The sequence below is a fragment of the Papaver somniferum genome, chromosome 3 (genome assembly GCF_003573695.1).
Source record: "Papaver somniferum cultivar HN1 chromosome 3, ASM357369v1, whole genome shotgun sequence".
NCBI lineage: Eukaryota > Viridiplantae > Streptophyta > Magnoliopsida > Ranunculales > Papaveraceae > Papaver > Papaver somniferum.
In genome coordinates, this window is record NC_039360.1 from 21,944,567 (window position 1) to 22,088,745 (window position 144,179).

General features: G+C 36.7%; 7 protein-coding genes, 1 long non-coding RNA gene, 1 other non-coding gene and 1 pseudogene across 11 annotated transcripts in view; 9 read left to right on the forward strand and 1 right to left on the reverse strand.

Annotated features, from left to right (window-relative positions):
• Positions 1-1,091: 1,091 nt before the first annotated feature.
• On the forward strand, positions 1,092-6,559 carry LOC113355515 (eukaryotic translation initiation factor 2D-like). Its single transcript, XM_026598384.1, has 7 exons — positions 1,092-1,424; positions 2,549-2,739; positions 2,860-2,954; positions 3,040-3,465; positions 4,216-4,324; positions 5,275-5,923; positions 6,213-6,559. The coding sequence occupies exons 1-7, from the start codon at positions 1,178-1,180 to the stop codon at positions 6,332-6,334; spliced, it is 1,839 nt and encodes a 612-aa protein (XP_026454169.1). The 5' UTR covers positions 1,092-1,177; the 3' UTR covers positions 6,335-6,559.
• A 143-nt stretch (positions 6,560-6,702) lies between these two features.
• Positions 6,703-8,489, forward strand: LOC113355516 (probable carboxylesterase 18). Its single transcript, XM_026598385.1, has one exon. It carries the CDS (start codon positions 6,838-6,840, stop codon positions 7,912-7,914), a length of 1,077 nt encoding a protein of 358 aa, XP_026454170.1. The 5' UTR covers positions 6,703-6,837; the 3' UTR covers positions 7,915-8,489.
• An 11,420-nt stretch (positions 8,490-19,909) lies between these two features.
• On the forward strand, positions 19,910-21,404 carry LOC113355517 (probable carboxylesterase 18). The gene has a single exon (XM_026598386.1). It carries the CDS (start codon positions 19,914-19,916, stop codon positions 21,078-21,080), a length of 1,167 nt encoding a protein of 388 aa, XP_026454171.1. The 5' UTR covers positions 19,910-19,913; the 3' UTR covers positions 21,081-21,404.
• Positions 21,405-60,658: 39,254 nt separating this feature from the next.
• Positions 60,659-61,400, forward strand: LOC113359146 (annotated as a pseudogene).
• Positions 61,401-73,903: 12,503 nt separating this feature from the next.
• Positions 73,904-77,618, forward strand: LOC113361014. The gene is made up of 4 exons (XR_003364910.1): positions 73,904-75,065; positions 76,366-76,439; positions 76,642-76,980; positions 77,334-77,618. It is a non-coding gene; the product is annotated as an uncharacterized LOC113361014 (long non-coding RNA).
• A 3,443-nt stretch (positions 77,619-81,061) lies between these two features.
• On the forward strand, positions 81,062-89,940 carry LOC113355518 (mitotic spindle checkpoint protein MAD1-like). Of its 2 annotated transcripts, none has more exons than XM_026598388.1 (16): positions 81,062-81,393; positions 81,550-81,649; positions 81,906-82,066; positions 82,586-82,783; positions 82,869-82,961; positions 83,352-83,474; positions 84,609-84,856; positions 85,325-85,496; positions 86,802-86,912; positions 86,994-87,197; positions 87,972-88,134; positions 88,378-88,465; positions 88,546-88,615; positions 88,840-88,968; positions 89,050-89,088; positions 89,529-89,940. In XM_026598388.1, exons 1-16 carry the CDS (start codon positions 81,229-81,231, stop codon positions 89,529-89,531), a joined length of 2,067 nt encoding a protein of 688 aa, XP_026454173.1. In that variant the 5' UTR covers positions 81,062-81,228; the 3' UTR covers positions 89,532-89,940. The 2 variants fall into 2 exon arrangements, with proteins under 2 accessions (XP_026454173.1, XP_026454172.1); XM_026598387.1 differs by having other exon boundaries at positions 81,063-81,393; positions 89,287-89,940.
• A 1,651-nt stretch (positions 89,941-91,591) lies between these two features.
• Positions 91,592-94,345, forward strand: LOC113355520 (protein NRT1/ PTR FAMILY 4.3-like). The gene is made up of 5 exons (XM_026598389.1): positions 91,592-91,834; positions 91,963-92,180; positions 92,348-92,800; positions 92,885-93,030; positions 93,173-94,345. Exons 1-5 carry the CDS (start codon positions 91,681-91,683, stop codon positions 94,098-94,100), a joined length of 1,899 nt encoding a protein of 632 aa, XP_026454174.1. The 5' UTR covers positions 91,592-91,680; the 3' UTR covers positions 94,101-94,345.
• A 953-nt stretch (positions 94,346-95,298) lies between these two features.
• Positions 95,299-95,380, forward strand: TRNAS-UGA. Its single transcript has one exon. It is a non-coding gene; the product is annotated as a tRNA-Ser (tRNA).
• A 755-nt stretch (positions 95,381-96,135) lies between these two features.
• On the reverse strand, positions 96,136-100,306 carry LOC113355521 (peroxisomal nicotinamide adenine dinucleotide carrier-like). The gene is made up of 9 exons (XM_026598390.1): positions 99,934-100,306; positions 99,665-99,826; positions 99,394-99,524; positions 98,686-98,740; positions 98,032-98,145; positions 97,469-97,537; positions 97,252-97,359; positions 97,063-97,131; positions 96,136-96,608 (listed from the first exon to the last, which is right to left on the reverse strand). The coding sequence occupies exons 1-9, from the start codon at positions 100,012-100,014 to the stop codon at positions 96,363-96,365; spliced, it is 1,035 nt and encodes a 344-aa protein (XP_026454175.1). The 5' UTR covers positions 100,015-100,306; the 3' UTR covers positions 96,136-96,362.
• Positions 100,307-143,278: 42,972 nt separating this feature from the next.
• The window catches only part of LOC113355522 (lysine-specific demethylase JMJ25-like), a 6,453-nt gene continuing 5,552 nt past the window's right edge, over positions 143,279-144,179 (forward strand). For both annotated transcript variants that reach the window (XM_026598391.1, XM_026598393.1), the window contains exons 1-2: positions 143,279-143,749; positions 143,851-143,969. In XM_026598391.1, coding sequence (XP_026454176.1) covers positions 143,537-143,749; positions 143,851-143,969 — 332 coding nt within the window. In that variant the 5' untranslated portion in view covers positions 143,279-143,536. The remainder of the gene's footprint in view (positions 143,750-143,850; positions 143,970-144,179) is intronic.

Consider the following 144,179-nt stretch of genomic DNA (forward strand, 5'->3'; position numbering starts at 1 on the left):
GAAATATTGGCCTCATGTCAATATGCCTTCGAAATGCGCCATACTTGGCCTTATATTGGCTTTTGGTCAACGTTCCTCTTAACACAACATGAAATTGAGATGAACATTTCATCTCCGGCCATGGAGCAACTTTGAGCATGCGCCATACTAAAAAAATGGGGTGTTATAATAGTAGTTGAACTTCACAACGATTAAGCCATAGCGAAGCGAAATCATCACTAAACAACAATTGTTTTTCTTAAGCTAAGATTCATTTAACAAGATGAAAAACATAAAACTTCCTCATGATGACTGACATGTCATTACTAAGCTGTTGCATCTCCTTGGGCGGCAAGTCTCTTTCTTGCTTCTTCAATGATGGACAACTTGATACCCTTGCCCTTGATTATAATGCTTGGCCTTAGGGTTTACTAGTTTTGGATCCACTTAAAACATTGTATTGATACTAAACTCAGATAAAGCAATAATAACCAATACTGCCTTGCTCTTAGAGCAAGTTCTATAATGGAAGAATTCCATCTTCCATGCCACCTCAGCATATGAAATCGTTCATAAAAGCTCAAGTTTTATGATGGAATCATGGAAACGCTAAAAAGAATAGTGTTTGACTTGGTTGACGGTATTTGACTGAAATATTTGCGTGGTTGAAATTAAGAGTGACTTTTCTGCATTTGACTTATGCTAGCACGCTATTTAGAATAACGTTTTCTTTGGATTCCACTCACCAGTCCACATAACCGCTTGGAAAAAATATGGATGACACCAACTTGGAGTCTATTAGAGCAAGTCTTATGGTGGAAGAATTCCATCTTCCATGCCACCTCAACATTTAGAAATGTATATGGAAACTCAAGTCTTATGATGGGATTTTATAAATGTGAATCCAAGTCGCGCTCAATGCCAAGTGGAATAGCGTTTTCAAACAGTAATCTAAATTCGTTTGATTTAGTCAAAGGTAAAATAGCGCAAAGTGCAAGAAACGATCGGAGTTTTCCTGTTGGATCTCAAAGTATCATCCAACGGTTAAACAATTAAGGATGGTATTAAATGTCCATATTTCCTAGGGTGAACACTTAATTCTAGAGTCGGCAAACCTCACTGAATTCAGTTATATCACCGCTCTTCCCCTCCCACCCCCCAGAAAAAAAAAATCGCTAGGGTTGTGATTCATCCAAAGATGTTCAAAAAGGCGAGTGAAGCGAAAGCTCTTCAAAGATTGTCTGGTGCAGATCGTAAGAAATTAAAACGAGCCGCAAAAGAAAGATTTCCACAAGTATCTGATGCTGATATTGATTTAATTCTTCCTCCTAAAACTGAAATTACAGTCTCTAAATTCCCTAATCGCTCACTTGTTTATGGAATCGAAGGCGGTTATCCTATGCTCTTTGATGTTGATGGTAGAGGCACTGAAATTTTCCCCACTGGTAAGTAAAATCTCTTTCCCCAAAAGAGTTCTTATGAGTTCAACTAGAATTTATTTAAGAAACCTTACGAAAATTATGAAATTACAGTAGAAAAGCTTCAGTTGAATAAATGTTGAGCTGAAACTGTTTGTGTGGATGAATTGTGACTAAAATTACGTAGCTATAATGCAAATATGAACGATTTTGGAGATGAGGATTGAGAATATTTATCTGATACCATGAAAACTAAGCTCTAGGATTGTAACAGGAGATATTGTTGCATTATATTCTACTTCCTAGACACTCCTTAAGCTCTAGGATTGTAACAGGAGATATTGTTATTGTTACTATTATCAACTGATACCCTGAATACAGTATTCAATGCAAGTATTCGTAGAAGATAGAGCTATACTCTTAGAGTAGACAGAAAAATAGATTTCAAATATGAGATAGTTTGATTGATTTCAGAGACGAAGACCTAGAATATTTATCTGATACCAGGAAAACTAAGCTCTAGGATTTTAGTAGGAGATATTATTACATTGTATTCTACTTCTAGACACTAGGAATTGTAGCAGCTATTGCACGAGGGTTCCCAACCCTCAAATTTCCCGATGGGGAGGAAGATAGGAATCTATCATACTGAATATGATTTCTTAAGCTCTAGGACTGTAACAGGAGATATTTTTATTGCTGTTATTAACTGATACAAATGCAAGTATTCATAGAAGATAGCGATACAAGTGTATGGGGAGTGTAGACAGAAAGTTAGATTTTACTTATTACACTCGTATACCTGTAGTTGTACTTTACTGATGCTTTCAAACTTCTGGTAAGGGTTGTTGTCAGCAAAAACCGGAGGTACTCCGGATGAGTAATTTAGTAGTAATAAAATGAAAACTTGTTATCTAGTTCAACTGAACTTGTTGGGTAGTTAACAAAAACCCGTACATGTTGAACAACATCGAGATTTCTAGGAGGAATTTGTTTGGAATGAATGCGAGAGATTTGAATTTGAAACACATATCTAACTGTTTGGAATCGAACACATATCTTTGATTGACTTTTTTCTTCTTTTTCCTGTAATGCTTGTATGTTATTATCTTTTTCTCCATATGTTGCTTAGGTTGTGACACATTTTGCAGTTTTTGCACTCTGGAAGGTTCCTGACCTGTTGCCAGCATTCACGCTAAAAGGCGGTGAAGTATCTCGCTTTATCCTTGGAGGAGCAGATCTGATGTTCCCTGGTATTAGTATACCTGAAGAGGGGATGCCTTCATTTTTATCAGGGAAACCATGGGCTGTAAAAGTACCTGGTAACCCAGCTCCAATTGCAGTAAGCACTTCTTCATTGTCACACTAAAATATCCCATGTTGCATGCAATTGCAATAGCCCAACTAGTCTTTTCGTAGAGCACTCTATGCTAATTTTTGAAGATATCTGAACATTATGCAGGTTGGTGTCACCACCATGAGTAGCACAGAGGCATTAAAAGCTGGTTTGCGTGGAAAGGCTTTGCGAATAACTCACTATTATCGTGATTCGCTCTGGCAAGTACAATGAATACTTAAATTAGCTCAGCGTTTAACTAACTTACCTGCCATTGTCATAATTTTTTGTTTTTAATTTAAATAGGGAATCAGTGGAAGGTCATTACGTGCCAAATGCTGGTTTTTTTGAAGATGTCGTTTACGGAGATCCTGCATCTTCGTCAGGCTCTCAGGGGCCTGATTCAGTCGAAGATTTTGGTGATGTTGATAGTGGTCAAACATATGTCTATGCTGTTGGAGGAGATGTAGAAGTGAATGATGTCAAACTGGAGCAAGACCCTGGAGCTTCAAATCAGTCTGATATGAAGAATGAAACTGCGGAACAGATAACTTTAGATATGAGTGGTTTGAGAGTCACAGACAATGTTTCTGCCGAGGAATCAAATGCTGAGAAAAACCAGCAAGCCCTATCTAGTGAAGAGGTTGATGCCTTATTGGACAAGTGCCTTCTGCAAGCACTACATACTACTGTAAAAGACAAAGACCTTCCCGTCCCTGGAAGCACATTATGGTAACACATACACTTTTTTGTTTTGTTTTGTTTTTCATATATCACCTTATTGATATCTGACAGCTCAGCTGAGCCTGCAGTAGGATCCTCATACCGCAGGCTCATTATTTGCAACAACAAAAAATAAAAAATCTTGTTGAAAAGTGTTATTTCATATGCCTAGACATTGACATGTCAAGTGGACATGCCAAATAGAAAACCTGTGATGTTACTCTATGAACATGACAGAAATACAAGGATGTGTCGGTTGGTGTTAATGATGTGCCCGTTCATGCCCGTTTTTATTGTATAGTTATTGACAAAATGCTATGGTATGTTATTGGAGATAAATGTGTTCACAATACGCGCCTCCGCTGCATATTTTGAGACCTTAGTTCAAAAGAGTGCACAAACCATATGTCATACAGTTAGGGCCCAGTTGTCAGCTAAGGCACAAGGCTCACACACACACACGTCTTTGTGCAACTATTCCCAAGAACTCTAAATCTAGCAACACACGTCAAGAACATGCAGAATTCTGAAACATCATACCGGAGAAGCTAACGTGTAAAGAATGTAGGAGATCATGTGGGTTAAAGCATCTTTAGGAATCACCTGCTCCCTTGGTGTTGTATTCAAATATCAATTTGAACTGAAAATAGTTATTTTGTTGTCAATTAAGTATTAACTACTTTGAGCTACAATTTGTAGTAACTTCTTGTTTTAGTACACGTCCTAACAATGGTCATACTTGTTGGTGTGCATGTGTAGGTCAAACCACGTATTGCCTTGCAGACCTGCAGGAATTACACTGGATATCAAGAAATCATCGCACAAAAAACTCTCTAAGTGGTTACAGTCTAAATCCTCTATTGGACTGGTGAGCCTCTCTGCATTATGTTCATCCTTTCGTTGTTCTTGATAAAAGATTTGCCTACTGTTTCTTTATCGTTCAATCTTACTAAATTATATATCTATGTGTAGAAGCAATGAAGCATGCCATGCTACTAAGCTAATTATCTGAGTCTTGTTCAAATCCTTTTAAGGCAGGTGTTGTCTAGATGTTTAATTTGAAGAGCCATATTTAAATGGCAGAGACTTCAAACATATTTTTTTATCTTTTCAGCAGCAGAAGCTTAATGTTTACAGGTGAACATGGATTTCGACTCTATATTTTAGGTTTTTCTTGTCTTGCTGGAAACTCCTGATAGCCATGTAGTATCTTTGGGACTAGAATAAGCGTTATCAGAGGAAACCTAAGGCTCCCTTCAATAGAAGAGTGGAGATTTGGATGGCAAATCTTGAGTTATCAGATAGTGCTGACTCTTTCTTGGAATTTGCAGAAAAATAATAGCTTAAATCAATAATCCTGATACATAATTTGTTAGGTTGATTTGATGTCAAATGTTTCGGTAATCTTTCTGTGCAGTCTTTGTTCATGTGATATTAGTAGATGTCTGGTTAACCTAGCTGGTGAACTACAATCGTCTATCAGCATTCTAGTGGGTGCCTTTACACTAAAATAGGGTGTTCTTACTGTTGTACTTGTGCAATTTACCTGGGATTGATCGGACTTTCTCATTATTTTTCAGTATGAGTCCTGTGTAACCGTCCCAACATAACCTCCAACTTCTTGACATGTAACTCGAGATTGGAGTTGTGTCATATTTCCTTTTTTTCTTTTGTGATATAATGTGATGTGTTTCTCTATAGAGATGCAGATAAAATGCAGCTAATTGTATGAAGCCAAGCCTTATTTGTTTCTGCAGCATAGTTGTGTTTCTCAACCTGCATATATCTTCTTACACCTGTATTGTTCAACTCGGACAGATATCATCCAAAGAAGATAAGCACAAGAAGGAAGTTATGTTACTTGCTGTTAATCGCAAACATTCTGATTACACCTCCTTTAAACCAGAGAAGCTGCAGCCTCAAATGGTTGCTGATAACAGTGTTTCTACAGCCTCTGAAAGCCAGCCACAGAGACCGACTCTTGAGGTGGTGGAGATCTACAAATCATCCGTTCATGTGAATCCTATCTTAGGTGCTTTGGGAGTTGATACAGGAAGATATTTTAGTGCATCTGAGGCAACTGAGATTGTTTCTAGTTATGTTGAAAATCAGAATTTGGTAAAGCCAACAAACAAAGCCATTGTGGTTTTGGATGCAACTCTATGTGATGCTCTCTTCAAGGGAACAATAAAGAAGGGCTCAACATATCCAACTGAGATTCATAAAAAGGATTTAGGAACTGCTTTTCTGAGTCGGATGCAGCCTCACCACAGAGTAACGAGAGGAAGTGAATCTGCTGTACGTAAAGGTGCTCTTAAAACAGTTCAGATAGTGACTGAACGTAGGCAAGGAAACAAAAAAGTAACTAGAGTGTCTGGATTGGAGTCTTTCTTGGTAGATGCCGAAGTATTGGCTTCTGAGCTGCAGAAGAAGTTTGCTTGCAGTACAACAGTGGCAGAGCTTCCAGGTAACACAGTTTAGTTATAAATTATTTTTAATATTTAATATTTAATTGTGCATCTTTGTTGTAAAACACGTCACAGTTGGTATCATCTCTTTACCTGCACCAATCAACAAGTGAAGTTAGCTGATGCCATGAGGAATTGGTCGTTGCTCATTTGCACATTCTTGGTAGAATAAAAGAAAAATATATACTATTTTTCTTTTTTGCACCTTTCAGAATTGTGGAAGTTATATTTCTATGCTGAGGTGAAACAAAGAACGATTTGTTGATCTGTTTATGTGATTTATGACAGGTAAAAAAGGTCACGAGGTTGTGATTCAAGGTGGTGTAATTGATAACCTTGGAAAGTACCTTCTGGAACACTATGCCGTCCCTAAAAGATTCATCGAAGTGCTTGACAAAACTAGACGATGAAACTAACTCAGTTCCCGGTCTTCATTTTTGTATCCCTCCACCAGTTATCTGGATACCTAGTTTTGTAACTTTTGTTATAAGGTTTCCGTTGGAATCTTTTTCGATCTACTGTACTTAAACAACAATGGACTGAACTTGATCATTTTTTTACAATTTGCACATATTGGGATAAGATTGAGGGAGGTTTTGCTTATTTAATGAAGGTAGGGTAGATAGATCATATAAGTTAGCTTTGGTTGTTTTTTTATTTTTGATCGACATAATGCTTGGAAAGCTGTACCTCACAAATATGAGTGGTGGCCATTTAAACAATAGACAAAACGTCCCCTAGTTGGTTGCGAGAGCCATTAAAGCTGGTAGTGGGAAGGGCCGGCAAAAGTTAATAGACAGTTGCCATAGAATTTGGCTTTAAAAATTCTGAACTTCTCTAGGCCTTTCCTGATTAAACTATGGAAGTTTCAGGTTCCATGATGCTTCACTAGCAATACAGGCTCTGAAGAAAGATGTTTCGGCAGCGAACAGTGTCACCCGTTCTACCATGGATGCTGAGGCTATCCCTCTCTTTTGTCACCTTCTTTTACAGTGCTTCGGTTCGGTTAAATGGAACTGTCAACAGAAGCTTAGTGAACACATTTGAGTACTTCCTCAAGCGCCCACAAAACGCGAAACCCGTCCATGGTGTAAAAACCTTAGACATCTTGATCGACTCAACGAAAGAACTCTGGTATCGTCTTTTCATTCCAACTGAATTACCATCAGCGGATGGCGGAACAAACAAACTTCCTGTGATACTCTTTTTCCATGGTGGTGCATTCACATTCCTGTCTCCCGATTTAATCATATATGATGCAGTCTGTAGACGCTTCGCTCACAAAGTTCCCGCTATTGTTGTCTCTGTCAACTACAGACTCACCCCAGATCACCGTTTTCCGTCTCAGTATGATGACGGATTTGACACTTTGAAATTCCTCGACGAGAATAACTTTAGTGGATTACCATCTAATGCAGATTTGTCATGTTGTTTTCTTGCTGGAGACAGTGCAGGAGGTAACATAGCGCATCATGTTGCCGTCCGGTGGGCTTCTAAAGTCGATGAGTTTCAACAAGTTAAAGTGATTGGGTTAGTTGCGATTCAACCTTTTTTTGGTGGAGAAGAGAGGACAGAATCAGAGACACGACTCCATGGAGCTCCAGTTATACCCTCTGTCAAGCACTGCGACAGGCATTGGAAAATGTTTGTACCAGAAGGGTCTGACCGTGATCATGAAGCTGTAAACATTTTCGGTCCGAATTCTAAAACTGATATATCCAAACTAAAAGAATTTCCTTCCACATTGGTGTTCATCGGTGGATTTGATCCATTACAAGATTGGCAAAGACGGTATTATGAGGGTTTGATGAGTTTTGGTAAACAAGCTTATTTGGTCGAGTACCATAACGTGATTCATGCTTTCTACGTAATTCCTGATTTCTCAGAATCTTATCTTTTGATTAGTGAGGTAAAACGTTTTATTTGGAACCAAATCAGCTCGAATAATACGTCTCAAATCTATGCTAAAGAAACACAGAAGAATTATTAGTAAGTGCCACTGCTCATTTTCGGTGTCCAGGGTCAGCAGTAATTTATAGAATAAAATTTGGTTTTTCTACTCATTTCCAAGATTGATTTTGCTCGTCATATGCAATCTTTTCCGCGCATGGCTCGTGATTTCAACTTTGTCAAGGAATTGGCGCAAAGCAAAAGTCCACCAGTCTCCTCCACTATTGATCGATTGGCATATATCTCCACTAAAATCAGTACTTCATTGGCCAGGCTTCAGTCTCCTCAAAAACAAGCTGAGGGTGCTTCCTTTTTCAACCAGTTCATCTCGAGGGAGAGTATTAGCTAGTGTGTTATATTCTGTTTTTCTTACACCTGCTTTATACTATCTGTTGTTTCTCTCTCGGTGGATTGCCATTAATTTATGATAAGACCATGTGCAAAGCCTACATGTGCATATATGGTGGACTTTGAGGGAAAAGTCATCTTTAAAGGGATGGAATTATAAGACCACGTCTTATCGGCTATGTCGATATTAGTCCAGAGAGTACATGCAATACTGTTGAATGTTTGTGCTGGTGTAAGAAAGATTTGTTCAATTCATTTGGATTTTCACCATCGTTGTCACTTCTACTCACAGGGTGCTAACTGAAGATTGGTCTCTCTCAGATACTGGATAATGGAAACAAACTGCTACATCACTATAATTTGTGTTGGGAACAATGGACCTTTCTAGATACCAATAACACCTTACCAACTTGCTAACTAGGGTTGGGACGATGGGCCTTTCTAGATATTAAAATAACACTTTACCAACTATCTGGTTTCAGAGCTATCTACTTGCTAATCAATATTGCGAATAAGCCAACAAGAAACACTTGATTATTTGGATTGTTTCATGAACCTCACTATGATCTAGGATTAGAAGGAACCACATAGATGCAAGTCATAAAAAAAAGCAACAAGAAGTAAAGTACTCACGGATTTAACATGGTTCCACAGTACACAAAATGTGTGTATATGGTCTACATCCACCAAACACTTACAACCTCTTTACAAATTATAGAATCAACTAACTGAGAGTTACACATCTGATTGACTAAATCAATCCATCGACTCACCACAATGTAACCGAACACAAAAACTCTTCACAAATGCCCTATAAACCCAAATTAATGTCTTCACCCGTACGAGATACTCCCTCCGTCCTAAATTATTAGTCCGCTTTGACTAAGTCAAAATATTAAGGAGACCGTAAGAGTGTACAAAACTACCCCTATTATATGATACATTTTTACTAAAATTAAAAGGAGTATATGGAGTATGTAAGAAAAACACATTGGTAATTATAATATATATAGAAATATTTAAATAGAAGATAAAAATAAAAATCTTTATGGATTGATTTATTAGATTTGTTTCCATATTGAGGAAGATATCATTTAATATTTAGATTGGTGATATTTAAAATAATTTTATAATTGTAAAAGTTTGAAGGACATATTTGAGAGTTTTACTAAAAAAATATGACTATAAACGGAAGCTGGACAATATTTTAGGACAGACGAAAATAGAATAGAGGACAGAAATTTTAGGACAGAGGGAGTAATATTTACCATATAATCTACCACAATGAGATGATCTTATTTGCACACCCTGACATAAATTATTATGGGCGCTTTCTTCTCAATACCGATAATTTACTCCAGCACCACCAAAATGATCTTCTCCTTTGACAAGATGTCTTACCAATATCTTTATATTGATTTTCGATAACGACATATCTCACAACATCGATAAGTATCCATGATCACCATAATGATGTACTCTATCCACCATTACTGGTCTCTCACACACCATCCCAAGAGGTGGGATGAATCCCTCTAATCTCTATCCAGAATTCCATGACTATACACATAGCTTTGACCTCCTTGTATATGAGTCATAACCTTGGTTCCCAAGTATTAGCCTCTTTGGTTTAGGAAACTTCCTACAATTAGGTAACTCATATAATTATGAAAATTTATTATCTGTGGATGAATAATCGGATATTTATTATCTGTGGATGAATAATCGGAACGCCATGATCAACATACAATCATTGAAGATGAATTATCTTAGAGGATGTATTCTTGTGAAATAGATTTTAGTTTGGATACTTTGAAGTTTGTACCCATTCCCTCTTCAAAGCAATCTTAGCAATAGGAATTCCAATGATCTTTTATTCACCATTTACTTTGATAATTTTTGGGAACAACCTGAATAAACCTTAAGCCATTGTCTTCATCATCTTCTTTGCCGATATATCAGAAATTCTACTACAAAAGGAGAAATAAATAAGAGATATTAAATTTGATTGGTAAAAGCGCCTTTTCTATTAGTTTCTCCATTTCCGATTTTGTGTATTCGCTGAGTTTTTTTCCCACCAAGGGAGTTCCCTGCAAAATTGGGGGAATGTAAACGTCTTCGGATACAGATTGTAGGACGGGTGTTGGTCTCTTATGATTGTATACATCCCAATCCAATGTCGCAATTATATTCTCGACTTTTCCACTAAATAGACAACAACTTATGGATCACTAAACTCCGGTTTCGCCTCCCTTGTTCTCTCTGTTCTACTTCCTTGTTATTGTATTACATTCATTAAACCTATGCATCCAAAGGAGAAGGCAGTAGTAATCCGTAGATCATGAAAATCACCTGATCTTACACTATGTTTGTTTACTCCTGACTCATCTGAGTCGTCTGGATCTGAGTGAAATCACCTGATTCATCTGGATCTGACTCAATATGTTTGTTTTGAGTCAGATCTGACTCATCTGACTCAAAAAACGTGAGTCAGTGGTTTGGTCCCGTGAGTCAGGGGTATTTTGTTACCTGACTCAAATGGGTTCGAGTCAGGGGTTATGTCTGAGTCATAGGTCGAGTCAGATCTGACTCAAAATGCAAAACAAACAATCTGACTGCTGACTCGGCCCGAGTCAGCTGCAAACAAACAAGATGTTACTTATAGAAGTTGCTCGTAATTCAAAAGTTTTTCTTTGTGCAAGAATCATGTATACTTGTTTCTTAATTATCAGTCAATTTATCACTATAATTGATCACTTATGCACAAGCAAAAAGAAATTAAGTAACAAAAATCTAATTCTTAGACGGAGATTCTGTGGCGACAGAGATATGCTGAGATTACCTTCAAAGATGGCAGAAATTAAGGCCTTGTGAGCTTCGTCAAAAAAATAAAATAAATTGAAAATAAAAGGTTCTCCTGTAACTACAACTATTTTTATTCATCCAACCAAGATGTTACTTGGGAAGGGAGGTGTCTCTTTACTAAACTTCCAGCAACTATTTATTGAACCTTTCTAATATGAAAAAGAGAAATTATAAACAGGCTTGTGCTATTTGCGAAAGGGAGTTTTAATAAGTGACTGTTCGAGTTCTATACTGGATTGTGTCATATAAATTTAGCCAATCAGACAGTGATGACATGGATTTTCCGCTGACATGGATTCACCAAAATCAAGAGTGATTGTGGCGTCGACATGTGGCGATTTAAAGGTCTCTTATTAGAAAGAAAGATTGTTGCAGTAAATTTACAAACAGGAAGAGTTATCATTAGAAGCATAACTATCCTCCCATCCTCGTGATTGTCCACTTATATACCAGACCATCTGTAAGATTGCTGGCATGTATGAGAAGAACCATAAGTGTAATGACCCGTACCTCCACCGATACTGTCCCTACTTAACCACTGCGGTTATCCGGTAGTGTGAGGTTATTAACGGGCATCGCTGCGGTTATCCAGCAGAAACTTCCCGGGAGGTCACCCATCCCTGGATTGCTGATGGTATTTTTCAATGATGTTGTAGTATAATAGGTTCGTTGAGACTTGTGAAATAAAAAGATTCTAGATTTACTAAAAATAAAGAAAACTTAACTCAAAATTTGATTTTAAGATATTAAAGATAACCAAGACACCAGAATCCACTATTACACATGAATGAATGACATCAAATATTTCATAACTCTAATTAGGCTTTAAATCCTTTATATCTTAATCCACAAATAATCAAACATATTCTCAAATATTAATTGTATTCCCTAAGCATAGACTACCAATTGATTAAACAAAGTATAATCTATCAAATTGAATCACAAGTAATTAAGAAAATTATGTAAACATTTAAAAACTCTGCAAAAGCAGTGATTGAGTGAATTGTAATTAAACATTAGAGAAAATGAAATAGTTATCCATTATTCATGTGTAAATAGCCTCATCCATTGCCTTGGTTACACGAGAATTTAGCCTCTCATCATGTTGGAAACACACTCAGAATTCGATTTCATTGCTCAAAAATGGTTTACAAATGATGAAAAGGGAGAAATAATTCAAAACCAGGTTTGTAACAATTATATTTGTTACAAACCAAAGAACGATACAGAGGATGTGTCACTGTTACTATAGCTCTAAGACTGTCACTGAACAGCAGCAGCAAATAGTATACCAAAATAAGACTGCTTCGTGAGGTCTTATGTTCTTCGTGTTCTTCAATTGCAGCAGCAACAGCAGGTTTCTCCGGTGATCGTGTTTCGCCTCTGTGATGTTCCAAATCCTTCCCAAACTCTCTGTCCCCATTTTAATAACCCTCAACACCCTTTATATACTCTCAAGAATAAAAAATACTCGCCAATAACTCCGGATAATCTTCATTTACTCGATAATATTCTTCACTGCCAGTCACGAGATTTCTTCCCTTTTTACAGCTTCTCACGCGTCTGTAGCCATCCAACATACTGTTATTTGTCTTCTACACGTTTCTGCTCCAGTTTAGCACATCCAAACACGTCTAAATCTTGTGCAATCCCGTGATAACCTCTTCCGAGAATAAACTCCCCTGTTTTGTTCTCGCGGAATATCCAGCCAAACTGGATCGAACCAAAGGCCTTTACCAAGCCTGATAAGCCCAATCACGTCATCCCAAAGAGTTTCAGCCGTTTAGTCTCTTTGATTCCCGTCCAAAATGCGAACCCTAAATCTGCCAAAGCCTGTGAGCTTTTCCCGCCAAAACTGGATTTTTGAAATGATGAAGATGGTGTCCCCCTAACCAAATCGGGGGTGCAAATAGCAGTAGCCGAACTGAGGTGCCCCTTATCCAGAATGAGGGTGCCTTTAGTACGTTTCTCTGGGGGTCCAAATATCACTTTTCGAGCAACTTTTTCCACACAAGTGTATTTCTCCAAAAACACCTACAAATACACAAAACATCAAAATTAGTACAAGAATCGAGTTCCAACAATACATACATTAAGGACAACCTAGATATAAAAATGTGTCTATCAATTGCGCCCGCCCGAGCATGCTTGACTGCAGAGTTTTCTGCCAACTCTGTAGCCAATTGTGCTGAAATGGCCTCGGTCTTAGGAAAGAACAAACCATTACCTATATTCCATTTCATCAGCGAACCACTGCCGAAATCGGGGTATTAAAAAAAAGTGGGGCGACATCCAGGCAAGCCACTCCGGCTTTTCCTGAGCCTGAATACGAGCACATGCAAGCACGCAAACTCGGGTCGCTCGGCATCCCCGCAAGGACCAAACTAAGAAGTGAAACTACAGATCCCAATTTCGGTAGTGGTTCGCCGATGGAATGAAATTGAATATAGGTAATGATTTGTCCTTTCCTAACATCGAGGCCTTTTCAGCACAATTAGCTCCAGAGTTAGCATAAAAATTTGCAATTAAGCGTGCAAAGGCGGGAGAAATCTAGGGATGGGTGACCTCCCGGAAAGTTGTTGCTGGATAACCGCAGCGAAGCCCATTGAAAGCCCACACTGCCAGATAACCGCAATGGCTAAGTGGGGACAATATCAGTGGAGAGTCGGGTCATTGCAATAAGGTTCCTCTATCACAACAAAATGTTTCCCATTTTATAAAGACACAAAACTATTATTGTCCATTACTATTCAATAACATCCACCACCAGTAATGTTACCACCTCCACCACTCACACATACCCGCCACTGTTTCCACCACCCACTGCTTCTTTCACTATTATCATTAAAAACTATTAATATAATTATCAACCTGGGTCACTGTAGTATAGTGGTAAAGTCATTGGGTGATGATACCAGTTACCTAAGTTCGAAACTCGCTAGCACCAAATTCTTTATCGATCAATACATATATACAGTTTTTAATAAACTTATTTTATTAATAAAAATATGTATTTATTAGATTCATTAAATGAACATTTATCATGAAAAAATAATTAATCATTCATCATGAGCAATTAATAGTACACTAATTAATAAAGTATTTATAATGGTTAATTGAAAAATTCCATATATATACACACGATTCATTAGAGAGAAGAAATCATTTTCATATATACTTTCTATCTCCTCTTTGGTTTTTCTTTTCTTTGTTGTTGTTTAGATAAAGAGCGTGGTTTTTTCAACTAGGAGAAATATATTATGGGTATTGAATTTGGAGTAGTATCCATCTAGGACCAAACAATAAATTTTGGACCAAAAAATAATTTAAAAAAAGACCAAACAGATATTTGACCATGTCAACAGGACCAAACTCATTAATTTATATTAATATTACGACTATACGGTAGTTTTGTAACAAATGGAGTATCATTGCCATTGTACCAATAAAGATGCTTAAAGAAGTTATATTGTCAGAAAGAGATTATAAAACATATACCGTGCAGTCTCTAAGGTTATATATGGGATGATAATCCATCTCAAAGAAAGAAGTTTCACAAACAAATTATATCGTGCTTCTGGTGCAACCATTTCGATCATAATTGTGTAACTACATAAGATGCTTAAAATTTTCCATTCCCAAATGATTCTTATCTATTAATATCTCTGGAACACTTGAACCTGCATATACGAAGCAAAATCAAGACAAACTCTTCATCAAATTTGAGTTTGTTATTGTTAGAAGGTGTGTGGAATGATTATCATATTACATATTTATGATTGAACAGAATGATGAAAAGCATAGATTTGTTATTATGCTGTCAATTTGATGGAGTATTGTGTATTTGGAATGCATGAAAAGAACAGGGTACCTAAATACACCACAATCTTTTAATTATCCACCTATAAGTCCTTACCGAATGTGATCGTCTTTGGATAGAGTCGAGACAATTTAACAAATTCGGTTCACACTTCGTGTGATCGTCTATGGATACGAGATCGAGACAATACAATAACAAGGTCACTTATGTGATTGACTATGGATACAAGATCGATACGATACGACAACAAAGTTTGCACTTGATAATATGTTCGGTAATAGCCGAAACTCTATAGGATCAATGTCAAGTGTTACATAATTAATGTACAAGTGCAATTTACTTTAATTATAATAAAATAATTATAATGAGGAAAGTAAAATAAATGACACAACAAGATTTTGTTAACGAGGAAACTGCAAACGCAGAAAACCCCGGGACCTAGTCCAGTTTTGAATACTCTCAGAATTAAGCCGCTATACAAAATATAATACCAACTTCGTAGTTGAGACCAAACAGACTACCCCTAGCTACTTAGTTCCCTCAGTATCCCTGCGCCTTCGACTTCTAGAGTCACGCACGTGAATAGAAAGTCCTTTGGATCGTATTCTAAACAGCAAAGGAAGAATCTGTTTAGTAACCACTATAATCAATCTTGCTAAAGATATTTGATGAGTCGTTGACAAAGCCTCTTATTTTTAATCTAATAAACTTCTTTGTCTGGTTAGATCAATCTAAATATTGATTACCAAAATAATCAAGTTCTAGATTCACACCCAATCGATATGGATCTCAAAGAGAAACTATAGAGAGTTTCCGATCTCATGCAACTAATCAATAAAGTCTATCAAAAATAAGCGGATTCTAGTTGGATCCCATACGATCAAGGTTAGTGCACTAAATCCACAAGATACAAAAACTAATAAGAATTCTTCTTCGTCTTCAAATCTTCCATTGCCTTCAAATAGCTGCACAACAACACTTTACTCATCTTGGAAATACAGCATCCCGTTTTTTATTTACGATCAATCACGCACACAACAGAGTCTATTAACAATGGATTATCATAAGATGTCTTTAGATTCGAAGATGGTTCGAAAGATCCCGTCGGTACTTTGATCTAGTCTGAGTGGATCTTATATCAAAAGAGAATATTCTAAAGAGTAAACAAACTAGGTGTAATCAAAGTTTCATCAACCGTTAGTTAACCAAATCAATAATTTGAAAACTAATAACACTGAAATTATCTAGTTTCCCACCAACGGTACTCGTAGAGCTTCTTGATCCCACAAAAGTCTTTAAACGAGCGGTCGTAAGAGATTTCATCTTATTAGGATACTTGCCAGGCTCTTAGGATAGTTTTCAAGAAATGCAAACTCAAGTATTTATATACCAAGGTTGTTTGGACAACAAGGAAATCCCAAAACAGAAACTATTCTCAAGATATGCATTAAAGTACCGAAATTCGGTTTTCCTATTCCCAATAAATGTTAACCAATATTTCCGAAAACTCTCATAGAAAAACTTCTATTATTAGTCTAGCACATTAACTAATAATATTTTTCAGAGAGTATGTTTTAAATACTGGTAATTAAAAAATATATGATGAAAATCAAAATTAAATGTTTTTCATTTTCTCGGACCAAGGATCACCTTGAGTATCAAAGAATATCTTTGAACAATAAATTATAGGAGTTATCTACATGTTCAAATATGTCGACTTCTAGAAGTTTCTTGGAACCCTAATTCCAAGCTTCACACAAAACATACAGAGATATGTGAATATTGGAAACTCGGTTTTGCTTCTTGGGATCGGTTGTACCAACTTATCGTATATTTGTCTTTTATTGAATTATAATTGGTTCTTAATCTTTTACCAAATTTCGGAGTATGCCTCGGACTTCATGGTAGGTGAATCGGACTCAGATTCCTCCGACGAAGATTGATGGTTTTAGAAGTTTTGTGGGTAGATCTCTATGTAAACTCTCACGAGACTATAACTCGTCCACTAGGGTCGCCTAAGGGTTTAAAGGCTTGATGAATGTGTTAAATGCATCCATGATTCCTACGATAATGAAATCAATGAAAAAAGAATTCTTATGAAAGAAAACAATCGGTTTATATATATCACATAAAACCCCGATTTTAGGAATCGGATTTTATGTATATACATGTCAACCGATTCTGGAAGTCCTCTGTTAATTTTGGAAACACCAACCCGAAATCGGTTTACGAGTGCATGAACGTAAACCGATTCTGGGTACTGTTTACGAAAAAAAATCAAAAAAATGTAAGTTGTTTGATGTTTTGAAGATCAATTTAACATTAGTTGATCTCACATCTAAAACATAATTAACACCTAATACGATTAATTAATACTAATTAATTAGGGATAAAATAGGTACTTAGATAATAGTTGGATAAGGGGTTATGTGAAATTTATATCTAATGACCTTTTTTGTCATCTAGTAACAGACCCCAAATAAGTGGACTAGGCTCCAAATTAGCTAAAAAAAAAATTAACCTTTGCGATGCAAAAATTATATGATTTTTCAAGATGCATTATCGTCGTCGATTTTATCGTAGTCTTTTGGAGGGTTATGAAGTAGGAGAACCAAATTATGAGAAGATTAATGTTTTAGACGCGGTGAGCTTGTCTTTTCAGCTTGGAAAGTAGATGTTCGTTCAATGGATGACACTGCATCAGAGAATTCAATTGAAATGTTAGATATTGAAGGCACTAGAGAACTACAAAATTCAATCAGAGGACTGAATTATCACAATGGAATGGAAGGTTAAATGGCTTTTGAACTATCCTTAAGAGAATATTATTTAGGAATTTTGAATGACGAGGAAATAATTGAGAGTATCATGAGAAACGAGGAAAGTGATGATGTGGAAGCCGAAGACGAAATTGTAGCTACAGAGCCTCCTTCAAGTAAAGAAACTATCGAAGCTATGAAGACATTGAATAGTTTTTTATTGCATCACCAAACGACAACAACAAAAACTTGCTAATGCTAAAAAAATATCTAAGATGATATTCGGTGTGACATCAATTTCAAGAAAAACCATATCACAATTGAATCACCCTTTACCATATTAACATAAATGTAAAACTAATCTTATGTAAGTTAGAGAATTATTAGTTTATATATTGGAAGGGACATATAAAAAGTCTATATTTTATTTTTAATTTATATATTTAGAGAATTATTAATTTAACACGTTATCCCCGATTTTCGAGATCGGAACAATTTATTAAATTATCATGATTATTAATTTATCACGGATTAATTCATACGAATTCTACCGTATAGTGTTAATTCCAATTTAATATAGAGATTAAGTGTCATCAAATGTTTACAGAACCTACATTTTTTTTTGAGACATTATATCAAACATTTAACTGAGTGGTATACTAGGTAAATATGTTAACTAACGGAAATTAATTATAGTACAACTTTTTAAAGTCATAACTTTGGGACCAAAAATATTATTATTTTTAAAAGGGTTATTATTTTAGCGGATAAAAGACTTAACCTGTTTAAGACTAGTTGAGATTAAACAATTCTATTATTTTAAAGAAATTATTATCTAAATGAGAGAATTTATATTGTGTATAACTTATCGATTTGACTAAAATCGGTTGTTGACTAATTTACATTGTAGGACCCAAAATCCAAATGCTCTTAAGAGAAAGTCGTATGGTGGAAGAGTTCCATCTTCCACGCCATCTCAGCATTTGGAATTGTGGATGGAAACGCAAGTGTAGTGGTGGAACAACAAAAACGCTAATCTTAATAGCGTTGAGCGCTAATCAGAATAGCGCTAAAAAAACGCTATTCAGAATAGCACAAATGTTATTCAGAATAGCACAAAACGCTATTCAGAATAGCACAAAACGCTATTAAGATTAGCACTTTTTTCTCAGCCATTAGATTTCCAATGACTCATTTTAAATCTACGGATAAAAAAAAACGCTATTCTGAATAGCATTTCGTGCTATTCTGATTAGCGTTGAGCGCTATTCTGAATAGCGGTTTTCGTCTTCTAGTGCGCTATTTTGAATAGCGTTCTACGCTAATTTGATTAGCACTACCATGGATTCCACAGATCATTACACGAAACCATGGAACACTGTTTGGATTTTTCATGAAAAACACCAATTTGGAAGCCACTAGACTTGACATTCCATGATTTTTCCAGACTTGGAATAGGACGGATTCCACCATAAGAATTCCTCTAAATCATGTCAAAACTAAGGATCCAACTTGGTATTTTCCGTGGCTTACGATTTGCACATATTGGGGTGAACATGAAGGCAGGTTTTGCATATTTAACGGGAGTGAAAGATAAATCACATAATTTAGGCTTATGTAAACCGGTTGTTCAATGCAAAATAATGCTTGGAATTTTTTTAGCTGAATGAATCTGACCATTTGAATTCATACCTGACAAATATGAGTGGTGGCCATTTACTAAACGTGCCTATTGGGGCCCGGTTTATTGTTTGAATTACAGTTCGCCATATTAAAGTTGAGAAAAGACTTTGAGTATTGCAGGTTTGGCATTGATAAGGGTAGTTAGACACTGTCACACATGTAAGAATAGCTTCAGGCTTTATTTTGGCCTACTTAGGAATATTAGCAACGCTTCCTGAATTTTTTATGCCTGGCATGTGAGCTAGAAGTTGGATTTAGAAGGTGTCGTACAACGTTTTTCTTGCTTATAGAAATCACTTTTTACCCAACCGAACTTCTAACTTTTAGCCGAACTTCTACTTATAAGAGTGTCCTGTATGAGTAAAATGGTATGAATATCAATATGGACATAGGAATGGATATGTGGACAGATGCAAGACAAGTTTTTAAAGTAAATCAGCTAGTGGTGAGAGCACTGAGAGGCATTAAAGCTGGCACTGGCAGATGCCGACAAAAAATTATTAGGCAGTTGGCACCGAACTTGACTAGTAAAATTCTTAACAAACAGTCTTGGCTTAAATTTAAATGTGCCTACCTTCTCTAAACCTTCACTGGCTTCAAACTATGAAAACTACAGGCTCCGAGATACTCCTTCATACAGGGTCTGAAAAAAAGATGTTTCCGCAGCGAAATGTCTCACCAGTTCTACCGTGGATGCTGAGACTATCCCTCTCTTTTATCACCTGCTTTTACAGTTCCACCGTTCGTTTAAACGGAACGGTTAACAGAAGCTTAGTGAGCACATTTGAGTACTTCCTCAAGCGTCTGGAAAACCCGATACCAGTCCATGGCGTTAAAACCTTAGACAAGTTGATCGACTCAAAAAGAGAACTCTGGTTCCGTCTTTTCATTCCAACTGATTTTCCATCAAATGACGGAAACAACAAACTCCCTGTGATCATTTTTTTCCATGGTGGTGCATTCACGTTCATGTCTCCAGATTTGATCATATATGATGCAGTATGTCGACGTATTGCTCGTAAAGTTCCCGCCATCGTTGTCTCCGTAAACTACAGGCTTACTCCAGAATATCGGTTTCCGTCTCAAAATGATGATGGATTCGACACTTTGAAATTCCTTGACAAGAATGACTTCTACGGATTATCGTCGAACGCAGATCTATCACGTTGTTTCCTCGTTGGAGATAGCGCAGGAGGTAACATAGCGCATCATGTTGCCGTCCGGTGGGCTTCTAAAGCCAATGAGTTTCGTAAAGTAAAAGTGATCGGTTTAGTTGCGATTCAACCTTTTTTCGGCGGAGAAGAAAGGACGGAATCTGAGATACGACTCCAGGGAGCTCCATTAGCACCTTCTGTCGAGCACAGCGACAGGCACTGGAGAATGTTTGTACCAGAAGGGTCCAATCGTGATCATGAAGCTGTAAATGTTTTCGGCCCGAACTCTAAAACTGATATATCCAAACTAAAAGCATTTCCTGCGACGTTGGTGTTCATCGGTGGATTGGATCCGTTACAAGATTGGCAAAGACGGTATTATGAGGGTTTGAAGAGTTTTGGTAAAGAAGCTTATTTGGTCGAGTACCATAACGTAATCCATGCTTTCTACTTGATTCCTGATTTCCAAGAATCTTTTCTTTTGATTAACGAGGTAAAACGGTTTATTTGGAATCAAATCAACTCGAATAATATGTTTCAAATTTATGTAGAAGAAAAACAGAAAAATTACTACTAGTTAAGTGTTACTGCTTGTTTTTGGCGTCTAAGGTTAAGAGTAATTGTAAAGTGAGACACTCACTAAGTAGTTTTAGTCTTCGTATCTCATCGCCGACCATCAACCTAGCCGCAGCAGCAACAGCAGCAGGAAAAAATAAACTATCCCTTCAATGGATTTCTGAGCTTTACATGACTCCATTATTTAAGTATAAAAGAGATTGTATCTCTAACATTGATATTAATTTTCATTTCTAATTATTTCTACTCATTAACCATTACACAGGGGTGAAGAAAACCGTACTAAATTGTTATTATGTGTGGGAATGTGATTCCCATAGAATCACTAAGTTGTTTTTTCTCCTGTAAAGATGACAGTTTCATTTAATAACAATTCTCAAAAAAGATAAGAATTATTTTCCTTGACACTTCAAAGGTTGAAATGTTATTAAAAATGAAAAAGCGGGGGTCTAACAATCACATCCAATATTTTGTTCGGCAATCTGAATAGACAAACTCCAATATACCTTCAAGAGAATCAACTAAACAGTCAGACTCAATCTAGACAAAAGTATATCAAAGAGTTTATATCTCAATTTCTCAATTCAATCTGCAATCAGCAAATAAGAATTTGCGAGCCAGATTGAATAAGAGAAATAACTTGAACGATACCAAAGACCAATGTTCAAGTGTCAATCAATTTATATCAACAACCAAAGGTTGGATTATCTAATTGATTGATCTTAATTCACAACCTGTGATATTTCTATTATATAACAAAACATAACGCGGAAAAATAAATAACACAGACACCAGAATTTTGTTAACGAGGAAAACCGCAAATGCAGAAAAACCCCGGGACATAGTCCATCTTTGAACACCACACTGTATTAAGCCACTACAAACACTAGCCTACTTCCAATGAACTTCGGACTGGAACATAGTTGATCCCTAATCAATCTCACACTGATCAAGGTACAGTTGTGCTCCTTCCGTCTCTGAACCCCAGCAGGATTCTACGCACTTGATTCCCTTAGCTGATCTCACCCACAACCAAGAGTTGCTACGACCCAAAGTCAAAGACTTGATAAGCAAATCTTTCTCACACTGAAAAGTCTATTGAAATAGATAAATCGGTCTCCCACAGAAATACCTACGAGTTTTTTTCTGTCTTTTGATAAATCAAGGTGCACATGAACCAATTGATAAATCAGACTTATATTCCCGAAGAACAACCTAGTATTATCAATCACTCACAATAATCTTAATCGTATGGTAGCGAAACAAGATATTGTGGAATCACAAACAATGTGACGAATATGTTTGTGACTACTTTTAATCTTACCTATCAGAGATAAATCTCAAGCAAATCTTAGCAAAGATAATACTCAATCACGATAGTAGAAGTAAGATCAGAATACGCAACTACATTGAAAATAGTTGGGTCTGGCTTCACAATCCCAATGAAGTCTTTAAGTCGTTAATTTACAGGGTTTCGTGAAAAACCTAAGGTTAAAGGAGAATCGATTCTAGTCGCAACTAGTATCACACAGGAGGTGTGGGGATTAGGTTTCCCAGTTGTTAGAGTTCTCCCTTATATAGTTTTCAAATCAGGATTTGCAATCTAAGTTACCTTGGTAACAAAGCATTCAATATTCATCGTTAGATGAAAACCTGATTAAACTCAAGCTAATATCTTTCAACCGTTAGATCGAACTTAGCTTGTTATACACAAATGAAATATACCTTCATTTAGGTATGAGTAATTGTACCTAAACGTGTACACTATGTTGGATCAACAGTAGTTAACCGAGGTTAGCTATATGAACACGCTCATATCAACCTTATTCATCTTAACTACAACTAGTTCAAATGACTCAAATGAAACTAGTTATAGAGTTGTTCAATTGCTATATTCTCGTAGAGTATACAAGAACACAATGAAGCAAAATCGGTTTGATTCACTCGAATCAATTCATGAACATTATAGCCACGGTTTGCAATAAATGTATTCCTTAATATATAAATGTATTAGTTCATAAACATACCTATTTTAGAACTTTAACCACTCAATTATGCAAACGGGTACGCATACTTAAGTATCCGTTCTGAGTTTGGGTTCGTCAGTATGCAAACGGGTACGCATACTTAAGTACCCGTTCTGAGTTTGGGTTCTATGCAAACAGGTAAGCATACTTCCAAACACAGCAGAAATTTTCAGACCCAAACCCTTCGCCAGTCCGCGTACGGGTATGTGTACTTAGGTACCCGTAATTTCACAACTAACAGGTATGCATACGGGTATGCATACTATAGTTTCGGTCATGGATCACATACATGCAATAATGCATACTATGGGTTAAGTATTCTAAACTCTATTTCAATCATTGAAACTTTATTAAAGGATGAAAATAGCCGTTTTCACACACTATTAGCATGAAAGTAATTTTCAGATTATTGAAATAATCATAATGAAACATTCCAAGTCTACACCAAATGATTGTATCACACAAACCATGTAAGATGTTACTCGGCGATTTTCACATGATCATCGTTTGACTTTTGTCAAGAATATAATATGAACTTGGTTGAAGCGAAAGCTTACCAACACATATTTCGGGAAATATTTAAGCGAGTTAAACTTAGCTCGAAATATCAAATGTGCATAATTGAATACTATATAGTAATACGACTTTTGTCTCAATATAGGAGATAAAGTAGAAATAGACTTTCCAAGTGATAGATGAGTTTTAGTTTCCACATACCTTTTGTTGATGAAGTTCCACAAGCTCTCCTTAGTAGTTCTTCGTCTTCAATTGATGAACGTCGTGAAGTCTAATGCTCAACTATACAATCTATCCTAGTCAGGGACATCACTATAAGTAGACTAGAAATCAAGACTTATAGTTTTGATCACTAACATTGAAAAAAAAGCTTGAGATAGCAACACTTGCGAGTTCGACCGAGCAATGCTCTAATAATTTCCCCTTTGTCAGTTTTAGTGACAAAACTATCAATACATATGGATTACAAGATGAATAAACTTTGTAGCTTCTCATCCAAATGCTTGATCTCCTTGGTTCTTCAACATTACTCAAAATCTTTGTCACTTCCAAGTACTTCAATGATTATAAATGTGTTCAATTCAACATCATAGTTGTTGAAGATCCGTAGCTATAACAATGAGAAAACAATTGCTCTCAATCGTTGTTATATAGTGTCATAGTATTATTATACATCATCAAAGTTCAATTGTATCACACCTTTGACAACAATACTATGGTGACATTATCACTCCCCCTTATTCAATACTTCATCTCACAATGCAAACCACTCCCCCTTACCTAATGATCCGTAAACCATATGTATTTGTAGTGCGAACTACACATTAATTTTCCCCCTTTTTGTCAACATAAATTGGCAAAGGTACGAAAACTAGTGGGATCATAATCATAGAGATACTTCATGACTAAAATAGAACATATCAACTTTGTTTCGATGATTTCACATAGTCGAAACTTAGTGTATTCATCAAGGAATTTATAAAGATTCAAGAAAACTCCTACAATATTCCACAACCGCACTCCCCACAAAGATTTGGCAATTAAGCAGAAGTTTAATTAAGAACTCTCCCCCATAAAATGTCATTTCCGAAAGAACAACAATAGCGACCTTACTTTTACAAGAAAATAAGGATTTCTTTGAAAAACACTAAGATACTTAACAGAAATTCAACTACTGAAACAAATGTAGAATTGAAGTAATACTTAAACTGGATATTCAAACTCAATTGCCCAACAGATCGAGATAAGAGCAGGGGAAAGAATTTAGGAAAGACTAATGAACCAAAACAACACCAATAGACTGTCGTAAGTGTTGAAATGCAGTAGTATCTAATGGTTTGGTGAGAATATCAGCCAATTGTTTTTCGGAAGGCACAAATTCCATATTTATGATACCATTTTCATATAGATCTGGAATAAAATGATACTTTATATTAATGTGCTTAGTTCTTGAGTGCTCAACGGGATTCTCAGTGATTCAAATCGCGCTTGACTTGTCACAAAAGATCTTCATTATTCCAGTATCAATTCCATAATCATCAAGCATTTGTTTCATCCAGAGAAGTTGAGTACAACATGAGCCTGCAACAATATATTTTGCTTCACATGCAGACATGGATTGTGAATTTTTTTTTTGCTATGCCAAGCCACAAGATTCAATCCTACCTAGTTGAAATCCCCTGATGTACTTTTTCTGTCTTTCACAAATCCTGCCCAATAAGCATCTGAATAGGCAGAAAGATCAGTGTTAGTATCAAAAGTATAAGATAGACCATACCCGACAGTGTGATTGACATCGTATGATCCTTTTCGCAGCTGCAAGATGAGATTCCTTTGGATTTGCCTGAAACCTAACACAACAACTAAAGCTAAAAGCAATATCAGGTCTAGTGGCTGTAAGATATAAAAGGTTTCCAATGATAGATCCATAGAGCTTTTGACCCACATTTACAATTTCTCATGTCGATGTAGTTTACCCGTGGTAGGCATAGGAGTCAGTTTTGGAGTTGACTTTTCAAGACCGAATCTTGTGACAAGATCTCTTGCATACTTTTCTTGAGATAAGTAAATTCCATCCTTGTGTTGTTGAATTTGTAAATCCAAAAAATAAATTAATTCACCAACATTGCTCATTTCAAACTCCTTTCCAAGAGAGACTTGAAATCTTTTGCAAGTTTGTCAGATGTTGATCCGTAGATGATATCATCTACATAGACTTGAGCGATAACAACATCTTTCCCAATCCATTTGGTAAACAACGTTTTATCAGCTCCACCTCTCGAAAAACCTTTCCTAAGAAGGGAAGTAGTCGGTTTTTCGAACCAGGCACGAGGTGGTTGTTTTAACCCATATAAGGCCTTATTAAGCTTAAGAACATGATCTGGTAAATCAGGGTTTCAAATCCCTTAGGTTGAGCGACATAGACTTCTTCCTTTAAATTTCCATTTAGGAAAGCGGATTTAATGTCCATTTGATACAGCTTAACCTTAAGAAAACAAGCATGAGCTAATAACAACCGAATGGACTCAAGGCGTACCACGGGAGCAAAGGTTTCGTCAAAGTCGACTCCTTCATGCATTGCATTTAACCAAAAGGGATCCCTAAGAACTTCATTAATGTTTCTTGGCTCTACTTGCGATAGATAACAACCAAAATTGCAAATATTTTGAAGTTGTCCTCTCGTCTTAGCTGTAGAATCTCTTCCTCCAATAATACTGTTAGTATCTTGATTTATTTGAACCCAGATATGCCACGGAGGGTGTGACATCCCGGATTTTCGGACTTCCAACGGACACGGATTCGACCTTGTGGGTCGGGTCCGATCCAACTAACAAGTCCAAATCTCTGGACCTCCACTCGTGTAGGACCAAGTTTCTCGTTCCAAAAGATATTAATAAAATACAAATTCAACTCAAATGAAATCTATTAAATAAAATATTTCATTTAAAATTACAAAACTGTAAAATAAGAATTACAAAATCAAAATATATTAAAACAACCCAGTAGGAACTTTCCAAAAATATAGAGTGCATCGAAAATCAAACACATGCAACCGATACTGTAACTAAAACCATGCATAAAAATTTGCAATAATACTTACGCCATTTTAACCATAAATATTTAACACTTTCTTACTCAAATCTTCAACCTTATATTAGATCATTAATCTAGTTGTCACAGTTATTCCAGCAAAAAAACCACTACTATTCCCCGAACATTCTTCTTTCTCTTTCTTCAAATAATTCTTAATCTAGTTGTCAGAGTTATTTCGATAAACAAACCATTATTGTTCCCAGAACAGTTTTCCCAAGGTAGCCACCAGTTGTTTGATTCTATAAAGGCCTGACATTTCAACAGCATAGAGAATTATATATCCGTTTCTAGTCAACACAATTAACCTGCGTAAAAACACCAAACTCATTCCCAATAACTAATAGTCTAATTCAATAAGTTCACTTTCACAAATCAAAACTCAATTATTATGCATTAATATAATTTCCTTAACAAATAAAGAAAAAACATTACTTCCTAGATCAATTGTTAAAATAAAAACCTAAAAAAATCTAATAATAATGGTGAATAATCAATATGCAAAATTTCATAAATAAATCAATTTATACAAAGAAAACAATTTGATAAATCTAAAACAACCATCATGATTATTAGCATAAAATAAAAAAGAAATCAATATAATTATAATGCTAAAATAGGTTTTGATTTTTGTATTAGGTAGAAACCCCCTACCTCAAATAGCAATCCACAGATCTTGTTGCAAGAACAAACACCTTTTTCCAAGAATAATTAATCTGATGTTTTTGTTTTTGTTCCTTGTATAAATAAAACTAAATTATGAGAAGATTGTACTGAAAGTGATGGGTAAAATAATAAAGGTTTAATTTTTCTTTTTGTTATTGTAAAAGAAAAATCAGAGTGAGAAACACAACGAGATGATGGCTCTTTTGTTGTTTATGGAAGTAGGAGAAAGAGAAAGACAAAGATAAAAGAGAAGGAAAAAAAGTACGGCTATTTTTTGTTTTTCTAACTTTTAGGTTTTAGAAAACGTACAAGTGATGAGTATATGATAACCCTAAATAAAATATAAAAGAGAGAGAAATCTTTATCCTGGCATCATTAGAGGCGACCCCGAAAGAATTAAGGGCGACTTTTTTCATCAATCCTACGGAGTTCACGATAGAAGAAGATTTATCTTTATGTAGGCGCTATGTTCAATTCTATCCAAGACGAGGAGAAGAACGTAGGCAAGGAGGCATAATGAGTATGAGTTATTTGGGGAGAATTCACGAAAAATTATGCGCCGACACTGGTAACCCAAATAACCGTCACTCCGCTGATCTTTTCTGCCGAGTTGGTTCAATAAATGGACATGTCGAAGAATTCGTTCATTTAACTTATCTTGTGAATCAATATCGATTGAGGGGTAAAACCAATGATGAGGTTATAGAACGATCTCTCGGGGAATGGCGAAGATGGAAAATATCAAGCTTCCGTTATGAAGCTCATTTTAGAATCCTTATAACGATGGAAAGATTTAATACGTTTAGGACTCGTCCAACACGTCCACGACGCTAATCACAATACCTTGTAATAGAATTGTGGAAGTTCAATGAAAAGTTATGATTGTAAAATTATTATGATGTGTAGGTGATATCTTTATGAATTTCAAAATAGTTATGACAATCAGAGGTTTTAATTCTTTATCTAACTACCGATTATACTCCAAGGTCTATTGCGTTCAAAACAAACTAGACCTGCCTCGAAAACCACACACAATCGGTTGATAATACATACTGATAATCCTCCGATTATACTACTCTAATGAAACTGATAAATCTGTTGACAAAACAACATATAATTGGTAGTACATAACGATCAATATCTACCGATTAAGCATAATCGGTGGTTATGGTTCAACCATCGACTACCGATTATATGTAATCATTGTACGTAATTTCAGTACAGTCTTGTAAAAGTACGCATCAATGACCATATTTTCAACAAAAAAAAAAAGACATTGGGACTCTCATCTATATAAGTAGGGTAAACTCTTCTTATTTATGCACCAAACAACACATATATAGCATCGTGTATTCTACAAATAGATTTTCCATCGTCTACTCTTGTGAATTTATATCTCAACTTACAAGCATGGCAACGTTTGACGCATTTGAAGATTTGATCATGGTCAAAACATGGTACATGAAACAAGACGTGAAGATGTCATAGCAGGAAGGTTAACACCCGAAATCTTTTGAGGGAGAGTATATAGCCAATTTGTGTGAGAGTATGGAAATCCAAATCAAATATCACTCCAACAAGTTCATGATCGTTTCCTACTTGTCCAAAAAGGGGTAAATGATTACATAAAGATACAAAATAGGATTTTTAACACTAGCCACTTAAGCTTGTTGATCCAACAATTTGTAAGTATTTGCATACTTATGTTAAATGACACCGGTTGGTACACTTTGATCCTTTCTTGGAAGACCTATTTTCTTAGGTTCCGGCTCATCTTCAAATTCGGCTTCCGTATACATGTGCCTACTCGGGTCACTTTTTTTAGACAAATGCTCCTTCAACTCTTTTTTTTCGACGGTCCTAGACACTTCGGTGCTCGGCCTACCCGTCCCCTTTTGCTTAATAGGTTCATCAACCTCCCTTAAACAAGGGTGAATGGCTTCCTCCAAATGGTGCGTCAATATTTGCTTCTTGGCGCCATTTTTTGTAGCGTAACGCTCGGCTATTTGTGCACACAATTCCGACTCATACCACGACGGACCTTCAACTACCGGGGTGCTTGGGGTGAAATTTAATTGATTCCAAAATGGATGAATATCATTGATGTCAATCACTTCGACGTACCTACCCATTTTATGACGACAAGAGAGTCCAATACCTATCATATCCTTGCAAACACGAACCGTATTCTCGTTATCGTAAGCTCTATAAAGCTTCAATTGTTTCATCATGTGAGTTATTTCCCATCTTGAAACTTTATGAACAATGCCCCTTAGAAGCAATCTTTCATTTTCATGTTCTGTAGGGAATCTATGTGCACTAAATTGCATACAACCCCTAATCTTTATGAGATCATGATTGGTGTATTCATGGATTTCTTCTTGGATCGACACAACTCCATTTTGACTACCAATTAGTATTTTATTTAACCGGCCATGAGATCCTTCCACAATGCTTGTCGACTCGTTTTTGAAGTTACGATATTCATATGTCCATGCAAACACAAACCTCTCTTTAATCGGTAACCATTGTTTTTTACAATACTCAACCAGTTTTGGGTAGTCCGTTCCATATTCATCCTCAAATTTCTTCAAGTTATGTTCGTAAATTTCCCCGGTCTTCGACCGAACGATCTTATCTCATGCTTTCATGAACGCTCTCCAAATCATTCCATCCTCCTTCCATTTTTCATCAAATAACCTCTTCTCTTCCTCTCGTTATTCCATGGTTAATTTACTAATGCGCTCATCCTCTTCCTTCGACCTATTGGTACCCTTCCTTGGTTTTTTAGCTTGGAAATGGTGATGGCAATTATATTTAAGGTTGCATTGAATGTGCCACGTACATTGCAAGTTTCGAGCTTCGGGAAACACTACTGCTATTGCATGCATTAAGGCTTGATCGTTATCCGTTACGATAACCCTTGGAAAATTATCACCGTTATAAATGGACCTCAATGTCTCCAACATTTAAATAAAACTCACATTGTTCTCATGATCCATTAAACCTCATACAATAGTAAACGTGTTTTTGTCCGAAGTGTGACAAGCAATGTTCAACAACGGCATGTTATATCTGTTTATTTTATAAGTTGCATCTATCAACAAAATTTGATGAAATCATTGTGCCAATTGGATCATTAAAGTATGTTCCAATAAAATATGTACCACTTTACCATCCTTTTCTTCCGTTCGCAACGTGTAGTCATGTAACTCTGCCAACCACTCTGATTGTTGCATAACCGTTCTACCATCCCATTCTGTCATTTTGATCGTTGCTAGGGCCTCCTTGATCGTAGACAAATATGAAAGGTTGTTGGGGTCGTCCTTCTTAATCTTACTTAAGATCGCACTCGCTTTACAAATCCTCATAGACTTCACCGTATCCATTTCATGTTGTTTTAACTTCGCAACCATTACATGTCCAATAAGATTATCCGGATCATCGTGGTTGTGACAACCATTAGCAACTTTAGACATTTTCTACTCTTTACCTTCCCTATCACCGGGCTTATATAGAAGACAATCTTAAATGGGCATTCAATCTTCTTTGTATAAGTTCGGTATTTCCTCCTCTCCGTCTTCCTTACATACTTATGATTCTTACCTTGGAGACTCTTTTTCACCCTACCTCGCTCACATGTCATTTCAAACCGAATATCCTTCACACAAGGGTTCTGAACTACCACACACATCTTCTTTTTTTCCTTGTTGATGAGCCATTACTTTGCCTCCTTCTTACTTCCAAATGACTAAATGTGCATATAAAAAAACAAACATCATAAGCATAATATTTAACATATATTATTTGAAGAATAAAAAAGAGAAGCCATGAGTATACCAAATCATTAGCATAGTGGTGGGAAGTATCATGCTTCAAATAAAATTCATCATCCACCGCTATGATATCCTGCAAACAATAACAAATTAGTCCACTATAATCGTAAGCACGGGATAGCACATATCTACCGATTAATGAACAATCGAAGGATAAGTATAGTTTATTTACTTCCGATTAAATACTTGGAAAAGTTTCCAGTTTCTGTATGAATAATCATGCATAATCGGTAGCAGTTGTATTTCTCATACTAGCGATTATAGTTGAATCGGTAAAAAAACAAAACTCATCTACCGATTATGCGATCTAAAGAATTCCAAAAAATTCTGTTTTGGAGGAGTTTGATTTTGGGGCGACACAATAATCGGAGGTTTAAGAATTTTCATAATCTACCGATTGTGGATTATGAAATAAACCAATAATTGAAGTTTTGAGATATTTGTATTTGGGGCGACTTTGTCAATCAGTAGTTATGTAAATTTGCGAAACTACCGATTATCCCAAATTAAAATTTTCAATTTCGTGGTTTTTCATAATTGGTAGAATTTTATTTCTTTTTTTACCGATTTATGATTTATTATTACACAGTTGTTGATAATCAGCAGATATATAACCACATTATCTACCAATTCTGGGTAGTTCATGGCATTCAATGCATGCAAAAATCGAATTTTCTCGTTTAAAAACTCATACAAACGCATACAAAGTGGGTTATGAGTTTCTTAACACAATACCTGTGTGTTAGATGCATCGTTAGCTTCGATCTCGGTTGATTCTTCGGTTTCCTCCATGAAAGCGTCGTCTAGGGTTTCCTCTCCACAAAAGTTTGGATCATTCAACATATACCCAAAATCGTCTTCTCTATATGGTAGTGAAGCTTCAACATTATGTTCTTCACATTCTTCTTCATACCCATCCATGTTTCTTGTTGATTTAAGAAAAATGGTAAACTCCCACTTCTTCTTCTTTCTCTTCTTCCTCTCTCTCTCTCACCAAAAACTAAAACCAAACAATAGGAAAAAGTTTCCCAAAACCAACTATATACGACTAAACTTCCGATTATAAAGTTAACAACCGATTATATACAACGACACTACCGATTATGATACAAACTACCGATTAAATACACAAATATACCGATTATAGAATTAGCTACCGATTATTGGTTTCGTAGAAAAACAAATGAAACAAATCACATTAAACTACCGATTGTAGTTTTATCTACCGATTATGGAGGGTAAAATTGTCATTTTGAAAAATACGAGATAAGGGGTAGCTTAGATTTACGCTTGGGTGACCTTTCTTGTCTTTTTGTGTCACCCTTAATTCTTTCAGGGTAGCCCCTAATGACGCCAAGATCTTTATTTGTCCCACACGTGAATTGAAGAAAACAAATCATGTACAACAACTAAATATTGCCACACCCACGATAAGGGGAAATTCAAAACACTCTTTATTTCCAACCACCCCAAAGAGATAAGAGCTAGTCTTTTTTTATTATTAACTTTAGATTTAGTAAAATTGTAGACGTTTTATTCAAATTAAAAATCATCTTTATTATTTATTTATTTATTTATTTGCAACCAAAAATATACAAACTAAATATTTATTCATTACAAATTAAGTTTTAGATTTTAATAAATCGAATAAAATAGTATGGATGAATTTTAAGCGTGAAAATCATATTATAAAATTAAAGGGTTTTACAGAGGGGCACGTTCTTTTTCAACAGGAACCGCCTGACTAGGGATTTTCTCCTCATCACTAGAAACATCAGGATCATTAACGGTTGGAATAACTTATACTGATTTTGGGATTTCTTTGATTTTCTCAATTGTCTCGGTTGGAGGCAATTCAGCAGGAGAGTCATCATGACGAAAATTACTTAGATCATCAATGATAACATTTGCAGATTCCCTCATGACTTGGGTTCTGAGATTAAAAACTCGGAAACCACGATTATCAGATGCATAGCGAAGAAAAAGACCCTCATCGCTTTTTGATTCAAATTTTCTTTTCTGTTCACGGTCTTTTAGAATGTAGCACTTACTGCCAAACACTCTGAGATAGTGTAAGTAGGGTTTCTTACCGTACCACAACTCATAGGGAGTGTTTAAAGTCTTTGACCGTAGGTAAACACGATTGATCAAGTAGCAAGCTGAAAAAACTGCCTCTCCCCAAAACCTTAACGGTAAGATTTTGTTATGGAGCATTACTCTTTCCATTTCCTGAATTTTCCTATTCTTCTTTTCCATTAACTTGTGGAGTAATAGGTGGAGAGTTTTGTTGAATAATCCCCAGAGTATCACAGTATTCAAACACTTTGGTGTCCTTGAATTTCGTGCCACGATCGCTTTTAATTTTCCTTAGTTTGCGACCCTGTTCATTCTGGATCCTATTAACAATAATATTGAATTTACTGAGGGTTTCATTCTTTTGAGCCAAAAACGCCACCCAAGTGAATCTGGTGTAATCATATATCATAAGCAAAGCATACTTCTTTCCAGACATAGTAGGTTGTTGAATTGGGCCGAAGAGATCCATATGAATTAAATCAAGTGGAGATTTAATGAGAATATCTCGAGATGATTTATGTGGAACTTTTGTTTGTTTACCCTTTTGACAGGCACCACATACATCTTCAATCTTAGCTAATGATCTTAGTTATAAGTCGATAATTGATGTAACCAAAACGCTCATGCCAAAGATGTGTATATTCCACCTTAGTCAAATTGCAACAATTACTGAACTGAGTATCCAACCGATGACAGTTATTTTTGCCACGTGATCCTTGAAAAATCACTTTTCCAGATTTATCTATAATGTTACATCCGTGAGCATTAAAGACAACCTTATGGCCTTTGTCGCAGATTTGACTAACAGAAAGAAGATTAGCAGTCATACCTTTAACGTATACTACATCATGAATTTCAGGAACGCCAGGTAATTTGATCGTCCCTTTCTTGCTTATGTAGCAGCAACTCCCATCACCGAATGTTACTGGACCACCATCAAGTCACTTGTGTTGACAAACCACGAGAGATCTCTAGTCATATGCCTTCTACATCCACTATCAAGGAACCATTGAAAGGATGATATTGATTTCAGAGAAAAAGCTCTCATACTAGCACTACTAACCATATTAGGCTTTCTTGTTAATATTGAATGTCTTTTAAGAGTTGACAAAAGTTCTACAACATTCTTGTGAAGATTACGTGCACCATTCAATCTTTTTCTAAGGTTTCACCTATTTTCCACCCACAGTTTTCCTATTTGCCACTCACATAAATTACCACCCCCACTTATCCTATTTACCACCCATAAATTTTTTGAAATTTCCTAAATACTACATATTTCTTTTTTCTCCATCTCCACCCACTGACCACCATCTTCTACTCTATCCACCCACTGACTGCCTCCTTCACCCATCTTTTATTAATGTTTTATAAATTGAGAAATAAAAAAAAAATCCAAGAGGAAGAAGGTTTCATACACCGTCATGGCTTGGACGACTGTGGTTGTTTGACATAGTCTTAGTTCTACTACATACATTGAAATCATGATGACTACTGTAGGTGTAAATAATCCACAGATCCGGGTGTAGCAATCCTAGGCGATGTTGTACCAATAGTAAGGAAGATGTGAGGCACCGAATCATCCTTTGCAGGCTCGGCGCAAGGAAAGAGATATCAGAAGAACCCGTGAGGCCAGCACGTGTAAAGGTGAAGCTCGGATGTGATGGAAGAGACGTTTGTCGGACGCTAGGTTAATAAATGCTCTGACAAAGTAGTTGAAAGGATAAGAAGAATCTGATCAAAGTAGGACTCGAGGGTAACAACATCGGGTCGTAATAAAGGACGACATCGGGTCATCCTAAGCAATCAACATCGGACAGAAGAATGTCGGGAGCTGATCTCACCCAGCCTAGGCCGATATGTCGGGAGAAGCATCACAGGGTACCTGAGAAGAGCAGCAAGAAAGATGTACCACGACTCACACTGTAATATGGATGTATCCTCTTGAGAGCTTATATAATAGAGAGCTTTGTAAAGAGTAGGGGGCAGGCATTTCAGTAAGGGAGAGAGAACACTAAAGAGATTTGTAGAGTGACTAGAAAGCTTGTTAGTAAGAAACATCATCTTGTAACCTTGAATCAAGTAATAAGATCATCCTTTCATCCCCGTGGACGTAGGTAATCATGTCAAACCACGTGTATCTTGTGTTCATGTTAATCTCTTGCTTATTTACTTAAGTTTTGTATTCTTGAGATTCATTGGATGTAGTAGTAAGATTTTCCATATCCACATTCTAGCACCGACTAAGGAGAGAGTTTAACATCTTAAGATACCTTGAAATCAGTCACCAAAAGGTATAAATCCAAAGCTTCTAAATCACCTTGAGTGTTAGTTGAAGCTAAATGAAAATTCGTTTGGTTGGACAAGTCAGTCGACGAGATTTATAGATTGTTGTTTTTTCTTTATATAAACTATAGGTGTTGATGGTGGTTTTTAGCTTATGGTTAAAATTGTAAAAACCTTGCATCTGATGTGACGTCACTCTATAAGGAAGCGGAGCCAAGAGTGTCAACCTCTCCACTGGCATATTTATTGAGTCGTTGAATATATTTACATGAAATTTATCCAGACTGGCGCATGTAGCAACCATCCCAGATACTCTGTAAATTTCGGCACCTTGCCTACACTCAATTAATATAAGTTTCTTTGAATGCTTCTATGCTATGTTCCCCGGCTGAACCCTTAATGTTGATACATCATGACAATTTGTGTTCACTCACAGCAGAGTATCACGAATTTCCAATTATCAAGGATAAGGTCTTTGGATAAGGTATTCAATCAGAAATCATGCTGCTCTCTGGCAATGTACTTAAAAGAACTCTGTGTCAACACATAGAATTCAATCAATTATCCTGACTAATTTGCAAAATTTAGGTTTTTGCGCCTTGTGCAGTATATCATACCTTGCTTGTTGAAATTAAGCCTAGGCAAACTAGGTAATTAATCCGCCATGGATTAGCAGATGCAAAATCTTGCCCAGAATCAGACAACAAGGAGCCGTAGGATAGGAGAAGCAACAAAGAGAGGCGTGGCCATGCCTTAGGCCAACCGTCCATTGGCCACGCCCAATACTAAACCGGCCCTATTTCCCTCGACCATCAGGTCGCCTTAAACTCGCCACACGCACATAAGTTGTGGCTGGTACTTGCGGGCCATATTTTCTATCGACCAATCATGTCGCACTAAACCTTCCACGAGCACCAAAAGGGTGGCCACACCCATGCTTGGCCGGCTCCCTACTTTCATTGACCAGTTAGGTTGCCCTAAACCTGCCACAACTTTAAAAAGGGTGGAAATTGTGTCAAAAGGTTACTCTACCAAGTTAGCTTCCCAAAACCATGCAAACATGCTGACGGCATGTCAAACATGCCAAACGCTCATGCCAGTGCACATGACAAACGGCATGCCAATCGCACACGCCAAACAGGCATGCCAAGTACACATGCCAAACGTGCCAGCTACCGCATACTACATGCCTTATACGCTAATTAGGGTTTCGACACGCCAAACCCTAATTTAGGCAAAGTTGTCGCGCCAACCGTGCCAAACAATGTTCCACAGAACATGGGGATCAATGTGGCCATTAAAAATGATGTTGCCACACCACGTTTGAATCTAACACCAACGTGCCAAAAATCCAGCGGTCATGGCTACGCCAGGCGCCACTTGCACTATCGTGCCGCTGGCATGCACAAACTATACCAGCCATGCCGCAACGCCACTATAATGCACTAAAGGCGCCACTGTTCCATTGCCAGGCGCCAACGGAAGGTAGCCACAATCAACGGCTACCCTTCCTCATGATATGCGATCCCAGCCTTCCAAGTTTGCCACCAAACTGACAGACTCGTGGCAACTTTTAGGCAACCAGTCGCCTAAATACAGTGGCCATGGCTACCCCAGGCGCCACTTTCACCACCTTACCACCGGCATGCGCGAGCCATGCCAACCATGCCGCAATGCCACTGACGTACACCAAAACGTCATTGCTCCATTATCAGGCGCCAACACAAGATAGCCACAATCAACGGCTACCTTTCCTCATGAGATGCGATCTCGGGCATCGAAGTTCGCCACCGAGATGGCAGGCTTGTGGAAAGTTTCAGGCGACCATCCAATAGCATCACATGTTATTTTCCTATGGCAAGCCTCTCAATTTTAATTTTCCACATGTAGCAAAGTGCTACATGTTTTCCACGAAAACACTCGATACATCAAACATGTCACAAACTGGGGGATACTCATCAGGGTATTGTTCTGGCGGTTTACAGCGTGCGACGTGCAATACGCCCGTTACAAGAAAGTGTCATAAAGCGGGGCGGTTAATAATGGAAAGAAGTAATGGTGTAAACGGATCCTTCATTATGGAAACATAAATTCCTGGCGTTACACGTTACTCCACTCTTCCACCACTCAATCGTTTCCACTACCTACGAGACCAGGGTACATTTTGTTGCGACTTGTATAAACAGGTCTCACCTATTTCCACCAAAAACAAGTTTTTGGTCGGCAACACCATAGTATACAGAAATCACCAAGAACTGATAGCTTTTCACTCTGCAATCCAGTTCCACTTTCTGATACAAGTCATAAAACAAACCACACTTTCAGAATCAACGATTCTGGTCTCTACACCTTCTTCGCTTCCCTCCCTAAGACCAACCCTTGTCCTTCACTTTGTGACCGAAGCAATCCTGGAACGGCCATTTCTTGGTTTAGGCCGGGATTTTACAGATTGATCTCTCGAATCAAAAGTACTCCCGTGAAGTGCATTTTTTAGGGTCTAGACTCGTTTCTCATCCACACACACGAAATTACTAAAAACAGCAGAAACCATTTTCACTCAAACAATTGGCGACCAAAGTGGGAGATTAATCTCTCGGTTGCAATATCAATTTCCAATTTCCAATTTTATTTTTCAATTCCGATTTCAAGATGGTAGAACTCAGGTCCGGATCAGCAACAAAACCTGAAAACATTAGGGATGAAACCATCTTCGATGTTAACGTTCCTTCCAGTGACATTAATACGCCACCTGTCAATGCTAACGGCACGGAAAATGTTCCTTCAGGCGGGCATGAACCTGAGTCGATATTATCAGACGGCAAGATGAGACGCTACGTATCCTGAATAATATGATAAGTCGATTGTGGAAGGAATCAACGAATGCCTGCCAGGATAATCTCACCAATTCGGAGATAGTACAAGGGACGCCCAATCTTTCCAATGAAGATACAGGAGGATGTCTGCCGAGACGCATAAGGAAACGAACAATATCCATCCCAATCACCTATTATTACCGCCACTGATGCAAACTCCTCAGGAAAAATTACCTTCAGCAATACGGTAGAAAAAAACGGTCCGCTCATGAATCAATGATCTCCCAAGCGTCAATTCCGCCTTCAAAAAGAGCTTTCTACCAAAGCTGACCAGAACTCCCACCATAGCAACCGCTGACGCGTGAGAAGCCAGATCCAGAATATCCACGCTTCCCGCTACCTATCAGAAGAATCCTGGAGTTACTGGAAATTTGGGTACGAGAAGAGGCGGTCCAACTACTCTCGGTACGACGAATTGACATACAGATGTTACAGAGACAATAAAGGATGACTGGGGATGATAGACACATTTTTGTTTCCGATTTGTCTCGATTCTATATATTGTTAGGGCTCATTTTTGTCGAAAAGTTGGAAAAAATTTTTGGAAAAAATTGGCTCGAAAAGTTGTCGGAAAGCACCCGGAGAACATTTGTTATTCAGATTCTCACTTTGGATAAGGGGTAACCTAATTACTAAGGGGCATACCATTTCCAGGAAGTTGCTAATCGCACCCCTACTCTGGATAAGGGGCAACCATCTTCAACATTTCAAAAATCAGGTTTTTGGCGGGAAAATAGTGTAGTGAAGAACAGTTTTGGCAATCGTGATTTGGAGGAGTTTGAGGTCGATTAAACCTCTTATTTTCATAGGATAGACTCCTTATGGGTCTAGGAATCTGATATGGGTGTTTAAATCGATTAGACTGGGCTCAATCGACGGATTTTTCTCACAAAAGAAAATATGGAAAGTCACGTGTGTGACCTGTTTTAGGGAATTTTAGAGAGATTAAAGCGTTGTAAACCTTCCCAAAGATTTGTATCTATCTAAGGAAGAGTTTATAATAAAAAAGAAATCTCAGAAACGCGTAGAAATTCTAAAACAAGAAATTGCCGCAACTTGGCCTTGAAGAGAAGGAAAGAGATTTTGGAAGATTTGGGAGAGATTTAATCGATATTTTTGATATAAATAGATGTCTTGGGTCATATAGAAGGGGTGTCTAGAGTTTGGGAACCTAAGGAGAGCCAGAGAAGAAGAAATCAGAGCTTTACCAAACTCTGTTTCTACTGCTGTTGTTGCTGAAGAAGAAGAACGCGAAGAACATTGACGCACGGTAAACAGTCGCAGAATAGTGTCGTTGTTTAACAACTGAAGAATATTAATCTGTTCAGGGCAGTCGTATTCTAGGGTCTTAAAATCAGCGACAAAGCAACAATTTTTCTGTAACAGTTCCATTGTAACAACTGTTTTGCAACACCAATACACTGTTGCAAACAGTCTGTGTTATTACTTTTCACTCTTTTGATCATCTTTTGAGCAACAAACACATATTTTGAGATCATGATTAATATGAGGAGCTAAACCCCATTGCTGAGGCGATAGAGGAAGCTATTTTTCCAACAAAAAGTGGTATATTCTATTTTATCTTTTTATTTGCAATAATTATATGATTATTTGCCTTGAACTATTATTGAATATGATTTTTATTTGAGTGATTGTGATCTATTTTGATGGAGTATGCTTAGTTTTACAATTATTACTTTTGAAAATCTACTTTTTGCAATATTTTAGAATCAAATTAAACAAGAAAATTGCATAAATATAAGTATTGGTTTAATCACTTTGAACTTGGAAAATAGTGGAATCTTAGCCTCAGTGTTTCTTTTAGTATTGATATCATCTTTGATTGAGTTTGCTATAATTTTTAGTGAGTTTTCTATTTTAATATTAGAATTTAAGTCTAATTAATATCCTTCACAAGTCTGAGAATCGAACCACTATCTACAAATCACATCAGGGGACTTCTCGCGGCCAGGATTGCGTCACAAAAAAAAACTCAGATTTGCAACCTGAAAATTCAGTTTTGTGGGGAGACCCTAAAAGAATAGAGTATATGGACGTATCGAACGAGAGCAAAAATGGAATGACGAACATCAATGTACCATCCGCAAGCGCAGTCAACACGTCCCATGGCGTTACATCCTCTAACACCAACACCAGCAGCACCGGAAGTATCCCCTCTGACGTGACGCCTCTTATTACCAGATCCCGAACCGCCGCTACTCCTAATATCTTTCGAGCATGACGCCTCCAATCATCACCAGGGATTCCACCAATTCTTTGTCAGGACGAGAGACTGGAGGAGCCATAGGAAGCCAACCTTCCCATTACCATTATCGATTTCATGGAGAGACAACAAGTTCTTGCCGAAACTCAGACGGACATGGACAAAACTCAGAAGGAGCCTCTTCAATGCTTAGCCCCAGAAGCCGCTTCAACGCTTTATCCAAGAGTCGCAACTCCTTCCATCCAAGGGTCGTGCTGCAGCCGTCACACTCCTTCCCACCGAGGATCGTGCCGTAGCCACCACTCCTTCCTGCCAAGGATCGTGTCGTAGATGCCACTCCTTCTAGCCAAGGGTCGTGTTGTAGCCGCCACAGTCCCCCTGTCAAGGATCATAATCGCAGCCAGCCAAGGTTCGTAGTCGTTGCCATCTTTTGATCCATACCGCCAAAGCTCGTGATCGTGGAAAGTTTACTCGCTTACACATCCAGCCAATCCCTTTGCTTCCATGGACGCCCATATTATTCCAACCAACCTACTTTATTCCCACGAAAATGTAGTCTCTGATGATCACATCTTCTACCAAGAACTGTTGTTGCTCGTTTGTTGATACCATCCAGAGCTTCACCATAGCAACAATCACTACAAAGGAACATGTAAACCACACTTGGGACCGAGGATCTACACGGAATCCCTTCACTGTCAAAGCTCAGAAGACACGGTCAACCAAAAGGTCATAGCCACGACAAGGTCATCTACTCTTCAAGGGTGTAGCATAAGAATATCATCACCTCTCTGTCTCGAAGACGCCTGCAACACTTTACGAGGATGCGACGGATCCCAAGCCTGCTCAAAAACTAAAGAGAAGTGCGACTGGGGACTGATCATCGCAGTCCATCCCGACAACCATCAAAGATTCATGAGGTAATTCCAGAGACTCGGCTGAAAAATTTTCTTGAAGAAACAGAGGGAGCCACGATTAACAACATATATAACTCTCTCATTTCTACCCCTTCGTTAGCCAGGATATTTCGTCCATGTGATACTCCAAGCACTCCAACATCACATCCAGGAGATACAATAAGCTTGTATCAAATCCCGTGGGCGTGGATTCAAGGCGATGCAATCAAAAGTGGACTACAAAGGGGACTACCAGCATGGGATTCTTTCAATCCCCTCAACCAGGTTATTTTTGATTTCAACATCATCACTGTCAAAATTTTACGAGCCACAGGAATTTCTCAACATGAAGACGTACACGTGCATCAAAGACTCCAAAAGCACGCCACAGAGATACATTCACATATCCGGCCACGTCATCGGATCTAACAGAAGTATAACTGGGGACTGCTCATCGTATCCCATTTCATACAATAGTCCAAGATTCAGAAGACGGTTCAAAGGATTTCGCTTCACGAAGTCCTTGAAGACTTGATAGCAGAACATCGGTAACGGAACGTCTCTCAACTCATCTATTTCACCCAATGGCTCTGGAATATTTATACCATACAAGCATCCACAGCATATCATCATTGCAATCAGAAGGTCCAGGCACTAAATAACCTAAAGTCAAGGATGGACCGACAATGCAACCACAATCTCCAAGATTAGCCCTGACATAATCATTTCCGAGCATATATTTCATCCATCTGTCCTAAGAGTGCAATGGATTTTGGTAAATTTTGGAATCCACTGGAGAGGTTAGATACTAATTCTTCTGAAGTCAGAACCTTATTACACATTCTGGAGAAGACCGATGGTATTGTTGGGTGGCTACATGCGAGAGCACCTACCTTGAGGTCTCCTGGCTCACCTTGCTGCTGATTATAACTATTGGAAATTGCTTTGTCGTCAATGATCACTCTACCACCGCTAACAAATAACAAAGAGGAGCCACACACTGCAGACGAAATCATGGATCCGGACGAGCAACAAAAACAGAAGAGGGTCGATACCTCTTTTCATGCGGACGGAGTTTCTAGAGTTTGGACAGAATAAGGATTCCTTCTTGCTCCATGAACGAGAATAGATGTCTGGGCGCACCACACTCATGCTCCATAGCCGAACAAGCAATGCGCCAATATCTCCGCTCCATGACCGAACCAGCAGCGCGCCATCACGAGGAACACCAGCCGCTCAACCTGCAACGCTCCGTGGTCAAGACAGCGCCAATGCTCCATGGCACCATCACTCTGTGGTCAAGCCATCACCAACATCAACAGTCTGTGTCTGAAGTTGCAGCATCGTCATAAGCGCTCTGTGGCCAAAGTTGCAGTGCCAACATCGATGGTTCGTGGCCGAAGTTGCAGCATCATCTCCACTTTTTCACGGACCTAGCCAGCAGCGCTATCTCCGCCCACTCCATGGTCAAGTAAGTAGCGCCATCATAAACGTTTGGTAGCCAAAGTTACAGAGCCATATCTTCACCGCTCCACGGACTGAAGCCAAGCGTCGTTTCCACCATTCCACGGACTGAAGCCAGTTTCCACCATTCCACGGACTGAAGCCATTTCCACCTTTCCACTGATTGAAGCCATTTCCACCTTTACGCGAACTGAAGCGCCATCCTCCGTTCCACGGACTAAGTGGCACCGCCATCTCTGCCGATCAGTATCCAAAGTCGCAGCGCCATTTCTGCCGATCAGTAGCCAAGTTGCAGTGCCACCTCTGCCGATCAGTAGCCAAAGTCTCAACGCTGACGCAAACACCCTATGGACAATCGGAAGTTATGAAAAGCTGCCAATGCAAGGATCACGGATTCTGCATGCCTCTTGCCAAAAGTTAGCCAAATTTTCCTGACAATTTCTTCATGATTTGCCGTTTTGATTTTATCATTATCTGTCACCATCTCATGCTTACCCCGCAACAATACGACTGTTATGACCTAAGAAGGGGACTTAATTTTGATGGTGGTTTTTAGCTTAGGGTTAAAATTTTAAAAACCTTGCATCTGATGTGACGTCACTCTGTAAGGAAACAGAGCCATGAGTGTCAACCTTTCCACTGGCATATTTATTGAGTCGTTCAATATTTTACATGAAATTTATCCAGACTGGCGCACGTAGCAACCATCCCAGATGCTTTGTAAATTTCGGCACCTTGCCTACACTCAATTAATATAAGTTTCTTTGAATGCTTTCTGTGCTATGTTCCCCGGCTGAACCCTTAATGTTGGTACGGCATGACAATTTGTGTTCACTCGCAGCAGAGTAGCACGAATTTCCAAATATCAAGGATAAGGTCTTTGCATAAGGTATTCAATCAGAAAGCATGCTGCTCTCTAGCAATGAACTTAAAATAACTCTGTGTCAACACATAGAATTCAATGAATTATCCTGACTAATTTGCAAAAGTTAGGGTTTGCACCTTGCGCATTATATTAGACCTTGCTTGTCGAAATTAAGCCTAAGAAAACTGGGTAATTAATCCTCCATGGATTAGCAGATGCAAAATCTTTCCCAGAATCAGAAAACAAGGAGCCGCAGGATAGGAACAGCAACAAAGAGAGGCATGGCCATGCCTTAGGCCAACCGGCTCCATTTACCATTGGCCACGCCCCATCCTAAACCGGCCATATTTCCCTCGACCAATCAGGTCGCCTTAAACTCGCCACACGCACATAAGTTGTGGCTGGGCCCTTACTTGTCGGTCCTATTTACCATCGACCAATCAGGTCGCACTAAACCTACCACGCGCACCAAAAGGGTGGCCACGCCCATGCTTAGTCGGCTCCCTGCTTTCATTTACCAATCAGGTTTCTCTAAACCTGCCACAACTTTAAAAAGGGTGGAAATTGTGTCAAAAGGTTACCCTACCAAGTTGGCTTCCCAAAACCATGCCAACATGCTAACGGCATGTCAAACATGCCATAAACAAACATGTCAGGCGCACATGCCAAACGCTCATGCCAAGCGCACATGCTAAACGGCCTGCCAAAAGCATTCCAATCGCACATGCCAAACAAGCATGCTAAGTGCACATGCCAAACGTGCCACCCACCGCATACTACATGCCATATACGCTAATTAGGGTTCGATATGCGAAACCCTAATTTAGGCAAAGTTGTCGCGCCAACCGAGCCAAACAATGTTCCGCAGAACATGGGGATCAATGTGGCCATTAAAATTGATGTTGCCATACCACGTTTGAATTTAACACCAACGTGCCAAAAATACAGCGGCCATGGCTACGCCAGGCGCCACTTGCACCATCGTGTCGCTGGCATGCACAAACTATGCCGGCCATGACGCAACGCCACTAACATCCACTAAAGGTGCCTTTGTGCCATTACCAGGAGCCAACGGAAGGTAGCCAAAATCAACGGCTACCTTTCCTCATGAGATGCGATCTCAGCCATCCAAGTTTTACACCAAACTGATAGACTCGTGGAAACTTTTAGGCGACCAGCCGCCTAAATCCAGTGGCCATGGCTAACCCAGGCGCCACTTGCACCACCTTGCCAACGACATGAGCGAGGCATGCCAACCATGCCCCAATGCCTCTGGCGTACACCAAGACGCCATTGCGCCATTGTCAGACGCCAACACAAGATTCCAACCATGGAATCATTCGAAAGGCCCAATACCCGCAATGGATATCAAACATGGTGATAGTCCCTAAAAGGAATGAAGGGGTCAGGATCTGCATCGACTTTAGCGATTTGAATAAAGATTGCCCAAAGGACATCTTTCCTTTCCCCATCATCGAAAAACTAGTGGAATCTATAGTTGGATACAAAGTGATAACACTAATGGACGGGTACTCGGGATACAACCATATCCCTTTGGCTCCCGGGGATCAGGAACATACATCTTTCTTTACACCTAGAGGGCTATATTGTTATACTAAGACGCCGTTCGGGTTGAGAAATGAAGGTTCCACTTATCAAAGATTATTGGAGGACATGTTTGAGGATAAAATACACAACACCATCGAAGTCTACATGGATGACATGCTAGTAAAGAGCAGGGTGGCATCCAGCCATATCGATGATCTTCGAGAGATCTTCCAAACGATGAGAAATCATAAGATGAGAGTGAATCCGACAAATTGCACTTTTTGGGTGACTTCGAGTAAATTCCTGGGATACATAATCACTGATAAAGGTATAGAAGCCGATCCTGACAAGATTAGGGCCATCTTGGAAATTCCGTCTCCAGTAATGATAAAAGACGTGCAAAGGTTGAACGGGAACTTGGCAGTATTAGAACGATTCATTTCACGATCGTCGGACAAATGTAAAGATTTCTTTGGGACGCTAAGAAAATGAGAAAAATTCAAATGGATCGAGGAGAGTGAGGAAGAATTTCAAAAGATTAAGCAACATCTTGCGAGTCTACCTATATTGCAAAGACCCGAGCCCGATGAAGTGCTTACCCTGTATCTGGGGGCAACTAGTTATGCTATAAGTGCAGTTTTAGTCAAAAATGAAGGAGCAGAAGAAAAACCCGTGTACTTCATAAGAAAGACTATGAACCCGGCGGAAAAGAACTACACCAGAATCGAATAATTGATACTCGGCCTAGTGTTTGCAACACAAAAACTGCGGACGTATTTCCAAACACACAAGATTCGAGTGCTTATGAAGTCTTCTATAGAATCAGTACTTGATAATGCAGCAAGGTCAGTACCGATCTCTAAGTGGAGTGCTTAGATTAAGTAGTTCGACATCTTCTACGAGATGAGAACGGCAGTAAAGGCACGGGCGGTGGCTGACTTCTGGCAGATTTTCCTTTAGACGATGAGGATGAAATCGAGGATATTCCGGGAATGGAAAAAGACCGAGAAGATCCATCCGACCTCCTTGAAACATGTAACCCAACACGATGGGAAGTATTCATAGATGTTACGTCCAATAAAGAAGGATCGGGATTAGGGTTAGTCTTCACTACACCAAAAGGGAAAAACATGGTTCATTCGTTTAGGCTGGAGTTCAAGGCAACAAATAATGTCACTAAGTACGAGGCCGTAATACATTCCTTACGGTTAATCATAGAAATGGGGATTCATGATGTTAGATTAACTAGTGACTCCCAGTTAGTGATTCGTCAGATTAGTGGACAATACGCTATCCACGATCCGATATTGCAGAAATATTGGGAACTCGCCCAATTTTACATAAATCAGATTCCCAACATTAAGTTCTGACACATCTGTAGAAAATATAATCGGCACTCGGGTGCACTAGCTTACATCGCCTCAATGTTAACAGACCCGACTATTGAAGGCATCCGAGTCATGAGGATCCTGATGCCATCCATACATGAAACAGTAAACACTAAAGCATACGTAGTTGTAACCACGGCCGATAAGTATGAAGTTGGCGATTGGCGAAATCCCATTCATCAATATTTGGAAATGGGAGAATTATCAAAGGGACGACCCGAGATCAACAAAATCAAAAGCAAAGCAGCAGCATACGAATTACGAGACGGTATCTTATATAGAAAATCCTAACTAGGACCGCTCCTGAGGTGTTTAAGTAAATAGGAAAGGCACTCAATCTTGAATGAGCTACATTATGGCGCCGCGGGAAATCACAGCTCGGGCCGATGTCTGGCAACCCGAGCCAAGACCATGGAATACTTTTGGACCTACATGAACGAAGATGCAAATCATATGGAATTAATTTGCGAAGAGTGCCAAAAGTTTGGAAAGAAGATACACGCACCTGCAGTGACCTTAAACTCAGTGATTAGCCCTTGGCCCTTCGCCAAGTGGGGGATCGATATCGTGGGACCATTGCATGTCGGGTCGGGACAAAGAAAGTATTTGATCGTGGCTACTGATTATTTCACCAAAATGTGTGGAAGCTGCACCACTGAGGCACATTTTGGACAAGGACGTGTTTCGTTTCATTTGGGAACATATCATCTGTCGTTTCGGCGTACCAGCAGCAATCATCTCGGACAACGGGAAACAGCTACAAGGAAAGAATATCGACCTTCTATTTAACACCTACAACATTTGAAATAGAAAGGCGACGCCCCTTTACCCACAAGGTAATGGGCAGGCCAAGATCACAAACAAAACAATAGCAGACAATCTGAACTTTAATCGAGTCACCTCCTCCTCCAAGGATCGAACTTTCCCTTGCTCAACTTCGAACATAACAAACTGGTCAGTACTATGACAAACAATATGACATTACAAAAAGACATCGGGGCAATTAAACCCATATGGGAACACCTTCAAACAAGGGTAAAGTTATTTTAACGGTTTTCTCGTACTTGAACAAGCTACTCTCAAGGGCAGATATCTTTGCAGCCAACTCATTATAATGTTGCGCATTAAACTCGTTAGTAGGGAAATATTTCTTGTGATCGCTCCAAATAGCCTTCTGTCGATCGTGTGCCAACTAAAGACCAGAAAACTGAGCATGAATCCATTCCAACTCTTGGGATATCTGATTAAAGTTCGGAAGTCTCCCTTCTAACTCTTGTGTGGATCTCTCGGTAATATCTTTTGCCTGCAACAGCCGCCTACGATCCAAGTGCAGGTACCTAATCTGAAGTCTCAATGATCCACACTGACTCTCCAAAGACTCGTCCAAAAAAATTTTCTCGGAAGCGTCCCTTTGAGCCTGGAGTAAATGGACCTGCAGATTATCCATCTCATCGGGCGCGTACTCAAACCTTTGATATCGAAGTAACTCGGATTGAAGCTCCTCAATCTTTGCAGCCTGACGATCGATATTATCATCTTATTGTGAATTTTCTGTTGAAGTGTGGCTACCTGACCTGATTCGATGTCTAACTTCTTCTTCATTCGGCGATATTCGGAGGCGGCGTCTCTATCTAAGCTAGAAATCTCATCTTAGAAGACAATACTACACTCAGGATATTGGCACTACGCGATCAATCAACGATAAAAAAATTTGTGGACTAATACCTTTAGCTTCGGCTAGTTGAATTTCTAGCCCTCGGGATCGATCATGTTCCTGTTGCAGCTGGGAACGAAGTCTTTCCATCTCGGCTAGCTCCTTCCGGCGGAAAGCAGCCTCCAGCAACCTTCGGTTAGCATCCTACAAATCAACACATCTCACATCACTAAATCGCTTCCTCCCATAATGGGTGAATGGTTAAGGAAAGGTGACTCACCATAACGTCAAAGCTATCCGTCAAACCAGCATAGAAGGGCACAACATTGATCATCTCATCTCCAGTATACGAGCTAAAGTCAGGGGAAGTGAGTGCACCCAGGGAGTCACAGATCGGACCTGAGAAGGTAAAGAAAGTGCTACCACCCGAGCTCGGGCCAGAAACATCTTTGGGCGGGTTCCCTAACAATTGATGGTCGCTACCAGAGTTCTTCCCAGCAAGCGAGTTATCTGGGTCCTTTGGCTCCTCTTCCTGGTCCGAGCTCTCGGACTCCCCGTCTGAGTCTACAAAAATCTCCTCATCATCTTCATTATCGGATATCACCATAACTACCTCAGCATCATAAATAACAACCCCTTTACCAACAGGCAGTGCAATAGATTGCAGGGCCACACCCTCAGAAGCAGTCTCCTTCCATTTACCTCCAGCTTTACCACCTACAGTGGTATATGAAACGCCAGAAGACTCCTGGGGTAACTTCTTCAAGAAGTGAGATAAGGGCAGCCGATCCTCGGGATCATCACAATCTTTCGCCGCAGTAGGGTCGACCTCTCCTTTATCATCTTTAGATTTCTGCACACGAGTAATCGCCAGATCCATTCAAGGCAAAAAATAGGGGCAAGTACATGTACTTTAAACAGAGCAGTATATTTGTTACCTTCCCTGTCTCCTCCTCGACTTCTGCGCTAGGACCTCTATCCCTCTTCCGAAGGGTTGAAACCCTAGGCTGACTACTTTGAGACTTATGCTGAAAAAATACGAACAAATTAAAACACTACCTTATTGGTTACCTGAGTCGAACAATTGAGAAAATAAAACAACTTACCCGATCAGCATTAACTACCCATAATGGATAAGGCTTGGCCGGAGGCGAAAATTTGCCACTTAAAAGAGGACCATAAATAGCAAGAGGGACCCGATCCCAGGCAGAATCACTAGTATGACGGGCATGCTTATTAGTATTGGTACCACCCTCAGGATCTTTGTCCAACATAAACTTGGGAAAACCGCCAATAGGGACTTTGTTACAATGAAGTCTAGCGGCAAAGCCAGCAAGATCGGCATTAGTAGCAGTCCCGCTTCGATAGTTGCCGACAAAGCTGGCAGAAGTGTAGTCGCCCGCTTGAGAAGGATCATAAGTCAACCAAGGAATAAAATAACATTCGCCCCGCCCTCGCCTCTCCCACTCAGCCATGAGGCGAAAGATGTAACCATTCCATTTAGCTAGGGAACGAGATGGACGAATCTGGGATAACACTTCATACATGAAAGGACGGCTAGGATCATACAGAGGAAAGCGTAACCCGAGCTCTAACTGTCCTTTGGTGATAATGGTCGCCTTGGCCGAGTGAAAACTTTGCAACTTCATCCTTCTTCAGAGTACCCTTTTGGCCCGACAAGAGTCTGATGTCATAACCATGGAGGTTATAATCATCCTTCAGTTGTTTGATGAACTGTTCATCCGTCAAATCTTTGGCGATTTTCTTGTCATTCCTACATGAAAACGGAGGAGAATCATCAGAAATGATAGAGTTAAGAGCGCGATGATCACGGTGTGAAGAGATGTCAACAATAAACAAAGAATCAAGAGGAACACCATCATCATCAGAGAAAGTATAACTCACACACCTCTTCTCAGTCATGGAGGGAGTTTAATAAGCCATTGAAAATTTGAAGGAGAGACATGAACTGGGAAATGTAGAAGAAAATGACGAACGGCCGGAATCACAGCAGCAGCAAGAGAGAAACAATGGTAGGATCAACGGAAGAATATGGCTTTTAAAGAAAAAGAAGAAGGAAAGTGGAAGACAGGGGCAAAAAAGAAACGAGCGCGGTTCCGTGAAAGAAAAAAGTGAGAGACCAAGGGTTTAATTTTCGAATTTATAGTCCCAATAGTTGCAACCGGAGAAAGAGGTAACAAGTCATAAATACGGAGATAATGGGGAAAAACATGATGGCAAACACGGCATGTCCAGAGACGTGGGAGACGAAGCGATTTCTTCCCCTCGTGTCGAACACACGAGTGAAAGAATGGGCATAAATGTAGGTGCAAATAATCCACAGATCTGGGTGGATCAATCCTAGGCGATGTTCTACCAATAGTAAGGAAGATGCGAGGCACCGAATCATACTTTCCAGGCTCGGTGCAAGGAAAGAGATATCAGAAGAACCCGTGAGGCCAGCACGTGTAAAGGTGAAGCTCGAATGTGATGGGAGAGACGTCTGTCGGACGTTAGGTTAATAAATGCTCTGACAAAGTAGTTGAAAGGATAAGAAGAATCTGGTCAAAGTAGGACTCGGGGGTAACAACATCGGGTCATAATAAAGGACGACATCGGCTCATTCTAAGCAATCAACATTGGACAGAAGAATGTCGGGAGTTGATCTTACCCAGCCTAGGCCGATATGTCGGGACAAGCATCACAGGGTACCCGAGAAGAGTAGCAAGAAAGACGTACCACGACTCACACTGTAATATGGACGTATCATCTTGAGAGCTTATAAATATAAAGCTTTGTAAAGAGTAGAGGGCCAGGCATTTCAGTAAGGGAGAGAGAACACTAAAGAGGTTTGTAGAGTGACTAGAGAGCTTGTTAGTAAGAAACATCATCTTGTAACCTTGAATCAAGTGATAAGATCATCCTTTCACCCCCGTGGACGTAGGTAATCATGCCGAACCACATATATTTTGTGTTCATGTTCATCTCTTACTTATTTACTTAAGTTATGTGTTCTTGAGATTCATTGGATGCAATAATAGAATTTTCCACATCTACAACTGCAATTTATATAGTGACAACTATTAGTAGTCCTTCATGTAGTGACGACTACAGTTCAGAAAACTAGAATTTGGGGTCGGCAGTGGTTGTCTGGACGACTGCCATTGTGTAGTCTGGACGACTACCAATGTTCTTCCTTGACCTAAAATCAATTTTACAAAAAGAATGAATACTGTCATCATTCCATGATTCATAGGCACATTACCTATTATCCATACAAATAAACAAATTGAATAGCGTTATTGGTTTTGTTAAATCTAAAACAAATATACGTATCATAAAGCTACACCAAAACTAATCTTGTTTGATTTTAGATTCATTTAAGTTATGGATATTTTTTCCTTAGTTTTTTAAAATGGAGTCTTGTATAATAATAATTTATAAATTGTTGGCTGATTAATTGGTTTATATATGATAAAAGATAGAGTAATAATAATTTTTTTTGGTGAATCATAATTAAAAGGAACTCTAACCTGGATTAATATTTTTCATAGTTTTTTTTTTATGAAAAAGGAGGTTAATAATGAAGAAGAAGAGATTTTTTAATGAATAAGGAAACTAATGAAGAAATCTATTAATCTTTTGATATTTATAGGTGGTAAATAGGAAAAATAAAATTGAAAAGGAGAATTATTTTTGATATTTTGAAAGGGGTGGCAAATAAAAAAAATGTAGGTGGCAAATATGTGAAACCTTTTCTAAAAGGCAAACATACAGTTGAAAGTGATCATGAGAACCACAAAACAAGCATGTACCAACATCTTTATTCTTGTTCGAAGAATTATGAGCACCTTCATGGTGCGTGTCGTAAGTGCAACAAATTATTCGATATATTTCCCACTAATTAACTAGTAATATAGCGGTAGTAAAGATCGTTCCCACAGAGAGCTGTGTAATTGATAGGTTATTTTTTCAGCAAAATTGTAATAAAAGAATAACACAAAAAGAGGGGATTGTTTGATTAAAGTAAAATAAAAATAATAACAAAGAAAGCAAAGATGATTAAAGAATCATTCGCCGCCACTGAACATAAAATACTCGTTTATTTCTTATTAATTTTCTATTATCACCAACCGTAGAATAGCAATAAGCTCTGCTATTCCCGGAATTCCTGTTGTCACTGGATACGGAAGCGCTCGACTACCATATTTATCCATCTAAGCCACCATGAATAAGCTCTGAAGGTGTAACCCATCGAATGCATTACGTTTTGTGAATTAGGTTGATCCTAGCATCAGACGCATAAGCTCGATCTGCTTACTAGTGTCATCTCTATACACAATTGCTTAATAGATTCCCTCTGTCATCTTTTGCGATGTACTACTTGTGTATGAAATGGAGTGACTATTACACGTATCACCAATCCCAATACTAATAGAAGAATTTGTTGCGTCTGTAACAATAAAACACTCAAGAAAGATGTTAGAATAAAATTGATTAATTTCTGGAAGGTAAATGAACACTCAAATGGACAGCACACAGAGGACAGAGTCACGTGTTCAACACGTTGTCCTTAACACGATAGTTGACCGGTACGCCTCAAAAATGAGTGATGCTTATACCCTGTGGTCAAGTCGTATCCAGGATAAAACTGCCCGTTGCAAGCACTGTTATCACTACAGTACTTGTCCACTCTTACGACCTCAACAGCAATTGCGCACAGAATGAAAACAAATGACCACACAGGGGGAGAAGACGAAAGGAAGAGATAGTAGCTCTTTTGGACACAAATTAAAATGAAAAAAAATGATCGACTTATATAGGGTAGAAGTGAGAGAGGTCTCATTAACGCACATTAAAACAATTAGAATTAATTTCCAAACGGTTTAAAACGTTGATGCATCATAATGTCGATCTAAAACGTTCATGCATCATAATGTTGATATAAAACGTTCATGCATCATAAATATAAAACGTTCATGCATCATAATGTTGATGTAACGTTCATGCATAATAAATATAAAGTGTTCATGCATGCATAGACATAATGTCGCCCAAAGATTTATTTTGTTTGAATTCTTTTAAGTATTAATTCAAAAATTCAAAAGAAGTTTTGCCAAAAAAGATAAGTCCACACCCACACCCGAAATCGAACCCGAGCCAGGCCCGGCCGCAGGCACGGCGGCGGCGGCGTGCGTGCTTTGGTGCGAAGCACCGCGCGTGTGTGAAAATGTGTGATTGCACCAACTAGCCCATTGCCTAAGTCCTCTCCCTCGCATAAAAGTGCTAATGACCCAAGGGCCACTCTAATATCAAAATTTTCAATACTTATGGAGAGGTATCATCTTTAGTTTTCCCTATGTGGGACTAAAGGTTCATTCACAAATAGTGAAAATTAGCTAGTGTCCTTAGTGACCAATAGATCCTAAGTTCCAATCCCACCAAGACCAAAAACCAAACTATTTTATAAACTCATTTTCTCTAACAATCTCCCACATGAATGAAATACCGATAAAAAATCAGAAAACGGAAAACGAGAAGTACCACTTAGGAAAGAGGTGTCCATGAGGTCTTAAACCTTTGCTTAGTGAGAAATTGCCGGAACTACTTGATGGACAGTGAACGCGATGTCTTGAACTACCATCATTTGGTGTAATCCGCGATAATAACCACGCGTGATATCTCTCTAGGTGCTGTCGAGTTCGTGTCGTTGTGTCCTTTTTGGCCCTGGACAAATCCCATTTCTCCGAATGCTCTAGAGAATCAGCTCTCTTCTCATAGGAAGCGACCCACTTCCACATTCAGATAGGTGAGTTCTATCAAGAGTGTTTACTGCAACACCCCACTTCAATCTAAAATTGAAACTATAGAACTCATTAAGACTTAATAGAAAGTCATCCTCACATGCAGTCACACTATCACGTCTACACCATAGGGAAGGGGCAGAGAATGAATTCTCTGATAGTGTTTACCTTGACCCGCCACAAATTAGTTTCTCATTCGAAACCTTGATCTTGGGATCTCCAGTCAGCAAGGTTGAGTATCCTTCATGGCAAGTTTATTTAATGAGCCTAAGCCCCATCCCCTTAGATGCATTACTAACTATCTCCTTGGACAAACCTTTCGTCAAAGGGTCCGCGATATTCTCCTTGGACTTAACCCAATCAATGGAAATAACGCCTTTTGAGATTAGTTGTTTTAGGGTATCATGTCTTCTTTTTATATGTATAAACTTCCCGTTATAGTAGTTGTTTTTAGCTTTATCTATGGCAGCTTGATTATCACAATGTATAGATATAGCCGGCACAGGCCTATGCCAGAGAGGAATGTCTTCTAAAAAGCATCTTATCCAAGCGGCTTCCTCTCCTGCTTTATCTAGCGCAATAAACTCAGATTCCATAGTGAATCGAGCTATGCAGGTCTGTTTGGAACTCTTCCAAGAAACAGCCCCACATGCTAGAGTGAAAACATATCCACTCGTAGACTTAGATTCCTCTGAGTCTGATATCCAGTTTGCATCACAAAATCCCTCAAGGACGGCAGGATACCTTTCATAATTCAAACAAAAGGTCAACGTGTATTTCAAATACCTCAACACTCTAAAAAGTGCATCCCAGTGTTCCTGCCCTGGATTACAAGTATACCTACTTAACCTACTCACAGCATAAGCAATGTCTGGCCTAGTACAGTTCATCAAATACATCAGACTTCCTATAACTTGTGAGTATTCAAGTTGTGATACTCCATTACCTATGTTCTTTTTGAGTTTACAACAAGGATCATTCGGAGTATAAGCAGGTTTACAATCAAAATGATTGAATTTTCTAAGCACAGATTCAACATAATGAGATTGACTAAGACTATAACCGTTAGAATTTCTCCTAATTTTCATCCCTAAGATTACATCTGCATGGCCTAAGTCTTTCATGTCAAAGTTCTCATTCAGCATGTTCTTAGTGGAATTAATTACATCCATGTATTAAGTATAAGCATATCATCAACATACAAGCATACAATCACACATGCATCATTTACAAGCTTAGTATATACACACTTGTCAGATTCATTGATTCTAAAACCACTAGAAAACATTACATGATCAAATTTTTTTCATTCCATTGTTTAGGTGCTTGTTTCAATCCATACAAACATTTTTTCAGTTTACAAACTTTGTTTTCACAACCTTTCACTACAAAGTCTGAGGATCAGACTCTGCTAGTGTTATGAAGTCAGGTCTAAAGGAGGTTTTGGTTCTATCCCTTTTACTTCTCCTAGGATCAAATTCTACTTCATCTTCCTCTAAAGGTAAAGTCTGACTGGTTGAAGGGACATCTAGGGGATCAACACCTCTCTTACGAGAGTCAGATTTTAAAGAAAAACATAACATCCCTAGACTCCATAATAGTATTCACACCAATTTCAGAAATATCAGAATTCACAACCATAAATCTATATGCAGGTGTATGCTCAGGATACCCTATGAAGACACAGTCAACAGTTTTGGGTCCTATCTTGGTTGCTTTAGGTTTAGGGATCTGAACCTTAGCCAAACACCCCCACACTTTAAAGTATGCTTAAGAAGGTTGTCTACCTTTCCACAATTCGTATGGAGTTTTATCTGATCCTTTAAAAGGTACTCTGTTCAGGATATAACAGGCTGAGAGGACAGCTAAATCCCCCCACAAGTTCGTAATCCTGAACTAATTAACATGGCATTCATCATCCCCTTAAGGGTGCGGTTCTTACGTTCATCTACACCATTCGACTGAGGTGAATAAGGAGGGGTAACCTCGTGTATTTTTCCATGTTCTACACAGAAATATCCTATAGGAGTTATGTACTCACCACCACGGTCAGACCTAATGGTTTTAAAGGTAGTATTTAATTGGTTTTCAACTTCTAGTTTTTACCTCTTAAATGCTTCTAAGGCATCATCCTTACCTCTAAGCAAATAAATATGACAATACCTAGTACAGTCGTCTATAAAAGTAATAAACCATTTCTTACCACCTCTAGTTTGAACCGGATTCATGTCAAATAGGTCCGAGTGAATTAATTCTAAGGGTTTAGAATTTTTATGAACATTTTGCTAAAAGGTTTTTTTTATCATATTTTGATTCTACGCGAATTTAACTTTTGTGTTCAGTATCCAAATTAAATCTGGGTACGTAGCCTATGCTATCCAGTTTATGCATTGACTTATAATTTACATGTAAAAGTCACACAAAAGAAAGCACAAGAATCAACTATGTTCATTTTATCAGATTTTCCTTTAAGCTTATAAAGACCCTAAGTCTTATAACCGTCGCCTAAAAAATCACTGCCCTTAGTTACAACAAGTTTTCTAAATTCATAAGATCTTCAATCTTTCACCATCTACAACATAAAAAGATACAAGATTCTTGCATATGCCCGGAACATGAAAACTTCATTCAATGTGAGAATATTACAGATATGAGCTTCTGCTCGACCTTTTCCTTTTATGCAACATCTGTTGCAGATGAGTTACTCATATAGAGTTTCTCGACATCCCCTATCCTCTAATAGGAGGTGAATAGGTCTCTGTTTCAGCAAACATGCTTAGTGGCTCCAAAGTCCACCCATCAATATCTCTCACATTGGTTATTAAAATAACTTCCGACATCATGCCACTGAACTCGTTCTAGTTTGTTTCAACTAAATTAGCATTAACTTACTACTTATTAAGGTTTTTACGTTGTCTACAATTTACTGCCATATGGCTAGGAATTTACAAACATAAAAATCACCCTTAATTAAAGTAATGCTAGATTCAGGTTTACGAAACATACCTTTATTATGAAGACCACGCTTAGTGTTGCGTTCGATGTTCTCACCTTTGCCATCTTTGGAAGATTTGTTTCCAACCACATGCGGCTATTAGCCATGTCCCTCGGAGATGACACCTTTATTCACAAATCATAATTCCAAATCAGAAAGTAAAATATGAGTTTTGAAGATAACATCTAGATATACAAACTTCGTTTGAATCAGCGTTTCAAAAAACTCATGGTTACCCCACAAAAATTAATTTAGTTAACAACAAATTTCTGCTTGTCAGAATTTTCAGAAATGTTTTTCTGTTTTGTAAAATATCAAAAAAAAAAATTTACAACTCCAAAAATTCTGAAATTTTACGCAGGTAATTATCAGGATGTCTACTACGTTGTGTCAAAAGGGGTCATCGAAATTCCTTCTATGTTGAGAGATAAATTCGAAACTCTACAGCTGGCCAAGAATTCGTTTTTTGTTTTTCACTCCACAATTAACATCCATGATTCACAAGACCAACCATTTTCGATTATTACAAATAACTAATGTCTTAAGATTGTTGAGCGCAATAGTTAAATGCAAGGAACAATCAAATAAACAAATATTATTATTACTTATCTTCTTTATGAGTTCCCCAGAAAATTTTGCTGATCCATCAACATTGTTCTTACCCATTGTTACAGATAAAAAAAACAACTATCGTGTTAAGATTGTTGCGTCTGTAACAATAAAACACTCAAGAAAGATGTTAGAATAAAATTGATTAATTTCTGAAAGGTAAATGAACACTCAAATGGACAGCACACAGAGGACAGAGTCACGTGTTCAACACGCTGTCCTTAACACGATAGTTGACCGGTACGCCTCAAAAATGAGTGATGCTTATACCCTGTGGTCAAGTCGTATCCAGGATAAAACTGCCCGTTGCAAGCACTGTTAGCACTACAGTACTTTCCCACTCTTACGACCTCAACATCAATTGCGCACAGAATGAAAACAAAGGACCACACAGGGGGAGAAGACGAAAAGAAAAGGATAGTAGCTCTTCTGGACACAAATTGAAATGAAAAAAAAATGATCAACTTATATAGGGTAGAAGTGAGAGAGGTCTCATTAACGCGCATTAAAACAATTAGAATTAATTTCCAAACGGTTTAAAACGTTGATGCATCATAATGTCGATATAAAACGTTCATGCATCATAATGTTGATATAAAACGTTCATGCATCATAATGTTGATGTAACGTTCATGCATAATAAATATAAAACGTTCATGCATGCATAGACATAATGTCCCCCAAAGATTTATTTTGTTTGAAATCTTTTAAGTATTAATTCAAAAATTCAAAAGAAGTTTTGCCAAAAAAGATAAGTCCACACCCGAGCCCGAGCCCGTACGGACGGCGGCGGCGGAGTGCGTGCTTCGGTGCGAAGCACCGCACGTGTGTGAAAATGTGTGATTGCACCAACTAGCCCATTGCCTAAGTCCTCTCCCTCGCACAAAAGTGCTAATGACCCAAGGGCCACTCTAATATCAAAATTTTCAATACTTATGGAGAGGTATCATCTTTACTTTTCCCTATGTGGGACTAAAGGTTCATTCATAAATAGTGAAAATGAGCTAGTGTCCTTAGTGACCAATAGATCCTAAGTTTCAATCTCACCAAGACCAAAAACCAAACTATTTTATAAACTCATTTTCTCTAACAGAATTACTTCCAGATTAATTCAAATGGCCAATTGAATAACCCAATAATAATCTTAGACACTAAAATTAATAGAGATAATCGACAAGAAAAATCAACTTAAAATAAACTTGTAAAAAAAAATAGAATTCCATTATGCAGGACTTTGAAATCATCCTTAATCAGTAAAATTAGTTACACATGAATTTACTAAAATCCATGAAAAATATGTATGAAATAAAAAAAGAAAAATAACTTAGTTTCCACCTAAGGGATAAACCCTAAAATATGAAATAAATAACCTTTCTCTTCTCACTATTTTTCTGTATTTTTCTCTATAAAAGTTGTATCTGAAGCTCGGCTGCACAAGGCTATATATAGCCTTCCAATACCCTAGTCGATCCAAAATTCTCGTGCGAGATAGAGAAGAAAGTCGGTGGAGTTTATCCCAAAACAGGTGTTCATAATTAGGTGTAGCGGACCACGTTTTATTAAAGATGCACGGCTTCTGATCCGTTCGATCCTATGAGGAACCTTTTTAACTTCATCTTCACCGTCAATCTATATAACCTCGATGCTCCGCAGTGCATACAATCATCACCTTCCTCTCTACGCGTCAACACTCTGCAAACGGACTGCAAACAGGCTCCTCCACCACACGTCTTCACGTGCTCGCCTATTTCTTCTCTTCTGATTTGTACGTGCTGGGTAGTCCTCTCAATGACGTCATAACCTCACTACTCCTTCGTTCTCTTCTCTGCAGACTCGGCGAACCACAGACCACGCTCCATTATTTTGTCGATAGCAACCCAAACTCCGATCACCTGTCATTTCCCTGTTCAACTCTGTTCCTTCATCGATGCATCAATGGCAGCAACTTATTCTTCATTATCAACCAACAGCTCGTCCTCTCCTCTACTGCAACACTCCATCACCGAGTATTATCTGAAGTAACAGTAGCCAATAATGGCAGCAAACTCGAGCTCCTTCATCATGTCTTCATGATCGCAGAATTTCCAGCTAACCCAAGCTCCAACTTCACCCTATAATGGCAGCAGCAACATTCGAATCTCTGTCTACAGCTCTCGTATTTAATGTATTATATTTTGTGCATTAGTATTAACTAAGGTGCCTTAATTAATTATGGGAACTTGTTTCATGTGTTAATAAACAAAGGTGATAGAAATTTTACTTTTTGCATATGAATATTTGCCATTTTACATATAATTTTTCTGTATAACATGACTTTTTGTTTGTATGTGATTTTTTCGCATACAATTACATCTTATCGCTCTGCCAAGCCCAGATGATAAATAGATCTTTGAAATATAATAAGTGAGTAAAGGAAACTACTTTCACATCTATTTCATTAACCATTGTAAAATTTCTCCATTTTCATCCCTCCACGAAATGATTTCATAATTATAAAAGAACACAGAAATAAAAAGGAAAAAAATAAGAAGAAGAAGGTGAGTGTGAGGCTCAATTGATAGACATTTTTTTTTTGTTGCACCACGTGTTAATCTATTAAGGATTAATTTTCATCCTAACCAAATCGTGATCTAGACCTTATAACTGAATTGCGATAGTAAGTTCCCAGTGCCATGTATAAACTAGAAACATCAATGTATAGATATGTTTACACGTAATATTCCTCAACATTTTGAAAAGGAATTTGTATGCTGATGTAAATATATGATGCAGTCTGTCCACGTATTGCTCGCAAAGTTCCAGCTATCGTTGTCTTTGTCAACTACCGGCTCACCCCAGAATACCGGTTTCCATTTCAGTATGATGATGGATTCGACACTTTGAAATTCCTTGACAAGAATGACCTCAGCGGATTACCGTCGAATGCAGATCTATCACGTTGTTCTCTCGTTGGAGATAGTGTAGGAGGTAACATAGCGCATCACGACGTCGTCCGGTGGGCTTCTAAAGCCAGTGAGTTTCGGAAAGTTAAAGTGATTGGGTTAGTTGCGATTCAACCTTTTTTCAGCGGAGAAGAGAGGACGGAATATGAGATACAACTCCAGGGAGCTCCATTGGTACCTTCTATCCAGCACAGCGACATGCACTGGATAATGTTTGTACCAGAAGGGTCCAACCGTGATCATGAAGCTGTAAATGTTTTCGACCCGAACTCTAAAACTGATATATCCAAACTAAAAGCATTTCCTGCGACGTTGGATTTCATCGGTGGATTGGATCCGTTACAAGATTGGCAAAGGGTATTATGAGGGTTTGAAGAGTTTTGGTAAAGAAGCTTATTTGGTCGAGTACTACAACGTAATCCATGCTTTCTACTTGAAGCCTAATTTCCAAGAATCTTTTCTTTTGTTTAGTGAGGTAAAACGTTTTATTTGGAATCAAATCAACTCGAATAATATGTTTCAAATTTATGTTGAAGAAACACATAAGAATTACCGCTATTAAGTGGTACTGCTTGTTTTTGGCTTCTAAGGTTAGTAGTAGTTGTATATGAGGCACTCACTAAGTAGTTTTAGTCTTCATATCTCCTCGCCGACCATCAACCTAGCCGCAGCAGTAGCAGGAGGAACAAATAAACTATCCCTTCAATAGATTTCTGAGCTTTATATTACTCCATTGTTTAAGTATAAAAGAGATTGTAGCTTTAACATTGATATTAGTTTTCATTTCTAATAATTTCTACTCATTAGTCATTACCCAGGTGTGAAGAAAACCCCACTAAATTGTTATTACACGTGGGAATGTGATTCCAATAGAATCACTAAGTTGTTTTTCTTTTTTTTTTTTTTGCTAAAAACATGGAAGTTTCATTGAATAAAAATTCTCATTAAAGATAAGAATTATTTTCCTTGACACTTCAAAGGTTAAAATTTTATTAAAAAGTTAAAAAAAAAGTACAAACAATATTCACGAAAATGCATATAAGATTCTACACTACTACATGTGAAACGTCTCCAATTTTAAACCCAAAACCCATCCAGTTTTAAGAATATTCAGCAGAATTGAGAGCAATGCAACAACAAGAACTTCGGTTAAAACTTAAAATGTGATCTAAAAATTGCATTTTCTCGAGTGAGTTTAGCAACAAAAACGGTTCCAGAGAACGATCCAAAATTTATTTGGCTGAAATAATAGTTTATTGTACATCAGTAGCACAAAAAAATGCTTCAGAAAAAGAAATAATAAAAAAACTACCTACTGCAAATTATCTTCAACACTAGTTTCCTCAGAGCGGAAGATATCCTCACATTTTGACTTCAAAAACGCATAAAGATAATTAAAGCGAGAAACATAAATAAAAACAATAAAGGAAGGAAAAATAAGGTTTCTCTTAACCATAGTCCATGCTTTTTTTTGAACTTAATTATATTTATAACTTTTTTTAAATGAAACCTTAAAAACTCACTGACTTCAATTAAATAGACTACCAAAAAAAAACTCAAGATCTATCGTTTTGTGGAAAATCAAACACCTAGGTAGGATAAGTCTTTTACTCTTTCCCCGTTTCTAATGGAAAAAATGTAGCTGCAGGAAAACCCACAGTACACCCAAATAATAATCCTAAAGCTATACAATCAAAGTTACGAAGCAAGCATATGAGATATAAGGTTAACATTCATGATTAAATAAGCAAAGTAAAGAGACACATGCGATTTACGTAGTTCAGTGTTAAAACCTAGGTCCACGGGGATGATTTCACTATAGATGAATGATGAGTACAAGCTCTCAGTATAGTATAAGATAACTCTTACTCTCAGCCTGCTATAAGCCCTAAAATTCCCAACCTTCTAATACTATTTACAATTCCTTTTATAGATAACTCTTAGTTGTTTTCTTTCATTATAGTATAAGATAACTCTTAGTTGTTTTCTCTCATCCTGCTATAAGCCCTAGCTTTTAGCAATAAGGTGCCTAGCAATGTTAAGAATGATATCTCTAATATTCTTGGAATCAAAATAATGTCTTTGGAATCAAAATACTTAGGTGTACCTCTTCTTTTAAGAATGTCTTTGAATCCTTTGCTCATCTTCTGGATAGTTATAGAAATAGACTTCATATTTGGGATTTTATCTTCTTATCTCCTCCTGGTAGAACTGTGATGAACCAAGCTGTGCTAGGTAGCTTAGCTAGCCATTATTTAGCTGTCTTCCCTATGCCTAAGGAACTGACTGATAAGATAAACAATATACAAATGAATTTTTTGGTGGAGGAAAAAAGAAAATGAGAGAGGTTACTACTCAAAAGGTTGGACTGATATTGTTCTTCCCAAAGAGCTGGGTGGGCTTAATATTAGGAGGAATTATATTTTAAACATAGCTCTCCTTACTAAGTTGGATTGGAGAATGGTGACTTCTCCTGATGAACTTAGGTCTATCATCCTAAAAGGTAAGTATTTTGATAATGTTAATCCTTTAACTTACAGTTTCAATGAACAGGGGATCTTGGATTTGGAAAGGTATATGCACTGGTCTTAAGATAGTTAAGAAGCATTACATTATGAAAATAGGTGATGATTCCATTGTGTCTATATGGAAGGACAATTGGATTCCAGTTAGACACAACCCTCCACCTTCCCACTTCTTCTCTTCTGGTATGTCTATTGTTAGTCAATTAATTGATCAGGATAGGAAGACCTGTAAGGTTGATACTTTAAAAACTTTGTTTGATGATAACACAATCAATGATATAACTAGAATCAGAATTCCTCTTGTAGGAAAAAATAGAATTAGATGCGAACCAACCAGTAATGGTCACTTCACTGCTAAGTCTGCTTATAATGTCATTTTTAATAAGAAGCTAGTTGCTAAACCAACAAAGAAAAATCTTCTGATCTGCTGGAAATCTTTTTGGAAGCATAAACTTTTACCTAGAGTCCACCATTTTGGCTGGAAATTCATGCATAAATGTTTACCTAGAAAATCTAGAGGCTAGAGACACTAGACATCAAGATGCTTCCCGCCCTTTCTGTGGAATTCCTCCTGAAACACCACAACACTTGTTTTTTGACTGCACAAATATTAGATCCATTTGGAACTTGGTAAATCCTAGACTAACTCCTTATCTTCAGAACCAAGACATTCACCAATGGTTATGTAACTTCTTTATATAAACCAATATTAGTGGCTCCAAAGACTTTAAACAATATGATGTTGTATGTTTCACTATTTGGCTCATTTGGAAATCCAGATGTGCAACTTTTTTTATAACAAGACTTTAGTGCCTGTTGAAGTTGCTAATAATGTTTTGATGCAGCTTGGTGATTGGAACAGGGTAAGAGAAAGCCTTTCTATGCAAAATCAGTCTAATAGACAGATAGTACATACATGGCTTCCTCCAGGAAATGATATTTTAAAAAACAATGGATGGAAGAATATACATTTGGATAAGAATTGCTTATCAGGTTGGGGACTGATTTGTAGAAATGATGCAGGTAATAGTTATGGACTGCGAGGAGGTGCATCTCTTGCAATAGACCCAGAACATGCTGAGGCACAAACTTTATTAGAAGCGGTATTGTGGGCAAAAAACAATGGATGTAAGAATATACATTTGGAGGGATATTGTGCAAATGTGGTTGTTGCTCTTAATGGAAATCATCAGCTGTCAAATGGACTTATAATCTAATAAGTGATGCTTTAATGCTTCTTAAAACTCTTGATTTCTGGGTTTGCAATCATGTTCATAGGAATGCAAAACATATGCTGATGAGTTAGCTTGCTGATGAGTTAGCCAAATTTGCGAGAACTCATTCTTTATGTTTTAGTTGGTTTAATAATGTTCCTGATTGGATCCATGTTTTGATCCAACAAGACAAAAAAATTTTGTAATTCCATCTTCATCAATTGAACTTCCTTTCTATTAAAAAAACAAAACTAGTCATAAAAACTCAAGGTGACCAAACTTGTGGTACAAAAACCCCACTCAAATGTTGAGATTCATTAAAACTCCATCTTAAACTAAACTGATACAAAAACCCCCAAATTTTAAAAAATTGATACAAAAACCCCAAATTTCAAAATTGGTTTCATCAAAATTTTGTTTTTTTGGGGTTTTTGTGTTACTTTTGTTTTGGGTTTTTTTTTGTGGATGGATAGTGACACCTTTGGGATTATAACTCACGGACCGTTAAAAAAATAAAATAAAAAAATACCATTACTGAAAGTGCTTCTGCAAGTCAGTCCCAAAAATAAGGCGGAAACTAGGTGACTTTTCTCGATGGATGAAACGGGCCTCCAATGAATGAATGAGTGAGCCCATGATAAAATGAATAAGCCCATTGACGTTCTTACACCTTCCTCCCGAATAAAATCCGAATCAACTTTTTCTTTTTTATTATGAACCCTGATTTTGGGCATACCTAAATCTTTCTATGCATACAAAACAATAGTCCCATCTTGGGTGACCTTATAAGGGGTACCCTATGGGTAGTTCAATTACCTATATACCCTTAATACAAAAATCTAAAATCAGTTTTCTAAAAAATCAAAATTAGTTTCCCTTAACATCTCTTTTTCTTCCTCCTCCTCTAGCCGAACTCTTCCCCCTCCTGCGAAAAAAAAATTCATCATCGTGATTAATTATCGATTTGTAAAAATTTGATCGTCGATTAAACTCAACCACATAATGACTCGTACAAAGAAAAGCAGGGACTAGGCAAACCAAATCGTCTTCTAATCCATCAATTGAAGAAGAAGAACCAATTGAAGATGAAGGTGTAGAAACTGAAAATCAACCACCAAGAACCAGAAATTGAACCAACTGCATCTCCAACTCCGGAAATGAGGATACGAAAGTAAGTTTTACAAACCCAATATCCTATTTGTTGTTTTTCATCGATTAAATGACGGTTACAGAGTTGGGTTCGACTCAAAATTGAGTTGCGTTTTTAGCCGAACTGTTCTTCACAAAAGCTTCCTGTAAGTGTATATGAACAGTTCGGCATGAAATTTCATGAAATTTCAAGCCGAACCTAGTCACAGATAAAGATGCATAGGGGTTCGGCGTATTCGATAATCATTAATATGTGCCGAACCTAGCACATTTACGAGGTTCGGCTATTACGATATTCTCAATATGTGCCGAACCAATAACAATATTTTAACCCAAAAAAATAACAAATTGATGTTCGGCTCATACGACTTTCGAAATACAAGCCGAACCAGTAATTATTTTTTTTTCCGGGCTATTCAGGATGTTGTTCGGCTTACTATGAAACTTTAATATAAGCCGAACTAGTGTCTAGCAAAAGGGTTGGAATTGAAAATTATAGGTTCGGCGCATGCAGTAAACAGATTCAGTGAGCCGAGTCGTTCATCAATTGGTAGATTCGGCTCATAGATGTGAGGCGAACCTCAACTTGTTTCGCCGAACCATGATCCAAAAAATCATCTAAATAACCTTTATATTTCTAAAAATTATCTTAATCACTAAACAAAACTAGTTTTTCACCCGTGCGATGCACGGGTATGTTTCTCGCATGTGGTTTATTTCTCACGTGTATTGGATCTACATTTTAAACTTTATAGTTTATATCATTAAAAATAAAAGAAAAATATATTACTATAAATAATATAAATTTAATAAGGTTATGACCTTAATAACACAACACTTAATAAACTGATAAAAAATCAATATAATCGATTCATTTTCACAAAACAATTGCATACAAAGGCTTCAAATGTTATGGTATCTACTCCAACTTCATAAGCTAATTAAAAGTTCAATTACTGTGGTATCTCTCCAAATTTCGATATTTTTAAAAATTTAAAACTAATATTTCTGTCTCTTTTGATCCATCCAATCATTAAATGCCTTTACTTTATCGTTTGGCCGCTCGATTTTTTATAAATTTTTTCGTCTCGATTATGTGATGCAATTATGTTAGTATTTCATTAAGATAAAATGGTTAACAATTTGAACTATCAAAGACGGGGAATCAGAATCTGAAATTGTCTAAAATAATAAATAATGCATATATATACTCTGATTTTGAGAAAGATAAATGAAAGCATGATTAAATTAGAAAAGGGTAAGCTTTCTTCATTCGTGGAGATTTAATCCAGTTTGAGTTTGTTAGTCTATTTGTCACCAAAAACACTTTGTAACATATTTGTAGTAACTTTCTGATAAAAAAATTTATTTGTGAATAAAGTCAATTACATTTTGGCCCTTTTATTACTGCAAAAGTAAAATCTAACCCGCCAATTAATTATCTATTTAAGCCATATTATTCTACCAAAAAAGAGAATTTCACTTTACTACATTTCTTGTTAACAACACAAAATGATAATAATAATAATAATAATTGTTAACCATTTTATCTTAATGTTTGCACTTCTCTCGGGTATGGGTTCGGTGTTTTGGCTTTCTCCACTTTTGGTAAGCTTAGTACGGATTTCTTAACTTTCCTGAAGAGATTAAGGAATTGCATGGCAGGACATGATGCCAACTTCAAGATAGGCAATTCTCTTTTTCATAGGTTAGGGATCGTTATTCAAAAAGGTGTTGGTGCCCAACTTGTTGCTAGGCTACCCACCATCTCTTGTAATATTGATTTTGATTAATAATAATAAAATAAATAAATAAATAAATAATAATAATAATAATAATAAGGGGTGAAGAGAGAGAAAGTCCAGGCGATATCCAGGCGACAGAAAGCCTGAATTCTCTTCCGGGAAAAATCTCAAGAATTTCTTCACGGTTTTTCTTCTAATCCTCCTCTTTCCAATCCCCTTGTTACGATCTTCCGAACGATGCCATTTTCTCCTGCCGATCTCTACAATCTTGGTACTAGTTCGACGGTTACTTGCAGTTACTACCATGCCTAGGCCTCGAAGTGTCCTTGCTTCATCTGCAAACCCTACTGCATCTCCCATCTCGCCTGCACCTGCCTGCAACAGCCGTCTAACGCAATCATCGCCTTGCCAGGGTGATCGTATTCATTGCCCTTTCCGTAGTTTTGATGAATGTACAGACGGTGTTAATGGCAGAGGATATGTCCGTAGTTCTTTCCAGAGGAATCTCAATGATCGTCACTTTTCTTCTGAAATGGCTAAGCAACAGTGTAGAGACAGATTGAGCACCGACAGGAACATCTACACATCTTGGGAGTGTGTATTACAACAACTGCGTTGTTGGCTCTACAGTCGTTGCATGATCCTGCATGCATGGAAGAAATCATGCACACACAACAACATAGTTATTCCAGGGCCATCTAATGGCAGGCATGTCGATATTCTGATTTCAGACATTGTCAAACCTCCAGCAGTTGTTACTGATACACCATCCTCCAGCACCGTAGAGAATATTTCATTATCTATTTCCTTAGACTTGTTAAATGAAGCTTTTCAACGACAATTTACCACTATCGTAAGTATTCCTCCACCCTGCCGGTTGCAATTCTCAAGAACCATCAAAGCCTGTTTAGATGTTATTATTCTTAACCACAGGGAGATGTCTTCCTGGATAAAACTATTACTACTCCCCATATGCACTCTTAATCGGTACAACCCCAAAAGCTCCTCCGAAGAACGATCAGGGAACAAGAAAAAGTTGCAAGTTGCCTCTATTAGCCAAGATTTGCTTGACTGGAAGGAATCCAATGGCTTCCTGACATTGATTAACACACTGTTAGCTCAGCCAAAATGCACAAAGGTGAGTAAGCCGAACAAGAAAAAATCACAGGATTGTGCAAACATAGACGCCTGCAAAAAGAAGATGTCATATGAACATTATACTGCCGCCATTAGAGTCATCTCCTTTAATGGTGTTTCTCCCTGTGACGACGCTACTTTGCTTGAATTGATGCAAAATCACCCTTCCGCACCTCCACCTTCCATTCCTGCTGAGCCCATTCCCTGCGATGCAATCACAGTTAACTCAGCAGCAGTTTTAAAGGCTATAAAGAGCTTCCCCAAGGGAACATCATGTGGGAGAGACGGCTTGAGAGCTCAACACCTCCTAGACGCAATGAGTGGTGCACCCAATGCTGTCGCAGATGAACTACTCTCCTCTTTAACCAAAGTGGTTAACCTTTCGCTGGCTGGCCGTTTCCCCTCTGCTCTTGGCGAATACATTGCGAGTGCTCCGCTCACACCGCTGCAGAAACCAGGTGGTGTTCTGCGTCCTATCGCAGTAGGCACAATTTGGAGACGTTTAGTGTCTAAGCTGGAGGCTACAAGCGTTGGAAGAGAAATGGAAGCGTACCTCGGTGACTTTCAATTTGGGGTTGGAGTGCCATGTGGTGGTGAGAGAATAGTTCACTCAGTTAAATGGCTCATGGAACTGAAAGGTAATGTGAGTGGTATCTCGATGCTACTCGTCGACTTCTCCAACGCCTTTAATATGGTTGACAGAACTGCACTAATTAGGGAAGTCCGTACACGATGCCCTGCGATTTCATACTGGGTTGAATTCTGCTACGCACATCCAGCTAGGCTATACTACAACTAAGTCATTCTCTCCTAAGCTCAAGGGGTGCAACAGGGCGACCCACTTGGTCCCCTAATTTTCGCACTCACACTACATCCTATCGCGAAAGAGATTGCTTCTCAATGTATCCTAGACTTGCAAGCCTGGTATTTGGACGACGAAACCATCATTGGAGATACCATGGAAGTCTCCAAAGCCTTACGCATCATCCAAAGAGAAGGAATCTCCAGAGGTCTCCATCTGAACGTTATCAAAACTGAAGTATATTGGCCGCTGACGGATCCGAGAAGCCTTAGCGAAGACGTGTTTCCGCACAACATCAGCAGACCTCCGTTAGGGGTCAAATTACTAGGAGGGCCAATTATTTCTAACCTCTAGTTTTGCAAAGACATGGTCATGCAAAGAGTGGACAAGACACTTCGACTAATGGACAATGTTAAGAGGCTTAAAGATCCCCAATGCGAACTCCTTTTGTTGCGCAACTGTTCTGGCGTGTCTAAGTTGTATTTCATGATGCATACAACGAATCCGTTAGCCTTGGATCAAGCCAAAACACACTACGATGATCACCTGTTTCAATACCTGCGACTGTTAGTGACTGCCGATGGTGCTGGCTTTGGCCCTTTACAGTTTCTCCTGGCCACTCTTCCAATCCGAGACGGCGGCCTGGGCATCTACATTATGTCAGATACGTCTCATTATTGTTACTTGGCCTCCCAGTTCCAAACGCAACCAGTCCAACGAGTTATGTTGAATAATATTTCCCCAGACGGACCAAGCCCCACATGCCAGTACGTTGTTCAAAAGTTCAACCAGGTTTGTGGTGCCTCCCCTTCTTCACTTAGTTTCGACAGTACTGCCCCTCTTCCCATGCATTCTATGCATTCACTGGCAGTAATATACTTCGATGCCGTGAAGAAGCAGCTGCCTAATGAGTATAGTCTGACTGCACGGGATAATGTGTTGTGGCAAAGCAATAGACTGAAGCACGCCCAAGATTACTTGCTTGCGATTCCAATCAGTGTGCTAAACCAAACTCTTGGCCCAAGATAATTCCGTTGTGTTCTTAGTTACCGCTTGGGTATTCCACTCTTCCCTGTTGGTAGTCGCTGCACTAGCTGCAATAGAGACATGGACATATATGGAGACCATGCATTACATTGCGCAAGCGAAGTTGGCCTCAAATTCAGGCATGATGTGGTGCGAGATATCAATGTGGATATTTGCTTTTGTGCTGGGGTATCAGCCAGAAAGGAAATATCACTTGGCCTTAGTTCCGCTGAGAACAATACCTTCCTGCTGACTTGTTGGTTTACAATTGGGAAAACGGGAAGGATACATGCCTTGATGTCACCGGAGTCTCGCCCTTCACAGGTGACATACGCTCGTCCGTTCCAGGTCAGGCTATTGCCAAAGCGGTTCTTCGCAAACGCAACAAGTACCTAGCTAATTGTGAGTCCCATAGGTATGGATTCGGCGTTATCGCTTGCACCACCTTGGGTGAATTAGAAGATGACACAGTGAGTTTCTTGAAGCGACTCAAGAACTGTCTTGCAAATAGGGACGCTGATTGTGGCAGCAGTAGATTTTTATTTCATAGAATAGGCATAGCAATCCAGAAAGGTGTTGGTGCCCAGCTTGTGGCTCGGCTACCAACCAATTCAGTGTAATAGAACTTATGTTTATTTTCAATAATTTAATAACAATAATAATAATAATAAACATATAATAATGCGCTCAGCTGACATATAACGGGCCCCTAGCTCAGCTGGTCATCCCCGTTCCCCAAAAGTTTAATGCGCTCCAGGAGGTCACAGGTTCGAGTCCCCAATGGCATAATATTGCAGGAATTAACATGGAAGGTAGTGTTAGTTTGCCCCCCTTGTGACACAATCTCAGCCCCCCCCCCCCCCCCCCCCCACCCCCCCCCCCCCCCCCCCCCGTTTCGGCTCCCTTGGCTAGGTTACCCATGAGGCTCGCTGGTAGATTAGCACAGCAACCTGTTCAATTAATGTATTAGTATGTCGTTGTATAATAATAAAATAGATTTAAATTGTTTTAAGAAAAATTGCTTCATAAAATTATTTTTTTACTCTCAAGTAGGAAGTCAGCGGATTGAATCTTCGCTCACGAATTTGGAAATCTCATGAAATAATCCTCTTATGTAAATCTAGTTTGATTTATTTAATGTATTTACTTTTCTATTAAATGAAGGTTAGATGCACAATCCATAAAAAAAATTGAGTACAATAAACCCAAGATTTTTTTTTTTCTGAAGCATAAAATGAACTAATATTATGTACCACCGATACATTATTGGAATTTTTAAATTACGTAAAAAAATATGAGTCGTTCTTAAATATCATCTGATTTTCAAATTTTGATGAGCAAAAATCACCACTTCCAATACAATAGTCCCGTGTGGAAGGGCTCTCGCTCAACTGATCTATATTCTCTGAAGGAACTTAATTCAAGTCCAAGTAAGAAACACGTAGCCATCATAGATTTGGCAAAGCAAATAATATCTGAATCACATCCATCCCATGCAAAATCACCAAAATAATCACCAAAATAAATAAAGATAACTAACTAAGAATAATCACCAAAATAAATAAAGATAACTAACTAAAAGTGACAAAAAGTTAAGAAAAACACAAACACAGAATAATAAAATCGTTCTAGAAGAGTTGAAGTTACTAAATGATGAGCCAATCTTCTTAGTATCGATAAATCCCCACTACAGAGTAAGAATGTTATGTACTAAGATTGTTCTCTTATCCCAAGGTCGAGGCCTACCATTAAGGCTCAGAAGTATCTTATTTTAGAGTTTCATGAATCCCTAATACGCTAACTTTCATTTCATGTATATGACATCAAACACTCTTTAGTTATAGCTTAAACACAGGTGAGACCCCCAAAATTTAAATTATTGAGTAATGAAGCATTATAGGCTGGATAAAGAAATTTATGTGTATTTGTACTAATTAACACAACACAAACTGGGATGAAAATTCGTATTTTTCACGTCACCAATCTAGTCATCAGGAGATGACCAAGGAACAAAAATGCTTAACATTATTGGAACCAAGAATTTTTCTCTAGTTAACTTCTAGTTTTGTGATTCATTTCAAGTTATTAATTTTAACAGTCATTTCCAAGCACTTAATTTTGTCATTAATTTAGTTAAAGTTTAACAATGTACCAGTCCACCAAACCCAAGTGCAAAAATATGCTACATAGTACATAGTTTTCTCTACAGAAACATGATTTCCTATGTTTTTTTGACCACAGATTTTGATCACTTAGCCATTCTTTATTAAAGAAAATGTTCCAAATCAGGTACAGAAGTTGCAATGTATAAAAATTAAAAAGAGCAGCATTGTTTTGAAGTTGTGTACAATTACCGTTTAGAATGTGAGGGATACGCTGATATAATTCCTCCATTTCTTATGATGGATTGCTCGACTACTTCGGTATCTTTGAACTGCGACTGTATTGTGCAGAAAAATGAAGCTCTTTTCTTATCATTTTCTTCTTAGCTGCATAAGTTAATTTTGTGACTGCTTTGGGGAAGTGTCAATGCCTGCAAACAAAAAAAAATAAAAATGTTCACCAGAGAGGCCACAAAGTAATGCACATCAAATAGATTTAGGTTAAGTTTTTTTTGAATGTAAGTGACGAAAAGATTTCCTACGTTTTTTTGAATGTTCTGTTTTTACTTCAATATTATTGGTTTAGAATAATTTTATAATACCCAAACAAACCAAGTCATGAGGAAAATTAAAGGATGATTTCACTGCTGTATATACCTCACGTGAGTTTTGAGTTTATTATTTTTAACACGAAGATCCAAAGGAACCAATGTAAAAACTCATAAGCTCCTACTACCGTATCCATTCATGCGATCCCGTTGCTACAACCATGAGTGCTAACTGTCGAGGGTACATGCAAAAGAAACAACAAAAACGGATTACAGAACAAAACCCTAAAATTCAAGTAACAAAAGAAGAAGAAAAACGAAAGAGAAGCCAACATGCGATTTTGCTTCTCATCAAGTGCTGTATATATAGAGAGATTCCCTAAACTTAGAAACTCCATTACAGAAAATTATCCAAGGAAATGATATATGTCGATATTAGATTTTTGGATAGCCACGTTTACTCGTTACAAAGCTCTAGAATGTAGAAACCTGCAAGAGGAATTCGGCTTTTGCTCAATGGTTTATATGCACACAAAACCCACAAAACAAAGACTGTGTTTAGGAAATAAAATTATTTCAATATCCAAAAATATCTACAATTATTATTTGGGTTATTTGGTTTTTGGTACTCAGGTTTTGACCAAAATCTCGGTATGATCTAATTTGTCCGGCCTTTTATCGGGACGTCGACTGTTCTGACTGGATTTTAATTAATTTTATAAAATAAAAATAAGAAGCTTACAATCGTACCCTTAAAGGGAGCCTAGAATCCAACGGCTTTAACACCAACAATATCGGTATCTCACTTTCTGCGTCTTTTTATTTTTCTTACCGACCTATCTTCTATTCCTTCTCCAAATCCTAGTGAATCTTATATCAAGTGGAATCCTTATTTATCATCTCATAGATCTCTTCTCTTGCTTCTACAATTGGGGTATTTATCAAAAACACGCTGAATTGATACACGCTGAAAGCTTAAGCATTCTATGGATTGAAAATTTTGGGGTAGACATACCACAAGCAAACTAATAAAGTTCTCTGATAATGGGTTTTGAATTTTTTTTGCTGAGATTAGGATTTCGGTTATGAAATTTTGGGGAAATGAAAAGTGGATTTGAAGAGATTCTCATGTTCGTGACGGTGGTGGTTGAGAATTTGTGTGATTGATATGAGAAAATATTTCTAAAACCAAAATCATGTCTGAAATTGATTAATTCCATTAAAAAAATACGTTGAATTTTTGAAATTCCAGTTTTCAGTGAGTGATTCCGCTTGTACTTAATGGATTGCTTAGGTATTAAAAGAGGTGAGGTTATGTCTGAAAGATGAAGAACATAGTAAGAAGATGGTGGTGTTTATGGAGACATCGAGTAGTTGATGATATTGATGAAGAATAGAGAGAAGAATGAGATGCTGTTGCCATTGATTAAATTGATAGACGGAGGAGACTAATATGAGTAATCAAGTCGCAGGCCAAGTGCTCGACAGAATTACCCGACTAAGACCTTGTTTGTTTGCAGCTGACTCGGTGTCTGGATCTGAGTCAATCCCTGACTCGCACCGAGTCAGCACTTAGACTGTTTGGTTTGCATTTTTTATAATATCTGACACGGCATCTGAGTCGTGCCTAACCCCTGACTCGGTCCCTGTAGAGTCAGGCATGGAAATGCTCCTGAGTCGGTGCCTATTACCCCTGAGTCATAGAAATTGACAAAAATGCCCTCGATATTATATCAAAAAATTACATTTCTTCTTTTCTCATTTTCTTCGTTTGTTCCGTCAAGAGGAGAGATGGGAGATAAGCAACCAAACCCGATCTCCATCATCGCCCTCATCTGATATCTCCTTCGTCTTCAACTGATATTCTCCCTCATCACCTCATCTCATCTTTTGATCTGTTTCATATCATCTAAAAGCTTCCTTTTGAATCATCATCATCTTCAGGTATAATATCCTGGTTAGTGCTACCAAATCATCAGGTATAATTCTTCATCATCATTGTTATTGTAATTGCTAATAATTTTGTTTTTCTTTTTCTGCTATCTCGGATTAGGGTTCTTCGTTTTCATTTTAATTTTTTTTATTAGGGTTTGTTCTGCTATATTGAATTAGGGATTGAGTATGTTAATTGTAGGTTCTTCTGGTGATAGATCTTGGGTTCTATCAATTAATTTTTCTGGCGTTTCTACTGAATCTTGGGTTCTTGTTTACTGATTTCTCTCTGAAGTGATAGATCTTTTCTGGGTTTCTTATGGTTTCTATAATTACGTAGTTTGAAGGAGCTCAAATGAATCAGGGGATATAAACCTCTAAACAAAACGTCGCACCAAGTGTTCGATAAAATACATGACTGAAAAAAGAAAAAAAAAAAAAGGGTAAAAGATCTTATTGCATTGTTTTCACATTTCAGTAATGGAATGAACGATTTATGGTTGGATTTAGATTTAATTTGATCATTTAGACACGGGTCTACAAATGACTAATAAATGAGTGATTTCTTTGGTTTTTTATAATCTTCCATAGTTTTATTTGATCATTGTATATAAAAATTCTTATTTCTTTTTAAATATCTTATTTTCCACTTAATTAGTCCATGAAGCAGTATCTGGCCGGGAGATGTTTCTTTTTTACAAGCATGGCTTGATGGAAATGCTAGTAATACTTATAGTCCACAGTTATTAGTTAGTATTGACAACGGGTTGATATGTGTGTTGCCTAACCTTTGGCTTTTGTTCATCCTATTAGGATAACTTAGCTAAGTTTGTTATGAATGCATTTTATTGAAAATAATGAAAATGGAACTGTTTTAATTGGTTTGTGTTGGTTTAAAGAGGTTTATGAAAGATTTTGAATATTGGTCTCTGTAGCATTAGGTATATAAGTGATAAGGCAGTACTTTCCTTTCCAGAGTTTGAACTGAATATTTCTTATGCTAAAGGTGCCCTATTGACGGGTGGTTGACCTTACTATGCTTTTCTCATTTGTCCAATCAGATTTGCAATTTGTGAAATCAGACCTGTGTTGCTTTAACTGTTTTAATTGGTTTGTGTTGGTTTAAAGAGGTTTATGTACTGTGTACTAGAGTATTTATGAACGTATGTGATAGCACCATCTAATGTGCAACGCGGCTTTTGATGCAGAGACCTCGACATTAGTTTGAAAAAATGATGATGTGCTAGCGCCATCTAAGCCTTTTACCTGCTATGTGTTTTATCTTATTGTACTCTTCTCTTTTTGGAAAACATTTGCTTATACAAATGCTGTTTGGTTGCATTGTAGGGCTAGTTCGCATATAACCTTATACATTATCTCAGTAGGCAGACATTTGTTTCCATCACTGGATCCTAAAGCAGGTATTTTTTTCTCGGCCTTTCTCCCGTTACATATAAAATAACAATGTAGATTTTTTGAAGTCAAGTTAATCTTTCATCCATAATGAGGACAACAATGCTGATTGCAAAAAAAAGAAAGATACTCTGTTTACTTTCTCAGTAGTTAGCACACTCTCTTATGTTTCAAATTACCCACGTCTTGTATTGTTTTACTTTATGCTAGTTCTCTATGGAGAAAAAAGAAGATGAAAAAGCAAATAAGATAACTTTTAGGAGCATCCCAGCATTTAGAGGATTATTTATTGACCAATGTTTGGCACAAGCTACTGAGCATGGGTTTTCTGAAACTTCTTTGAAGCAAACTTCGTGGGGAAATTTGTGCAAATACTTTTCTGAGAAGTATGACTGCACTATCACCCAAAAGAAATTGAGAAACCACTGGGATTACTTGCGCACCCAATATGTCACTTGGTCCCGTCTCTTAGCAAGAACCGGGCATGGGTACAACGCGGAGACGAACACTTTTGATTGGAGCGAAGAGCAGTGGATTGAATTAGACAAGGTAAGAGATTGTTTTGGCTTTCTTTGTTGATGTTCTAATCCATGAGGTTTGAGTGACAACAAAGGTGTCTAGTTTCCAGTGCATGCCACTTCTCTATTTTTTTTTTAGTGTCTCACTGCACACAGCCATAGTTTTTTTAGTTACTCTCAATTTGTTTTAACTTAAAGAAGCAACAACATCTATTTTATCTTTGGCATCACCTATCCTTGAACTTTTCAGTTTTGAATTTTTTGTAATCTTATTTTTATAGGTTGTAATACAGCTCTAGATACAGTCAGATTCGGTGTTTTTTTTTCTGATGTTACATCAATCAGCTGAACATATTTATTGATTTTACTTTCTAATTGATGCAGACAATCAAAAACGCCAGTCAATTCAAGAACAAGGGACTGGAAGATGCAGAGAAGTTGCAGAATTTATTCGATGGGAAGTTCTCTACTGGAGTTAATAGGGATACGCCTGGAAGAACGGAACCACCTTATGTTGAAATGCATATTTAGTTATTTAAAAAAATAAAAAAAAAGAGAAGGCAAGAAATCGTTTTCATTGAAATAATTCAGTCCACCAGGGCAGATGTTTAATACGGATGTCTCAAAAAAATAGTACCTACCTTCTATCAAATCATAAATGTTTCCAAACATCATGTCCCTAAAAGCTAAAATTGACTAACAGAATGATTCTAACCAAAAGAAAGAGACATCAAATATATCAAGTGTAGCTAATGGAAAAGGTTATATAGTGAAAACATGATAACTAGGGGATAAGTTAACTGTGAGTCTTTTAAAAAGTACAACCATATGAGCCTTATCCATATCCTTACTCTTGTTAAATGAATAACAGAAAAACATTGGTATTCGAAATTATGAAAGCAGTTACAACCTATTTCCTTGGAAAGTGTACTACTAACTGAGAAAGTTTGTTCTATTGTAACATCGATGGAGACTCATCTTCAACATAAGAAACTTGCTCTAGAAAAGGATAACGCGGCCGAATTCATGAAAGCTTTGGATAATTTACTTGAGACTGATTGTATCACAATGGATGAGTATTTGTGCATAAGTTTAAAAGCTTCAGAGATGCCTGGTTGGCAGAAATTGTTTGTCAGTTTGAAAAGCAATGAGCTTCGTGTTGCCTTTGTACACAAGCTTTTAAAAGAACGTTGAGAAATCTTACGTGATGAGATAGCTAGTCTCCTTTAGATTTGTTGCTTCTTTTATGTTTGTAGGAATGAAATCTTTAGATTTTATTGTTTTGTAATGTTTAATTCCATCAAAAGAAAGAAGTTGTTTAGAATGGAATGGAACAATTTGTGATGTTTCATTAGTGATAGATATTATGGTTTGAAATGTGCATAAGGGCAATTTATGTCCAAAAAAATCCAGTCAGTTGAGTCAGGTCTGACTCACAAAACAAACATATTTACTGACTCAGACCTTAGTGAGTCAGATCCAGATGAGTCAGGTGATTTGACTCAGATCCAGACGACTCAGATCCAGATGACTCAGATGACTCAGCTGCAAACAAACAAGGTGTAAGCTGCCTCAGTTTTGTGCAACCATGAGGCATGGTTCAATGGGTATTTCACCGGGTTAGAAGAGAATTCAGTGGCACGGAAGAATGGTAAGACTTTGGTGGGATTCAGAGTTGTTTTGTTGTCGATAAGTCAGCCAAGAAAGGTGAGCTTTGGAGAATTTTGTAACGCCAAAAACATGGAAGTATTGAACTGATGTCGTTCAAATTCAGTTGAATGGTGGTGATTAAATGCTGAAATTGAGAAAGGAAAGAAGTAGAATCCTGGTATGATGGCCTTTGTCGAGAAACCAGTAAAAGACAGGTCAAGCTGGTGTCGTTGATAATGGCGGCTACGGTGATGATGAGTTTGGAGAAGAAGGGTTATGTAAATATTAGAAAAGTGAAGGTTATTATCGTAACTTCGTATAATAATTCCATTTTCTTTTTCTTTTTATTTCGTTTATTTTGTTATTTTAATAATTAATAAACAAAAGTCAATATTTAACGTGACGGTCAACGTTGGTCTTTAGACCAAACGCAAAGACTGGACAAATGTTAGACCAAACTCAGGTTTTGGTCAAAACCTGAGTACCAAAAACCAAATAACTCTTATTATTTCTTGGGTTGACAACATTTAATTGTTGCAATATTGTGTTAGTGTAGATTCTAAACTAAACCAAAGAAAAACCACTGCATCGTCGCATTCTATCAAAATAACTCTAATTCAATTTAAGAAGAATCGGAAGAAAAAAATCATCAAGATAACTGTAATTGATAAATATAAACACAAAAATATACTTTTAGATGTGTTGCCTCCTTTAGTGGACATTCAACTTGCTTTGTTGCCATTCATCTTATTTATAGAAAAACTTTCTATATCAATTTCTCTGTTTCCTTCACCTCTGTGATTCCTACTTTAAAAAAAAGAACATTGTTATTCCATTGTTTTCTCTCTCGGTAAATGAGGGAGAAAAGGAAAATAATGACAACAACAATAAAAAAGATCTTACTGAGGGGTGGATTTCTCAAATTTCCACGGGTCGTTTATTTAGAAAGAAAATTGGGTTCCAGTACATATGTCAAGATTTTAAAGAGAAAGCGATTACCAATTTCTTCCATGTGAAATTCTATTAGAAATCCTATTTGAAATAATCTTTGCGGCGCTAACGGTTTGGAGGATACCTGTGAAACTACAACAAATTGTTAATTAGAGAACAATATAATATAACAAATCGGAAAAAAAAAAAAGAAAAAAAAAAAAACGAAGCTACCATGAGAAGAGAGAAACGGCGTCGAAGATGGGGCGTGGTTTATTCTCTAGTGACTGATATAAAGAAACACTTTTCCATAAATAAAAAGATTTTTTTTTGAAAATAATACTAATCAATATCTAAAAATATCTAGGATTTTTATATTTAGTTGTTTATTTTTCTTTCTATTGTATAACTCTTTCTAAAAATGTTGTATAATTTGTATTACTTTTGGCAAGTTCATACTACGAAAATCTTGGTTTACCTAATTTATATTTTTATTTTCTATTAATGGAATTTATCCCGTAAATAATAATATATTTTTCTTACCCGTAAACAACATTTTTAGCATATTTACCTATAAGAAAAATAAATAAATATTAATTTTGGACAATTGTATTTATTGTTGAGTTATTTTTCCAAAAAGGTTACTAAGTATTTTCTACACGTTCAAAAAAGCAAACTGTTTTATTTTTTTGATCTTTTATGAAATGAACAATATTAAGAAAATTAATGTTGAAACTGATATTCATTTTTGTCGCTTATATTTTTTTGCAGAGGTTTTTTGGTTCCTCATTTTTAGTTATGTTTAAATCATGTTATACTACTTCCATGTTTTTTATTGATGGTTTTATATTTTGAATTATTAGACAGGTTTAACGATCGATTTTTTGCGGAACGGGTAGCATGTTTTGATCCGGTAAACATTCAGGACTCTATATATGTATATTGGTTTATAAACTTTAATCAAAGTATTTTTGCTTCTTTCTAATTGTAAAAGTATTTTTTCGCAGTTAGAGTTAGTGTTAATATTAATTAATAGTTTGGAATTGTAGTTAGGATTAGTTATTTAATTATCAAACTGTAATTGGACATTGAACATTTTTATTTTTATAATTTTGTGATTGATTTAATTTTGTGATGAAATCGTTTTCAACGATATTTTATTTGATGTGATTTTATTTTAATTTTGTCTGTAAATTTTTTTTGTTTATTTATCTAGTTTGTGAATTAAATTGTTAGAATTAAATGTGGCCGATTTTTTTTAATCATTTTGGGAATGTAGTAGATTTTATTATATTTAGTTATTTTAGATAATTTGTTTGTTTATTGTGATTGGCCGAAAATATATTGTGAACCAAAAATATTATAAAATTTCGAGAAAAAGTTATTATGGTGGGGCCAGAATCAACCAAAAACTCCGGTTAACCATTTCGCTCGAAAAAAACTCTGTTTTCATGTAGAGAATATTTAATCACTAATCAATATTTCTAACACTAATACGTAAAGAAGGATAAATTTGCCATTAAATTTTTTTTGGGTTAATGGATAATCTGATTTTGCTATTTCATCATCACTCAAACCCTTTAATCAGGGTTCTTTATTATAATCATCATCACTCAAACCCTTTAATTCATTTCAAAATCCCGCTCCAGTTTCGACTCTTTGAGTTTGAGCTCATCCCCAAATCCGAAAACCCTAAAAGATGATTACTAGAACACCGGTCGCTCGGAAACGCAGGGCTGATGACATCTCAAATTCTCCTCTCGTAATCTATGAAGATCCTCCTGAGTTACCTCTATCTTCTTATGAACCTTCTTCTTCCTCCCCTTCTGAACAGATGTTATGTACTTATCAATGTCGTCAAATGGTAATTATATCTACTAGTTCTGGTGTTTAATTTTATGCTTCTATGTTTTAATTTCAGAATTTTTATTAGATTTTTGAAAAATTGGGAATTGTTACATTTTTAAAACCCTTGAGCACAATAGATTTACAGAAGAAGTTGTTGTTGTTTGTATTACAGGTGAAATCTGAGTTTTTAGATAACCTGGGAAGCGCAGAAAAGCAAGTGCGTGATTATAAAACTAAATTGGAGTCAATGGATGAGGTTCTTTCTAAGACTGGTGAGTTTAACTACTAGTATTGGCTCATCCTGTCAACCATTTTGACATGCGAATTGGAAATACGATCCGTTGAGCTACCACATGGTAGTTTGCACTTGATAATCTGCATTACACTGATTGGTACTTGGTAACCTGATTTGTACTGACCTAGCAAAGATTTTTGAACTTTTTGCATTTTGCTGTTGTTAATTTCTTGTTATTGATGCAAAAGTTTTCTTAACCTGAGACCATTGTTTTCAATTTCTGAATGTTGTAGAAGCGGAGAGAAAGAAATTCAAAGATCAGTTCTTTTACGTTGAACAAGAACTTGCTGCTGCTAAAGGGAGAGAAAAGGCATTGCAAGAGCAGTTGATGAAAGAAGTTACTGATTCTCAAGAAAGAATTAAAAAACAAATACAATCCTTCAGTGAACTTGAGGTAATAAAGTTTTCTGCGCTTACTATTAGTTGTTTCTGGATGTAGTTAGCCAAACGTTATACTATAATCAAGCTAGAGTAGGAGGTGCAAGTCATGGTTTAAAAAAACGTTTTGCCTTATGCTTCATATATGACATCAGAAAGTAATCACACTTTCTGTCTTGCTAGTTCATATATTTTTCCTGGATGACTAATTAACATCTTTGGTCACTTGGAATTTTTCTGTTGTTATAGAAGATGTATATAGGTTATAAACATAAGCACTGAATGAATTGCATCCCTACAGAGTTTTTTCTTAACAATGTTAGTATTACAGGTTTAAGATGCCATTGCATCGAAGTTTAGTTGTTTATTACAATGAGAAAGGCACCTTGATTCTCACCTTTTTTTCTCATCAGTAGTAGAGTAGGAGGCTATGGACTGTTCCTATTTTGAGCTAAGTTGTTATATTTGCTCTGTTCTTTTTATTTGAGTGAATTTTATGACTGAAGAATTACTGTGTTGTGTAATTAAAATTAAGGTGAAGCACCAGAAAGAAGTCAGTCTTCGCAAGAATGCTGAGTCATCAGCAGCTTCAGCTAAAGATCAAGCAAGCACGCTCGAGGAAAAACTTAGCCGTGTATCTGAAAGCGTTGAAAGGGAGAACACTCGCCTTCAAAGGGACCTCACGGAGTTGAAAAATGAGTCCAAGCTTTCTATTTCTAGAATAAGTGCAGATGTGAGTAACTTGGCTGTTTGTTACTTCCATTTAGATTCTTGTCTCTGTTGGGAATTTCTATTAACTGAAACTGTCATGTTTTTAGCTTGAAAAAATGGCTTGCAAAGCTAACAATGCCGAAAAGGAATCAGAGCTACTAAAGACACAGCTGGAGGATCTCCGGGAGCAGCTAAACGAGGTTTGTCCGTGTATTTCTTTTTAACGTGCAGACTTGCCACTTATATATCCCCATTAATTTTTGACTTTACTTAGTTTTACTGATGCTGCTCAATCTTGAATCTGAAAGTTGTTTCACACTTTTACATTGTAAATATCTGCACCAATTTTATAATAAGAAAAACACTTGATCACATATCTTCTGTAGGATGAAGCGGACAAAGTTCTCAACATCATGTGCATTCTCATGTGAATGGATTTTTTATGCACGTTTTTGTTATGACTAAAAATAGACATGTTCCTGTAATCGTCCACCGACAGTCCATTGTATCTTAGTCATTACAGACCCCTGTAATAAGAGCATTTTATTTCTTGTTTGTTTATTCTTATATTTTGTTTCTTTATTTATCAGTGTATGCATCAGAAGGGTGATTTAGAGAAGAAACTCGTAGATTTCAGTTTTCAATCTCAAGTGGGTTCTCCCAGGCAGAGTGATATTCTGGTGAAGCATTTGCAAGAAGAGCTTAGGAACTATGTAAGATGTGTTTTCATCTGTATTTTCATTATTACCTTGAATTTTTTGAGTTTGTCTTTCTCATTTTCTTCATTGTTTTCTTGCACTAACCATCTTCTTACAACTTCACAATGATATGTTGGATAGTTGGAAGTTTTTCATAAGCACTTCTGCATGTAATCACATGACATACTATACTATGCTTACCTATTAGCATGTATTCAAAATGCTAGATCATCTTTGCCCTTATGAAGCTTTCTGTGCTGCAAACAAGAAAGCGAGAAGTTCAGTTTTCAGTTCTCTCCTTCTAAAACCTGGCTGAGATATAGAGACGACATGTAAAAAAATGGGAGGTGATAGATTGACATAATAGAAACTAAATCTCCAATCTAGTTGCTTGTTTGGAAGTTCCTCTTATCTTGAGCGCTTGCATATTGTTTTTATGCCATTCTATGGCTACCGTTACCGCATATTCCAAACGCTAGAGCATTTTATCCTTTTGAAGTCTACATTTTATTTTAGGCAAGAAAATATTCTTCCTTAGCTCTTTAGGCAATCTGGCTGAGATAGTGAGAACCATGGAAAGATGGTATTAGATGGACTGAGATGTGAAACCAGCATGTTTTTAAGGTTTACCTTTTTAGCGCTATAAATCGTTGAGCTTGTTGGTTTACACTTATGTCAAAATGGTAATTCCCTTGGTAAAGGAAAAGACTGGCACAATAAAAGCAAAGTTCTAAACATTTTTCGGAATCATCTTCAGTAAATTGGGTTGTTACCATTTGTGGGGCACCGTCACAGAAACTTACTGCCGTGGCAGATTCTGCTGAGAGTCATTGACCTTCTTCTTAATCGTGTATCAACGTTAAGCTCTTATTTTTTTAATTTATACTTTTAAAATTATCTGTGATCTTAACTCAAGAAGTGGACCTTTTTGAAGATTGTTTGAACTTTAAAATCTATTTACATATTGGAGTACTAGAAGAGTCACTGATGCTGTTCGCAAAGTGAGTCTTCTTATGAGCGGAAAATAGATTCTTTTGCTAGTTTGGGGAAGTGCATGTCTGATCTGTAATTATTTAATAATAAGTTTGTATTACATAATTTGAACATTAATTGTTAAGTGTTTGTTAATTTACTTTCATTTTCTACCAGCAAACTGAAGTCCAAGAAGCTAGGAAGTTGAAATCCTCCCATGAAAACAGTGAATTACTGAAAGAGAAATTATTGGAAGAAAAAGGTCGTAAGGATCGGGCAGAAGCAGAGCTACTTAAATTACAAGAGGTCCTGCTTAATTCAAAAAAGTTGGAGGATGAGCTCATGTGGTGGAAGTCAATAGCCACCGATATTCCTGGTATCTCGTGTGCGGAAGATGTACTTATTAAGTTCGCAGCTTTGCAAAAGTAAGTGCCTGAATCTTGATATTTGTTACACGTCACTTTACTTCAAAATCGACTTTGAGACCCTAATGGTATTCATTAAATGAGTCTCAGCAACCCCAACCACGTTTGTAATGGTGCAGGCCTTGGTGCATATACCTAATAAACTCATATTTATTTGTTATTGTAGCGTCTTACTCTTGTTTATTATTTTGTCATGTTAAATTTTCTTGTCTAACTATATGTAATGGAGCATGAGGTCAAGGCATTACTTGAATATATCGCCCGGCCTTCTGGGTATTTACTGTCCCAACAACATTTCTGATGTTACCTGATTTTTTCGTTTGTTTTCTATATTTCCAACACACTTATCACCAATTCTAGATTGTTCATTATAGTTTACTGAATTACTTCCCTGTTAACAAAGCCTTTTAGTATAGATCTTTTTCAAGTACTATATTATTATATTAATGACTTGCCCTTTATATACAGGGAGGTGATTGTGAACATGACAAAGGTTGGTGAAGTAAGTGCCAGTTTGAAGCAGATGGAGGTAGCTTTGGAAGTGGCTGAACTTGGTAAACAACAAACTGAATCCGAGGCTGCATTGGCCAAAGAGAAGGCAGATCAAGCAATTTCGGAAGTTAAAAGACTTGAATCAATGGTAAGACTCCTGTTCACCACATTTGTATTTTCTCATAATGATGTCATTCCCATTTAACCTCTATTACAGTCTTTTAGATTTTAGATTTTGTCTTTTGCTAAACGTAGTTGAGCATACTATATTTTTTCTTGCTGGAACAGTTCATTGCTGGCTGTGTTGTTTATTTCATCACATCTTGTTTTTAGTTCTTCAATGAAACTCAGTAGAATCCACTTTTGGTCACTAGCCGAACTTGTTATCTCTATCATACAGTATGTAGACGTGGCTTAGCCCGTCTAGAAAGAACTAAGGCTATTTTGAAAAACAAATATCAGAAGATGTGCTCCACTCAAATGTTGTTTAGCTAGCCCTTTCGCGTGATGGTTCTTAAGCTTTTTGACTTCAATCTGCCGTCTCATTGGAGCCCAGATCAGAATCCATATATTTATCTCATCAGATACATGCAGTTTTTCACTAGATGTAATTTGTGGCTCTTCATTATAAACAATTCGCATTTTTGTCTATGGCTGCTCTCCGTTGAAATTTGCATTGTCTTGCTGTCGTCATTCTCGTAAAGACGGGAGGGCCTCTTTACAGTGGCGCAAGCAGCGTATTCCTTCCCATTATCAATTCTTATTGTTTGACCACCGCATCCATAAATGCAAAGTTACGGCCGGAGAAGCTCCTACAGATAGGGCTCTTGGGATGCTCCTGCTTTGATGCCTAGAAGGGCAGCTCCAGCAGCGAAACCTCCTGCTGAATCATTAACCAAATCCCTCGTCTCTCCGTAATTCAGAACCAATCCTCCGCACTTATAAACTCCCCTGGCCATAGTTTCCCATCATTTTCAAGATCCTTTTAAACCTGGAAGAGCAATACCTCTTTTAACACGAGGCACATCAGCTCAAGTAGCACAAATTGTTCAGCTAAATAGTCCCTGGTGCCAGCACACAACGGAAACTTTTTACAGCCTATAGTTTAAGTTCTTTGTAAACATTGCTCTTGTTTCATTACACTGTATTTTTTACTACGAAGTCTAGTTTAAAGCTAATCACTGACAAATCTTGTGAATACCTTCATAATTACTAACGAGCATATACCATTTGTCCCTGTTTAAGTTTGTCTGCACGCAATTATTTGTCGACTTCTTATGGCTTGCTGTACTCTCGTTATCTCTCTCATTGAACTCTTTGTTCTTTTCGCTGATCAAATTACATGCTCTTTATGTTTGTTTTGCCTGTTTCGCTGTGTTCTAGATTTGTTGTTCTTTGGCAGTTGAATCTGGTCAATACTCTTTTTTTTTTATCTGTTGATTGGTTACTTCAGCTCCATTCGGTTGGTGAGGAGAGAGATAGGTTAAGAAGTGACGCTCTTGCGTCAAAGAAGCAGAAGCATGGGGAGGCAGAGACTGAACCTGCGAATGGATCTTTCATTCAGGTGTCAATACTCATCCTACTTCCTACATCTATCATTTCCGTAATATTTTTGTTGTCTTCCTGATGATGTTTACAAACTAAGGAGTTGGAGGCATCGCTTGCTATAAAAGAAACATCTATTAGAGAGTTGGAGAAAAAATTGTCTGAACAAAAGGAAGTCAGTACTCGTCACAGTGATGAAATAGTGGTGCTCAATGAGAGGCTACATAATGAGGCTAGAAGAATTAAATCATTGGAGCGTGAAGGTGATCGGCTTCGTTCAGAAATTTCTCTTTTGGAGTCCAAGGTAGCGCCATTCTTTTGCACATTTAGATTTCTTTTTGGTGCTCCATTCGTAGAGTTAATTTCATGTTAATCCCCTGGTGGGTAGTGGTTCTTGAGGAATCTTATAAGCACACATCTGCTCAAAAGAGTGAAATTATGCATAAAGGAGAAAATCATCAAACACTAATACTGCTTCAAAAATAAATAAATAAATAAATAAAACCAAATAGTTGTTCAAGAATCCACTTAGTTCTTTTTTTTCTTTTTGTATTTTCTTTTGTAGATTAGAAATGTTCTTGGGTTCCATACTTCCATTATAATATGCTTATTAGCAGGTCCTTTGATTTTTTTTTCTGGAAAGTAGGGTTCCATTATTGTATATACCAGTGTACCTGTCCTTCTAGTAAGCTTTCCATTTGAATTTTTTGTTTATACTTGCTGTGTTGCTTAAGTTGATCGATATAGTTCTAGGAGGTTTAGGCCTCGAATTTTTTGAAGTGAGGTGAGCCACCCTGTTTCTGCATTTTCTGTAGATCATAAGTAATAGAAACAACATATTCCGTGATGGACATCTGTAACCTTAGAAGAACGAATAAAACTTGAACTTTTCTTTAGCATAACCAGGTAATTCATCTATAAATAATGTTATAAATCTTATAATTAAAAAGATTTTTAAGAACGAGCAATTGGGGGATGCTGAAATTAATTAATTGGGGAATACCCCAATTGCTTGTTCATCTTTTGTTTGATGGGAATGCTAGTATGCTACTATTAACATCTTTTGTTTTTCAAACAGTTAGGTCATGGTGATTATTCCGCTTCAAGTACAAAGGTTTTGCGGATGGTGAACACATTGGGAGTTGATAATGAGGCAAAACATACAATAGAAGCATTGCGTACTGAGTTGGAAAAAGCCAAAGAAAAACTACAAGCTGTTGAAGAACTCAAAGGAAAATCAGGTACCAGCGGATGATTATTACTTGTATATTCGGACGTATGTCCGTGCATAGTGTATATCTAGTTTCAGATTTTAAATGGTAAAGGTTATTTTTCTTCAAATAAGTAATGACATCAGAGAGCATTAGGACTGCTCATACCATCAAACCTTAACTTGGGACTGCCAGTTCGTCTTTCAATGTATGTTATATAAACTGAATACCAACTGTCAATCTAACTGAAGGTATGTGCGAATCATTCCGCAGATACTGGAACTTATATAGATTCTAATATATCAGAAAAGCTTGCGCAACTCAAAGCACAAATAGCAACCCTGGAAAAACGTGAAGAAAGGTTAATGCATATTTACAAAGCACTAGTTTTCTTTTCATCTTTACGTTTCAGTATATTTTCTGAACGGGTGCTTGCTACAGATACAAGACCGTCTTTGCAGAAAAAATCTCAGTTTTTAGAAGAGCATGCTGCTCGCTTTTCGGCTACAAGGTACTATTGTTGATTAATATTTTTCATTACTTATTTGTCCTTCGGATGCTGTTGTCAACTGATCCATGTAACTGATTTTTGTGACAATAATCTTTTATAAAATGCCCTTTTTGTGTTTAAAAAAAAAAAAATAACATCCGCTTATATGGTTTTTCATCATCTGAACATTCTTTATATCCTTATATTCGCTCATTGTTGTTATCAATTCATGAATTGTTCACCAGATCTTAATGGATGATCATCAGCGTCCTAATGGAATTCCAGTAACAAGGTTTACCCTTCAATCCATTTTTGCTCAGGGGGAAGATGAGAAGCTTGATTTTGAATATGAATCTGGCAACACAAGCCTTTTGGTAAAACGTTTTCTCAACTGGATGTTGTTGCAGTTTACAGTTTCTGAGATCAAATAACTAAATGTTTCTCTGGCCCAACAGGAAAATGAATACACCTCTGACCATGAGGTTGCCCAGCAGGTATGAACTTAATTTAATTTACACACCTTAAATTTAGACATCAACTCTGTCAAATTAAATGTCAATGCTCAAACAAATTGATTAGATATCATTTCAATTGTTTCAAATAGCTCCTGTTATTTTGTTTAACCTCAAGATTCAAGGAGAAGAGGAGTAAATAATTCGAGCTTCAACTTCACTGAACGTTCTATTTTGCAGGTTGGGATATTTATAAAGAAGTATAATTCAATTCCTGCATTCACAGCTAACTTGACTATAGAATCCTTCAACAAGCGGACATATTGTTGAAACTGAAACAAGCACTTTATCGTCTTAAGCTATGCAGTGTGTTCGGTGCACCAGGGTCCATGATAACTATTTTGCCTTGCTTTCTTCTCTTATGTGAGATGAAGCTTCGAGTTCTTAATTTTCTTCTATCATTGTCTGTTCTTTATGTACAGTAAAGTTGTGTTAGCAACAAAGAAGCTGTGGAAGGAAGGAATTGTAAAAGAACTTTGGAATTTCAGTTATTTTTCCCGATGCTCCACTGGAATAAGAGAAAAGAAATGTGCCGATGAAAGCAATGGTTTTTTTTTGGATTAATATGCTTCTATAGATCTCAGTTTTTCCAGTGCACGGCACCATTACTTGTCAAATTCTGACCGGAAACAAAGAAACTGTGGTCCTATAACAAACTATGGGTGACTTATAGTTCCATCGGTTTTTGTGACAAATCATGCAAAAGATGAGTTACAATCTTTTGTGGTTCCTTGATATTCTGTTTGTATAAACCACCATTTGTGGCTTGAATTGAAGATACTTTGACAAGAACATGATACATATATATTTAAAATGTGTCAGCTTTATTTTCCATTTTTTGTTTATTAGTAAAAGTTAATTTCAATTGCTTTTAAAAGTTATTTTGAAAGTGAACGTATCACCATATTAATTTACATATGATTTTTTGACTTGAGTCGAAAAGTAACTTTTTAAGATGTCTTCAACTCTAATCAGAGGTTGAAGTCAATCTCAGAAATTATAAACCAAAACAGAACTTGTGTTTTTGCGTGGGAAAATAAGTCTCAAGTTTCACCGTCCAACCTAACTTTTGTCCTTCTGCTTTGGAAGGTCAAGAAAAACTTTTAAGAGTGGATTCTAAACACTGTTTCAGGGTTGAGGGTGCCAGAAGTAACGGTCCATCCTACAAATCAATTTCAATCTAAATTGCCAACCTATTTTCTTAGGTCTAAACAACTTCTTCCAGAGACCAAGAATTTCAACAAATGCAAAAGATAATACTATCGGATGATAAAAATTTAAAACTAATGTTTTTACCAACCGAGAAAAACAAAACAATGAGTACTGTTGGTAAAATTTGCAAACCCTCAAAATGGGGGACATGCTTTTAAATTTGGTCGGCATAGTGCAAGTAATGAGTTTTCTTTACTGTTTAGCTGCTTTGGCCAATCGATTAATGTTAATCTTTCTTTACTTTTTTATCTCATGAAGTTGAAATCCATGTTAATTATGCTTCTTCTCCTTTTCTTTCTTTTTTGTGCACATAATTTTTGTGGTTCTTGGTTTGGTGTAGTTAGTGATTATTATGTTGGGGTTGACTCTCTTGGTAGCTCCTCATCTACGTTTGTTTTTCTTTGGTAATATGGTTGGTGTCATGGTGGTCCATGTTAGTGGTTGACTTTTTTTTGACCTTTTTTTGCTTAAAGTAGTCAAGTAAGGATTCATGATGTTTTGTTAAAATGTCAAACCCCTATCGACTTTTATCATATATTTAATGCTTCAAACGATTCTAACTTGTTTTTTACTTTTTTACTTCTCTTTTTCTTTTTCTTTTTTTGATAAGAGTCATTCTATATCACCGATGAAAAACTCCGGATATCTTTGATGATTTCTTTTTGGGACCTGACTAAATCTAGGTTGCAAAATATTAACATTCAGGATTTTTGTGTAAATTTATACGAAAATCAGCCTATTATGTTGAAACGATGGAGTAGGATTTTCAACATATTTTTATGTTGCAAGTAAGAAAAACCTCAAAATAAACGTTCCTCAAACCGTAAAATTACATAAATGTCCCTGACCACGTGGATAACGGGAAGTGAGTATCATCATAATCTTTGCTGGTTAAGAGAATGACATGAAATGAAAATACACTTATCCATTCTAGATACATAAAGTGTGGAATTACTGGCACACACTACACTAAATATATAGTCTTCTTGACGTACAGATGTCTATTTGATGTTCTGTTCTCCATACGTGTACGAAGTCAAAGTTGATGCAAAACTTTTCCCCCACCCCAGATAAGTATATTTTTCAGCCATTCATATAACCATAATCATCATCAGAAATAAACAATCTAACCTGTTGTGGCACATATAGCAGTAGTAACAGTATTAAGCTTATGTGGATTAATACACGTAGAAAGAATTTGAGGGTATATCCAATTATATGATCTAGAAACCCCACAATGGGGCTCGTTTATAAATATGGGGACTTGGCTACTCATTTTATCTCAAGCAAACAAAGTTGTTACTAATACTAAATAGATAGATCTTGATTGGAGAGGTACTAGATATCTATCTAGCTAGAGAGATGAGAGGTACAACTGAAAGAAAGAATTTCAGTAAAGATGGTGTTGATCATGAAGCTGTTGTAGTAGCAGCACCAGATTTATCTGTTGATTGGAGAGGAAGACCTTCTAATCCTAACAAGCATGGTGGAATGAAAGCTGCCCTCTTCGTTCTTGGTAACTCATTAACATCTCTAGCTATATATATCTCCTCTCCCTATATATATTTATATATACACATGCATGCCATGCCATGCACTGAATATCTTTGTACTTAACTAGGATGATTTTATGTGTGTTCGTAGGGCTACAAGCATTTGAGATGATGGCAATAGCTGCAGTTGGGAATAACCTTATAACATATGTGTTCAATGAGATGCACTTCTCACTGTCAAAATCCGCAAATATAGTTACCAATTTCATTGGTACTGTTTTCCTTTTGTCTCTACTTGGTGGTTTCCTCTCTGATTCTTATCTTGGAAGCTTTTGGACTATGTTGATCTTTGGCTTTGTTGAGCTCTCTGTAAGTCATATTACTTGTTTCTAGAATCTTTTTCTTTCTATATATTTTTTTTTCTTGATCTTCAGAAAATTTTAGATATTCCAACTCTTGGTAAAGCATATCAGATATATGCAGGAGAAACTGTAAAATGATAGATAATTTTAACTAATCCTCTTATTGTGGTGCAGGGTTTCATACTACTATCATTACAAGCTCATCTTCCACAACTGAGGCCACCACAGTGCAACATGTTAACACTATCTACCAAAGTAGATAATCACTGTCTACGAGCAAATGAATTTCAAACCTTCATCTTTTTTATGGCTCTATATCTGGTAGCATTAGGAAGTGGTTGTTTAAAGCCAAATATAATCTCATTGGGTGCTGATCAATTTGTTAAAGAAGATCCTAATCAATCTAAAAAGCTCTCAACTTACTTCAATGCTGCATATTTTGCATTTTGTGTTGGAGAACTCATAGCCCTCACTGTACTTGTTTGGGTTCAAACTCGTTCCGGTATGGACGTCGGTTTTGGTGTCTCAGCAGCTGCCATGGCCATGGGATTAACTTGCTTGATTTGTGGCACTCTTGTTTATAGAAACAAACCCCCTCGTGGAAGCATTTTCACCCCAATTGCCCAAGTAATGGTTTTTCTTTGACTTTTTTCAATTAGTGTTGACTAAGAAGTCAATGAAACTTACTCTTTTTTCGTACGTGATTTTCAGGTTGTTGTAGCTTCAATGACAAAGAGAAATCTAGTTTGTCCATCCAATCCTGAAATGCTTCATGGAAGTGTAAACCACTCATCAAATCACATCAAAGATACTTCCTCTTCCTTTGACAACAATCTCCTACATACTGATAAGTTCAGGTCTGTTTGTATATTATATACTTGCAAGCTGGTTTTCAAGATTAGTATGGCGTATGTTCTTTTATATAGGTTCACGGAATAATAATATTCATGTTATTAGATACCGCCATAATTTGATATCATCATAATATGAAAATTTCAGGTTTTTGGACAAAGCTTGCATCAAAGTAGTCCAAGATGGAGTAAAGGAAAGTGCATGGAGATTATGCACAGTTGCTCAAGTCGAGCAAGTGAAAATAATCATTTCAGTGATGCCTATTTTCGCTTGCACGATAATTTTCAATACTATCTTGGCTCAACTCCAAACATTCTCAGTTCAACAAGGAAGTACAATGGACACCAGACTTGGAAAAAGTTTCCAAATCCCACCTGCTTCACTCCAATCCATTCCATATATTATGCTCATATTTCTTCTCCCTCTTTACGAAACAGTTTTCGTTCCCCTGGCACGTAAAATAACCGGAAAACAATCAGGCATCTCTCCTTTACAACGTGTAGGTATCGGTCTATTCACTGCCACGTTCTCTATGATTGCAGCTGCATTAGTAGAGAAAAAGAGACGAACATCCGCACAAAATTCACACGAAACTTTATCGATCTTCTGGATCGCCCCACAATTTCTTATCTTTGGCATATCAGAAATGTTCACAGCAGTTGGTCTCATTGAGTTCTTTTACAAACAATCCTTAGCAGGCATGCAGTCCTTCTTAACAGCCATGACTTACTGTTCTTACTCGTTCGGGTTTTACTTGAGCTCACTCCTAGTTTCTCTTGTGAACAAGATCACATCAAATGGTTCTTCAGGGTGGTTAAGCGAGAATGACCTTAACAAAGATAGGTTAGACCTGTTCTATTGGCTATTATCTGCACTTAGCCTTTTGAACTTCCTCAACTATCTTTTTTGGTCTAAGTGGTATTCATATAATCCATCTTTATTGACAAAAACTCCACCAACATATCATCATAATCATGAATACCATGAAGGAGATGGAGAAGATCACTCAAATCATCATCACCAAAGTTTCAACTCTTCAAAGCGTATTGGAGTTGACAATATCATTATACTTTAAACAATATGTTCTAGTAGTTATCCCTTGCATAGTGATTCTTGACTTATCGCATGTATAAAAAAAGCATATATAAAAAGTAGTAGTATTAGTGCTGCTCATCTTAATAGGTTAGACCCACTAATTAGCACTATATGGGGTTTTCTTTAAAATGGCCCCTTCTGTTTCTCTATTGATTGACATTGTAAGGTGGACTTATATAAAAGTATTAGTATGGAATAATAAACATGATGTAAATTACTTAATCCTACTGTTACAAGCTTTCTCAAATCACTATTAATGTCTTGTTTATATTTTTATTTTCTTCGTTAATTAGTTTTGTTTCACAAGCAATGTTGGGTGAGTAACATTTATGAGTTATAACCGACAAGAAGTAATCTAGTTGGTTAGGAGCCTGATTCTCAAGTAAACAGATCGAGTTTCCATTCAAGAGTTTTAGGATTTTATAGAAGCCCTCCTAGCAATATTTTTTCAATAGAGAAAATATTCATGAGGTATGCTAATTTGTACATGAAACCAACCTATTTTTTTGAAACCAACCTATAGCTGGGCTAAAGGGGGCTTTAGCCCGGATAGTCCTCCCAGTCAACAAGCCAAAAAAAAAATCTACTCCACCAAGACTTCTAACCCGGGTCTTACAAGAAAATTTAGCCTTCCTGGATCAGTCCTTGGTATTGGGGGTACACGTTCGTTTAACAACAAACATCTCTGAACTGCAGAACCTTTTTTTAACTCTGAAGTCAAGTACACTAATAAAATCAATGCAAATTCATGATATAACAGTACATTTTATTTTATTCGGCCATGATCACTATTGGAGCTGGGTGTTACAACAATACCAAGCAACAGTGCCACCTATAAGGGAAGCACTCGTGGTCTAAGGATGAAATGTCTAGAGATGATACATATCAAGTCCTTAATAAAGTATAGGCAAAAGTATATTTAGGCGGAAGAAAGAGCAGCATAAAGATGCTGTAATAAATATATTAGAAGCTTCTGGAGAGACCACCTAAAAGGAAGAATGTTTTAATGTCCCCTGGCTTTTTCACCCATTTGACCTTTCTATAAAATTCGTGTTTGTGCATGTTTTAATCAAGTTGCATTATATCTACTAGAGACAAGCACTCACAATTTACAGAATCATGTTGCATTATAAAATCATCCTGCTGTATATTAGATACTTCCGACTGTAGATCACAGGGTCGATATGTCCGAGTGGTTAAGGAGACAGACTTGAAATCTGTTGGGCTTCGCCCGCGCAGGTTCGATCCCTGCTGTCGACGGCTTCTTTTTTTTTTTTTTGCTTCTTTTTTTTTCATCAGAAAACCCCCTCAACTCATCCGTCTTTAAATAATAAATATTTTGTCGATTAAGATGAAGAACCTTTGTCAAAGATTTGAAGTAAGATTTCACCATGTCCTTTATTGAAAATTGCTTTGTCAATAATCCATAAGACGAGAAAAACAGGTTCGGACTTTCCCTTTGTTTTTATATATATTTTCTTGGCACTCTTTGGTGAGTTTGACGCCAAGGCCATAAGGCTCCCAGGTTGGCAGGTTCGGACTTTCCCTATTCTTAAAAAAAACTGTCCCTTGCTCTCAAGCCTTTAGTGTTCGTCTTCTGAATATTCATTGTCTGGAAATGTACATATGCTGCTGGGATCCGTTGACCTTGTCTTCCGAACGTTTTGCATTTTTTTTTAGGTTTCAGATGCCTGTGGATTTAATTGTCTCGTTCGAATTTTAGGACTGATACTGTACCAACTCTCAAACTAGAACCTGACAGACTTTCCATTATGCATTTTAGCCGGGCCATCTATCCCAATTTTTTGTTTTTCATTTTTCATTTGCCTTCTTAAAACAAAATTGGGTTGTATGTGATTGTTGGATGCATAGATTCTGCCATGAAAGTGTTAAATGAAATGTCGAATTAGGATTTCTTAATCAAGTACATATAGAGAAAATGGGCTAGTCCAGCCTGTTTATGTTTAAAAAAGAGGTTGTAAAATTGCATTCCAAGTTAGTACTCATATATGAGGTGTTGAATTTCTTATGAAATTTGTGTCTAAATTATAATACCAGAAATTTGAATGATCCATTAGGTACTTACAAATTTAACTACGACTCCCCTTTACCCAGATGATTTTAAACATTTCACATTTTGGCCAAGAGATGGCTTATTTATTAAATTGACCCAAGACAGACGAGTTTTATAAAGGGGAAAAGGGATTGGACAACAGAAAGAGACCTTCGTTAAAAAAAAAAATCATACAGGCCTTCTCACCTTGTTAACTATGTTTCCTGTCGTCAGCAGGCGGACGCCTTTCACAAGTTCTTCCTTGACCATAAAAAGGACAGCCGCAGCAAGCACACTCTGCGTGATTTTTGTGCTCATCCCTCTGTAGAAGCAATACAACCCTTCGTACTGGATCATCTTCATGATCGCATCCATGGTACCTTTGTAATGAAGATTTTTATCTCCACCAGTCACTTGTTTTGCTTGAAGTCTAGACTGTTAAAAGGCAGAAAAAAGAAAGATGAGGAACCAAAACATGGTAAAGCAGCAATATACACGGAGGTGGAAATAAGGAAGGACAAAAGTACTCTCCCACATAGGATCAACTGCTTATAAAATAATGAATTCTTAAAATGAAGATACGTTGAGAAGGAACATGCACGTGTTGTGTGGTGATTTTTAATAAGAGCTTGTTTTTATCTATCATGAAAACATAACTATATAAAAGGAAACAGAAACACAAGTACCAAAGCATATTACAAAGAAGCTTGTCACTTGAAAAGGGTCATCAAATCAATCTTAAACCAACCTGACAAGTAACTCCTGCATCAATGATGCACATACGAGAATGGGTATAGACTACTAAGTCAAATTTACAACAACCAAGTTTTGCCGCAGAGACAAAATTTTATCATTTCAAACAATGTTTTCACATGCTAATATGAATTACCTTCACAACCAGAAGAGGGTAAGTCATCACAGTAGCTCCTAGTTTTGCCACAGCACCAAGAAGAAAAGTCTAGCCAATCACATAAACACAATCACAACGTTAGGCACTGAAATCAGATAGACTGAACTAGAATAACAACAAAAATGATGATGCAAAAATCAAAAGACATGGTGTTACAGCAGATCTGACCTCTAAAGCAGTTACACCACTGTTTGCTTTCCCTGTGAGGGCACGTCTTGCCTTAAGCTTCTTTAGTAGGGTCTCATAGATCATGAACTGTATGGAAGGATTGCTAACCTACAACCAAAAAAGAATTCTCGCTGAGTGGCAGGACTAAACTCCAAGAAGATTACATCTCAAGTCTTTCAGAATATTAAAGTTGGAAAGGAAGTTACTTTATACTAACCATCAAAAGTGTCGGGCCTACACCTTTCCAGAACCCACGAATTCCAGCTTCATCAAATAATTCTTGGACCTACAATTCGTAAACTTCCACTTAAATAAGCCTGGCCAGTTTCCCATAACAATAGAGTTAACTCAGTATCATTCAAGGGTGGTGATGTATGTGCCTCATGTATTGAATAAATGCGACTGGATTAAACTCAATCTAACTGAGACCTATATTTCACTTAATTCAATAACATTCAAACTCTGCGTCATTGCAGCTCATCCTTGACATAATCTGACCTGATGTTGGACAATCTAACCTGGACCATGTACCGTTATTCCTAAGCCAGGTGATCTAAGTTGAGCTACCAGTTCTGGAACAGCTAGCATTAAACCGTACAGCAAGTAAGAATATAAGCAGATTCTCTACACTATATACATTTTCAGGTAAATCTAATTACAATTTGCATTACATGATCTCATGTTATATTCCAACTTTGGCATTTTCTTTGTGAATATTGAGTCAGCTAAATCAACGGAGCAAACATGTTGACCAATATTAGAATGCTCGGAGTTGCGTACCGCGTTGGTAGTTCCGTATGGAGGAGGTTCGATTTCAGAAGTTTGAAGTTCTTCATCTGGTGTAACTGATAGAGTTAGACTAGGTTTTGGAAGTTTTGAAGCTTTCCTATGTGTCTGCAAAGTAAAACAGATATGCCAACGTTAGCTAAGTCATCAATATAAGTATAGCAGATATCTCATCTTAAACAAAGATTTTTTGAAAAAATAAATAATTGATTTTTTATTTATACTTTACAGATGTTGAAATATCAGAAAATATTACTGTGCAACACATTTTTGACTAGGAGTATAAGGTCGAATTGGACCAGGTTACACACAAGAAGATGCTCGGCAACACAGGATGCTAATTCAAGTACTAAAAGGTAACAAGCCAAGGATCATAAACCATAATCAGAAATCTCAAGCACTTATCAAGGATACAAGGTCTGAGACCTCTTTACCATGATACAATGGAGTTGGATCTTATCTTTATTAAAACACATCGATAAAAACCCAGTGCTTTATAATTTAGCCAGTGGAGGGCGTGCAGTACTGCACATACAAAATTAAAGCCACAGCTCCTATTAAATTTTTAAATATTTATTTTCTACACGGATAGACAACTATGTTTAGTATCATCAAATAGCCTACGAGCAAAAGTGGAGATTATGTTACCTGCATACGGGTAACAACTACCCATATAGGATTGGTCAACAGCACGTTCACACACCTATAAAGAACAAAAATAATGAATTAAACAGTACAGAGAGCATTGACTCACATGAGAATGCCACCTAAAATATGTTTTCATAATGTTGCATGAGCACCAACATTGCCAATAGTAGGTTTTGGGGGTATTAATTCAACACAGATACAAAAATGGCGAGCCAAAAACAATAACTGAGGGTTCAAATTTCCTTCCATCATGCAACAATGAATGGATAAGAGAAACAGTGGCAAGGATGAGAAAAACAAATTTCATTTCAGGAACTAACTCACAAGTTCCACCAAAAATATACCCAAAGAAAACACTAATCCAAGTAAATGGAAAATACTATTGACTAGGAAGGATTGAGGCCTTCAATACAATCATCTAACCAAACTAAGTCTGGTAAAGACATGTGTGAGCTGGAATGTTGGATCCATCAGTTGATCAATGGTCTGTCTTATCAATACAATCTCCAGCACGCGTTTACATCGCAACTAATGAAGAGCAGGTTAACCTTAGAGTGGCAGGGGGGGCGGTAGAGTGCTCAACTACAATTCAATAGTTTCTACCACCTACTACGAACAAGTAGAAAACAAATACCACTAAGTTCGAACCAAACTAGGACAAGAGAACAACACATCTTAATTCAAACAAGAATACATTAACTAACTCACCCCGAGAATGCAGCCACTAAGAGAGATGAGAATATCCCAACTGTACCATCACCATGCCCTTTCTTAAATCTGGCAATTGCAGCAGCCTCAGCTTTACTCCTAAAGACTTGATAGAAATAATAATACACACCCTGTAAATTACCCACAAAAGCACAGTGATCAGAAACTGTACAGTCTCAAATTCGCCAATTCGGCAATGAGGGTTCCCTAAGCTAAGTATAAAGAGGAAGTAGAAGCTGAGGGAATGATGCATTGGTGAGAGTAGTAGTACCTGAGAAGCAGCAGTACCAAACAATGAAGGAGCAAGACCACTGTATAAACGACCCCAACCTTCAGTGTTAACAACCTGAATCATCTGCTTTAGGGTTCCTACATCTTGTTTCCTCTTTGTACCTTTCTTATGATCACGGTCTGTCTGTTGACGAGTATTAACCTAAACAACCAAAATCAAACAATTGAAAAGGGGAATTCAATCAGAAAACAAATAAATAAATCAAAAAAAATCAAAAACCTAAAAAAGTAAAAGGTAAGGAGAATTACAGTTTGGAGGGGGTAAGTAATGAGTTGAGCAATGATTCCACCACCAGCACCAGCTAATCCGTTAATTAGAGCATCAGACATGATGATGTTTGAAATTGAAGAAGAATAGAAGGGAATTTGAAGAAGTTCAAGGTCGAAGATGTGAAAATGAATGAGAAATCAGGATCATGTTATTCATCAACAAAGAGAACAAGAAAGACTTGCTGGTCCTGAAGGAAGTAAATTGAGGAGGAGAGTCTTCTCTTCTGTGGAGTATTATTAATTAATGTTTTAATTTCGGACGCAACGGGTTGGTGGTGTTGTGATACAGTCCTCCCTCCTTCCTTTTTTCCTCCTCCTCACTGTCAAAAAGAGGGTGGCGGTGGGTGTAATTTGGCCAGGACTTGTGGATTTATTGTGCAGTTCGAGAAAGAAACTAGAGTGACGTCTTAAGTGGTACGGGTTATTAACGGGCCGTGTATGGTGGGGGAATTCAACGTTGGAATTGAATGCTATGCGAGTCGAATGGGAGATTAATCCATATGGTTTTACTTGATTCAAGTAAATTTATATGAAGATTGAATGCTACGTGAGTGAGTTGAATGGGAGACTAATTTATATGGTTTTATTTGATTCAAATAAATTTATACGACAGTTGGCGAACAGGAACCTACAGAGACGGAGCTAGAAATTATTTTGTTAGGAGAGCTAATCTACAAAAAAAAAGAAAAAAGAAAAAAAATAAATATCCAAGGGAGGTTCATTAAGTGACCTATTTATATTATATTGTAAGAACTTCAAAGGACCGTTAATGAATTGTAGAAAAACCGGAGAGGCGGAGGTTACCTTTAAGCTTTATTTAGTTCTGTTCCTGGAAACTTATTATTTAACGAAAATAGGAACCCATGTAAAAGAAAAATCTGATTGTTTGTATTCTCTGCGTCCATGGTTCGACACAAAAATGAACTTTCTCAGTGATGAATGAGTATGCACAAAGAGTTTGATTCAACTTTATACTCAAGCCACAACTTGAATCAAGACTTTAGGGAATTATAGGAAATATTTTCTTATGTTGAAACTTGAATGACCATAAGACTTAGCCTAAGTTTAAGACTTGCTTCAAACAAGGGAACATCCATCGACATCAATGTTGTAAGCTAAATTTTTTGTAATATGTTCTCCTTACAAGGTTAGTGTTTTGATAATATGATCAGTATAGTAACACCAAATCTAGTTTGATTTGTAAGAGGAACATATCACTAAAAATTTAACTTCAAATATCTTGTCGTTTAGGTTGTATAACAAAAAATAAATTGCGAAAAAAATGTGAGATAGTGTGAAATTAATCAATATTAAGTATCAGAGATAAAATGTTCTAGTTTGTATTTATCGAAGTTCTAAAACTATCATAAATTCATGAAAAATGAAAATATATGTTTTAGATGTGATCACAACGGACACCACCAAAAAGGTATGTCAATCAAAGTTAGATTTAAGATAGATCCCGACATGGGGCTCCATCTGAAAGTAGATTCCCCATTATAGAGTGCTTAGGCTTAATCTCATAACTATCCCAATATGAAAATCCCAGATTTACCTTTTACTTCACAACATTATGAATGGGATGATACTACTCATTTATGTAAGATTTTGAAAACATAAAAAAGTTATTTGGCGGAGGTGGATCCGCTTTGGAGAGCCGTTCGAGGTGTCAAATGCTAGCGTGCAACTCTCTAACAGAGATGTGAAATGCATCACTTATTCTTGTGATTTAGAATTGGTGAGCTGTGACTCGATTGTTTGACTCGGAGATAGAGTGTTTGCGAATCAGGCGATTGACTTAGTATTAAAAAAAAGTTTTAAACAATCAGAGAATTAAGCTAAGGTAAATATTTTGATTTCATCTACGATCCGACGATTGTTGGTAAAATTTCCCTGATTTTTGTTCCAATTATGCAAGATTGTTTTTAATCTCGTATAAATGAAAGAATGAATAACTCTGAAAATTCTAGATATGTAATTATTGTTGATATTTTAAGTTTATCGGAGTGTGGAAAATCACCACTAAAGCATAGATAAACAATCAAAGAGGAGATAAAAACCACCATAATAATGTAGATAAATAAAAAACATAATAACAACTAAATTAAAGTGACTAACTAAACTAGAAAACAAGAAAAAGTGAAAAAACTTGCTCAGACCTAGCGTAAAACTGACTAGATTTAAGTAGATGAAAAATTTTCAGCGGTGTTTTTGTTTGAGAAGAAGAAGGAGTTAGAATGAGAGAGGGAGACAAAATTTTGCATGTGGGCATGGTATTTTTTACTTTTTTTTTATTATCATTTTCTTTCAGTACAGTATAACTTATATAAAATAATAGGTTTGGGACCACGAAAAATTATTATTTTAAAGAAATATTATATTATCGATAATATAATAAATTATTATTTTATAATTAAACTATATATAATTTTTTAAAAGTAATTCTCAACTTGAAGGTTGAATAATACTTGTAGGTTAAGTAAAATATTGACTAATTTTGTAAAAGTATTATATTATTGACTAATTGCAATACAATTACAAGCACTCCAAGTATTAATGACACTTCAAAATTACTTCTTGTTAAATGGGCCTCGGGATCTTTGATTGCACTATGAATTTTTGAGATGAAATACAACTTTATTTGAATTTCAAAGAAAAACAAACCAATACTAAATCATATTTTGAAAAAGTTTAATATGTATAAAATTATTTTTTTTATTTTTTTTGTAGTATTATTATTTTATATATTATTTGGGACTTAATAATCATTAAGAGGAACTTCTGAAATGTATTATTTTATGATTTTATCGAATTTATTAATTTACCACTAAGGGTCCGAGTCGGGACCAGGAAATTTTATTATTTTAACGAGAATATTATATTATCGAGTATTACTTTAAAGAAGTTATACTGTAGTTCATCGTTAGTTTCAGATTCTTGTTTATGTGTTGTTTGTTTCCTTGAATAGTTCATCGTTAGTTTATGATTCTTGTTTATGTGTTACTTTATTTTTCTTTTGGTAGTTTATCGCTTGGTTTTTATCTTGTTTATGTATTATTTTTTTCCACTAGTTCATCATTAGTTTTCGATTCTTGTTTATATTGTTTATAACATATTCAGATACCAAATGCAGAAGTCAGAAATAAAAATCATTGATTCATGTATACTGTTAGAGCACTGCTCGGTCGAACTCTCAAGCGTTGTTATCTCAAGCTTGTTTTCAAGTTTAGTTGCCAAAACTATAAGTCTTGATTTCTAGTCTACTCATAGCTAATTCTCGGACTAGGATAGAAAGTGTAGTTGGGCTCTAGACTCCATGGAGATCATCATACAAAGACGAAGAACTAACCAAGGAATTAGTGGAACTTCATCGGCTAAAAGGTATGTGGAGACTTGAACTTATCTATCACTCAAAAGTCTATCTACTCCATCTCCTATCTTGAGACAAAATTCGTATTGCTATATAAACTATGATTATACACATTTGCTATTTCGAGCCAAGTTTATCTCGCTTATCTATTTCTCGAAATATGTGTGGGTAAGCTTTTGCTTTGTCCAAGTTCATCTTTACTAGTAACGAAAGTCCTCTAAGAATGTTTCAATGGTTGAAACGAGATTTTAGAATATAACCTTGAAAGGATATAAACATTGTGTGATAACTCATACGTGCGTAAGTCCTTATTCCTTGAACCAAAGTATGCGTACTTTGCTGCTCAAGAAAACCGGAACTGAAGTCCGCGTACCAGTACGCGCACTGTCGGAAGTTCACATCCCGTGAATTTCTGCTGGAGTTTGTAAACTGAAAACAAACTTATTTCGGGTACTTAATTCCGCATACCATTATGCGTACTTAAGTGGGTTAGTTTCTAAAAAACGATTATTCGTGAACTTAAACTTATATAAACTAAGGAATGCATACTTGCAAACCGTGGCTATAAAGTTCATGAACTGATTCGAGTGAATCAAATCGTTTTTGCTTCAATTGTGTCTTGTATACTTCTATGAGATCTAAGCAATTGAACAACTCTCTAACTAGTTCTCTTGAGTCATTTGAACTAGTTATGGTGAAGATGAATATGGTTGATATGAAAGTGCTCATATTGCTTACCATTTGGTTAGCTACTATTGAACCAACTAAGTGTACATGTTTAGGTACGGTTACACAAATCTAAATAAACGTGCATTTCATTTGTGTGTAACAAGCTAAGTTTGATCTAACAGTTGAAAGATATTAGCTTGAATCTAATCAGGTTTTCATCTAACGGTGAATATTGAATGCTTTATTACCAAGGTAGCTTAGATTGCAAATCCTGATTTGAAAGACTATATAAAGGAGAACTCTAGCAACTGGGAAACCTAATCCCCACACCTTATGTGTGATACTAGTGGTATTAGTTAGAGTCGATTCTCATTTAACCATAGGTTTCTGTCGAGACACTGTAGGTTAACGACTTGAAGACTTCATTGGGATTGTGAAGACAGATCCAACTATTTTCTCTGTAGTTGCATGATCTGATCTTGCTGTTTCTATTGTATTAAGTACAATCGTAAGATTGGCTTGAGATTGATTTCTCTGATAGGCAAGATATAAAAGAAGTCACAAACATCTTCGTCTCATCGTTTGTGATTTCGTAATATCTTGTTTCGCTAGTCAATTAAGATTATTTTGAGGTGATTGATAATTCTAGGTTGTTCTTCGGGAATATAAGTCCGGGTTATCAATTGGTTCATGTTCACCTTGATTTATCAAAAGACGGAACAAAAATTTGTAGGTATTTCTGAGGGAGACAGATTTATCTATCACCGTAGACTTTTCTGTGTGATACAGATTTATTTATTAAAATCTTCGACTTTGGGTCGTAGCATTTTTTAGTTGTGGGTGAGATCAGCTAAGGGAATCAAGTGCGTAGTATCCTGCTGGGATCAGAGACGTAAGGAGCGCAATTGTACCTTGGATCAGTGTGAGATTGATTGGAGTTCAACTACAGTCCAGACCGAAGTTAGTTTGTAGTAGGATAGTGTATGTAGTGGCTTAATACAGTGTGTGTTCAATCTGGACTAGGTCCCGGGGTTTTTCTGCATTTGCGGTTTCCTCGTTAACAAAACTTTTGGTGCCTGTGTTATTTATTTTCGGCATTATATTTGGTTATATAATTGAAATATCACAGGTTGTGCGTTGAATAGATCAATTGGGAAATCCAACCTTTGGTTGTTGATTGAAATTGACTGATCCTTGAACATTGGTCTTTGGTACCGTTCAAGTGATTTCTCGTGTATTCAATTAGACTCGCAGATTTCTATTTTCTTGAGTAAGTATTGAATCTATAAAGTGAGATATAAATCTTTGATATACTTTTATTAAGATTGAGTCTGACTGTCTAGTTGATTCTCTTAAAAGTATATTGGAGTTTGTTCATACAGATTGCTAAGCGAAATATTGGGTGTGGTTGTTAGACCCCCGCCTTTTCAATTGGTATCAGAGCAGGCAAACACATTAAAGACCTTATAAGTCCGTGTTTATAGCGATCTGATTATGGACGATTCTATCTCTAATAACGTACTAGGTCAGAAATTACCAGATGTTTTTCAAAGCTTGGATTCACCTGAGATAACTGTCACATCTATGTCAATATCTAATATTCTCTTAATGTAAAAATTGTTGATAACTGGGAAAGACTCCTAGAATAACAATTGGATAAACTTTCTAATGAAGGTGATTCATATATTAATAGAGAGGTTGATGAGGAAGTCTCAGAGTATGTTAAGATTTTGAATTCGTTGGAAAAGAAGAAGATGACAACTTCTCATGTCACACCCCTTCTGACTCCTCTCTGTCGAGAAAACAAGAAATTAAGAAGATGTCATGCAGGTGTTTATGTTTCGAATCGATCCTCAAGGATTCTGAGGAAAACCAACGTATAAAGTCACTTGAAAAAGTATTTTTTGTTGGAAGAGAAACTTTCAGAATCTGAAGCAAGGATTAACTCCCAGCAAACAAGTTTTGATGACAAAGAAAGCGCTTATCTCGCTCGAGAAAAACGCCTTGAGGCTGATTTAGCTGCTGCTCTTGATAAAATCAAGATGTTGGAAGATGACTTGAAAAATTTCAATACTAGTTCAAGCAAATTAACCACTATGCTAGGAGCAAGTAAAAATCACTGTGATACACGAGGATTGGGCTATAAGGGAATATATGCTCCAAGTATTAACAAAGAGGTAAAAAATTTCAAGGCTAGTGATTCTTCTCAACAAAAGGTTTCCACTTATGGCAAAAGTGAAATACCTTCACCGGCAGTTAAGGTTCAAAAGAGCAAAGTATATCAACCTCCAAAGTCAGCACACACGGATCAAGGTAAGAACATTCCTTATGTTTGCCACTATTGCGGAAATAAAGGTCACTTGGAAAGAAGATGTCGTTTCCGTATAAGGAATGAGAAACTTCATGATGTTCTTGTTTGGGCATCACAAGAAGTTGTGAAACCAAGATCATATGTTAATACTAATCCCCTTAACATTACAGGTTGTAACTGTCCATAGGAAAAGGAATCAGTACTGTGATAAACCTAGATTTGCCTATAAACGTTATAAGAATCCTTTTCACAATCGTAGTGGTTATCAAAAGGATAACTTCGTAAAGACAAAGACAAGATCTGATGCTCCCAATTGGAGAAAGACTAACTTGCAAAAGGATAGTCAATCCGATTCTCTTTCGAGAATTGTAGAAGAGAATAATGGAAAGAAGGTTATGGTTGTTCCTAAACACACCCAGAAGTGGATACCAAAGAAATTCAATGATGTTTTGAGTGTGAAAAGGAATGATCTCCCAGAAAATTCCATGACTATGGAGAAAGCAGTATCCATGATGTTGGAACTTAATAAGTTCTTTGGAAAAATCGATTTGGATGTTGTTAGAGCATTGCTCGGTCAACCTCTCATGCATTGGTATCTCAAGCATGTTTGTCAATGTTAGTGATTAAAACTATAAGTCTTGATTTCTAGTCTATTATAGCTAAGTCTCATACTAGGATAGAAAGTGTAGTTGAGCTCAAGGACTTCATGGAGATTCATCGTACAAGCAAAAGAACTACTCAAGGAACCGGTGGAACTTCTCGACAAAAAGGTATGTGCAGACTTGAACTTATCTATCACTCAAAATTCTATCTACTCTATCTCCTACTCTTTGAGACAAGAAGTCGTATGCTATATATATATAATTGGATTATACACATTTGGTATTTCGAGACGAGTATACCTCGCCTATCTATATCTCGAAATATATGTTGGTAATATTTTCGCTTCAATCAAGTTTATCTTTACCTAGTGATGAAATTCATGATATGTTTCAATCACTTTGAAAATTGCTTTGACGAGAAATGGTGTAACAACTGTATAACGTCCTCTAAGAATATTTCTATGATTGAAATGAGAGTTTAGATTACATAACCAATGATGGACATAAGCATTGTTGTGGAAACACATTTATGTATAAGTCTTATTCCTTGAATCAAAGTTTACGAACTTTGTTGATCAAGAGAAACCGGAAGAATGGCTTTGCCAAGTCTGCGAACTGCCGAATTTCGAATCCCGAGAAATTCTGATGGAGTTGACGAACTAGATGCGTCCGCGAACCGGCGAAAGGTCATTTGCCGATATTTTCAGCTGGAGTTTGTAAACTCTCCCCGGTTGCTTAAGTCCGCGAACCTAGTCTGCGAACTTAAGAAGGTTATATATCTGAAGATGATTTCTGAACTTAAACTTAAAAAGACTAAGGAATGTAGTTTGCAAACCGTGGCTATAAAAGTTCATGAACCGATTCAAGTGAATCAAATCATCTTTGCTTCAATTGTGTCTTGTGTAGTACATAAGATTTCCTTGCAATTGAACAACTCTCTAACTAGTTCATTTGAAGTCATTTGAACTAGTTATGGTGAAGAAGAACATGGTTGGTATGAAATGCTCATATGGCTAACCTTTTGGTTAAATATTATTGAACCAACAAGTGCTATACGATTAGGTACGGTTAACAAACCTAGAAGTGTGCAATTTCAAGTGTGTGTAGCAAGCTAAGTTTTCGATCTAACGCTTGAGAAATACTAGCTTGAATCTAAATCAAGTTTTCATCTAAAGGTGGATATTGTTTGCTTTGTGACCAACGCAAAACCCTAATTTGAAACACTATATAAAGGATACATCTAGTATTGTGCAAAACTAATCCCCAAAACTTACGTGTGATACTAGTTTGCATACTAGAGTCGATTCTCCCTTAACCTTTGGTTTTCTTCTTCTAAAACCAGTTTAACGACTTAAAGACTTCATTGGGATTGTGAAGCCAGATCGATACTACTTTTATCGTAGTTGTGTGATCTGATCTTGCATCTTCTATCGTACGAGTACAATCAGATTGATTGGCTTGAGATTGATATCTCCGATAGGCAAGATATAAAAAGTAATAACAAACATATTCGTCTCATTGTTTTTGCTTCCGCAACATCTTGTTTCGCTACCATACGATTAAGATTGTTGTGAGGTGATTGATAACTCTAGGATGTTCTTCGGTAATATAAGACCGGATTATCAATTGGTTCCGGTTCACCTTGATTATTATCAAAACACGGAACAAAACCTTTAGGGTTTATCTGTGAGAGACAGATTGATCCTTTGATAGACTTGTCTGTGTGAGACGGATTTGTTTATAGTCAAAGCCTGCGATTTTGGGTCGTAGCAACTCTTAGTTGTGGGGTGACATCATCTAAGGGAATCAAGTGCGCAGTATCCTGCTGGGATCAGAGGCGTAGGAGCATAACTGTACCTTGGATCAGTGGGAGATCGATTGGGGTTCAACTACAGTCCGGTCCGAAGTTATCTTGGAGTAGGCTAGTATCTGTAGTGGCTTAATACAGTGTGTGTTCAATCTGGACTAGGTCCCGGGATTTTTCTGTATTTGCGGTTTCCTCGTTAACAAAATTTATGGTGTCTGTGTTATTTTAATTTTCGCATTATATTGTTTTATCTTTATAATTGAAATAATACAGGTTGTGCATTAGATCATCAACTAGAGTAATCCATCCATTGGTTGTTGATTGTCATTCATTGATCCTTGGATATTGGTCTTTGGTACTATCCAAGTTATTCCTTGTGTTTGATTAAAAACTCGCTGGTTTCTATTAGCTCGAGTAAATCAAAACAAGAGAGAGATATTAACACCTCGATATACTTTAGTCTAGATTGAGTCTGACTGTCTAGTTGATTCTCTATCAAAGTATATTGGAGTTAGTCCATACAGATTGCTAAGCTAAATATTGGATGGTATTATTAGACCCCCGCTTTTTCAATTGGTGTCAGAGCAGGCAAACACGTTAAAGACCTTACAAGTCTGTGTTTGTAGCGATCTGACTCTATGGACGATAAAATCTCTATGAGCGCTTCACCAGGAATAAATCACAAGGTCAGGCAGTGTTCTAAAACCCTGTCCTTTTCAAAAGGAATATTTATAAAACTCTGAGAGATCTCTTATGGGAAAATGCAATGCATGAAGAGTTAACTCAGTTCCAAGGACAAGAAGTATGGAATCTTATATGTTGTCCTCCAAATGAAAAGGTAAACATTCTTGATCATAATTCTGTTCAAACCTTTGCATTCAATGTTGTTTCCTACATAAGTGAAACTTCTAACTTGTCTTGGGCTGATGAATGTTGCTCTAATGGTGATTGGTTTGGCAAACTATTAATGACAGAAAGAATCAAAGAATTTGTGAAAATAAGGCTTAGATGTGACCTACATCTTTCGTCAGCTTTTACCACTAATGATTCTGTGAAGGAAATTTTTTTAAGTGTCAACGAGTTGAATACGTCTGATGGATGTGATGAACCCCCATCTCTTGCAACTGAAACATCCTCATACTCAAGTCCTGATTCAGAATTTGAGTCTGACACAAAGATTTTTTAATTCTTGAATAGAGAAGTTCTTCAAGAAAATCTTTAATTAAAAGCTTCATTGAAGAAACTAGAATCATTAATCCAAGTGAAAACTCTTGAGATAGATCGTCTCAATGATGAACTCACCAGAACCATTGCTCTAAAGGAAAAAGAGATTAACACTCTTAAGGATGATCTACAAAGATTGTCTGGAAGCTCTGACAAAATTTCAGCAATGCTATTTGGTCAGAAGTCCTTTGGAAACACAAATGGTTTAGGATTTAAAGGAAAAACTGATGGCATTGTCAACCCTGTTACTTCTATTAATCATGGATTAAAGGTTGACAGTTATGATAAACAGAAGGTACTTCGACAAGACAAAGGATCTCTGATTTGTTTGTTTTGTGGAAATGCAAATCATGTTCAAAGCACGTGCTGGAGATTCAAAAAGAGCAAGAAGAAAATCACCAAACTGCAGAAGAACATGGAAAAGATGAATCTGGATAATCAATAGGGAACTCATAAAACCAGTGCTTCCAGATTCAGAAGAGGTAGCAAATCTGTTTACACAACAAACCTTGGTAAACCACTATGTGGAAAACAATGGGAGCGTGTGGCTCATAACGTCTCTGTCTAGTTCCAAAGACGTTCACATCCTCATCTTTAACTTGAGAAAATGAGGTTTTGCGTCTTTTTGGCTCAAGTATTGTATTTATTTTTGTTAAGAAAATATTCTTCTAACAATATAGATAATGGATCACTAAAATACAGAAGACTTGTTCTTCTAGGGTTTAAATGTTCATAAGTCTGTTTTTATTCATTTGTAGACCTCCTTCTTCCTAAAAGATACAGTTTCATGGCTCCTGTAACTAGAGGTACTACAAGCAGGGATGCAGTCGAGGCAGCAAAAGTGTATATGTGTAAAGGAATTTCCTCCTCAAGGGCTAAGAAAGTGAAGTCTACAAACATGGGAGAAGGTTCTTCCTCTAACTGTCTCTTATCTGTTTTTCATTCTGATAATGAGTTCAGAGGCATGGTGAAAGATTTCATCAACAAGAGAAATAATTTAAAATCTCAAATTGTTTCCTCTTTGGAAGAGATAACTCACTATGAACAAAGGTTGTCTCTGACCAAGAATACCCTGCGTGATCTAAAAAGAGAACTTAGTGAGTTAACTGATATTTCTGAAGATCTAGAGGAATTGAACGATCCCATAATCAATGGGTTTTTCAATAATGAAAAGGAATTTTCTGTAGATGCCCTGAGAAAGATCTACAATGCCTAGTAAGTCTTGTTTTTGATTTTGTTGGAAGAATAACTAGTGCTTGAATAGCAATGATTGTGATTACACATAGCTATTATTTTCATCTTCTTCTTTTTTAGGTTTATTTGGTTTAAATTCTAAAAATATTTGGAAGATGATGTTTTTGCAGTATTAATATTTATGATTTGTTATATTGAAATTTGTTACGGGATATGTATGTTTGCGTCCGTGAACTTGAAGGTCCCATATTCTGTCAAAAGTAAGTCGTTTGTGATCGGTATTCACGTACTGGTAAAAGAATGAATAGACTTTTGACAAATACAAAAGTTAAGCCTATGTTGTCAATTCTTTGATGGAAGATAGGTTAAAATCTTTTGTTTTCAAGGATTATGTCTATTAATATCGTTATGCAAATAGTGATTGAAGATAGAATGAATCCTTGAGTATTCCGCAGTATTGATCATCCCTGATCCATATTACTGTGAGGCTCCGTAATGTGTCTTATGTTGAGCACGATACAACCAAGTTGATTAATTCTTGATTAGCTTTGTTGGTTGTTCCGTAAGGTACTTTATGTTGAGCATTTTTGAACTAAATTAATCATCTTCTTTGATTATTTAGTTATTGCTCCATAAGTCTTTTTATGTCGAGCAAAATAAATGACAATTAAATTGATTACTTTTGTAATTAGTTTGGTTGTGTATTCCAATTAGATTAATTATGGGTTCACTTGTAATTAATCTAGTTGAGTGTTTTCATACTCCGCAGGATTCCATAAGTCTAGTTGAGTATTCCATAAGTCTTCTTATGTTGAGTATATGAACGACTATCCTATTCATTTCTAATGGTTATGTTAGTCGTATGCTCCGTAAGTTCTCTTATGTCGAGCATAGTCAATTAAGTTGATCAGTTTTTGTGTTTAATTTGATTGTGTATTCCGATTAAATTAACCATGGGTTTACTTGTGATTAATTTGATTGAGTTTTTGGATTTAGAAAATCAATCTCAAGGTTTTTGGTGTCCAATAAAAATCCATCTTTTCTTTCGAAATTAAGGTCGCTCTTGTTGTTCTTTCGGGAATGAAATCAAATGGGGGAGAGTTCTTTTGAACTTGTGCTTAATGTTAATATCTTGAGGGGAATGCGGTTGTGGAATATTAGAGGGATTATCTTGTATCTTTAAACTCCTTGATGAATGTTATTAGCTTCGGCTATATGATTGCATCTAAATTAGATGGTATGTATTTTCTTTTAGTCATGAAATGTCTCTTATGTAAATTTCATTATGATCCGTTCTTGTACCTTTGCCAATTTTATCGACAAAAAAGGGGGAGAATTAATATGTAGTTCACACTACAAATACATATGGTTTTCGGATCATTGTGTAAGGGGGAGTGGTTTCCATGTGAGATGGAGTATTGACTAAGGGGGAGTGATACATATCACCATAGTATTATTGTTGAAGTTGTGATACAATTGGACTTTGACACTGTGTAATAATACTATGACACTGTATAACAATGATCGAGACCGATGCTTTCTCATTTTTATAGCTACGGATCTTCAACGACGGTGATGCTAAACTTACAACCTTTGGGATCATTGGAGTACTTGGAAATGACGAAGATTTCGAGGAATGTTTAAGATTAGACATGTGGAATAGGAGCTACCAAAGTTTCTTTATCTTTTTTGTATTCCATATGTATTGATAGTTTTGCCACTAAAATTGACAAAAAGGGAGATTGTTAGAGCATTGCTCGGTCAACCTCGCATGCGTTGCTATCTCAAGAATGTTTGTCAATGTTAGTGATCAAAAATATAAGTCTTGATTTCTAGTCTATTATAGCTAAGTCTCGGACTAGGATAGAAAGTATAGTTGAGCTCAAGGACTTCATGGAGATTCATCGTACAAGCAGAAGAACTACTAAAGGAACCGGTGGAACTTCTCGAAAAAAATGTATGTGAAGACTTGAACTTATCTATCACTCAAAAGTCTATCTACTCTATCTCATACTCTTTGAGACAAGAAGTCGTATGTCATATATATATACTTGGATTATACACATTTGGTATTTCGATCCGAGTATACCTCGCCTATCTATATCTCAAAATATGTGTTGGCAAGCTTTTCGCTTCGATCAAGTTTATCTTTACCTAGTGACGAAAGTCAAGATATGTTTCAATCACTTTGAAAATTGCTTTGACGAGAAATGGTGTAACTACTATATAACGTCCTGTTAAGAATGTTTCAATGATTGATATGAGAGTTTAGATTACATAACCAATGATGGACATAAGCATTGTTGTGGAAACACATTTATGTATAAGTCCTATTCCTTGAACCAAAGCTTGCGAACTTTGTTGATCAAGAAAAACCGGAAGAATGGCTTTACCAAGTCCGCGAACTCAGTCCGCGAACTGCCAAACTTCTCATCCCGAGAAATTCTACTGGAGTTGACGAATTAGATGCATCCGTGAACCCAGTCCGCGAACCGGCGGAAGGTCTTTTGCCGAGATTTTGTGCTGGAGTTTGTAAACTCTGCCCGGTTGCTTAAGTCCACGAACCTAGTCTACGAACTTAAGAAGGTTATATATCTGAAGATGATTTCTGAACTTAAACTTAAAAAGACCAAGGAATGCAGTTTGCAAACCGTGGCTATAAAAGTTCATGAACCGATTCAAGTGAATCAAATCATCTTTGCTTCAATTATGTCTTGTGTAGTACATAAGATTTCCTTGCAATTGAACAACGCTCTAACTAGTTCATTTGAAGTCATTTGAACTAGTTATGGTGAAGAAGAACATGGTTGGTATGAAATGCTCATATGGCTAACCTTTTGGTTAACTATTATTGAACCAACAAGTGCATACGTTTGGGTACGATTAACAAACCTATAAGTCTGCATTGTCAAGTGTGTGTAGCAAGCTAAGTTTTAGATCTAACGGTTGAGAAATATTGGCTTGAATCTAAATCAGGTTATCATCTAACGGTGGCTGTTTTTTTTTTTTGACCAAGGAAAAACTCTGATTTGAAATACTATATAAAGGAGACATCTAGTATTGTGAAAAACTAATCCCCACACCTTACATGTGATACTAGTTTGCATGCTAGAGTCGATTCTCCTTTAACCTTTGGTTTTCTTCTTCTAAAACCAGGATAACGACTTAAAGACTTCATTGGGATTGTGAAGCTAGACCGATACTACTTTTATCATAGTTGTGTGATCTGATCTTGCATCTTCTATTGTACGAGTACAATCAGATTGATTGGCTTGAGATTGATATCTCTGATAGGCAAGATATAAAAAGTAATCACAAACATCTTCGTCTCATTGTTTGTGATTCCACAACATCTTGTTTCGCTACCATACAATTAAGATTGTTGTGAGGTGATTGATAACTCTAGGCTGTTCTTCGGGAATATAAGACCGTATTTTCAATTGGTTCATGTTCACCTTGATTATTATCAAAAGACGGAACAAAACCTTTAGGGTTTATCTGTGCGAGACAGATTGATCCTTTGATAGACTTGTATGTGTGAGACAGATTTGTTTATTGTCAAAACCTGCGATTTTGGGTCGTAGCAACTCTTAGTTGTGGGTGAGATCATCTAAGGGAATCAAGTGCGCAGTATCCTGCTGGGATCAGAGGCGTAGGAGCATAACTGTACCTTGGATCAATGGGAGATTGATTGGGTTTCAACTACAGTCCAGTCCGAAGTTATCTTGGAGTAGGCTAGTGTTTGTAGCGGCTTAATACAGTGTGTGTTCAATCTGGATTAGGTCCCGAGGTTTTTATGCATTTGCGGTTTCCTCGTTAACAAAATTTCTAGTGTCTGTGTTATTTCAATTTCTGCATTATATTGTTTTATCTTTATAATTGAAATAATACAGGTTGTGCGTTAGATCATCAAATAGAGTAATCCAACCTTTGGTTGTTGATTGTCATTGATTGATCCTTGGATATTGGTCTTTGGTACCATCCAAGTTATTCCTTGTATTTGATTAAAGACTCGCTGGTTTCTATTAGCTCGAGTAAATCAAAACAAGAGAGAGATATTAACTCCTCGATATACTTTAGTCTAGATTGAGTCTTACTGTCTAGTTGATTCTCTAGCAAAGTATATTGGAGTTAGTCCATACAGATTCCTAAGAGAAATATTGGATGGTGTTGTTAGACCCACGCTTTTTCAGATGTGAAAAGTTCTAAAAGCGATCTCTTTCATGATAATCCAAAAGTCACTTGTGGTGAGCAAGACATTGTTTACCTCAACACAACTTGAGTGTGTTGTAAGTGCATCCTCACCAAGGAATGCCCTGTTATGTATACAGTGAGGGAAGCACGAAAATTGGGGCGCACAGATTATGTTCGGTAAGGCTGTAGAATTCAACTGGATTCTTCTAAAAAGGTATGTCTATAAACTTGAGCAAGATTTGTGTTTTTATTTTCTAAGATAACTTATAATGATCCACGTACCTTTCTTATCGTTCATTTCTACCTAACTTGATCTGTGTTTAAGGTTCTTAAATGTTTAGGTTTGAAAATAATAGTTCGGGATGTTTGGACTACATGGTACACATACCAAGTATGAATAACATCATTTAAAATTAAATTTCAGGGGTTTAAGTACGCATACCCGTTTTCATACTGCTCAAGGATACGAAAATTCGTTTGCAAACCCGTATGCATACTTGACATCGATAATCGGTAAATTTGTTTTGGACTTAACTTCTTCGTCCAAATTCGGAATGAACTCATTCTTTTTGCATTATATTCCTATTTGAATTCTATTCAAAATAGAGATGAGAATTCCCGAATTTGGATGACTTAAGAACGGTCCTTGTCCTGTCTCTTGTTTTTGAGTGTTTTGCTCCGTTTCGTTGCACTTGTTCCATTTCTCTTGGACTTGGGCACTTGGATTCTTGGAGTAACTATCTTCTAAGATCTTTTGTATCTTTACAAGAATGTGTTGGTGAATCACAAAGAAGGAAGTTCAAGAATGGGCAGTAGCACGCATTGCTATGGGATTCTTGAATGTTCACAACCATCTTATGTGAACTATCGTGGTGCATGGTCATTAATGACTTTGTATGCTCTTCCTTGTTAAGACAATCTTTTTATACGCCTTTGGTAGCTATTCTTGGTGTAAATCCGGGGGAAAAATATTGATTCTACCCTCTAAGGAAAAACCATCTTATATGTGCATTACGAGTTTGTTTTGATGCCTAGGAAACTTCTTAAGAGAATTTATTATTGTTTTTGAGAAGGATTACTAGAGTATGGAATAGCCATTATTGTGAGTACACATAGCTATGTCCAACGATTTTCATCTTCAATGTTTTTAGATTTATTTATTTAAATTCTAAGTTATTTGGAAGATGATTTTTGCAATTCTAATCTTTATGATTTTATATATTGCAAATTGTTATGGGATATGTTGTTCACATCCGTAAACGTGTGATTGTCCCATACTTGTTCAAAAGTTATCTCTATTATGTCGGTATGAAAGTATTGGTAGAAGATAGAATTAACTTTTGACATTACAAAATTTAAAGCCTTTTATGTCATTGTTTTGATGGAACAAAGGATAAAACTTTTGTTTACAAGGATTAAATATATTGTATGTCATTGTGCAAATAGTGATGGAAATAGAATGAATCCTTGTTTATTCCACAGTATTGGTCAATCTCCGATCCACATTTTTGTGCATATACTGTGTTGTTCTATAAGTTTTCTTATGTTTGAGCATGACCAATCGAATTGATCATTCTCTTGTGGTCAGTTTAGTTGTTGTTCCGTAAGTTCTCTTATGACGAGCATGACCAATTGAATTGATCACTTTTGTGGTTAATTTAGTTGTGTAATTCCAATTTAATTAACCATGGGTTTTCTAGTGGTTAATTTAGTTGTGCATTTCGATTGGATTAATTATAAATTCTTTTGTGGATAATTCAATTGAATACTTTGGAATCAAATTCATGTTTTCATGTGATTTGGTTATGTCCAAAGAAATCCTTTTTTTCTTGTGAAAGTAAGGTCGCCTTTGTTGTTCTTTCGGGAATGACATCTTATGAAGGAGAGTTCTTAATTGAACTTGTGCTTAATTGCCAAATCTTTGTGGGGAGTGCGGGTGTGGAATATTATAGGAGTTATCTTGTATCTTTATAAACTCCTTGATGAATAGCTTCGGCTATATGATGGCATCTAAAAAATTGATATGTGCTTTATTTTGGTTATGAAATGTCTCTATGGAAATTTCATTAGGATCTCACTAGTTTTCTTACCTTTGCCAATTTTATTGACAAAAAGAAGGAGAATTTATGTGTAGTTCACACTACAAATATATATGATTTTCGGATCATTATGTAAGGAGGAGTGGTTTCCATGTGAGATGGAGTATTGACTAAGGGGGAGTGATACATATCACCATAATATTGTTGTCGAAGTTGTGAAACAATTGAACTTTGATGTTGTGTAATAATATTATGACACTGTGTAACAATAATTGAGAACTCTTGTTTTCTCATTGTTATAGCTACTGATTTTCAACAACGGTGATGCTAAACTTACAACCTTTGGAATCATTGGAGTACTTGGAAGCGACGAAGATTTCGAGTAATGTTGAAGAACCAAGGAGATCATGCAGGTGGAAGAGAAGCTACAAAATTTATTTATTTATTTTATATTCCATATGTATTGATAGTTTTTCACTAAAATTGACAAAGGGGGAGATTGTTAGAACACTGCTCGGTCGAAATCGCAAGCGTTGCTATCTCAAGATTGTTGTCAAGTTTAGTTGCCAAAACTATAAGTCTTGATTTCTAGTCTACTCATAGCTAAGTTTCGGACTAGGATAAAAAGTTTAGTTGAGCTCTAGACTCCATGGTGATCACCATACAAAGACGAAGAACTACTCAAGGAACTGGTGGAACTTCATCGACTAAAAGGTATGTGGAGACTTGAAATTATCTATCACTCAAAAGTCTATCTACTCTATCTCCTATCTTGAGAGAAAAGTCATATTACTATATCGACTATGATTATACACATTTGCTATTTCGAGCCAAGTTTATCTCGCTTATCTATTTCTCGAAATATGTGTGGGTAAGCTTTTGCTTTGGCCAAGTTCATCTTTACTAGTAACGAAAGTCATTAGTTTCAATTACTTGAAAATCGCTTTGACGAAAAATAGTTTGTGCACAACAACTATATAACGTCCTTTAAGAATGTTTCAATGATTGAAACGAGATTTTAGAATATAACCTTGAAAGGATATAAACATTGTGTGATAACTCATACGTGTGTAAGTCCTTATTCCTTGAACCAAAGTATGCGTACTTTGCTGCTCAAGAAAATCGGAACTGAAGTCCGCGTACCAGTACGCGCACTGTCGGAAGTTCACATCCCGTGAATTTTTGCTGGAGTTTGTAAACTGAAAACAAACTTATTTCGGGTACTTAAGTCGGCGTACCGTTATGCGTACTTAAGTGGGTTAGTTTCTAAAAAACGATTATTCGTGAACTTAAACTTATATAAACTAAGGAATGCATACTTGCAAACCGTGGCTATAAAGTTCATGAATTGATTCGAGTGAATCAAATCGTTTTTGCTTCAATTTTGTCTTGTATACTTCTATGAGATCTAAGCAATTGAACAACTCTCTAACTAGTTCTATTGAGTCATTTGAATGAGTTATGGTGAAGATGAATATGGTAGATCTGAAAGTGATCATATGGCTAACTATTTGGTTAACTACTATTGAACCAACTAAGTGTACATGTTTAGGTACGGTTACACAAACCTAAATAAACGTGCATTTCATTTGTGTGTAACAAGCTAAGATCGATCTAACGGTTGAAAGATATTAGCCTGAATCTAATCAGGTTTTCATTTAACAGTGAATATTGAATGCTTTTTTACCAAGGTAACTTAGATTGCAAACCCTGATTTGAAAGACTATATAAAGGAGAACTCTAGAAACTGGGAAACCTAATCCCCACACATTCTGTGTGATACTAGTTGTATTAGCTAGAGTCAATTCTCCTTTAACTATAGGTTTCCATCGAGACCCTGTAGGTTAATGACTTGAAGACTTCATTGGGATTGTGAAGCCAGACCCAACTATTTTCTCTGTAGTTGCGTGGTCTGATCTTGTTGTTTTTATCGTATTAAGTACAATCGTAAGATTGGTTTGAGATTGATTTCTCTGATAGGAAAGATATAAAAGAAGTCACAAACATCTTCGTCTCATCATTTGTGATTCCTCAATATCTTGTTTCGCTAGTCGATTAAGATTATTTTGAGGTGGTTGATAATTCTAGGTTGTTCTTCGGGAATATAAGTCTGGGTTATCAATTGGTTCATGTTCACCTTGATTTATCAAAAGACGGAACAAAAACTTATAGGTATTGCTGAGGGAGACAGATTTATCTATCATCGTAGACTTTTCTGTGTGATACATATTTATTTATTTAAATCTTCGACTTTGGGTCGTAGCATTTTTTAGTTGTGGGTGAGATCGGCTAAGTGAATCAAGTGCGTAGTATCCTGCTGGGATCAGAGACGTAAGGAGCGCAACTGTACCATGGATCAGTGTGAGATTGATTGGAGTTCAACTACAGTCCAGACCGAAGTTAGTTTGTAGTAGGCTAGTGTCTGTGGTGGCTTAATACAATGTGTGTTCAATCTGGACTAGGTCCCGGGGTTTTTCTGCATTTGCGGTTTCCTCGTAGCAAAACTTCTGGTGTCTGTGTTATTTCTTTTCGGCATTATATTTGGTTATATAATTGAAATATCACAGGTTGTGCGTTGAATAAATCAATTGAGAAATCCAACCTTTGGTTGTTGGTTGAAATTGATTGATCCTTGAACATTGGTCTTTGGTAGCGTTCAAGTGATTTCTCGTGTATTCAATTAGACTCGCATATTTCTATTTCCTTGAGTAAGTATTTAATTGAGAAAGTGAGATATAAATCTTTGATATACTTTCATTAAGATTGAGTCTGACTATCTAGTTGATTCTCTTAAAAGTACATTGGAGTTTGTTCATACAGATTGTTAAGCGAAATATTGGGTGTGGTTATTAGACCCCGCTTTTTCATATACATAAGATCCATGTTTTCTCAAGGATTTCGTCAGGATGTTGAGCACTAATATGTCAAAAAAATTATTGATATTAGTTTTGCTATTGATGATCAAGGTATAACTACAACCATAGTCAAAGGAGAAGATGAGCACTAATAAAAACTATATACATACCTACTGATGATTAACTAACATTACGCCATCCATATTCTAGGCTCCTCCTCATTATGAATATCAATCTCAAACCCCTAGAACAACTGAAATTCTTAAAACAAACAAACCCTAAAATAAAAAAAAGAGAAACCAGAAACAAATATTAAACGCCAACAGCAGCGACAATCTTATTTCTTCAAAAAACTTTAGAAAAACTTCAAGAAAGATCTACAACAACTGAATCTCATTTTCACAGTCCCCCCTGAAACATCCAGCTAATTACCAGCTTTATTGAATTGATTACATGATTTACAGGCGCTCCTACCTAGACATAAACAAACCACATTAATAGCTTATGAGCACCGTTAATGCTGCACCTATGATGACCATTAAAATAAGCTTAGGGATTTTTTTATTCTTAAATCTAAGTGTAGATAGAGTAAATAGAGGTGAGCTGATAGGGATGATGGTGGTTGGCATATTGTTTAAGGTGGTGGTGGAGGCGTATCAAGGAAGGGGATCCAAAGAGGACGCTTTTCTTTTATTACTTCAGTAGTTGGATGCTCCTAGTAGTTGTGGTTGAATGAAAACAAAGCAAACGATCAGGAGGAGAAGATAATGGCTATTTTCTGCCATTTTTGAGGAGCAGAAGCTACTGTATCCTTTTTTTGGTCTTTTTATTTATGCCACCATTTTTAATTTACTCTGCTCTTTTATTTTTTTTATGATATTTTTGCTTTACAATTGATAAAGAAAACAGTAAATTTTTTTTTTTTTTTTTAAATGATGATGATTTGAATTTTTTTCTTAATATATTACATTGTGCATTCTTTTAGAAAACCAAACGCTAACAAGAAATCAAAAGAAAGGTTGATAAAGTTAAGTATTTTTTTTTACCTCATCTTTCTCTCTATTACTCTCTCCAAACCCTAGGTTTTGAGCTTACCACATTGCCAAGAGCAACAACGTTTAAAAAGGTTGATGACCTCTTGGAAGAAGAAGATGAATCATCAACATCTTCATCTGCAAGAACAGATGAAGCTTGTAACATAGATTCTGAAAGTTGAAGTAACTCCTCTATTGCCTCCATGACTTTGTCCAAAAGAGTTGATATCTCTCGCTGCTCTTGATCTCCAACTCGATCTGAATGATTTTCTGCGATGAAAATCAGAGATCGAGATCGGAGATTGTTGTGTGTTCCGGCAACTCAACACAGAATGTGGAGTTTCTCACTAAAGAGAAGAAAAGAGAAAAGACGATTGAATGTTATTTACCCTGGCGTTTTTAGGGGCCACTCAAAAGGATTTAGGGGCCAACAATAAAACAAAAAATGTCACCCAAAGGGAAAATGTAGCCAGCCCTTATCTCGCGTAATTCGTAATGGCGAAATTACCCTTATATATTCGGAGGATATGATAACATTGTTACCCTCCGAATACAATCGGAAGCCAAAATATTTCCCAGACTTCCGATTAAAGTCGGTGCAGTATTTCTTGGTTCGTGTTTTGGATTCAGCATTAATCGGGAGTTAAATATATTAAAAAACCTACCGATTATAAGTTGCCGCAAATTCAAATTTTGAAAGCTATCATAATCGGTAGATATGCTAAATCTAATACCTACCGATTATTGGTTTCTCCACATTCAACTTTCGTCAAATTAGTCGTTGGAGTTTTTGGGAAAAACAAAAAGATCCGTTGGACCCTAAACCTATATGAAGAAACTCATATCTATCACCCCAATTGCACCAAACTCTTTCCTCTCTTCAGTTTTAATTTTCATAACAAAAAACATGGATATTGCTTTTGCCGAAGAAGAAGATTGTGCTATTTATAGAGCGTGGGTTGTGGTAACTACTCATGATCGTGTTCACAAGCTCCACAAATCGGAATCCGAAGAGAAGATATGGAACCGTATCTTAATGGTATTTGAGGCCTTAGATGGTAATCGAATTCGAAGATCATCCAATGACATTAAGATGAGAAAGAATGCGCTCGATAAGGAGATTGACAAACTTGAAGATGAGGAACGGTTTGTTAGGAACGCTTTTCCTTGGTGGATGTATGAAAAACGAGTAAGTATCTCTGTAACTCCAACTCACATTAACAAAAGTTAGTACTAACTTGTTACTCATTCGTAATTTCAGAGAAATCTTGCGGATCGCCGGTATGTGGACCTCTACGGGAAACGATTTGAACATGAAGGATGTTACAAAATCAAGAGGGACAATTTCTATGGTCACTGGAAGTTATGATCTGTTTTAATACTTTTATGGTCAATTAGGAGTATGGATTTAGGTGCTTTTGATGAAATTATAAGGTTAAGGCCGTTTGAATTTTATGTAATGGATGTAATCGGAGTATTATTAATATAAAAACTAGCCGATTATACGAAATCGGTAGATTATTTTGTTAAACAAACTACCGATTGTAATATTCGGTTATGTTATGAGTCAACTTTCTTTCCGATTATGGTGTTGTTTGGTTCCGATTGTAATATTCGGTTAGAATAATCGAAAGGGTAATAAAAACTAAACTTCCGATTAGGCTTAGGGCCATGGCGTGGTTTGTTTTGAACTTGTAATATTCGGAGGATAGGTTTTTTGTAAAGTTCCGAATGTACGATGGCCCAAAAATCAGAATTTGGGAAAAACTGATACTTTTCAAATTTTGAAATTGAAATAATCGGAAGTTAAACAGTTACCCAAACTTCCGAATATGGGCTGTCTAACCTTCTATATTGGCCCTTGGAACCACCTAGAGCCATGGCGTGGTTTGTTTTGAACTTGTAATATTCGGAGGATAATTTTTTGTAAAGTTCCGAATGTACGATGGCCCAAAAATCAGAATTTGGAAAAACTATACTTTTCAAATTTTGTTGAAATAATCGGAAGTTAAACAGTTACCAAACTTCCGAATATGGGCTGTCTAACCTTATATTGGCCCTTGGAACCACCTAGAGCCATGGCGTGGTTTGTTTTGAACTTGTAATATTCGGAGGATAATTTTTTTGTAAAGTTCCGAATGTACGATGGCCCAAAAATCAGAATTTGGGAAAAACTATACTTTTCAAATTTTGAAATTGAAATAATCGGAAGTTAAACAGTTACCAAACTTCCGAATATGGGCTGTCTAACCTTCTATATTGGCCCTTGGAACCACCTAGAGCCATGGCGTGGTTTGTTTTGAACTTGTAATATTCGGAGGATAATTTTTTGTAAAGTTCCGAATGTACGATGGCCCAAAAATCAGAATTTGGAAAAACTGATACTTTTCAAATTTTGAATTGAAATAATCGGAAGTTAAACAGTTACCAAACTTCCGAATATGGGATGTCTAACCTTCAATATTGGCCCTTGGAACCACCTGGAGCCATGGCGTGGTTTTTTTGAACTTGTAATATTCGGAGGATAATTTTTTTGTAAAGTTCCGAATGTACGATGGCCCAAAAATCAGAATTTGGAAAAACACAAATTTTGAAATGAAATCGGAAGTTAAATTAGTTACCAAACTTCCGAATATACACACAAATCATTGTCATTTGAACTTGTCTAACTTAGTTACCCAAAAAATTTCCGAATGTACAACAAAAATCATTGTCATTTATCTGCTCTTCTTTACTTTACGACCGTGACTACCTCCCAGTCCTGCACGACCACGGGTTTGAGCACCTTCAGTTGGAGCAGCTTCAGTTGGAGCAGCTTCAGCGCTCGATGAAGCTCGAGTTCTTTTACCCGTCTTTGATACTGCCACCTTGGGCGGATGCCTCTTCGTGACTTTCTCCCCAAACTGGGCAGCATAATCTTCGTTATCCATATTATCAACTAGATCTCTAGCCTTTTGATCTTCTCAGCTGGCATGGGATCTCCGCTCTTCAGGCATGCAGTTAACATTTTGGAAACACGCTTGAACCTATTCACCTGTTTTTTATACGTAATGACATAACATCAAACGGTAATTACCTAAGATTTATAGGAATAATATAAAATGAACAAAAATATAAGAACACGCACCAGTCTATCATAACCAGCTGGTTTGTCTTTGATGATACAATATAACTTGAACCCGCCGCAGTAGTGTTGGATTTGATTTCACGGATAACCAAAGGATGTGATACCTTGTTATACCAACTCATATAGTCTGGAGAATTTCATCACCTCGGTTGGTTCGTCTACCAGTGTCGATAATGAAGTCATTCCTCTTATCCCAGTTATCAAGAACAGTAGGTGGGCCTGTGTGAACAATTGAGATTATCACCACTAGAAGAGCACAACTCCAACTCCAATTTGTAGTAATCCCCCATTTTCTCCAGAGGTTGTTGTTGTATATACCCGTGTTGTCGCATCACCCTAGAGGGGTTATACATCACATATCCTGTGGGGTGCCACAATGGTCCAAAATAAATGGACAAGTCCGACCGAAATTTATATGCCCACTGGCTCGATCTTCCTTGTATGGATCAAAGCATACGTCCGAGGCCTTCAATTGGTCCAAAATCTCCCTCATGCGAATCAACTGCTGCTCTTTGTCCTAGAACGGTTGTCTTCAAATATATACTTTGTTCCTCTAGGAGTACCTTTGCACCACCCCGGGTTCTCTCCGGCCAACTTCAGGATAGGGAAGTGGTCATAGATCCATGCCTATATACATAAGAAACCAAGTTTTAGTAAATAGATTGTGTATATTCGGTAGTAATTTCCAAACATAATTTCCGATTATATATAATCGGAAACAAAACTGAGTACCTATCACCGAATACCAACATTCGGAAATAATATGGATCATTTCCTACCGAATATGCGTCATTTGGAGTTCAGTAACCTATAGTTTTTCTGGCCTGTATATTCGGTAGTAATATCAAAAAATATTTCCGATTATATATAATCGGAAAAAAAACTAAGTACCTAGCCACCGAATAACAAACATTCGGAAAATAAGATGGATCAATTCCTACCGAATATGCGTCTTTGGAGTTCAGTAACCTCTAGTTTTTCTGGCCTGTATATTCGGTGGTAATAAAAAATATTTCCGATTATATATAATCGGAAATAAAACTAAGTACCTAGCCACCGAATAACAAACATTCGGAAAATAAGATGGATCAATTCCTACCGAATATGCGTCTTTGGAGTTATGAATATGCATCATATGTATTGTCTACCGAATAACTATAGAGTGAGTTATAGAGTTAAAGAAAAAACCTGCAATAGAGCCACGTTCCCGGCAACTTGGCAGGTTCCTAGCCTCGACGCCTTTCTCAACTCTTCCATCAAGAATGCTAGGCATGCCGTGCCCCAAGAATAGTCACCGACTTCATGGAGAGGATCCAAAAGTTGTATAAGGTTGGCGTCGATCCGGTTGCCAGAAGTATTGGGGAATATACACATCCCAATACACAGAGGAGATATGCAGTGGCAGCGTGGTTCACTTGCTCATCAGTTAACGTTCCATTCTTTTCCTTCTCCAAGGTGCCTCGGAACATATTCATCAAAGCTGTAATGTTGATCTGTCTTGTTCTATAACTGCATGCCTCCTAAACTCTGCTGTTGTTGTCTCTTCATCCCAACCTAAGCACTTGTTAGTTAGAGAATAAAGTTGTGCCCAACTTAACTGCTTTGTGTAGTTAAACTTCACAGCTGTGCCTTGGTCGGGAAGGTTAAGAATCTGCACAACATCATCCGGGGTGATCGTCATCTCCCCAAACGGCATATGGAAAGTATCGGTCTCAGGATACATTCTCTCCACGAACGCCGATATGGCCACACGATCATGTTCCAACAATGAATTCTCGGCGGCATTAGCTAACCCCGAGTTGGCAACAATTGTCTTGAACCTTTCACATTCACCGGATAAAGGCCACGCAAGCATTTTTGTTGGTGGCGGTAGGTTTGAGTAGACGGACCGCATCTTGATGATCCTATTAAAGTACATAAAAAAATCCTTAATACAAGTATTACGATATAACACATAGACAATACATTAATAAAAAATAGTAATTTTATTACCTCGGTTTCATATATTTCTCTGGCCCATGAGTCTTTGTATCCAAATAGCAATTTTCCTCCATCCGCTGGTAGTCCAAGGATTGTGCCTGCTGGAATACCCTTCTTCTTCAAGTGCTGAGGGACAAGATGTGATGCTTTCTTAGCAATATCCTTCCTTACAACATCTTTTCCTTTTTGGCTTTTTGGGTACCACTTGGTTGTCCTTCTTCTTCTACTCTTGCCACTGGATCAACTGGTTCAACACTTGGTCCTGCACTTTGTTGAGCGGCTTGTTCAACACTTGGTCGCACCCCTTGTTCACTGCCTTGTTGTTCAACAGTTGGTTGCACTCCTTGTTGACTGCTTTGTTCTTGTTCGCTTTGTTGAGCACCTGAATTATCTTTGGCACTCCTTTCCCTCCTAGCACTAGCTGTCACTTTCTTCCTCCCTTCTCGACTTTGTCTAAACAACAAAGAAAGGAACAATATTTACAAACTATACAATCGGAAGACAAAGTATGGAAATATAACCCGAATGTACACATTCGGACGTAAGAAGACACATATTGTTCCCGAATACAAAACAATCGGAAGCTAACTAAACATATTTGCAACCGAATATACATCAATTGGAGTTCAGAAGCTGTAAATTTTTCATCCTACACAATCGGAAGACAAAGTGCACATCTATAACCCGAATGTACAAATTCGGAAGTAAGAAGACACATATTTTTTCCGAATGAAAAACAATCGGAATATAACTAAACATGTTTACAACCGAATATTCATCAACTGGAGTTCAGAAACTCTAAAATTTTATCCTACACAATCGGAGGTATAAAACATTATATTGTCTTCCGAATAAATACTGGCCCCAAAATGGGATTTTTCCTATATCAGAAATTTTGAGATTTTTTCAATATATACATTCGGTAGTGAGTGTTCTTCCGAATACTTTGTGTCTACTTAAATATATTCGGTAGCCAAAAAATTCATTAAACTACCGATTATTAGCAGTTTGTATCCAGGAAGATATGGCCACCAATATTCGGCAGATAATCATCAAATCTTTCTCCCGAATACTGTCGATGTTCTTGAAAAATGAAGAACACGACTACATTCGGAAGTAAATGAGCATGCATATCGTCCGAATCTGGATAAATAACCGAAAACCCTAGAAATTTTTTTTCTCGATTCGACGAATTAAAGCGAAATAAACCCCAAAAATGATAGATTCTTACCTAATTGGGGCCATTTGAAGTTGACGAAGTGTTTGAGTCTCGGAATCGCCACCACCGACTACATTGCCGGGTACTTCTTCTTCGCGTTCTTCGCGTTCTTCTTCATTTGCAGCAAGAATTTCTTTATTTCTTGCTAAAATTCCAATGTTTGGATCGATACCCCGAGCAACATTTTTGGTTCTAGGTTTGTGGGTTTCATTTCTCTTATCCATTGTTTTATAATCGAATCGACGATGTTTTGATTTTACGATTCGCGGCGATGTTTCGGTTGAACGAGGAAATTTTTTTTTCTTCCACAATCGGAAGATATGAAACTGGAAGAAGAAGAGTTGAAATGAGTAGAATTTTTTTGATTTGGTTTTTATACGGTTTTACCAGAAGGGCATTTATGTAACTTCAATATCATATAGGGTACCCCTTAATTAGAGTCTTTGGCTGGGTATAAATTGATGGCCCCTAAATCCTTTGGGGTGGCCCCTAAAAACACCAGGCTAATATATTCAGATGAACTAGATTCGAGCAGGAATTTCGTTTTGTTTTTTCTCTACTTTAGTTGATCATTGGTGTTTTTTAATTTTTTTTTCTTTTTTCTTTGATAGTTTATACTTTTTTTCAAAACTCTTAATAACCTTAATGAATAACAATCCCGTTGGAGATGAAAACCGTGATCGTGAAACTGATTGATGGGTTTGCAGTGCTATTGGTGCAATAGTGAAGCGAAGTTATATTAGGAAAACAACAACTTATAAGCTTTTTCAACTCCTAGATTAATGGTTTTCTTCTTTTTATTTTTTTGTTAGTGTGGCTTCTTTTAATATTCTTTTTTCTATCAATATTCTTTGAGATAATCATTACTTACTTTCCGCAGATTTTCGGTGCATAAACAAAATATTTCCTTCCTATAAAAAAAATCGAACGCCAACAAGCCTTCTTAAGACACTTTGTCACTATCGATTCTATTTAAAAACAACTTGGAATGTTTCTCCTTCTCTTGCATCAATTAATCTTGCAAAAACTAATTGATTGTCAAGCTGACATATGTAATTTGGTGTAAAGTAAAAGCTTAACTTATGCAATCTCCCTACTACTACTACCCTAACCATATCTCAATGATTTGGGATCGCTATAAATACCTAGATAAGCATTAACATATATATTTTTTTTATTTAAATAGGAAATGAGATTTTTATATATTTTTATATATACCCAGGTCACTGGTATCATCACACAGTGACTTTATCACTGTACTACAATGACACCTGCAAATGAGATTTACATTGAATGGAAGAAACTAATGCATATATCTGTTTTCTAATATAAAATAGAAATCAACCGTCTTGGAAGATCAAACTAATCTTAGAATACCCTATGTTTAATTATTCTAAGACTCTTTAGCTAATAATATGTTAACACATTCTCTCGGAAGCCTCAATAGAAGCAACAACATTGTCCTTTAGCTACTCAAAAACGTTAAGGTACTCTTTGGCGACGCTCTGGAATAGTTGGAGCAAACGCCTTGGGTGGCTTTTAGTTGACCGGGGCTTGAGCATCGCTTTAGCGTACTTGGTGGTATATTTGGCTGCTTCTTTTGCAGCATCAACACCATATGCTTCCACGAATTGGTTACAGTTTGTTAAAAAGTTAGCAGTCAGTTACTGCATATCCTCGTTCGGTTCATCAAGATTATTGACACATTGTTCCACAGCTGCAAGGTTTACCCTACATACTTCAATCCTTTGTTTGATATCATTCAACTGGTCCATCACTACAAAAACTGGGAAAAAATAAGATAACCTCGATACTAAATATTGAATAGTGATGCAGTTTAAAGAGGACAAACAACATTTGACACAAACCAGCAATCACATCCAAATACTTAGTTCCAAACAATATCATTATTGCACTGCATGAATTTAAACAATTAGAAGTCAATTTAACTACTTGACTGGTTATTACACTGCATGAAGTACCAAACTACACTTTTTATTTGAATCTTACTATTGGGGCTTCAATCCTTTGAGAATTGAGGGCTTCATTCATCATGATTTCAAAGATGATCATCATAATCTCATCTGGATGAAAATGATGATTATTCAAAAAACTTAAATCTATCATTATTCCCTATTTTTATTCTTCTCCATCATATCGTGATTCTCCATCGCATCGTGATGAAGATGATGATCATAAAGAACAAAATTTATTATTTTTTTTTCTTTTTTCTTCTTCAACTTTCCTATCGTGTCGTGATGATAAAAAATAAAATAAAATATTAAACTAAGAATACTCACCATTTATTTTTGCTTTTGATTGGCTAAAAAATTCGATTCGATAGTAAGTCGAGTAAAAAAAAAAGTTTCTAAAACTGTATACGACAGGGAGCTCTTACTTTCCCCACCGCAAATCATATATTACGGTTGGGAAAATACGGATTTCTAATCGTAACCTACATATACAGGTTGGAAAATAAGAAGTCCCAGCCATAAAAAAGGTGTTCACGTCTAGAAAATCTTAGCCGTTCTAGCCGTAAGCAATTCCGATAACACAAAGAAAAAAGAAAAACGGAAGTTTTTTCTCCAGATAGGTTTTCCGCGCCGAATGTGCTTGTTTCGGCTAGGTTTCCCAGTCGTGGATTGCAATTTCTGGTATTTACTAAAAAAAAAAAATTCGGCCGAGTGTTCTTCATTTCCCAGATGTTAAAGTAACTTATGGCATAGATTGGCTCACTTATGGGCCTTAAATTACCAAATATGGTTGGGTCGACAATATTTTTCAACCGTAACTGCAAAAAAATAAAGTAAAAATAGTTTTCTGATGGAGTTAAACCGATTTTTTAGATGAACTAGAGTCTGGAGAAGGTGAAGTAGTTTACGAAGAAAGGTGAAGTGGTTTCCGAAGAAAGTGTGGAAGAAGTGTTATCTAATCGTGAGCAATCGGTAGTTATGGGTATAAGGTCAAATTTTATTCACACGCCGCTTGGAGTAATCTCGACAGTAGAACTTCTTACTTTTATTTTAATGTCATTTTTATTTTTCATTTTCCCGTATCAGAATCTTTCTGAAATTGAAATTTTCCAGCCAAAAAATTTAGTTGCACAACGGGAGAATAATATATCTCTTTTTCAAGAACGAAACCCTTGTGACTATCATTTTTCCGACAACACATCCAATTGAGTAAAATCGTAAAGCAGTAGACAAAATAAGATGTAAATGGAAATCACAATCAAAAAGGTAAAGTGCAGAGAAAATAAATAAATATTGACACATGCATATACGTGGTTCAACAATGGAGTGTCTACGTCCACATGTAAAGAAGGTTTGAGTGTTTATTCATATTTGTTCGCTTCCATTCATGGAACTTCATTACAAGCTGGGGAAGTTTAGAGAGTTTCAGATAGAGAGAAATGAAAAAGATCCCTTTGTTAGAGCATAGCTCGGTTGAACCCACCAAGCGTTGGTATGTCAAGTTTGGTTGTCATATTTTAGTGAACCAAAACTCATTTAAAGAGTCGCTTGATTATATGATAGAGTCAACTTCGTATAGGTTAGCTAGAAAGTTACTAGGATATGAGAATACAAGTATTACGTGAAGACTTGAAGAATGTGAAGAAGTAAAGAGCTACATCAATGACATCATCCTTCCTCTTGAGGTTAGTAATATTTCACTTGAACTGTTTCATTCCTAACGTATCTTTCAAGTCGTGCATATTGAGAACATAACTGCGAAGCTTTGAATATTATACTCTAGTTAGACATAGTATTAAGGAATTACAATACGAAGTATATAACGTCTATCTTTTGAACTTCGTATATCAGACATCGACATAATCGTATGAATGCTATTGTGATTATGTATGGGTATGGGTGAATATTTCTTCATAGGAAACAATGTTTTACATTCTTTTAAAGAAAGTAAATTCATAAACTTGTTTTGTGAATCAAAAGGGAAATCGCTAGGCCTATTGGTATTGTTATTCATTACAAATCTTTTGAATTACCAATATGTGTGTTTAGTTTAACCGCTCATAGCTTGTTTATGTATATTGGTAAAACTATTCACAAGGCCTGACTTTTGTATTGGTATGACTTTTATTAGTGAAACCGATCTTAAGTAATCACCTGAGATGGTAAGATCGATATCTTGAAATTGGTGTGACCAAATACTAGCCATTGGGTAACCGATCCTAGTAAGAGATGTGACGATCACAAGAGAGAGTGTAATCGATCCTTGTAAGAAGTTTAACAAGTTTTAGTAAGTTGGTGTAAACGATCCTATAACTTGGTCAACCAATCACAAGTTTTACCATAAGAAGTCGTAGCCGATCCTAGTACTTAGTTAGTCATTTTATGGTAACTAGTGTAACCGATCCTAGTACCCACTTGGAGGTAGAACCAAAACTTTATGTTGAGGTAGAACCGTGAAACCATTAATGGTGATTTGATAGGATAATCAATCACATCGTTCTTGGAAGTCAGATGAACCAATTCTAAACTTGTTTGGAAGTGTGGCAAATCGGTTCCAAGATTGTAAATATGAAAAAGGATTTACAAAGTAAAGATGTCGACATACTTTGAACATGTGCAGTAACTCTTATCTTTTATTGTTCAAAGATATTCCTTAATAGCTGAAGGAGAATCCCGGATCGAAATAAATTGAGAATCTTTTAATTAAAGTTTTTAGTTTTATATGCTTTTAATTTCCATCAATTAAAATGCATATCTTTAGAAAATAAAAATTAGTAATGTGCACTAGTTGGAGATTTTCTACTGAGATTTCGGTCAATATTTGGACAAAGCATTTCCAGGAATTATGAAAACCGTTTTTGCCCTTATTGGATCTCTTTGAGAATATTCAATTTTGGAAATTCCTTGGTGTCCAAATTTCCTTGTCTATAAATACTGAATTTTGCATTTCAAGCGAACTAATCCTTAGAGCCAGCAAAACTACCTAGTTGTGTTGTTACTGATGGAGCCGTCTATTCGGAGAGGAAAGTACCCTAATTAGGCGAAATCTCTTATGACTGCTCGTTTTAAAGACTTCTTTGGGATTGGGAAGCTCTACGAGTACCGTTGGTGGGAAACTAGATAATTGTAGTTTATTATTAGTTTTGATTGATTTGATTGACTAACGGTTGTTGAACTTTGATTGCACCTAGTTTGTTTATGCTTCAGAATCTTCTCTTCTAATATAATATTCACTCAAACTAGATCGAAGTTTCGACGGGGATCTTTATTAGAACTGTTTGTAGATCTAAAGACGTCTTGTGATATTCTATTGTTAACAGACTCCGTTTTGTGTTTGATTGATCACAAGAGATTCAAGTTGATTGTGTGCAGGTGTTTATTGAAGATCAAAAAAGATTTGAAGACAAATTTGGGTTCATAATCTTTGGTGTGCACAAAACTTGTTTCGGCTGGAAAGGGATCCAACTATAATTGGTTTATCTTTGTGATAGATTTGATTGATTAGTTGAGTAGATTGGCATCAATACAATTATTTGTGATTCAAAGTATTGATTGCATGGTCTTAATAATTACTTTGGTAGTTGTTGAAGATATTGATCTAAGGACCTGACAAAGGAGTTTATTGGGATAAACGGAAGAGCCTTTTGTCAAACTCATATCACGTTGTTCGAAAAGAGTTGTTACCGAACAGATTTGTCGTTCCTTTACTGTTTGAAATACGAACCAAAGGAATTGTTCCAAGTTCGTGACTTATTGCAAGTTGGAGGCGCAGGGATACAAATGGAACTAGGTGAACTATATGTTTAGTTTCTTGGTCTCAACTATACAAATTTGGTTTGATTTTGTATAGCGGATTAATCCTGAGAGTATTCAATTCTAGACAAGGTCCCGGGGTTTTTCTGCATTTGCGGTTTCCTTGTTAACAAAATCTTGCTGTGTCATTTACTTTTTTTTTCCGCAACTATAATTGTTGTTATAATTTAAAGTAAATTACACAAACATTAATTCCTATTTACTTGTAGCAAACCTATTGTTTTTGGTTAAGCCCAAACCTATTATCAAGTAAACATACTTCGTTGTTGTGTTGTATCGATCATGTATCCATAGTCAATTACACAAGTTATCTTGTTGTCTTACTGTCTCGATCTCGTATCCATAGACGATCACACGAAGTGTTAACTGATTAGTTGTATTGTCTCGACTCAGTCCATAGACAATCACTTTCAGAGAAAGGACTTATAGGTGGAAAAGTTTTAGATTGAGGTATATTTGGGTACGTACCCTCGTCTTTTCACCCCTTGTATTCGACATATCATCACTTTCTATTTATGGGGAAAATATCTCTAGTCGATTACTAAAGCAACCTTAGCTTAGAATTAAAGCACTCTTAGAGCTGCTACGGTACGCGTCGTCGCTTTGTGTTATCTTGCTTCCACTGTAGCTGCTCGTCACGTGTTCAGGGAGATTATGGTGTCTACAGAGGCAAGTATTAATACTTCGACGGAATATATTCTTCACTGAAATTCCTCCATGAAAAGCGCAAAAGCCATATGGAATAAACACCAACAACAGTGCGGACGAACAAGCCTAAAGTGATTTTCTCAAAGGTTGCTCATCATCAACCCTCAAGGAAAGGGGCATGCATACTTACATGTCCAAGAAAGATGTTTTAACATAATAATAATACTCAAAATTAAAGTTTGTTTTTCCCAGGATGCAATCTGATAATCCATATTGACATCGTCCGCGATAATCTTTACATCAAGTTTAAAGCGGACAATATGCATCTCTAGCTCCTCAGCCTATATTAGTGGTTGAAATAAACATTCAAATTCAACTTCCTCTATATTTAGATGTACATTTTCTAGCCTGCATCTGGCTCGTAGTAATGCCCCCACGCAATTACATAAAGTTAATATACCATTATGCAATTTAACATGTAATTGAGAAAAAAATGAAACACAGGCGGAGTCCATCCAGTTGGGATCCTAATATCTGCGGTAATATAGTTATCAGTGTTGAACTGTGCAGTCATTGAACTACCAGTTGCTAAATTCAACTCTTAAACCATGTGAATTACTGCTACTGGATTTGGCTTAACATTCTCAAGCGTACACCTGCACCTTTGATGTAGTTTTTAAGTGGTAGTAAAGTTCGTTCAACTCGGACTTGATAAGATTGGGTTCTAGACTTAAAATAAAAATAGAAAATATATGTACAAAAAGGTTTGTCACAATGTCGAGAGAGACTGAGACTCAGGATTCCACCAAATTCCATTCATGTGATTCAAATAATAATTCCAATCAATTATAGATCAAATATTAAAAATATGGACTCTTATTCTTTGCCAAAAATTAGATTTTTGAAAAGTAATGATTGTAAATCAAAAGCATGATGTATCAAAAATACATAGACCAAGCATACACCATCAAACGAAATCACACCCATTCAATAAAAATCATAAATCGATTAAAAATCAATGCAAATAGTCATAAAAGAATTATTAGAATTACCACATGCGTGAAATAGGGCTTCCTCCGTCATCCCAGTGTTGGGATTTATCTCCTCATATTAATCACTTGCTCAAAATACATGTTTATAGCTCAAAAAGTTGATTAAAAGAGCGAAAATAAGAAAATCAGTGATTCTGTGACGCACAGAAAGCGTCCAGAGAAGAACGATAGAAAATAAATGCGTCTGTTGCTGTTGTTTTAAGACTGAAGGCGTCTGTCCTTGTCACAGTTGAAGAACGACTGTCTGTGGAAGTCTGTTCTTCGTGTAGCAGCAGCAGCAGCAGAGACGGGCCTCCTGTAATCTCTGATTCTCGCCTTCTGAGCTCTCCTCTCGACCCCAAACTCTCCGTTACTTCTTCTAGGGGACCTAAGCATCCTATTTATACACAAAGGGGTCATTGAATCTTTCCCAAATCGCATCAAAATTCCCTTTTTCCTTTCTTGGCAGTCATAGCAATAATTCCTTCCATAAATTGTTTCACGCGTTTCTGAGCTTTCCCACTTATCTCAAACTCTTCCTTAGATAGAATATGTACCTTTGGAACGAATTTATTGCCTTTAATCTCTTTGAATATCCAGAAACAAACCCAACAGGACCGTGTTTCCTTATTTGCTCTGTTTCCTTTTTCCGGCCATTCCAGCCCAAGTTGATCGGTCCAATTGCTTCTAATGAATCTCTTTAAAACTGCCCAAAGCTTCACGTCCAAAATCTGCAGACGTGAGGTATCTTTTCCCGCCAAATCTTTTTGATTCAAATCGTGAAGAAGGTGGGTGTCCCCCTATCCTGTGCTGTTCTCCCTTTAGCAGCTGCATGGAAATAGGTTACCCCTTAGTAATTAGGTTACCCCTTATCCAAAATCGAGGGTCCGTATAGTAATTTTCTCCCACGAGCGCAAAAACCACTTTTTTAGCCAATTTCGCCGCAAAAGCTTATTTCTCCAAAAATATCTACAGGGACATAAAAAGCCATAATAAATATAAAATCGAGCACTAATAATATATATAATTGAGATTATATAAGACACAAAAATGTGCCTATCAAATACCCCCAAACTTATTATTTTCTAGTCCCGAGCAAATCAAAACTACAAAATAAAATCCTAACTCACTGTCGCAGGCATCGTTGATTGCATTTAGCGTATGCAATAAGCCTTTAAACCCCTAGGTGTCCCTAGTGGCCGAGTTATAGTCTCGGAAGGGCTTACTAGAGATATACCCACAAAACCTTTACCCCAGACCTTAGCTATCTACGCAGAACCTTGGAAGGCACTAAAGAATCTCCTTGGTTGGCATACTTATTGACTACAGGAGGAAGTACCCTGATGCGAAATTCCAATTGATGTACACGAGTTTGCACTCAAGCATACTAAAATTCATATAAAGTGACAGAGCTCTACTCAGATAGTTGCACTATGGACATCAATATCCGGAGTCAAAACTAATCACATGGATTGATCAAGAAGATGGATATAGAGAAAAACATAGATGGTTTTGATGTTTACTAAGTGAACGGCGTTTCCCATATCTGTCTGAAGGCCTCCGCGAAAATGAACCTATTCAAATGGATTGAGATATTAGTCTGACTAATATCAACACACTGGCATATACAAGGGAACCAGTGGTCGATAACCTAACTCTAGGTCAACACAACTGGCATATACAAGGGTACCAGTGGTCGACTTTATTGAATTTATTCCTTTTGGTCAAATGGTCTGGTCTCAAAATTTTTTTCATAATAATTTTTTTTTTCAACTTTTTTTTTTTTTTTGGTAACTACCATTTTTTTTTGTATCTCAATCACTCTAATCACCCTAGAATTGGTAACAACTTGAATCGTGAGCCCCACCTAATCACTTAGAGAAACATAGTTTAAAAACAAAATAAAATAAAAATAGAAGTGAAAAGGACTCAACGAGATATGGTGAAACTATCATGTTATTTCTAACACCTGAGCTCTGTGCTTTTATGAATAGACTATTTAGATGTTTCCATCTAATCATATTGGTTCCTCAACTCCTACAACCAAAATGCTTCCATCCACTTAGATTGGTTAGTGCAATCCTAAATAGGCATAAATTTCTAAGCTCTGGAGTTTATTACTGCAACTAAAAAGTTTCTCCCCTACCCTCAAACTTAAATCTAACATTGTCCTCAATGTTCTAAAGATGAAATTAAAAGCATGAACAAGGAGAAACAGTTACCATTGAAGCAAAAGAGTTAAGGAAAGATATTACCGTGTTGCATGAATGTTGGGTTACCTCCCAAGAAGTGCTAAGTTTAAAGTCTTCAGCCAGACTAATAAAGGATTAGTCACCTCATAGAATCATAAAGTAATAGCCGAAATTTCTGTGGGTCATCAAAACCAAATAGAGCTATCACAAATAAAAGGAATCTGCAACCTATCAAGAAAATAAACAAATAAAGCACACCCTTTTCTAGTTTCCTGTTTAAGACAACTACATCTAGCTGTGGTTCAGGTTCAGGCTCTATGAAAGGGTCTAGATAAAATATTTTCATGCGCTGGAATTCCTCAAAGCTAAGGTTCGGTTCAGGTATTAGAGTCTGAAGAAACTCAAGTAAAAATTTAAAAGCACATAATAATAACCTGAATAATTGAGGATCCTTAAAGTCAATCAGTTTTGACTCACACAATTGACCACGATGAAACTGGTGGTCAATCTTAAGCAAATGTATCGACCCTAATCTCTTAAAGTAATTAGGTTTAGTCTCAAAACTAAATAATTGACACATCTGAAACTTATACGTTCCCACAATTGGTTGAAAAATATTTGGTGGGATAACAAAGTCAATTTGGATATCATAGCCTGGTTAAACCACATCAACCAGAGGATGGGTTTCTAACAACTAAACTTCCTTATGGACATCACTAGGTTCAGGAAAACGTGTATGAAGATAATCTTGTAAAATGGTTGAGGCACATATGTCAAGTCCCAAGTGAGAGACCTTTATAATAGTTAAAGCACATGGAGAATGATAATCACCCCCAAACTTAGAGTTTTCAGTGTCTCTAGAAAGACTAGTCACAACGTCCCTAATTTCAAGGTCATTAGATTCCTGAAAATGGTCAATTGATTCTTCTAAGTATGGTTCATCCTCATTCATCTCTACGAGTTCACTTTATTTGTCTAAGACTAATGTTTCTAAATCGCTAGACTCTAAAACAATATTCTCAGAAAAAACTCGTTCCTCCAAACCATTATCGGCTTCGTAATCAAAAGGAAATACTACATCGTCTAAAACGGGGGTATCTCTAGTCAAATCCTCGTCCTTTTGAATAGGTGAATAATTATTAAAATTATTTGGATTTGAACTAGAAATAGTAGTATCATTGTAAAACTCAATTGGAGTAACAGATTCTTGATCACTATGCCTATATGTGTCAAACTCTTCATCAGCACTATCCTCATCATAATCATCATAATAACACGAAAATGGTTGAACCTCATCTAAAAAAGTAGTGTTACCAATTCTAACCTCGGCATCTTGATTATGCAAATAACTATCCTCATTTTCAAGGGTACTATTGGAAACACTATATTGGAAATTAAGACTATCTTGAGCAGTTCTGTTCTGGGCCTCTAATAAAAGCTTTTGAATCGACTCACATGACTTCTTTATGGTATCGTGTATAGAAGGTTCACTCATGGGTGCATTTTGTTTATTCATTTCTAACACAAACCTATTTGTATTCTCAGTTAATTGTTTGAGAGACTCTTCTAGAGAAATAACAGGTTCAGAAGGATCATAATAGGGACTAGTTTTCAACATTTTCATTATATTGTCCAAATACGAGGAACTAGTACTATAATAATCCTTATTTTCTTGCTCGTATGACCGGTTTGTGTGTGTATAGTAATTGGGCTCACCATGGTATGAGCCGTAACCTTGAAAAGGTTGATGTTCCCAATCACTATTCACACTATAGTTAAAATTGTAACGTCCATTTTGAAACTCAGTCGGATATTCGTTGTATTGGCTATTATGATACCAGTTCGACATTCTTTTGCAGGGGTGTGAATTATCACAAAATAAAACCCACTGACAGGGGATTCGTGGGTGGATAGTGTCTTACCTCCCGTACCAGACGGGCGATGAACCGTTGAAGTCGATTCAGGCCACCGACTCCGATGTCAGTGTACGAACCCGAGGGGCCGAGACAGTATCGTAACTGTCGTCCTTCCCTGCAAACAGTTGATATTTAATTTTGACCCTTTCTTAGGGTTTAAAAATAATGTCCAAGAATGTCCAAAAAGTCCAAAAATAAAAATGTCCCAAAAAGGAAAAGAAAAATTACAAAAATAATACCATATTTACAGTTTTTAAAAATAAAACAAAATAACTATATACAAAATCTTCTTCTTCACTCCTTTCGGATTCCTCTTTTCTTTCCTTCTTTGGCGATGCTTTCCTTTTATAACACTTTTTCTTCCCTTGTAGCTTCGCTCCAAATCTGAAAAGAATCGAAAAATACCAAAACACGTAAAAAAGAACAAAAAATAATAGAAATAAAAAGAAACCTAAAATAAATCTAAATACAAGTCCGCGTCGGCGGCGCCAAAAATTGATGTAGTTTTTAAGTGGTAGTAAAGTTCGTTCAACTCGGACTTAATAAGATTGGGTTCTAGACTTCAAATAAAAATAGAAAATATATGTACAAAAAGGTTTGTCACAATGTCGAGAGAGACTGAGACTCAGGATTCCACCAAATTCCATTCATGTGATTCAAACAATAATTCCAATCAATTATAGATCAAATATTAAAAATATGGACTCTTATTCTTTGCCAAAAAGTAGATTTTTGAAAAGTAATGATTGTAAATCAAAAGCATGATGTATCAAAAATACATAGACCAAGCATACACCATCAAACGAAATCACACCCATTCAATAAAATCATAAATCGATTAAAAATCAATGCAAATAGTCATAAAAGAATTCTTAGAATTACCACATGCGTGAAATAGGGCTTCCTCCGTCATCCCAGTGTTGGGGTTTAGCTCCTCATATTAATCACTTGCTCAAACACACATGTTTATAGCTCAAAAAGTTGATTAAAAGAGTGAAAATAATAAAATCAGTGATTCTGCGACGCACAGAAAGCGTCCAGAGAAGAACGATAGAAAACAAGTGCGTCTGTTGCTGTTGTTTTAAGATTGAAGGTGTCTGTCCTTGTCACAGTTGAAGAACGACTGTCTGTGGAAGTCTGTTCTTCGTGTTCTTCGTGTAGCAGCAGCAGCAGCAGAGACGGGCCTCCTGTAATCTCTGATTCTCGCCTCCTGAGCTCTCCTCTCGACCCCAAACTCTCCGTTACTTCTTCTAGGGGACCTAAGCATCCTATTTATACACAAAAGGGTCATTGAATCTTTCCCAAATCGCATCAAAATTCCCTTTTTCCTTACTTGGCAGTCACGACAATAATTCCTTCCATAAATTGTTTCACGCGTTTCTGAGCTTTCCCACTTATCTCAAACTCTTCCTTAGATAGAATATGTACCTTTGGAACGAATTTCATGCCTTTAATCTCTTTGAATATCCAGAAACAAACCCAACAGAACCGTGTTTCCTTATTTGCTCTGTTTCCTTTTTCCGACCATTCTAGCCCAAGTTGATCGGTCCAATTGCTTCTAATGAACTTGTTAAGTCATATCAAGTCCATCCCAATCAATTTCCGGTGTTGAATCTCTTTAAAACTTCCCAAAGCTTCACGTCCAAAATCTGCAGACGTGAGGTATCTTTTCCCGCCAAATCTTTTTGATTCAAATCGTGAAGAAGGTGGGTGTCCCCTTATCCTATGTTGTTCTCCCTTTAACAGCTGCCTGGAAATAGGTTACCCCTTATCCAAAATCGCGGGTCCGTATAGTAATTTTCTCCCACGAGCGCAAAAACCACTTTTTTAGCCAATTTCGCCGCAAAAGCTTATTTCTCCAAAAATACCTACAGGGACATAAAAAGCCATAATAAATATAAAATCGAGCACTAACAATATATACAATTGAGATTATATAAGACACAAAAATGTGCCTATCAACCTTGCCTTCTATATTTCCCAAGTTATATTAGCCACCCTGACAATCCAATGTTTATCAGATTTACTCATCTCATTTTCAAACCAGCTTTTGATCCAGTCTTGCAGAGATATATCTGGATTTTGCATACTTCTCCTAGCTCCTGTAACTGAACCCCAAACTGCCCCGGAGAAAGTGCAGTCACACATGATATGTTTTATTGCTTCAATCTCTTGCTCACACATCAGGCAAATCTCTCTGGAATAACCAACAACTCTGGCTAGTCTCTCATTAGATGGAACTATATCCGTTGTACACATCCATGTGAAGTGTTTGCTTCGAGGAAGAGTGTTTATACATCCAAATTTCTTCCAAAACTTTGCATCAATATTGTTTCCATTGGGATTTTGATTAATCCTAATTTATGCACTATTAGTTTAGTAAAACTAATCTAATTAGGGGTATTTTAGTCATTATAAAAAGTAACGGGACCTGGGTCCTGGGTTATAACACAGAGCAGTCCAAAAAATCCACCCGGTTTGCAGCCACAATAATAATAGGATTCTTTTATTTTGTAACGCACTGTTTGGTCTGGCTGCCCCACAATAACCATAGGAACCACTACACCGCCCCTTGTAAATGGCACACCATGCTTTAGCAACACCAATTTTAGAAGAACTGAGAATGCGAAGTGGTTCGTAGGAAATATCAATTGGTCCTAAGAATAATATATTAGAGTTAGTTTGGTCCAGTTGACCCAGTCAACTGTCTGTTTGGTCCTTTTTAAAAATATAAATTGTTATTTGGTCCAAAAATTATTGTTTGGTCATAGGGTGGACAATACCCGTGTGTGATGATGTCACAGTCTTTTGGTAGCGGCAAAAATACCATTTTTTTCTTTTTTTTCTCTCTCTTAATAAAAATAAATAAATAAAAACTTAAAACTTAAATACCTTTTGAAACATATGTCCAAAAATGATAAATTTTATATATTGTAGAAGCCCTCGGCAATAGCTTTCCAACGAGTACCATTGTTGCTATGTTTCAGAGCTTTTAATTTTTGCCTTATTTTTTAGCTATAAAATGAGTTATTATACGAGTTCATTCTACAAAATGAACTACTTTAATGAACTATTATACGAGTTCATTCTATAAAATCAACTACTTTAATGAACTATCATGCTAGTTAGTTCATTCCAAAAAGTGAATTCTTTGGATTAAATAACATACGAGTTCATTCTACAAAATGAACTACCATACGACTTCATTCTACAAAATGAACTGGTATAGTGAACTATTATTACGAGTTCATTATACAATATGAACACCTATCACGGGTTCATTCTACAATATGAACTACCGTTTACGAGTTCATTTTATAAAATGAACTACCATAATGAACAATTATTACGAGTTCATTCTACAACATGAACTACCATTCTTAATTACTATTACGAGTTCATTTTACAACATGAATTATCAATCCTACAATATGAACTACTATTATGAGTTCATTCGAAATTAAGAACATCTATCACGAGTTCATTCTTCAATATGAACTATAATAATGAACTACCATTGCGACTTCATTCTTTAAATTGAACAATTACTATGAGTTTATTCTACAAAATAAATTGCTAGTGTATACGAGTTCATTCTACGAAATGAACTGCTAGAACTAGAATGAACTACCATGTTATAAACTAGTGTTCATTCTTGAATATGAACTACTATTATACCGAAAATTTAAAAGCTCTGAAACATAGCGACAATGGTACTCGTTGAAAAGCTATCGTTGATGGCTTTCCGAATATATAAAATTTATTAACTTTTAACTTATATTTTGAGAGATATTTAATCTTTAAACTCTTATCTATTAAGGTTAAGAAGAGAGAGAAATTAGTAGAGAAAATAAAGAAGAGAGAGAAAATAAAAAAAAATGATTTTCGTGAAAAAGAAAAAGAAAAAATCCTTTAAATATTTTAATATTTTTAAATAATTATGAATCAAATGGAAAAAGGTGACTTTGAAAGAACACATGGGATCGTAGAAGGACCAAACCATATTTGTACCAGGTGGTTAAGGAAGTAAGTGGGGAGAAGTGTGATTGGATCGTGGGAAACTGGGTTGTTATGAGCATACGTCTGGATTTTACCCACATGGCGTTTGGAGTATTTTCGACGGAAGAAATTCCAATTTCCTTATTTTTTTACCATTTTTTATTTTCGGTGTCAAAATCTTTTGGGATTGAAATTTTCCAGCCGAAAAATTAGTTACCAACGGGAGAATAATTATCTCTTTTCAAAAACGAAACCCTAGTTAATGTATTTTCAAATTGAAGATAAATATACTCATATATCTCTCAGTAGAAGAAGAACAAAGGAACGGTTTCTGAAAAAAAAATTACACAAAAAAATTTGATTTTAATTGAAAGAAATCTTGAAAATGGCGATTCTAGAAGGGCGAAATCTTAGAGAAAGAAAAAAGAAGAATTATGTAGTAGCTGCTGATGAGGGTTTGGAGGATGAGATACTTGTTGATGACGATGATGATGTAAAGAAGACGACGGCAAAGAGTAGTCGGAAAAGGACTCTGGAGAAGAAGAAGAAATGCGTTGCTACTGAGGTTCAGAATAAGAGAGTAAAGTATAATAATGATGTAAGTAAAAAAATTAAAAGTTCAATTCTTAATTATTTTTGTGTGGTTGTTTTGTTTTCTTGATTATTTAAGTATTTTGAGGATGGATGATGCACATGCAGGGTACTAAAGTTCTATCCAACAACTGCCATCAATGTCAGAGAAATGATCGAGGGGATGTTATTCGATGTCTTAAGTGTAATGACAGAAAACGATTCTGCACACCCTGCTTAAAAAAATGGTGAAGATATTCTTCTCCCTAACCTCGATAATTTCATGTTTTTAGCCTATGATTAAGTATATGTTCAGCTGTTATGATTACTGCTAGTTTGAATTAAAGATTTTGATTCAATTACTATTACTTACTGCTACATGCTACTTTAATCGCTGCGAAACTGATTTCGAAAGTGTTCATTTAATTCTTTTTTTGGAGATGAAATGGAAATAGCTT

Bases quoted from the DNA above. Each gene is read 5' to 3' on its own strand.
- LOC113355515 (XM_026598384.1), top strand. From the start codon at position 1,178: ATGTTCAAAAAGGCGAGTGAAGCGAAAGCTCTTCAAAGATTGTCTGGT. The intron at 2,740-2,859 runs GTAAGCACTTCT...AACATTATGCAG, and splicing joins GTAACCCAGCTCCAATTGCA to GTTGGTGTCACCACCATGAG. The intron at 5,924-6,212 runs GTAACACAGTTT...GATTTATGACAG, and splicing joins AACAGTGGCAGAGCTTCCAG to GTAAAAAAGGTCACGAGGTT.
- LOC113355516 (XM_026598385.1), top strand. From the start codon at position 6,838: ATGTTTCGGCAGCGAACAGTGTCACCCGTTCTACCATGGATGCTGAGG.
- LOC113355517 (XM_026598386.1), top strand. From the start codon at position 19,914: ATGTGCCTACCTTCTCTAAACCTTCACTGGCTTCAAACTATGAAAACT.
- LOC113355518 (XM_026598387.1), top strand. From the start codon at position 81,229: ATGATTACTAGAACACCGGTCGCTCGGAAACGCAGGGCTGATGACATC. The intron at 82,067-82,585 runs GTAATAAAGTTT...ATTAAAATTAAG, and splicing joins AATCCTTCAGTGAACTTGAG to GTGAAGCACCAGAAAGAAGT. The intron at 83,475-84,608 runs GTAAGATGTGTT...ATTTTCTACCAG, and splicing joins AAGAAGAGCTTAGGAACTAT to CAAACTGAAGTCCAAGAAGC.
- LOC113355520 (XM_026598389.1), top strand. From the start codon at position 91,681: ATGAGAGGTACAACTGAAAGAAAGAATTTCAGTAAAGATGGTGTTGAT. The intron at 91,835-91,962 runs GTAACTCATTAA...GTGTGTTCGTAG, and splicing joins AGCTGCCCTCTTCGTTCTTG to GGCTACAAGCATTTGAGATG. The intron at 92,181-92,347 runs GTAAGTCATATT...ATTGTGGTGCAG, and splicing joins TTGGCTTTGTTGAGCTCTCT to GGTTTCATACTACTATCATT.
- LOC113355521 (XM_026598390.1), bottom strand. From the start codon at position 100,014: ATGTCTGATGCTCTAATTAACGGATTAGCTGGTGCTGGTGGTGGAATC. The intron at 99,525-99,664 runs GTACTACTACTC...GGTAATTTACAG, and splicing joins TTGGTACTGCTGCTTCTCAG to GGTGTGTATTATTATTTCTA. The intron at 98,146-98,685 runs GTAACATAATCT...TTTACTTTGCAG, and splicing joins TAGTTGTTACCCGTATGCAG to ACACATAGGAAAGCTTCAAA.